This window comes from Rhinopithecus roxellana, chromosome 14 (genome assembly GCF_007565055.1).
Source record: "Rhinopithecus roxellana isolate Shanxi Qingling chromosome 14, ASM756505v1, whole genome shotgun sequence".
Lineage (NCBI taxonomy): Eukaryota > Metazoa > Chordata > Mammalia > Primates > Cercopithecidae > Rhinopithecus > Rhinopithecus roxellana.
In genome coordinates, this window is record NC_044562.1 from 25588323 (window position 1) to 25732501 (window position 144179).

The following is a 144179-nucleotide window of genomic DNA, read 5'->3' on the forward strand; positions in this document are numbered from 1 at the left end:
CGCGCAGGTGCGTTCTCCCCAGGTGCGGCCGCGCTGGGCGGGAGCAACTGCGGCCGAGGCGGGGGCGGGGAGGGGGTACAGAGGAGAGGCAGAAAGGAGGGAGGAGGAGAAGGAGAAGCGGGGAGGAAGGCGAAAGGAAGAAAGAAGATGAGGAGAAGGCGGGGGGAGCGGGGAGGAGTGCGCAGGGAGGAGGCAGCGGGGAGGAGCGGGCGGGGAGGGGGCAGCCGCGCTGGGAGGAGTCTGAAAACTTTCAGCGCGAGGGCATTGTGGGAAGCAGCCATGGTCTAAGCCGGGCGCCTCACCTGTCAGCCGCACCGGCTCTTGCGCTCGCCTCTCGCCCTCGCTTCTCCAGCCCTCTTTGCTCGCAAGGCGGGGACGGCGGCCGCGCAGCTACCATGGTGAGTGCCGGGGAACCGCCGGCCCGGGTAGGCGGTGGGGGCGCTTGCGCTCCGGGGAGGCACCTGGAGCGTCCGGGCCGGACGCGCGGCCGGGTGGGGGTGCGGGCCGAGTCCTGCCCGGTACCCCGAAGCGTGCGCCCCGGTGGACCCGCCGCCCGGGACGGTGCGGGCGCGCCAGGATCGCTTGCCCGGGATTCCTGAGGCAACGCGGCGCGGCGGTTCCATTCATTCATTCGATCCGCGTTGGCCGAGTACTTAGTCTGTGCCGGGCTCGGAGCTGGGCGCGGGGATGTCGCGGGGGACTAGGCGGAGCCCCTGCTCTCCAGGAAGCTTATCTTCTAGGAGGGGTATGCGGAGGGAGGGAAACATGTAATATACAAGTAAAATGAAGAGAACTTCTATAGTAAGAAGCGCCCTGAAGTTCAAATACAACCTGGTGGAGTGGCAATTTTTGATTTGGCAAAGCCTCTTCAAGGACATGACATTCTAGCTGCTGGAGGCCCTGGAGGGGCGCTACAGGTGGATTAGAGAGAGCAAAGCGGGGGGTGGGGGGAGAGAAGGCCTTGTTTGTGGCAGGAGAGGTGGGCATGTGCCAGGTGAAGCGGGTTCTTATAGGCCAAAAATAAGGAGTTTGGTTTTGGTTCCAACTGAGTAGGGGAAACCTTGGGAACGTTTTAGCAAGAGAACTGACCTTACCCGTTGTGCACTTTTTTTTTTTTTTTTTTTTTTTTTTTTTTTTTTTTTTTTTTTGAGACGGATCTCACTCTGTCACTCAGGCTGCAGTGCAGTGGTGTGAGCTGGGCTAACTGCAATGTCTGCCTCCTGGGTTCAAGCGATTCTCCTGCCTCAGCCTCCCGAGTAACTGGGATTACAGGTGTGCGCCACCACACCCGGCTAATTTTTGTATTTTTAGTAGAGACAGGGGTTTCACCATGTTGGCCAGGCTGGTCTCGAACTCCTGACCTCAGGTGATCCGCCTGCCTCGGCCTCCCAAAGTGCTGGGATTACAGGCGTGAGCCACTGCACCCGGCCTGGTGTGCACTTTTAAGAGATCCCTTTGGCTGTGGTTGGAGAATGGACTGGGGTGTGTAAGGGCAGGGGATAGGGAGTCAGGTTGGAAGCTGAGGCCGGCAGCGGCCTTGCTGGTGAGAGATCTGGTGAACTGCACTTGGGTGGAAGCGATAGCTCAGGCTCCTCTTGCTCTTGCCTGCTGTTTAGGGACAGCCTTTTGAGAGTGTGGTGGTCTGAAAGTCACTAGTCCCACTTCCCCAAGTGTGTGATCACTTCCCAAATCCACAGAAGGGGAGTGACCTGCACCCTGTGGGCCCACCGGAGGCAGGAGTGGGTGGGCCACGTGGGCTAAGAAAGTTGATTAACAAGGACAGCTGAGCACCTGGCCAGCAAGACCACAGATGCTGGTTCCCGCTAAAGGTTTGGCTGCACACACTAGCGGCGTCATTTTTGTCTGTTGAGGGTTCCTTGTAAATACAGCGTGATGCAAAAACAATGCTGTAAATAATGGAGCAGCTTTCTTGGCTTGCTCAAGTTTCCCAAGGAACAAGGTGACAGATGCCCAGTCCACCAGTGTCATTTGCCTAACGGAGGCTGGAATAAGGCCCTGCCTTTCTGAGTCATCAAAGGCTGCTTTTGTGCTGAGGAATGGGCCAAAGTCTTGTCTATGAGGAAAAGCTCCTCCTCTGGAAAATACCTATGGTGGAGTTTTATTTTTTCTTGCTGGCGTCATATGTGTGATGAGTTGATCAGAAACGTGGGAAGTTTCTCCAGCTTTTCTACCAGATTTTGCCAAATGGGAAGCATTATTATTATTATTATTTTCTTCAAGAAGGAGTCTTGGTCTATCACCCAGGCTGGAGTGCAGTGGGGTGATCTTGGCTCCCTGCAACCTCCATCTCCCAAATTCAAACAATTCTCCTGCCTCAGCCTCCTAAGTAGCTGGGATTACAGGCACCTGCCACCATGCCCGGCTAATTTTTGTATTTTTAGTAGAGACAGGGTTTTGCCATGTTGGCCAGGCTGGTCTCAAACTCCTGACCTCGTGATCCACCTGCGTCAGCCTCCCAAAGTGCTGGCATCACAGGCGTGAGCCACCACACCTGGTGGGGAAACATTAATATTATTGGGCATTTGTGATAAGCCAAGCAGGATGTCCTGGTCTTTATATTCACGATCTCATTCAATCCTTGCAACAAACAAACAAGGTTAAGTCTGTTATGCTCATTGCATTTTATCTGCTCTGAGCTATTCTAGCAGTGTGGCTTTGGATGATTCCTTGACCTCTCTGTCTCAGTTTGCCCATTTGAAAAATGGAGATAATATCTCCTAACTCGTAAGGCAGAGGTTCTGAAAGTATGGCCTGGGTACCCCCAGGAGTCCCCAAGACTTTTACTGGAGGTCTGCAAGGTCAAAACTATTTTCATAACAATACTAAGATATTCATTTTCCCATTTCATTCTCATTCTCAGAAGATTACAGTGAAGTTTTCTTGCGTCTACATAAGCTGAGATAGTACAACAGATTGAACACAGATGCAGATAGGAAAGTCCAACTGTCTTTGATAAGCCTAGATATTAAGGAGATTTGCAAAATTGTAAAACAATGCCATGCTTTTCACCATTATTTTGTTTTGGAAAATATTGTTATTGGTCATAAAAACGTTATTTATGTTTAATGTGTAATAGATTTACTCTTGTTTTTTTATTTTTATTTATTTTTGAGACAGGGTCTTTGTGTCACCCAAGCTGAGTGCAGTGGTGTGATCACAGCTCACAGCAGACTGAACTTCCTTGGCTCCAGCAACCCTCCTACCTCAGCTTCCCGAGTAACTGGGACTATAGGCACATGCCACCATGCCCAGCTAATTTTTTATTTTTGAGACAAGGCTTGTTCTGTCACACAGTGTAGAGTGCAGTGGCATGAACATGGCTCACTGCAGCCTCAACCTACTGGGCTCAAGGCATCCTCCTACCTCAGCCTTCCATGTAACTGGGACCACAGGTGTGTGCCATCACACCCGGGTAATTTTTTGATTTTTATATAAATTAGATCTTACTTTGTTGCCTGGGCTGGTCTTGAACTCCTGAACTCATGCAATCTTCCCATCTTTTCCTCCCAAAATGCTGAGATTATAGGCATGAACAACTGGGTCCAGTGGAATTTTTACTTTTTATAGAGAATGGAGCCTACCTATGTTGCCCAAGCTGTATTGTTTTAAAATATATTAATATCTATTTTTTCATTTTAATTTCAAATACAATAAATATCAGTGGATATAACCTACATACACAAAAAGGTCTTTGGGATTGGCAGGCGGATCACCTGAGGTCGGGAGTTCGAGACCAGCCTGACCAACATGGAGAAACCCTGTCTCTACTAAAAATCCAAAATTAGCTGGGTGTGGTGGCTCATGCCTGTAATCCTAGCTACTTGGGAGGCTGAGGCAGGAGAATCGCCTGAACCCGGGAGGTGGAGATTGCAGTAAGCCAAGATCACGCCATCACATTCCAGCCTGGGCAACAAGAGCAAAACTCCATTTCAAAAAAAAAAAAAAGAAAAAAGAAAAAAAAAAGAGTGTAAAGGCATCCAAAAAGTTTCATAATCACTGTCCCGAAGTTTAACAGGTACCATGAGTGAATGGGTGTGAAGGTGCTTCAAGCAGCTTTGCCGTTGTAAGTGCTCAGTAACCATCACCTCTTCTCTGTTATTACCTTCAAGTCATAAGAAAGAATCGGCGGCCCTTGCCCAGCAGCTCTGAGATCTTTGTTGAGGCTCACTGTGTAACTCCCTGTCTTTCCTGGTGCTTCATTCCTGACTTTTGCTGACTCTTATGCTAGGAAACTGGTAGGTGCTTAGTGGTAGATCTAGGCACCTAGTACTTTACACACAGAAAATGGTTCTTGATTCCATGGTGCCAGTGACCCTGGTTTCTGGCACAGAGATTTCATATCTGGTGCATGTTGGGACTGTATTTGTATCTGGATCACACTGTTTGAAGCAGTTGTGTACTTCTCCATCTCACCTTTTAGAAATCTCTACCTTGGAAAACAGTGTTAGGGCTACCACGCTTCAGGAATCCCACGGGCAGAGCCCAGGGCGCTTAAAAAGGCTTATGAGGCAGGATGTATGTTGAATGGTTGGCAACGTTAACAGATGAAGGAGGATTATGTTGTTAATGTATGTATTTATGTATTTATTTTGCCTTTAACAAGATAGCTGTGGGGGTGTATAGGGGGACAGTTGAAATGCTTTGCGGTACTTTTAATAAAAACACAATGGACTTTGATGTATGTAGTCCACGTGCTTCTGAAAAGTTGAGGTGATTCAAAACCACGTTGTGAACAAAACAGTAGAGCCATCCATTGAAAGAAACTCAAATGGTGATTGCTTTGGGAATGTGAATCACCATCTTTTTGTGCTGCAAATTCTGTTCTCATAATGTGTGTTATTTATGTAAAGTAGGATAGACTTATGCTAAAAAAATCAAGGTTTTTTTTTTGGGTGTACGATTTAAAATCTGACTTGAGAGAACTTACCAAACAGAACTGGAAAGCCATTTTTTATTCAGAATATATTTAAGTTTGAAATAGTAGGAGTACACCCTTCTCCCCCCTAAAAAAAAAAAAAATCCCTGTTCATTGTAGTCTCATGGAGGTGTGGAGGGTGAGGGTGACTTTTGCTGACTCCCAACTATGAACCTGTAGGTCCTGCCACGCCCCCTTCCCCGTCTATATCAATTTTATTGTCTGAGGCTTGAATGAATTGTAATAAGCATGTAATGATTTTGGCAGTTTAAGGTCCAGTTTGAGGGTGAAGTGATCTGTTACACTAATGAGCGCTTTCCTCCTCGGAGACTTGATCTAAGCTGCTGGCCAGTAGTTAGTGTAAGGCCGAGGGCTTTGGGATCGGGGGAGAAATGACCTTTGTGGTGTTCCATTGTCCCAAGAGGGCTGACCTCCACTGGCCCTTCCCACAGGTCTCCTAAAAACACCAGTGAGACTTGTATTTACTCCTCACCGGGATTGTTACTTCTGAGTTTCTATCACTCATTTTTTTTGTGTGTTTTTTTTGTGGTGAGTATTGTCAACTGCTGATAACTTTTGTGTGGCATTTTGCCAACAACAGCTGTAAGGAAGCAGCACGCTGTGTATTTGCTGAACTGTGTTACCGATGTCTCTGCCCTTTTGGGTCCCGTGAATTATTTCATTTTAAGACATAATGATAAAACTACTACCCTTTCCAACACACACACACACACACACACACACACACACACACACACAACTCCTTAAATAATCCCCAGAATAAGTACCCTTTTTTTTTTTTGAGACAGAGTCTCACTCTGTCGCCCAGTCTGGAGTGCAGCGGTGCCATCTCTGCTCACTGCAAGCTCCGCCTCCCGGGTTCACACCATTCTTCTGCCTCAGCCTCCTGAGTAGCTGGGACTACAGGCTCCCGCTACCGCACGCCCGGCTAATATTTTTTGTATTTTTAATAGAGACAGGTTTTCACCGTGTTAGCCAGGGTGGTCTCTATCTCCTGACATGGTGATCCGCCCGCCTCGGCCTCCCAAAGCACTGGAATTACAGGCATGAGCCACCATGCCCGGCTGACAGAATAAGTACTTCTTGATGTCTTCATGAATTGTTCTTTTGATATTGTTTTGTTACAATAGCCAGTGGTTCTCCCAGAGACCCGAAACTTCACTGTGGTTCTGTGGTTCATTTCATCCCTGGGGCCTGCCTTTGTCTCTCTCAGTCTCCCTTTCTGGTATACCTTGTTTTCCCCAATACTTTCTCTGTTTAACCTGACGTGTCCAGGAAAACTCCCTTTAAACCTATGATACGAAAGCTCCCCCAGAAACTGTGATACGAAAGAATGTGCACAAATGTCAGAGGCAAATGCCCCTAAATTCTCTCAGTGGCATATGGAACTATCCAGCCAGCACCTTGACTAAGGAAATGTATTTCTTGACCGGGCACGGTGGCTCACGCCTGTAATCTTAACACTTTGGGAGGCCAAGGTGTGTGGTTTGCTTGACTCTGGAAGTTTGAGACCAGCCCGGGCAGCATGGCGAAACCCCATCCCTTCGAAAAATACAAAAAGTATTAGCCGGGCGTGGTAGTGCACCCATGTAGTCCCAGGGAGCCGTGATTGTGCCACTGTACTCCAGCCTGGGTGACAGAGTGAGATCCTGTCTCCAAAAGAGAAAGGGCCCAGGGTTAGAGGCTCATGCCAGCACTTTGGGAGACCGAGGAGGGAGGATTGCTTGAGCCCAGGAGTTTGAGACCAGTGAGACTGTCTCTATTAAAACGAAAAAAAAAAAAAATGTATTTCTTGTATCACTGCTAGTAATAAGGCAAATTAAAAATTTTAACAGTGAAAAAGGGATACTGAAAATCATTCAAGTTAGAAATAGAATGCTATTGACCATCATGAGGAAACTGGCCTCTGCCAACACCCACTTCTAAAAACTTTCCTACAGGCATCACTGGGCTCTGAAAATCCTGCCTCTCAGTAGCTTCTGAAACTGCTTGGGGAAGAATATGATCTCTCATTAGTCTTTCAGTGTGATGGGGCATGAACCTAGTACATTCAGTTGAGAATAAGTGCACAGGAGATTCTGTATTTAATGTCCTTGTTGGATCTTCCGTAACAGGACTTTCTGGGCTGGTAAGAAATGATTGGTGTGGGTCAAAGCTCAGTGGACACTGATATGCTGCAGGAGACTTCCTTCTACACTAGGGATATCAAAGATGACGAATGAAGGCATGGTTTGCAAACTGGGGTGCCCATAACTTCTGTGTACTCATCCTTGTAGACAGGGGTTGTCAAAGGATAAACACGACTCATCCCTGGAGCATAGTTCAGAATGAGAATTTTTTTTTTTTTTTTTGAGAAGGAGTCCCACTCTGTCACCCAGGCTGGAGCGCAGTGGCATAATCTCGGCTCACTGCAACCTCCGCCTCCCGGGTTCAAGCGATTCTCCTGCCTCAGTCTCCTGAGTAGCTGGGACTACAGGTGCATGCCAACATGCCCGGCTAATTTTTGTATTTTTGGTAGAGACAGGGCTTCACCATGTTGGCCAGGCTGGTCTTGAACTCCTGACCTCAAGTGATCTGCCTGCCTCGGCCTCCCAAAGTGCTGGGATTATAGGTGTGATCCACAGTGCCTAGCCGAGAAAATATTTTTCTATTAATATATTAATATATTTGGCTCCCAGATGCAAAATTCACACACACAAACCCTAAGACATATATTGTTTATGGCTTACTGCTTAGGCTACCCTCCTCGTCTCATGAGGCCACCTGCCTTTCCTGCTGTTACAGTTATTTGGATAGAAAATTTGGAGAGACAATTTACTAAAGCAGGGGACAGTGAACTTTCTCTGTAAAAGGCCAGACGGTAAATATTTTAGATTTTGTGGACCCTACAGTCTTTCAGTATTCCTCAACTCTTCTGTTGTAAAGTGTAAGTGCCACAGACAAGACACAAATGGATGGAGCTGTGTTGTTTTTTTTTTTTTGAGACGGAGTCTCACTCTGTCACCCAGGCTGGAGTACAGTGGTGTGATCTCAGCTCACTGCAACCTCTGCCTCCTGGGTTCAAGTGATACTCCTGCCTCAGTCTCCCAAGTAGCTGGGATTACAGGTGCCCACCACCTCACCCGGCTAATTTTTAAATTTTTTTTTGAGACAGTTTTGCTCTTGTTGCCCAGGCTGGAGTGCAATGGCATGATCTCGGCTCATCACAACCTCCGCCTCCTGGGTTTAAGTGATTCTCCTGCCTCAGCTTCCCAAGTAGCTGGGATTACAGGAATGCACCACTACGCTGGGCTAATTTTGTATTTTTAGTAGAGACGAGGTTTCTCCATGTTGGTCAGGCTGGTCTCGAACTCCCGACCTTAGGTGATCCTCCCACCTTGGCCTCCCAAGCTAATTTTTGTAGTTTTAGTAGAGACAGGGTTTTGCCATGTTGGCCAGGCTGGTCTTGAACTCCTGACCTCAGGTGATCCTCCCGCCTTGGCCTCCCAAAGTGTTAGGATTACAGACATGAGCCACTGTGCTTGGCTGGAGCTGTGTTTTAATAAAACTTTATTTACAACAACATGTGGAAGGCCAGATTTGGTCTGTAAGTCATGGCTTATTGACCCGTTTTCTAAGGCAGCTTCCACTAATTCATTCATGGGTATATTGGACAAATAATTTGGATGCCTGCCCCATGACAGGCAGGACTGGCTCAGTAATTTGCAGTGCCCAGTGCAAAATGAAAATGCAGGGTCTGGCTGGACGTGGTGGCTCATGCCTGTAATCCCAGCACTTTGGGAGGCCAAGGCAGGTGGATCACCAGGTCAGGAGTTCAAGACCAGCTTTGCCAAGATGGTGAAGCCCCGTCTGTACTAAAAATAAAAAAATGTAGCTGGGTATAGTGGCAAACACCTGTAATCTCAGTTACTTCGGAGACTGAGGCAGGAGAAGAGTTTGAACCTAGGAGGTAGAGGTTGCAGTGAGATGATCGTGCCACTGCACTCCAGCCTGGGCAACAAAGTGAGACTCTGTCTCAAAACAAAACGAAATTATGGACTGCAGATACTGGGGAGGTGGGGGAAGGTAAGGGTTACAGTAATATCACTATTTTTTTTTAAACATGATTCAGAAGTCTGTATAGAACTTTTTTCTTTTGTTGTGTAAACAAGTACTTACCTTCAGTTTCATTACTAAGAAGTCATGTCTTCAATTCTAAGCCCACTAATAAGAGAGTCCTGCCTTTCAAAGTCCATTCTGTCTCATGATAATCTAGTCTACATCAACCATTTTTGCAAAAACTATGGGGAGAGGGCAAGACTTCAATATACAATAAGGCAGGTTTGTCTCAGACGGATGCTTGAAGTTTGTTAGTGGTCAGCTTTGAAAGGGTATGATGGATATACCATTGCTTGCCTCTTACAAAATTTTGCTTGTAACTGAAGTCATCTTTGTCAAGGTATAAAAGGCCCTGGGGATGGATTTTTAATGAGTGTTGAGTAGGAAGAAAATGAAAGTTCTTAATAACCATTAAGTGGTCATTACCATGCAGGGTGTTGAGTTTAGCATAGTAAGCATAGCCTCTTGAACAATGTTCAAAAAGAGCATCTCAAAATTAGCTGGGCATGGTGGTGCTTGCCTGTATTCCCAGCTACTTGGGAGGCTGAGGTGGGAAGATTGCTCGAATCCAGAAGGCAGAGGTTGCAGTGAGCCGAGATTGTGCCCCTGCACTCCAGCCTGGGCAACAGAGTGAGACCCTGTCTTAAAACAAAAACAAAAACAAAAACAAAATCTCTTTGAAATATGAATAGAGTCCTAAGTTATTAATTTTGTTTTGTTTTGTTTTGAGACGGAGTCTGTCTCTGTCACCCAAGCTGAAGTGCAGTGGTGCAGTCTCTGCTCACTGCAACCCCTGCCTCCCAGGTTCAAGCGATTCTCATGCCTCCGCTTCTCAGTTAGCTGGAATTACAGGCGCACACCACTATCCTCGGCTAATTTTTGTCTTTTTAGTAGAGATGGGGTTTCACCATGTTGGCCAGGCTGGTCTCGAACTCCTGACCTCAAGTGATCCACCCCCGCTTGGCCTCTCAAAGTGTTGGGATTACAGGTGTAAGCCACCATGCCTGGCCCCACGTTATTAATGTTTTATTCAATTTCAGAGTTGTACTGAAAATTTCCTGGAATTTCTGACCCCTATTTCCAGTGTCTTTTTTCTCCTTAGATGACTTGAAACACAACACAGGACTAGTCTGCTTCTCAAAGGACTCCAGGAGAAATTCAATCAGCATATTTACTATAGGAAAAAATTAAACAACTGACAGGTGTTGGGGATATATTCAAAGTTGATTACTCTGTCAGGGAAAAATGATGAATGGAAAAATAATACTGTTTCAGAGTATTTCCCACCTGTTCATCTGTGTGTTCTTTTTTTTATGAGACAGAGTCTCGCTCTGACATCCAGGCTGGAGTGCAGTGGCACAATCTCAGCTCACTGCAACCTCTGGTCCTGGGTTCAAGTTATTCTCCCACCTCAACCTCCCTAGTAGCTGGGATTACAGGTGCCCGCCACCACGCCTGGCTAATTTTTGTATTTTGAGTAGAGATGGGGTTTCACCATGTTTGCCAGGCTGGTCTCAAACTCCTGACCTCAGGTGATCCGCCTGCCTCGGCCTCCCAAAGTGCTGGGATGACAGGCCTGAGCCACCGTGGCCAGCAATCTTTGTGTTCTTAACTGCAGTGGTTATTACTAATAGGAAAAAACCCCACAAGTATAAGATCTCTTTCTTGATTACAAGATACTTGTTGTGTTGTTGGGCAAAATTTTTTACATGCATAGCAAATCTAGAGTGGAAAATTAAGCTCTGAAGTATGTCATTAAATTATATAATTACTGCAGGAATTCAGTGAGGAGGAGATGGGAGACAGGCCTTGGGCTGAGCCTGGAAGGGCGGGATGACCCCACCTTCAGTTCTTCAGAAAACAGTGTGTGTATGAGTGTCTGGATATATGTGTGAGAGGGAAGGGGTCAGTGAGCAGAATAAAGAAAGGGAATAATTATTGAGGAAATAGAAATGCTGGAGGAGAACTGGGTGAAGGTCGCCCGTGAGGAACTGTTTTCTTATTGACACTCCCATCTCCACCCTTTCTCCCCAGCTCTTCCCCTCCAGTTAACACCACTAAGGAATTATTTATCCAGTATTATTGGAGTGACATTTCCCACGTGTAAATTTTTCACATAACTAAAAGACAAACCTAAAAAAAAGTTAGAGTTAAAAAAATATTAATACCTTCCTTTTAGGCCAATTGTGGTGTCTTACGCCTGCATCGCAGCACTTTGGGAGGCCGAGATGGGTGGATGATTTGAGGTCAAGACCAACCTGGCCAAATGGTGAAACCCTGTCTCTACTGAAAATATAGAAATTAGCCGCGCATGTGGCAAGCGCCTGTAATCCCAGCCACTCGGGAGGCTGAGGCAGGAGAATCACTTGGACCTGGGAGGAGAAGGTTGCAGTGAGCCGAGATCACGCCACTGCACTTCAGCCTGGGTGACAGAGCAAGATTCTAAAAACAACAACAACAACAACAACAAAAACCCACCTGCCATTTGAATTTGGGGAAATGAATCAAAAGTAGCTTGTGGCTTATCCAAAGTCAGGAGGTGCCTCAGCCACTCAACTGCACGGCTTAGGGGATGACCTTACCTTACCTTCCGCACAAGGTGTGATGCTGTTGAAACTGCAGGTTTGTTTAGGAGTCTCTGTGTATGTCTTTTGTCTCTGAGTGGATTATCTCATTTATCTTTTTTGGATATTTTTGTGTATCTTTAAAAAACCATCTATAGCTGGGCCCGGTGGCTCACATCTGTAATCCCTGCACTTTGGAAGTTTGAGGCAGGCTGATTGCATAAGCCCAAAAGTTTGAGACCAGCCTGGGCAATATGGCAAAACCCCATCTTTACTGAAAAAATGCAGAAGTTAGCTGGGTGTCTGGGTGTGGTGGTGCATGCCTCTAGTCCCAACTACTCAGGAGGCTGAGGTGGGAAGATCAATTGAGCCCTGGAAATTGAGGCTGCAGTGAGCCATGATCACACCACTGCACTCTAGTGCGAGATCCTGTTTCAACAAACAAACAAACAAAAACAACGACAAACCATCTACTATCTCCCTCTACGCCCCTATATGTCTGCTCCCAGGCTCTCTTCCTCTGCCACTTTAATGTGTGCTTTGAGAAGGGAAGCTTATTTTGTAAATCTGTTTTTAAAAATTGACAAATAAAAATTGAACACATTTACACTGTACAACAGGCTGTTTTGATATGCATACACATTGCAAAATGGTTAAATCAAGCTAATTAGCATAGGTATGACCTCACCTATTTATAATTGTGTGTGTGATGAGAACACAGAAAATATACTCAGTAATTTTCAAGTATACAGTACATTGTTATTAGCTATAGTCACCATGTTGTATTATAAACCTCTTGAATTTACTCCTATTGTCTAACTGAAAGTTTGTATCCTTTAACCAATATCTCCCCAATTTCCTCCCTGTCCCCCCAGCCCCTGGTAACTACCATTCTACTCTCTGTTTCTATGACTTCATCTTTCTTTGATTTCACATTTAAGTGTGATCGTATGGTACTTTTTCTGTGCTTGGCTTATCTCACTTAACATAATGTTCTCCAGGTTCATCCACGTCCTCACAAATGACAGGGTTTTCTTCTTTCTAAAGGCCAAATACTATTCCTTTGTGAATATATACCACAATTTCTTTATCCGTCCATTGATGGACATTTAGGTTGATTCTACATCTTGGGCCATTGTGAAGAGTGAGGCAATGAACCTGGGATTGCAGATTATCTCTTCCAAATACTGATTTCGTATCCCTTGGGTGTATGTATACTCAGTAGTGCGATTGCTAGATCATATGTGAGTTCTATTTTTAATTTTTTGGGGGGCCTTGATACTGTTTTCTGTAATAGCTGTGCTAATTTACATTCCCACCAACAGTGTACCAAGATCTCTTTTCTCCAACCTACCTTGCTAACACTTGTTATCTTTCATCTTTTTGGTAGTAGCCTTTCTAACAGGTGTGAGGTGGCATTTCACTGTGGCTCTTAATTTGCATTTCCAGATGATTAGTGATGCTGAGCATTTTTTTTCCCATATACTGGTTGGCCATCTGTATATCTTTTTTTTAAGAAATGTCTATGTAGGTTCTTTGCCCATTTTTTTTTTCAGTTGGGTTTTTTTTTTTTTTTTTTTTCTTTTCCTATGGAGTTGTTTGAGTTCCTTATGTATTTTGGACATTAACCCCTTACTGGATTTATGGATTGCAAATATTTTCTCCCATTCCATAGGTTGTGTCTTCACTCTGTTGGTTGTTTTCTCTGCTGTGCAGAAGCTTTTTAGTTTGATGTAATAGAGGAGTTTATTTTATTTTATTTTACTTTTATATTTATGTATGTATGTGTGTATGTATATATGTATGTATTCATTTATTTTTGAGACTGAGTTTCGCTCTTACTGCCCAGGCTAGACTGCAATGGCATGATCTCGGCTCACTGCAACCTCTGCCTCCCAGGTTCAAGCGATTCTCCTGCCTCAGCCTCCTGAGTAGCTGGGATTGCAGGCATGCACCACCATGCCTGGCTAGTTTTGTATTTTTAGTAAAGACGTGTTTCTCCATGTTGGTCAGGTTGGCCTCTAACTCCTGACCTCAGGTGATCCACCTGCCTCGGCCTCCCAAAGTGCTGGGATTATAGACATTAGCCACCGTGCCCGGCCTATTTTTATTTTTTTAAAGACAGGATCTTGTTATGTCACTCAGACTGAAGTGCAGTGGAGTGATCATGGCTCACTACACCCTGGGCTCAGCAATCCTCTTGCCTCAGTCTCCCGAGTAGCTGGGACTACAGGTCGTGATACCATGCCAAGCTCATTTTTTCTATTTTTTGTAGAGACAAGGTCTCACTATATTGCCCAGGCTGGTCTCGAATGCCTAGGCTCAAGCAGTCCTCCAATCTCAGCCTCCTAAAGTGCTGGGATTACAGGCATGAGCCACTGTGCCTGGCCAGGAGTTGATTTTGATAGCAGCTTAAGACAAACACCATGAGAAAGGCAGAGGACCATATTGCTTGGAAGGATTACTGGACTGGACGATGAGGGGCTTTGTTTCTCGACTCGGCTGTGCCGATAACTGTGACCTCCCCGCGATGTCTACCTTCTCTGGGGCCTGTCCTCGGTTGTCAAATGAGAACTTGGGCCTGAGATACAATCTTAAAAACCCTTTCTGGCTCTCAGTCTGTTATCAGCTACAAGAAAATATGAATATGCCTCTATGAACATAATGTACGTTATTTTCCGAGTATGTCAGAATCCAAAGCAAGGCTAGCCTGATGCTCAGTTGTTAAGCATATGTCCATGTGTTGCTGTTGCCCAGGAGCCAGGCTCATCCAAGTGTGGCTGGAGGATAGGGGTTTTTATGTCCACAACCGGCTGGAGGGGCCAACAGCCACGCACACAGGAGGCACGTGGCTGCATTGCTCACGAATCTTGCATTGCTCGTGGATCTCTGTGTGTCTAGCTGCTATAGTAAGCACAGTTTTGGCTTCAATCAGATCAAGTGGAGAAGCAGCACAGCACTACTATTTTGCTTTAGGCATATATTTATTGAATACCTACCAGAATTGGGACATTATTAAGACATAAAAAGTTAACAAAACTGGCTGGCTGCAGTGGCTCACGCCTGTAATCCCAGCGCTTTGGGGGGCCGAGGCAGGTGGATCATGAAGTCAGGAGTTCAAGACCAGCCTGGTCAACATAGTGAAACCCCGTCTCTACTAAAAATACAAAAAATTAGCTGGGTGTGGTGGCAGGTGCCTGTAATCCCAGCTATTTGGGAGGCTAAGGCAAGAAAATCGCTTGAATCCGGGAGCTGGAGGTTGCAGTGAGCTGAGATGGTGCCACTGCACACTCCAGCCTGGGCAGCAGTGAGAGATTCTGCCATAGATAGATAGATAGATAGATAGATAGATAGATAGATAGACAATGTTAACAAAACTGATTATGCTTCTGCTCCAGGGAGGGAAGGCATGCATACCTAGAGCAGCTTGGATGTTGTTCTAAATAGAGGGTTTCTCTCAACAGCATGGAAGGTGAAGGTATGGTTGGGAGGCTCATGGTGCGTGGGGAACTATGTGCTTTGAGAGGACCCTGAAAGTATGTTAGAGACTTGGATTAGTGAGAAGCGTATTTCAGGCATGATGGGGAAGGAGGAGCTGGGGCAGTGAGAGTGGTTCCAGCAAGGTGTGTTTCAAGTTTGCAAAGCAGATTGGTTTGGCTGCGCATGGGAACGAGTTTGGGAAACACACACATATCCCCAAAACGTCAGTCATCTAGTCCCGGAGAAAAAATGGAGTCATTTGGTGGAGGATGTTGCTTTGCAAAGGAAATTTTCTCCTTGTCATTTGTCTGGAGGGCAGTCAAGGAAGGTCTGGCTTTTTTTTTTTTTTTTTTTTTTTTTTTTTTTTCCCCTAGTTTGGAATCACTGAATCATCATTTCCTGGGTATATAGAATACAAGTAAAGTAATCGGTGTTGCTTGGGACAAACACTTAAACTGAAATTCTTGCCTTTCTGTGACTTTTTTGGATGATAGGGATAGTATGTACCCATATAGATGTTACTGATTTAAAGTATTAAAGTGAAGTTTAAAGTTTTATGTTCATTTTCTGATATATAAGATGAGTTAAACAAGCACACCCCGTACCTCAGAAAAACTTGAACTCATCTTTGCCTTGGACATTTTGAAAAAAATATATTCAGGCAATAAATATTTATTGAACAGCTATATGTCAGTCGATGCATATTAAGTTCCAAACCATTAAGTATATTTAAGAATAAAACATTTTAAAATGTAATGGACCTAAATGTGAAAACTTCAACTCTGGTCCCTTGTGTGAATCACTGGGAAAAAGACCTTTTTCTTACATCGGTTGCAAGATAAATGTCTTTCAGTCTGAGAAAAAAACCTTTTAAAAGTGAGCTTCCTTGAAATAATAGACTTGTCTGATTTATTAGCAAAATTGACATCAAAGTGCCTTTAAATCATGATAGAAACGAATTCTGGAGCAATTAGTTTACAAACATTATGCCAATAAAATTTGCATTGTTGCAATCTCTTTTACACATAAATCAGTTTCAGGGTCAAAACACTGATATTTTAAAGGCCACACTAAATCTTTCTAGCAAGTGTTACATTACGATTTTTTTTAACATAACTATCTTTTAAATCCCATTTTTCCTGAACTCATTTTTTATAACCAGTGAATATAATAGTATTTTATCAGCAAAAGTTGAAAAAGCAGAAAATTTAAGGTAACTAACTTAGCAATAATCACTGTGTTTATAGCAAATGTTTGTAACATGAGTGCTTCTATAATATACTACTAATTTAGAATTATATTCTCTACTAGAGTCTTGACTATAGAAACTAAGAATTTAGGACTTTGAGCAAAAATGGCCAAAAATGATGCAAAATTCTTTTTTTGGTTAACTGTGAAATTAGATAATCACAAAGATAGTAGGACTTTAATTTTTTTTTTTTTACACAAAGCATCTTGAAGCAGTATTTTTGTAACACCCTTGAAAGATATATAATTAAATGTCAGTTTTATTGCCAACTGCCGGTTATTTATGGATGCCAATGACTTTATAGTTTATTTCTGTAGCTACACATTGCTAAAATTGGGTTAGATTTCTGCATTTTAAAAGAATGAATTAAAATATTTGGCAAGTGGAAGAAGTGAGCAAACAGTGTGCTTTTTCTCTGATGAGTGATGTAAAGAAAAATTATTTCCAGCAAAAGGAACCTGAAAATATCTGTTGCATTCTCCCTCCAAAAAGCTTTATGCAATTCAGCTACTTGGCAGGTAGATTAAAAATAAACAAAAAGCCAGTGTTTAAAATTGAAGATGTTAAAGCTCTCTGCACGTAGCTGATCGCTATGACACCAAAACAGTCCAGGGATGGGTGTAGTTCTGGCACTCACTGTACTACTTACTACTTTCATGTAGGGAGATGGAAGTCACCAAGTAGAGAACAAATGCCATATTCATTTCACTACTCACCCTCAGTCACATCACATGATAAGTGTAGAAAAAGGCCCTGAAAAAATACGTAGTGGGATTTGAGCATGAAGCCTGGTTCACTATCAGGTAATTAGCCCTGCAGTTACTTTAATGGCAATTAAAATAGTATTAAATTATTTCCCCATGCCTGAAGCTTAAATCTATAATCATTAAGTGATGTCATCTTTAAAGCAGCCAGTGGTCCTCAAGGATTTCTGGTATAAGAACAACTTTGAAAATTTGGCCTGGTGCAGTGGCTTATGCCTGTAATCCCAGCACTTTGGGAGGCCAAGGTGGGCAGATCACTTGAGGTCAGGAGTTTGAGACCAGACTGGCCAACATGGTGAGACCCCATCTCTACTAAAAACACAAAAATTATCTGGGTGTGGTGGCGCATGCCTGTAATCCCAGCTAGTCAGGAGGCTGAGGCAGGAGAATAGCTTGAACCCAGGAGGTGGGGGTTGCAGTGAGTTGAGATTACACCACTGCACTCCTGCCTGGGTGACAGAGCAAGATACCATCTCAAAAAAAAAAAAAAAAAAAAAAAAAAGGAAAGAAAAAGAAAAAGAAAATTTGCTAACGTTTCTGGGTCTTTTCCCAAGAGCATTGCTTATAATTCCAAAATTTTTCATATACTTCCAGGATGCCTACAGACACTCCTTTTCCTTCCAGATTATCTTGGAACCTAGGACTTTTTTTTTTTTGGAGATGGAGTCTCACTCTCGCTCTGTTGCCCAGGCTGGAGTGCAGTGGCTCAATCTCGGCTCACTGCAACCTCTGCCTCCTGGACTAAAGTGATTCTCCTGCCTCAGCCTCCCAAGCAGCTGGGACTACAGGCGCACACCATGATGCCCAGCTTATTTTTGTATTTTTAGTAGAGACTGGATTTTGCTATGTTGCCCAGGCTGGTCTCAAACTCGTAAGCTCAAGGGATCCACCTACTTTGGCTTCCAATAGTGCTGGGATTACAGGAGTGAATGAATTGCGCCTAGCTGGACATTTTTTATAGAGGTATAGAATCCAAGCTGCATTTGATACCTACCCTGCCACTTATATTTTGACAACTCTGGGAAAGTCTTTCAACTGTCAACAACTTAATCTTTTTTGTCTTCAATATGACGCATTGCCTAGATTTGAGGCTTAAACAATATAATGTACATAAAAGTGCCCAACATCATGCCTGCCATGCAGTAGGTCATTTTTATTGATAAATGTAATTGTCATGTAGAATACCATGTTCTTGTTATTTGGTCAGCATATTTGTCTCTTTTTGGAAAAAAGTCTCCTGGGAAGTTAGATGATGATCAGAAAATTTTTTGGGAGAGCTTAGAATCAGAGTAGTAAAGAATTAGTGGGCCAAATAGTCTCTGATGTTCTTCAACTCATAGCTGCTGTATCTATCTGCATTCCAGTTCAATAAATCAGCAGCGGATACTCAGAGAAGCCGGACAGGACGTCTTTCCCCAGAGATGTGGTCCCAAACGCTTCCAAATTGTTTTCTTTCTTTCTTTTTTTTTTTTTTAAGACGGAGTCTCGCTCTGTCACCTAGGCTGGAGTGCAATGGAGTGATCTTGGCTCACTGCAACCTCCACCTCCTGGGTTCAAGCAATTCTCCTGCCTCAGCCTCCCTAGTAGTTGGTATTACAGGCATGCACCACCATGCCTGGCTAATTTTGTATTTTTAGTAGAGACGGGGTTTCTTCATGTTGGTCAGGCTTGTCCCGAACTCCCGACCTCAGGTGATCTGCCTGCCTTGGCCTCCCAAAGTGCTGGGATTACAGGTGTGAACCACCACGCCTGACCCTCAAATTGTTTTCTTTTTCCAGGACTCTAAGCAGACCATTACTGTTAACACATCTTTCTTCAGGCAGACCCTGGAGCCAGGTTGACTTTTGGTTGTCATCCAGCCATGTCTTACTAACATTATGCTGTGGTCATGTTGACTGGACCACCTCTCATACAGAGGGCTAATTTTATTGCCTACAGGCTATTTTATTTTATTGAGACGGAGTTGTCTCGTTCTGTTGTCAAGGCTGGAGTGCAGTGGCACAAGCTCGGCTCACTGCAGCCTCCGTCTCCTAGGTTCAAGCGATTCTCCTGCCTCAGCCTCCCACATAGCTGGGATTACAGACATGTGCCACCACGCTCAGCTAATATTTGTATTTTTAGTAAAGACAGGGTTTCAACATGGTGGCTAGGCTGGTGTTGAACTCCTGACTTCAAGAGATCCACCTGCCTTGGCCTCCCAAAGTGCTGGGATTACAGGCATGAGCCACTGCACCTAGACTGGGCTATTTTATTTTAATTGCCAAGTTATGGTCTGTCATCTTTTATGCGCAGTCTGTAATATGTTGACTCTGGTGTTATGGATCTATTTAACATAGACTCAAAAGCCTCATATTGGTAAACAGCAGTCCCATTGACACTGCACATATGTGAAAACGGCATTGATTGCAGGGAGGATTGAGTCGTGGATGCCAGGAAGACCTCAGGCTTTGGTGTCAGACTGATCTTCTTAGAATCTCTCTCTCTGCCACTTACTAGCCTTTGAGCTCAGTCGTTGACATAGGTATTATGGGACCCTATCCATAGTCTCCTGTGAATACTTTCTTTTCCTTGCTGTTGGTTCTCGTGATTGTTATGGTTTGTGGCTACTCATATTTCATGCTTCTCTTAGCAAAGCTATGTGTTCATGGCTTGGAAACCTGGCTTTGCTTAAAAAGACCATTTGATCTCTTCATTTGTTTTTGACAAGTGACCAGTTGAAGTCGTTTTTTCAGAAGCATGGAGAAGGCAGGAAGGAATAACTGCCCACTATCTGTCATAGAGGTTTATCATCAAATAAATTACATTGCATTCCTCATTTAACCAATTAACCCAACTGGTGATAAAGTAGTACAGTAAGTCTTCACTTAACACTGTTGATGGGTTCTTTAAGCAAAATGATACGCTGTATGCCATAGGAACTTGAAAAAAGGAACTTGATTCTCTTTTTTTAAGAGGCCTTCCCTTATTGCCCAGGCTGGAGCGTAGTGGCATGATCACGGCTCACTGCAGCCTCAGCCTCCCAGGCTCAAGTGATCCTCCCACTTCGGCCTCCTGAGTAGCTGGGACCACAGGCATATGCCACCATACCCAGCTAATTTTTGTGTTTTTTGTACAGATGCGGTTTCACTGTATTGCCCAGGCTGGTCTCGAACTCCTGGGCTCCAGCCGACTTCCTGCCTTGGTCTCCCATAATGCTAGTATCAGAGGCCTGTGCCACTGCCTGTCCCTGACTCTTGTTTCTGTCAATTAGCCTGTGGTAAAACTAGTTTTGTTACATAGTATGTTGTTTTGCTTAAAGTTTCAGTTTTCAAGAGCCTATTGCTGAAGTTAAGTGAGGACTTAAAAACTGTATTATATTCTGTGGAATCCAGAGTACTGTATGCATAAGAACAGTTTATATGTTCGGATTATTTGCTGCAGAATTAAAACACTTTTATATTTATTAGGAAACTAGGACCGATTACCTTAGTTTTTCAGGGTTCACAAGTTTGGTTGGCTTTACACATCTATGCATGCATTCATTTTAGGTTGGTTAGTACCACAGTCCTCAGGAATTTGAAGGTGGCTCGTAAACCTGGGAGGGAAAGTGATTTTTGTTTTGAGAGTTGGGTCAGACCCTAAAGAATCATTACTTAGGGCTGACTGGAATTAATTAACCTGATCTTTCTGCTTTCCTTGGATTGCATCCAAAATCAACCCTGGTTGGTTTCTGCCAGCATTAGCTCCTTCATACTCTGCATCTCAAAGATGTGTTATAGACTGCAGCCCATGACTAAAATTTACCAAGCAAGGAGAACTGATGACTATGTTCTTAGTTTGATACCAAAAAGTACTCAAAGATTTTCCAACATGGTTTATGGCACATTGACATTTATTTTCAGAATCAGTGATATTGTTTTGCTAACTCTGTCACCCCATTGGTAAAATGAATTGAAAGTCTAAGTGAAATACTAAATCACATTTATTTAAAATAAAGATTGGGGCCAGGTGCGCTGGCTCATGCCTATAATCCCAACACTTTGAGAGGCCAAGCCAGGAAAATCGCTTGAGCCCAGGAGTTCAAGACCAGCCTGGCAACATAGTGGTACACCCCTCTCTACAGATAAAAGAATTAGCCCGGAGTGGTAGTGTGTACCTGTGGTCACAACTACTTGGGAGGCTAAGGCAGGAGGATCTCCTGAGCCCAGGAGGTTGAGGCTGCAGTGAGCTGTGATCGTGCCACTGTACAGCAGCCTGGGTGACAGAGTAAGACCCTGTTTCAAATTAAAAAAAAAAAAAAAAGTAAATAAAAATTGAATCTTAGTTCTTATTGTCAGCCTGAAATCTCCTGTGTAGTTTTAGAACACCTGTCATATTTTTTAGTTTAATGTACAAACCTCATTTTGATTGAAGTGTAACTAAGAGTTCTATATTTGAAATGAGAATGTTTTGCAAATAGTGGAGGTTCATGTGACCAGTGAGAATTTCGTTTGTGAAGTTTGTTAGGGTCTTTGGAAAACTAACCCCATGTTCAAGTCCCTGATTACTTTGTCCTGGAGGGCCAGGAATGGTCTAAATGTTACCTTTCAAGTACATTTGATTTCAGAATTAGGTGATGCCTGAGGAGCAGAAAGGCCAACCCCTTGCCATTTTTGCCGCTTTTATTAAACTTCTTATAGTGGACATGGTCTCTGCTGAGGCTGCCGGCTGTGAACTAGATGGGGCAGAACAGAACGTGAAAGGCAGAGAACAGCCACGTCCCATTGTTAACACAGAAAACAAAGAACAGAGTGCGAGATATCCAGTGATGCCAGCGGTATCCACTGAGGCTCTTCCCACTGTTTTTTTCTCTTACTTGCTTCGTGAAGTCTTTTTCCCAGAGTCACAGAAGGTCAGGGTCTTTCAGGGTTGGAAAGCTCCTGCCACTTCCATTTTCTGAAGCCACTGGTATGTGAAAAAATGAGGGTAGTGTGGAAACAAGGTCATAAATATTGGAGCACATCAGATGCTAGTTGGCGGCACATTTTAAGGGCTTATGCTTAACAAGGTAATGAATGTGTCATTTATAAAATACATTTCCTTCTGCCTTCTGCAGAATGTTTTAAGGATTTATAAAGATGCATGGGCCCACTCTCTGTGCATGCCAGGAGCTTGGGCTGGGAGTAGGACATGTGCTTATTGATGTATGAAGGACGTCTCTGTCTTTTGGCCTCATTGGGGTTTCTCTGTGACAGCCTAAATAAGACCATGATTCTAAGTGTGGGACCCTTTGTGGATGTGAGGGCTGCCCCTCCCTTCTTACCTCTTTCACTCAAGGAACTACCTTCTATTCTGAGGATGATTTGTTTGTCTTTGCGATCCCATACATTGGTGTTCACCTTTTAGAAAATGTCTTATGAAGGGATAGAGGGCTGTGTCAGAGTGTATTTAGCTTAGCTATGTTCTCCAAACTGGGCTATAGTTGGTAAGAATATTCAGAGTTGGGGATCTGCCGCCAGCCTGCCTGATTTCTAAGCCCAGTTCTACCACTTATAGCTGTATGACCTTGGGCAAATTACTTAATCTTTCTAATCCTCAGTTACCACATTTTAAAAGATGGAAAATAATTGTTATCCTCATGTGTTTGTTGTGGGGATTGAGGTAAAATACTTAGCACAAGATGTGACATGTAGTAAATGATATTCCAAATAATGTACAACAGCAGTAAATTAATATTATTTGGCACGGAGAAGCTGAACACCATCTCCAGGCGTAAACTTCAAAGGCACACTTTGAAATTCATAGGAAAATTGCTCACTAAGGTTTCAAACTGGCACATGTGGGCCGGGCATGGTGGCTCACTCCTGTAATCCCAGCACTTTGGGAGGCTGAGTGGGGTAGATCACTTGAGGTCAGGAATTCGAGACCAGCCTGGCCAACATGACAAAAACTCTTCTCTATTGAAAATACAAAAAGTTTTAATTGTAAAATACAAAAGCTGGGCATGGTGGCACACGCCTGTAATTCTAGCTACTTGGGAGGCTAAGGCAGGACAATCACTTGAGTCTGGGAGATGGAGGCTGCAGTGAGCTGAGATCATGCCACCTCAGTCCAGCCTGGGCGACAGAACAGGAGTCTATCTCAAATTAAAAAAGAACAAAAAACCCCACACAAAATGGCATACATGAAACAGTAATAGAAGAAAAGTGATTTTTGATTGTTTTTATTGACAATTTTGAGTTCCTTACTCATTTTTGTAACTTTACTGCACATTCCTGATTTACTCCTTCTCTCTCTCTCTACTACTGAACAGGAAGATGTGGCACTCAAAGGCAGTAGTTTTTCAGGCCAGGCTTTATAATCTCTGAATACCTTCCAAACTCTCTTAAACCAGAGTAGCTCTAATTTTACATTTTATTCTTCGTAATTAAGTTTTATTTTTCAGAACTAGAGTTTCCATGTTTAGAAAAAAATCCTCAAAACATAAAAGCCACTTCTCTAAGAGCAAGGAATAGGAAAGGGAGCCAAAACTTACTGCTCTGGTGTTTTATAAAGGCTCACATGCTGACTGGGTGTGGTGGCTCACACCTGTAATCCCAGCACTTTGGGAGGCTGAGGCGGGCAGATCACTTGAGGTCAGGAGTTTGAGACCAGGCTGGCCAACGTGGTGAAACCCCATCTCTACTAAAAGTACAAACATTAGCTGGACGTGATAGCGGGTGCCTGTAATCCCAGCACTTTGGGAGGCTGAGGGGGGCTGATTATCTGAGGTCAGGAGTTCAAGCCCAGCCTGGCCAACATGGTGAAACCCCATCTCTACTAAAAATACAAAAATTAGCCAGGCGTGGTGGCGCGTGCCTATAATCCCAGCTACTCGGGAGGCTGAGACAGGAGAATCACTTGAACCCAGGAGGTGGAGGTTGCAGTGAGCTGAGATTGCGCCACTGCACTCCAGCCTGGGTGATGGAGTAAGACTCTGTCTCGAAAAAAAAAAAAAAAAAAAAAAAGGCTTACATGCCTGCATGCATAAATGGAAGAAGACTTGGGTCAATAAATGTGATATTTGTGTTATTTTGTAATATTTGGCTTCTGAGAAGTATGTAAAACAAATGCTTTGTGACTACTGACCTGAGAATCCCTCTCCGGATTCCAGTATTTTGAAGAATATATGGTTATCATTGGCTTGTAGATAAAGGTCTAACTTCAGATAGTTAAAATTGAACCTTGGAAATCATATCACGTTCATCTCCCTGGAGATGCTGGTCAACTTACATAAACATGTAGAACTGGTTCTTGGCAAAATCTGGGCTTCTGACCACAGTTTATGCCACTGTGCCAGATTGTTTCCTATGGCTATTATTTTATCAGCTCAATAGTAAATAGGCAGAGAATAAGCAGGCCTTAAGACAATTATAGGACACCTAAAACCTTCAGCCTCCCAAGTAGCTGGGATTACAGGTGCCTACCACCACGCCCAGCTAATTTTTTTGTATTTTTAGTAGAGACAGGGGTTTTGCCATACTGGCCAGGCTGGTCTCGAACTCCCAACCTCAGGTGATCCACCCACCTCAGCCTCCAAAAGTGTTGGGATTACGGGCATGAGCCACCATGCCTGGCCAAATATTTCACTAAAAATACAAAAAAATTAGCCGGGCGTGGTAGTGGGTGCCTGTAATCCCAGCTACTCGAGAGGCTGAGGCAGGAGAATGGTGTGAACCTGAGGGACAGAGGTTGCAGTGAGCTGAGATAATGCCACTGCACTCCAGCCTGGGCAACAGAGCAAGACTCTGTCTCAAAAAAAAAAAAAAAAAAAGAAAAATGGTTAAGATGGTAAATTTCTTAGACTTCATCACTCTACAGTTCATTCATGTAACCCAAACCACTTGTAATTCAAAAGCTATTGAAACAAACAAAAAAAAAAGATGGGAAATTTCATGTTATGTATATTTTATCACAAAAAATTTTTTTAAATTTGAAAATTAAAATAATGGAGCCAAAATTTAAACCATAATAAAAAGATGCTGCACTTCTTAAAAGAATGTTACACTAAATGAGTCTGTAAGAGAGGGATCTTTTAATACCATCATGATTTATTATAATATAAATAATAACTACCTACTTTATTAGGAGTTTTCTATTCATCATACAGTATTTGTTGAACATTTTCTGCATAGTATTTTTGTTTTTTTAAGTGGGACAGCACATCTTTGCATTCAGGTAGATAGACCTTTGTGTATTGTTTCTAGAAAGGAAATAGTACTGCTTCCCTGGGCCAGGTGCAAACTGAAGAGTAATATATTTAGAAAATTAGATTACAAGGCTGGGCACTGAGGCTCATGCCTATAACCCCAGCACTTTGGAAGGTCAGAATGGGTGGATTGCTTGAGTTCAGGAGTTTGAGACCAGCCTGAGCAACATGGCAAAACCCTGTCTCTACAAAAAATACAAACATTAGTCTGGCGCCTGGTGGCGCATGCTTGTAGTCCCAGCTACTTGGGAGGCTGAGGTGGGAGGATTGCTCGAGCCCAGGAGGTTGAGGCTACAGTGAGTGGTAATTGTGCCACTGCACTCCAGCCTGGGTAATAGATGGAGACCCTGTCTCAAAAAAAAAAAAAAAAAAAAAAAAAAAGAAAATTACAAAAGAGAGAGGGGTGGGCATGGGGTCAGGTGTCTTTTTATTTTCCCCTGTCATATATTAAGTCACTTAGTCTAAATTTTCACTGGCTCAGCCGTGTTTTGCTTTTGTCAAAAGACAACCGTGTTTGAGGTCAGGATCCCCCTATTCTTGTCCTGAACAGTTTAATAAGCCACGTAACTTTGAGTAGAGGCTTCTCCCCAGAACTGTGAGGGACAAAAATCATTGCTCCATGGAGCTCATATCATAGAGTAGAATAATGGCAATACATAAAAAGTAAATAGGCTGGGCAAGGTGGCTCACACCTGTAATCCCAGCACTTTGGGAGGCCGAGGTGGGTGGATCACGAGGTTAGGAGTTTGAGACCAGCCTGACCAATATGGTGAAACCCCGTCTCTGCTGAAAATAGAAAAATTAGCTGGGCACGGTGGCATGTGTCTGTATTCCCAGCTGCTCGGGAGGCTGAGGCAGGATAATCGCTTGAACCTGGGAGGCGGAGGTTACAATGAGCTGAGATTGCACCACTACATTCCAGCCTGGGTGACAGAGCAAGACTCTGTCTCAAAAAAAAAAAAAAAAAAAAAGGTGACACAGTAGTGGCGATGGTACATTTTATATTGGGTGGTCAAGGTAGGCCTTACTAAGTAAGATTTTTTTTTTTTTTTTTTGAGACAGAGTCTCTCTCTGTCCCCCAGGCTGGAGTGCAGTGGCGCAATCTGGACTCACTGCAACTTCCACCTCCCGGGCTCAAGCAATTCTCTGCCTCAGTCTCCCAAGTAGCTGGGATTACAGGCGCCTGCCACCATGCCCGGCTAATTTTTGTATTTTTAGTAGAGACAGGGTTTCACCATATTGGTCAGGCTGGTCATGAACTCCCGACCTCAAGTGATCTGTGCGCCTTGGCCTCCCAAAGTGCTGGGATTACAGGTGTGAGCCACCATGCCCAGCCAGAAGCCGGGTTTTGAACAGATTCAGTGGGGGTAAGGGAGGGACCCATGAGATATCTGGGGGAAGTGTTCTGAGCAGAAGGCATAGCTGGTGCAAAGGCCCTGTGGTCTGGTGAACGAAGGGAAGAGTAGATGACTTCAGAGATCGTGAGGGGCCATGTTGAGTATGGCCTTGCAGGCCATGGTGAGGATTTGGCTCTTTCCTGGAGAGAGGTTTTGAACAGGGGAGTTACCTGCCCTGACCAAAGACAAATCTGGCTGTTATATTAATAACAGATTGTAAGGGAGCAATGGTTGAAATAACTGTTATAATGTTCTTAATGCGGTCTTCTCAAACTTCCCCAGTCAGTCCATTTTTATTTACGTTTTTTAGATGGAGTCTCCCTGTGTCATCCAGGCTGTAGTGGAGTGGCACAAACACAGCTCACTGCAGTCCCAACCTCCTGGGTTCAAGTGATCCTCCTGCCTCTCAGCCTCCCCAATAGCTGGGACCACAGGCATGTTCTTCCACGCCCAGCTAATTCTGTAGTGATGGGGTTTCGCCATGTTGCCCAGGCTGGTCTTGAACTCCTGGGCTCAAGCGATCCACCTGCCTCGGCCTCTCAGAGTGCTGGATTTACAGGCGTGAGCTACTGTGCCCAGCCAAGCCTGTTAAATTTTATTGTAAAACAAAGTGTTGAGTACTGTGAAGGAAACTGAGTATTTATAAGGAAATAAGTATTTATAAGGAAATTTAGTTGCTAGATTGTTTTCTAGTGCATTAGTCTAGTGTGTTCTAGTCAATATGCTACAGAGTATCAAAAATGAGGGGTCTGTTTAGGTCTGCCTAATGAAAAGATGGGTCATTTAAAATTAAGAATTATACATTCTGCAACTTTCTAACATAAAAGTGATTGGAGAGAGTCCTTTCTTCTGCAGTGCTTCAGGTGCTTTATGGATTGACCAAAAAAATAACATCCCCACCTAACATGTAGCATTGGATTCAATCCCCATTACTTAGCCTATAGTTTTAAGCTTGTCAGAAGGGAGGGGCCCTCCCAGAGGAGTGGGGCAGCTCTCTGCAGCCCAGCTTCCCTGGGCCTGCCGGGTTAATGTTGCTTCATGTCTGCCAATGATGTTGTTGGGCAAGATGGGGTTCTCCTTGAACCTTGATGCTCAGTGCTGACCATGTCACCTCCTTCTGCTCTGGGGCCTTCCTTCACCGTTTAGGAAGAACTTATATCAGCTCTGTTCACTGTTTGTATAAATCCATTTTTGGACTGCTATAAAGAAATACCTAACAGCCTGGGCAACATGGTGAAACCTTGTCTCTACAAAAAATACAAAAATTAGCTGGGTATGGTGGTCTGTGCCTGGAGTCCCAGCTACTGAAGAGGCTGAGGTGGGAGGATCACTTGAATTCAGGAGGTGGAGGTTGCAGTGAGCCAAGATCGCACCACTGCATGACCACACCTCTGTCACTGCCTGGGTGACAGAGTGAGACCTTGTCTCCAAAAAAAAAAAAAGCCTGAGAGTAGGTAATTCATAAAAAAAAGAAAAAGAGGTTTAATTGACTCATGATTCCGCAGGCTGTACAGGAAGCATGTCCGACTTCTAGGGGGGTCTCACGAAACTTAAAATCATGATAAGGAGAACAGAGAGCCAGACATCTTATGTGGGGGAGCAGGAACAAGAGAGAGAGAGAGCGGGGAGTTTCCACACACTTTTAAAACAACCAGATCTCATGATAACTCCCTCACTCACTATCACAAGAACAGCACCAGGAGGATGATGCTAACTCATGTATGAGAACTCAGCCCCCATGATTCAATCACCTCCTACCAGACCACCTCTAACATGGGATTTCAGTTGAATATGAGATTTGGGTGGAGGCACAGATCCAAACCTTATCATTCTGATTAAAAGAATGCTTACAAATACTGAGTTCTTTCTTGACCCAAACCCAATATCGACAAAGCCCTATTTTATTGAGTGGGGTGTGTTGAGGCGGTGTCCCTGAGTAATACCTATTTCTAACTGTCCAAAATTCCAGAAAGCCCAGTTCTTCCCTTCCTGTATTGGAGTAGCTACTGTATTTTGTATTTTTCTCTCTGTCTCTCTCTCTTTTTTAAGACAGGGTCTTGCTCTGTCACCCAGGCTGGAGTGCAGTGGCATGATCATGGCTCACTGCAGCCTCTATCTCCCAGGCTCAAGCGATCTTCCTGCCTCAGCCTCCTGAGTAGCTGGAACTAGAGGTGTGTACCACTACGCCTGTCTAAATTTTTGTACTTTCAGTAGAGATGGGGTTTTGCCATGTCGCCCAGGCTGATCTCAAACTCCTGGGCTCAAGCAATCCTCCTGCCTTGGCCTCCCAAAGGGTGGGATTACAGAGGTGAGCCACTGTGCCCAGCCTATTTTGTATTTCTCTAGCAATCTTTACTTAAATTTTTAAAAATTATGACAGTAATGTGTAATTATTGTAGAAACTTTAGGAAAAAAACAGAAATGTAGAAAAAAGCCATCTGAAATTATGCTCTGGGAGAGCCATTGCAATGTTGTTTATTCTATTAATTTTCTTCTTAAGATGTTATAAAAATAAACATGAACAAAGCTGAAATAATTAGGACCCCAAAAAGAAAGTTTATGATCTCAGTTTCACACACACACACACACACACACACACACACACACACACACACACACGTATATGTTTATATTTATAAGAATGTAAAGAATGTATACATATTCTAAATATTGAAAGTATAAAGGTAACTTATGACTGGAAGAAAAGTAAAAGAACAATCGACTTTATATCATATACAGTTAAAATATAAAAAGAATCCTTTGTTTATATAAAAAAGTGAAATGCGACCATTACTTTCACACGGCATGCATTTTGCATTTCCTGACATGATTACCAGGAGGTGTTATTTGGGTGTGGTGCTTTCAACAGTGAAAACATGGTCATCTACTGCGCTGGAATTTGTCTAGTTTCTTTTTGACTTGACGAGGTGGCCTGCCAGAGAGGTATGCAGTTTTTCTAGTGTTTGACCCAAGTTTGGCTTTTTATTTATTTTTCTAGAAGTTGAGAGTCTGATGTTCTTTTTAGTTCTCTTTCTCTTTGTAATTTGGTAAAATGTTTTCTTAGTAGAGTGCCAACTCTGGTGACATTTTTGCTTCTGCACTTGGCTGATTAGTGTTAGGAATGGAGGTTTCTGGTATACTCAGCCTAGTGAAGGCACAGAACATATTCAAATTTAACCTCAGCATAATAATTATTTGTAAAAGTTCTGAGAAAATTATAATTATATATAATACATGGGTAAAAAAGAATAAAGCAAAAGGAAAAAATAACCGAACTCACTGAAACTTCAAAGCAAAGCAGTTTGAGGATCAGCCTTCAAGAAATGCCAGCTATTTCAAAACATATTGTTTAAGATGTATAAGAAGTTAGACATAGTTCTGAACTATAATAAGGCTTTAGCATATATTTGTTAAAGTAAATTAGAATGGTGTTGGATAAATATATAAAGTACCGCTGGATGATTTAGAATAAATTTTGAGGCTAAATTTTATCTTGACATCAGAAGTGTAGCATTGTATGTTATATTGAAAGGCAGGAAACATAATCTTCAGAAGTATTTCGGGAAATTGTATATAACCTTTTTTTTTTTTTTTTTTTTTTTTTGAGATGAAGTTTTCCTCCTGTCACCCAGGCTGGAGTGTAATGGTGCGATCTTGGCTCACTGCAACCCCTGCCTCCCGGGCTCAAGCGATTCTCTTGCCTCTGCCTCCCAAGTAGCCGGGATTACAGGTGCCCACCACCATGCCCAGCTAATTTTTGTTTCTTTTTTCAGTAGAGACGGGGTTTCATCACGTTAGCCAGGCTGGTCTCAAACTCCTGACCTCAGGTGATCCACCCACCTCAGCCTCTCAAAGTGCTGGTATTAGAGGCGTGAGCCACAGCGCCTGGCCCGTAACATGTTAAAGCTGCAGTGGTCACTATTTCATTCTTCCTAAGCCCACTGATGAGTTTTCAAGGCTTCTGCCTAATGCTGTCTTTTTCTTTGCTGTGCCATTCTGAGGCAACTTTATTTCTGCTGTTGTTTCTCTGTAAATATTTTCTTACAGGTTATTTTCTTTTGACTCATGGTTGTATGTGTGTAAGTTTTAAGCCTAAACCATTTCTATTGTTAGTTTAAGATATTTTTCAACTAACTAGAACCAGATCTGCCAATTCCCTGTAACACTGCTGCAAAATTCAGTCTTTTCCTAAATGTAGATATTTGAGCTGGATGCCCAAACATAATTCACAGATTTTACATTAATATCCTTACTAAAAACACTCGCCTTCCTTTCATTTGATCTAGAAGAGTCTAGTAATTTCTAGAAACGTCTTTATTTTATTTTATTTTTTTGGAAACAGTCTCTGTCAATCAGGCTGGAGTGCAGTGGCATGAACATGGCTCACTGCAACCTCCACACCACCATAACTTCTGCCTCCTAAAATCAAGCCATCCTTCCACCTTAGACTCCTGAGTAGCTGAGACTACAGTCATGTGTCACCATGCCTGGCCTAATTTATTTTAAAAAGTTTTTTTTGTGGATATAGAGTCTCACTATATTGCCCAGGTTGGTCTTGAACTCCTGGGTTCAAGTGATCCTCCCACCTCAGCTTCCCAAGGTGGTGGGAGTACAGGCCAGAGCCACCATACTGGGCTGATCCTCATCTTTTCTATCCTCCTGTCATTAGAATCAATGAGCTTGAAAACTAGAAGAAAGGAAATTCTGGCATTGGCAAAGCAAGTGTGCTAACTTGAGAGTGCATTGTGAAGTCAGTTAGTGGGTACACTCCCAGGTTGGCAGCAAAGATCTGTAGCTGCTACTTTGGAGGTGTGGGATCTTTGTTCAGCCACTGCTTGGCTGGTGGCTTCTGTCTCGCTGGAGCCAGGGGTAGGACCTAAATTTAAGAGCATGAAACTAGCCATCATTTGGGAGGTTCACATGTCTAGCTTTACCTGACTCCATCACACTCATTTTTTTCTTTAGAAAAGATGCATTGTTCGGCCTGTGAAATCAGAGAGGCAGGGTAGGGTGGATTGTGTAATTCAACATTCCACCTAAGTTTGAATAAAGACATCCTTGCACTTTACATTTGTGCTGTCCACTTCACCTTTCAAAGGTCAGGAAAATTGCATTCATTATTAAGTATCTTTTGGAATTGATACTTCCATCGTTTTTTTTTTTTTTTTTTTTTTTGAGACGGAGTCTCGCTCTGTTGCCCAGGCTGGAGTGCAGTGGCCGGATCTCAGATCACTGCAAGCTCCGCCTCCCGGGTTTATGCCATTCTCCTGCCTCAGCCTCCTGAGTAGCTGGGACTACAGGTGCCCACCACCACACCTGGCTAATTTTTTCTACTTTTTAGTAGAGACGGGGTTTCACCGTGTTAGCCAGGATGGTCTCGATCTCCTGACCTGGTGATCCGCCCGCCTTGGCCTCCCAAGATACTTCCATCTTTATAGTTCCTCTGCCTTGTTTTAGTGACTTCAAATTTCCTACATTATTTTCTAAACTCAGGCATACAATTTCCATCACAAAGGCATTACATGGCCAGTCATCCTGGGACTTGTAAGAACAATTTTCATTGAGTACGTCGCCTTTACCACCGTCCTAAGTGCCATGCTGTTAGGAAAAAACTAATGAGTTGTTGCATGAAGCAAAAAGCAATTACATATGGAATTTTGAGCAGTAACATTTAGTAACACTAAAATTGCTCCATGAAATTGGGACATTAAAATCCTTACTGATAGCATTTTACATACCATTTTAGCCCCTCTTGACTCATCTTGCATATACGTTAAAAAATTAATTGGCTGTATTTGAGTTTGAATAAAGCTTTAACTTTCTGAAAGAGTGAATTTATAAGTAAATTTATGACCTGCTTGGGTGTGGAAGATCTTGAAGCTGGGGTGGATTGCCTTCATTAAGTGGCAGTAATTTACAAGAAGAAAAACAACACTTCTTACTCGGTTGTTGGTAGATATATTTGTGTTTGTTTACATTTGATAACTTCATAAAAATTTAAAATTACTTTCAACAGGGTTCAAGCAGTCACAGGAAAAGGTTGGTCTGTACTACAACCATACTGAAATTTTCATTGCTAGAAATGTTCAGATTTTAACACAATTAATTGTAGTAATGGAAAAACCATCTTACTTTGGTTCTACCATATATTGATTTATGTAGCACAGGGTATAGATTTATTGCAGTTTCACTACAAAAAATGGTTGGTTGTTCAAAAAATATTCCCAGATTATTTGGTTTCCAGAAAGTTACATTTTTTTGAGAACTGTGAATGAACCATGGGGTAGCATCAAAACTGCAGAGAAAATGCCCCTTCCTGAAACCACTGATGAAACTGGTAACAATTTATTTCACACTGTGATCCAATATGTTTCAGAGTAAATGAAAGCCAAGTAGGCTATTAAAACAGTTTGGGTTTGGCCAGGCGCAGTGGCTCACACCTGTAATCCCAGCACTTTGGGAGGCCGAGATGGGCGGATCACGAGGTCAGGAGATTGAGACTGTCCCGGCTAACACGGTGAAACCCCATCTCTACTAAAAATATAAAAAAATAAGCCGAGCATGGTGGTGGGCACCCGTAGTCCCAGCTACTCGGGAGGCTGAGGCAGGAGAATGGCATGAACTCGGGAGGCAGAGCTTGCAGTGAGCTGAGATTGCGCCATTGCACTCCAGCCTGGGCGACAGAGCAGGAGTCTGTCTCAGAAAATAAATAAATAAATAAATAAATAAATAAATAAATAATAAAAATAAAAATAAAATAAGATTAAATAAAACAGTTTGGCTTTGGTGCATTTGGGATTTGTGTGGTGATTTGTTAAAGTTGTTCAAGAGCTGTTGGCCAGGCGTGGTGGCTCACACCTGTAATCACAGCACTTTGGGAGGCCAAGGTGGGAGGATCACCTGAGGTCAGGAGTTCGAGGCCAGCCTGGCCAACATGGTGAAACCCCACCTCTACTAAAAATACAAAAAAATTAGCCAGGCGTGCTAGCAGGTACCTGTAATCCCAGCTACTCGGGAGGCTGAGGCAGGAGAATTGCTTGAACCAGGAGAATCACTTGAACCAGGGAGGCAGACGTTGCAGTAAGCCAAGATCGCACCACTGGACTCCAACCTGGGCAATACAGTGAGACTCTGTCTCCAAAATAAATAAATGAAAATTAAAAAATTTAAAAAAAAGTAAAACTGGATGCTTTCTCAGTAAGGAAGAAAGCCCAGCAGACAGTGACTGTACCTTCCTCCCCTCCTTCCTTACCATCCTCCCATCTCATTTCTCTTAGAAACAGGGATTTCCCTGCCAATACAAGGTTTGTTTAGTTATCTTAAAATCTCAAAGGAAGTAATGACTCCTTCTCTCAATAACATTCCAGACCCTCAGTAAAGATATCCAAGCAATCTTTTCTAAGTTCCTCATTGCTCTCTACGAAGAGATAAGGGCCCAAGCCAAACTGTCTTGATCAAGCTAAACTAGTTAGATGGCCTCAGATCTTTTGCAAAATGTTGGCAGTTCAAAAACTTTGCTCAGAGCTTTTTCTACCTGTTTTATTGTCACTTCTTTGATAAATGTAATACTAGTGATGCAGAATGACTCAGTACTAATGTCATTATTGTCTTCAGTTGAATTTTTATTTCTTCTATCTTAACCTCTGTAAGCCAAGGCCTTTTGGCTTCTCTGCTTGTTTTTATGATTGGCACAGAAACTGTTAGTATTAGATGGGGTAGAGGGAGCTTTAAGTGTTACCCTCTCATGGGCCGGGTGTGGCGGCTCACGCCTGTAATCCCAGCACTTTGGGAGGCCAAGGTGGGCAGATCACATGGGGTCAGCAGTTTGAGACCAGCCTGGCCAACGTGGTGAAACCCCATCTCTACCAAAAATACAAAAATTAGCCAGGCTTGGTGGTGGGTGCCTGTAATCCCAGCTACATGGGAGGCTGAGGCGCAAGAATTGCTTGATCCCAGGAGGTGGAGATTGCAGTGCCACTGTACTCCAGCCTGGACGACTGAGTGAGGCTCTGCCTCATAAAAAGAAAAAAAGAGAGTTACCTTCTCATTATATGGATGGTTCAATATCATAGTGACTTTAAAAGTGGGCAAGGCCAGTCTAATTGGTGCCAGTGTATATCTCTTTGCTTTCCACTCAAAGAGGCAATGTTGCATTGCTGTTTAGAGAATGGGCTCTGGAATCAAAGCCCAGCTCTGAAACCTTCTAGCTCATTGATCTGGAACAGGGTACTTAACTTTTTTAAGCCCTAGAGTCCTTATCAAGTGGAAATAATAACAGTATCTACTTCTCATGGTTATGAGGAAGATTAAATGAGGTTCTATGTGTAATGTGCTTCTTCCATGGTGTCTGACACATGCGCTACACATATCAACCATCAACTATTATAAATAGGTCTCTGGTATTAGCAAAAGACTTCTCTGGTTATAATTATTTGCATGACTGGAAAAAATGAACAGTAGGGGTTTTAGCTTTGGTGGATGAGAAAAAGTGTCAGATGCTAAGTGCAAATAGCCCTGGGCTGGGAATGTGGAGATCATCTTCATTGTGCCTCAAACTGTACCACTGAAGGTATAATCACCAGGTCTCTGGGCCTTGACTTCTTCAGTTTTCTTTCTTCCCTATTTGTATACGTTTATTTCCCTTTCTTGTCTTATTGCATTAGTTAGGATTTCTTGTATGATATTGAAAAGCAGTAATGAGAGAGTTCATCCCTGCCTTGTTCCTGATCTGAAAGGGAAAGCTTCTAGTATATCACCATTAAGTATAATGTTAATTGTAGTTTTTTGTAAATGTTCTTTACCAAGTTGGAGGCATTCTCCTCTATTCCTCGTTTGCTAAGTTTTATCATGAATTGATGTTCAGTTTTCTCAAATGCTTTTTCTGTATCTATTGATATAATCGTGTGATTTTTCTTTTTTAGCCTGTTGGTGTGATAAACTATATTAATTGAATTTTTTTTTTAAGAGACAGGGTCTTGCTCTGTCACCAGACTGAAGTGCAGTGGCATGATCATAGCTCACTGCAGCCTTGAACTCAGGCTTAAGTGATCCTCCCACCTCAGCCTCCTGAGTGTCTAGTATTACAAGTGTGTTTCACCATGCCTGGCTATTTATTTTCTGTAGGAATGGAGTCTCGATATGTTGCTCAGGCTGGTCTCAAACTCCTGACCTCAAGTGATCCTCTTTCCTTAGCCTCCTGAAGCTCTGGGATTACAGACATGAGCCACCATACTTGGACTACATTAATTTATTTTTTATTTTTAAGACAGAATCTCACTCTGTTGCCCAGGCTGGAGTGCAGTGGTGCAATCTCAGCTCACTGCAGCTTCTGCCTCCTGGGTTCAAGCAGTTCATCTGCCTCAGCATCCCGAGTAGCTGGGATTGGAGGCATGTGCCACCACGCCTGGCTAATTTTTGTATTTATAGTAGAGATGGGGTTTCACCATGTTGGTCAGGCTGGTCTCAAACTCTTGACCTCAAGTAATCCACCCTCCTTGCCCCGCTTTGGGAAGTGTTGGGATTACAGGTGTAAGCCACCACACCTGGCCATACATTAATTGATTTTTGATTGCTGATCTAGCTTTACATCCTGGAATAAAGCCCACTTGGTTATAGTGTGTAATTCTATTTATATATGATTGGATTCGAATTGCTAATTTTTTTTTTTTTTTTGAGACGGAGTCTCGCTCTGTCGCCCAGGCTGGAGTGCAGTGGCCGGATCTCAGCTCACTGCAAGCTCCGCCTCCCGGGTTTAGGCCATTCTCCTGCCTCAGCCTCCCAAGTAGCTGGGACTACAGGCGCCCGCCACCTCACCTGGCTAGTTTTTTGTATTTTTTTAGTAGAGACGGGGTTTCACCGTGTTAGCCAGGATGGTCTCGATCTCTTCACCTCGTGATCCGCCCATCTCGGCCTCCCAAAGTGCTGAGATTACAGGCTTGAGCCACCGCGCCCGGCCGCTCATATTTTGTTGAAGATTTTTTTCACCTATGTTCATCAGAAGATTTCTTCAGTTTTAGGATAAGAAGTTTTGTACCAAATCAGCTTTATTGTCCTTCCTAATGCTAGAATTTTGTGAGTCTGGGAATGAGTTATTATTTCATTTTAAATACCTCACTGTGGTAGATACTAAATAAATATTGGCTAAGTTGAATGGAATCTGCTGACTTTATCTTTGGAATGTAGATGATCTGGTTTTATAATATTGAACTGTAACAAAATAGAAAACAACAGTGATGATTTTTGAGATTAAAGATAAAAAGGCATAAAATTCAAAGCCAGAGATATACGGTGGATTAGTTTGCTAAGCTGCCATAACGAAGTACTATGAGCTGGGTGGCCTAAACAACTAACATTTATCATCTCATAGTTCTGGAGGGTAGAAGCCCGGCAAGAATGATTTCTTCTAGGAACTCTGAGGGAGAATGCGTTGCTTGACTTTCTCCTGGCTTCTGGTGGTTTAAGGGCAGTCTTTGGTGCACCTTTGCTTCGGTTGCATTGCCCCAGTCTCTGCCTTCACCTTCACATGCTGGTGTGTGTGTGTGTGTGTGTCTGTGTGTGTGTCTGTGTGTGTATATGTCTAGGCCCAAATTTCCTTTTTATGAGTCCACCAGTGACAATGAACTAGGGGCCCACCCTATGCTAGTATGACCTCATCTTAACTAGTTACATCTGCAATGTCTATTTCTTCTCTCTCTCTCTTTTTGAAATGGAGTTTCACTCTTGTTGCCCAGGCTGGAGTGCAGTGGCGCAATCTCGCTCCATGCAACCTCTGCCTTCTGGGTTCAAGTGATTCTTCTGTCTCAGCCTCCCAAGTAGCTGAGATTACAGGTGCCCGCCACCACACCCAGTTAATTTTTGTGGTTTTAGTAGAGATGGGGATTCACCATGTTGGCCAGGCTGTTCTCGAACTCCTGACCTTAGGTGATCTGCCCACCTCAGCCTCCCAAAGTGCTAGGATTACAGGCATGAGCCACTGCACCCAGCTGCAACATCTGTGTCCAAATAAGTTTGAATTCTGAAGTACTGGGGGGTTAGGACTGTAACATGAATTTGGGGGACACAATTCAATTCATAGCAGGTGGATTATTCTGTCCTTTCAGTGTAACTACCTGTCTATCCTTCCTTCCTTCTTTTCTTCCATTAAATGTTACTGTGCCATACAGGTGGATGGACAACAGACAGACAATGTTATGAGGAATTGTCTTTATAGAGAGAATGTTCACATTTCACCTAAGTGGCTACTTAATAGTTCATAACGGTTAACCTTTGATTCTGCAGGTTACTTGTAGCTGGCATTGACTTCATACATGTCAACAGTTTGTTTCTGTGTCTTGTTTCTATGTCTTTCCATTTTTCCCCCTTATTGTTCCTCTTATCCTGGTCTTCCTAGCTCTAGTTCTACCCCCTCAGATCCACTTAATTTGCCTTTCCCTGAACATTTCACAGTAGCTAGTTCTGCCACCAGATGGTGTGCAAGGATTAGGAAAACAATTGAAATACGTTGGTCAATGTCTTTTCAACATTTGATTTCAGGAAAAAGGCTGACATGACAGGCCTACCTGAGATTCTGAGATTGACAGCAGGCCCCAAATGACATTCTGAGATTGTGTAGATATAATTTTTTATATAAATTTTCCTCTCATTTATCATAGAAACCTGAGCCGGCAACCTAGAGGGGAAAAAAACCCTGTAACATTTGATGTATATATGTAAATGAGAGACTTTGATCTCAGAACAGATTTGACGATAATATTAGGCTGAGATATGGAAGCAAGGTTCTTGGGTCAGAGGACCGCTTCCTCAATAGGTAGTCTCAGAAGCCACAGAAAGGAGAAAGCTCTTGCGCCAAGCAAAGCTGTAGAGTGTTAGTGTGATGAGGGACTCCAGCCATCATCTGATTTAGCGGCCTCAAATGAGGCCTGCAGCCAAAGGGAGCTTGCAGACCACATCCACACACAGTGTGCTTTGTTTAGCTTGAACAAGGTTTTATTTTATTTTATTTTATTTATTTATTTTTTTGAGACAGAGTTTTGCTCTTTTGCCCAGGCTGGAGTGTAGTGGTGCGATCTCAGCTCACTGCAACTTCTGCCCCCTGGGTTCAAGTGATTCTTCTGCCTCAGCCTCCTGAGTAGTTGGGATTATAGGCACCTGCCTATAACCATGGCTGGATAGTTTTTGTATTTTTAGTAGAGACGGGGTTTCGCCATGTTGGCCAGGCTGGTCTCGAACTCTTGACCTCAGGTGATCCACCTGCCTCAGCCTCCTAAAGTGCTGGGATTACAGGCATGAGCCGTGTCCAGCCTAAACAAGGTTTTATTATTACTAATTGACAACGTTAAGACAATCCCAATATTTCACCTAATCATCCAGATTTCAGGCTTTTGGGAAAAAATTCTGAAGACTCAGCAACAGTGATTGACATGTTTTTCTTGGCCACACTTGACTATGGCAGAGTTGTGGCCGTGTCTTTCGTTGGAGCTTGTGATTCTTAGTTGCTGCTCTCTCCTCCACCCCCTATTGTATGATGCTGAACCTTTACCTTTATTTAATATGTTACCTGCCTCTGCCCAGCCTGTGAAAGGCATTTGGATATGTGACCTGGCTCTCCTATTTCTTGGATGAAGACATGAGGTCTGGAGAGAGAGACGAGGGGAGTTGGTTCAGGCACACCTGCCTTCTGATCCACCATAACTGGTGCTATGTCTGCACCTAGAAACCGGTGGGAAAAGAGTAGACGTGATTCACCTTAGAGGAGTGATGCAGTACGAGTAAGGAATCAGCAGGGAAGGTGAAAACTCAAAATTCAAAATTCCGCTGCTGCCACTCAATTATAGAAAAAGAAGTTAGAGGACCAGGCACCGTGGCTCATGCCTGTAATCCCAGCACTTTGGGAGGCCAAGGTGGGTGGATCACCTGAGGTCAGGAGTTCGAGATCAGCCTGGCCAATGTGGTGAAGCCCAGTCTCTACTAAAACTACAAAAATTAGCTGGGCACAGTGGTGGGCACCTGTAATCCCAGCTACTCGGGAGGCTGAGGCGGGAGAATCGCTTGAACCTGCGACATGGAGGATGCAGTGAGCTGAGATTGCGCCACTGCACTCTAGCCTAGGTGACAAGAATGAAACTCCATCTCAAGAAAAAAAAAAAAAAAAAGGATGCTAGAAGACTACACATCCGTAAGTGAAAAAATGGGGAACCCTGAAGTAAACACCTTACAGGGAACTTGAATAAATACATAATCAGAAGACCATTGGTCAGCGTTCAAGCGAAAGAAAGGAACTCCAGATTACTCACCTCTAAGTACATCCCTGCTGTTTCTGGGATAAACTTATTTAAATAATAATAATGGAAAGGTGATTGATGAGACCAGGCGATTAAGGAGACAAAGTAAGTAAGTCAGCTAGACAGCAAATAGTTTGTTGTTTCCCAAGAATGTCCTTCTGGATACCTGTGAAATGGCTGTAAGAGGCTCTTTCCATCAGAACGTGGAAACTGTTAGAGAAATAAATAATGGGGTAGTAATGGGATGATTCTGAATGGGGAAGCATAGATTGTTTTTGCCTGCCTTGATGAAGATAAATGGGAGTATAAATGTGAGGTGCTGACTCCTGGATAATTTATTTTTTATTAATTAATTAATTTTTTTTTTTTTTGAGACGGAGTCTCTCTGTGTTGCCCAGGCTGGAGTGCAATGGTGTGATCTTGGCTCACTGCATCCTCCACCTCCCGAGTTCAAGCGATTCTCCTGCCTCAGCCTCCCAAGTAGCTGGGATTACAGACGCCTGCCACCACGTCCGGCTAATTTTTGTATTTTTGGTAGAGATGGGCTTTCGCCGTATTGGCCAGGCTGGTCTCGAACTCCTGACCTCAGGTGATCTGCCCACCTCAGCCACCCAAAGTGCTGGGATTACAGGCATGAGCCACCGCGACCCGCCTGGGTAATTTATTAATGATTACAGACATTTACTGAATACTCGTTCTTTGCCGGACTCTACACTATAGAGGTGGACATGTGTAATATCGTTTTGTTCTCCCAGCATCACTGAGGTCCTTACTGTTGTTTTTCCTATTTTGTTGATGAAGAGACTGGAAAGATCAGGTAACTTTTTCACATCGACTTAGCTCATAAATGACAGAGGCAGGATTTAAATACAAGCTCTCAAGCTACTGATTACCAAAATTTTCCCACTTAACCAAGCTACTCCACTGCCTCCCAGCACCCTCTGCCTGGCCTAGTGATAAATGCCCCGTGGGCCCTGGACAAAATCCGAAAGCAGTGATTGAGTTATACCATTTTGGCCAGATGGCATGCAACAAGCTTGAAAAAGCTAACATTTAAATTTGTGGAATGTAACAAATTTGTTTCAAAGGGTCACTAAAAATAGAAGACTGGCAGATGTCAGTGAATCTTCATCCTAAGAACATGTGTAAAAGGTATCTGGGAAACTTCCATCTGGCAAATCTTATTTCTACCAAGAGCATGCTGGTAAAATCTATACTAAGGATACGTCACGAAAGACTTCAGCAGATGGCCTGTTTAAAATAAATTTTTTTTAAAAAAAATTTTTGAGACAGAGTTTCACTCTTGTTGCCTAGGCTGGAGTGCATTGCTGCAATCTTGGCTCATCGCAACCTCTGCCTCCCGGGTTCAAGCGATTCTCCTGCCTCAGCCTGAGTAGCTGGGATTACAGGCATAAGCCCGGCTAATTTTATATTTTTAGTATAGATGGGGTTTCTACATGTTGGTCAGGCTGTTCTCAAACTCCTGACCTCAGGTGATCCGCCCACCTTGGAAGTGCTGGGATTATCGGTGTGAGCCACGGCGCCCTGCTTGCAGATGGCCTTTCTAGGGAGAAGGCAACTTGGCTTGTGGAAGAGGTAACTGGATTTGGCTGGAGCCCTTTGAGAAGGTGAATATGCCATGCTGCTGAAGAAACAGTGAACATCCCTCCTTTCCACTTTCAGAAAGCCCCTCTGATGGGGGTTCAGACGTAAGGCAGAGAGTTGAGAGGGAGTAGCCTTGGAAAGATAGTCTTGTGGCTTTCAGAGTGCACTTAGAGGAAGGACATCAGGATAATTGTTTTAAAGGCTCATCCCGACATGCAAAGGTAAACCATGGAGCCCTGGAGGAATGAGTGTTCAGATGAGTCATGTGTAACATTTTTATAATTGATCTAGCAGAAAGAAGAGGGCAGCTGGGTCTTTTAGTTTGCAGATGCTATTAGGCGCTTCTGGCCAGAGAACTGTTAAACCTGTCAGGATAAAGCTGCCAGAAGATGTGGCAAATACAAGTGCTAATTGAGTTTATCCTATCTGGAGAAAAGTAATTCAAGTTGTAAGTTTCTGATACCCAATAAAACCCTGGGCTTTTTAAAGGAGCGCTTTCTCAAGAAAACCACAGGAGGGACTGACTCCTGGATAATTTATTTTATTTTATATTTTATTTGGTTTTGTTTTTTGAGATGGAGTCCCTCTGTGTCGCACAGACTGGAGTGCAGTGGTGTGATAGTCTTAGTGTTATAGGGGTTAGTTATAGGGGTTAGTGTTCTCTAACCCTTATAGAAAAGCCAAAGCACTTCTCCACCCAGAATATTAATAGAGGGCTAGTTGCTATTTCTCAAAATTTAAGAGTTCCACCAATATGTGAGTCCTCATTCTGAACAAGAAATGGAGTTAGGCATGATTCAGGAAGAAAAATGCAAAATGTTAAGGGAATTAAGAAACCTATGGTAGGAAAAAAAGCTCAAGAGGTGAAACCTCTTTAATCCAAAGGTGATAGCTGAGGATCATATGTAGTAACTTACTAAAACACAAAGGACAAACACAGAATCAGTAAAAACTATCAATCCTTTCTACTTAAAACTTGTGGACTGAACACAGTGGCTCACGTCTGTAATCTCAGCACTTTGGGAGGCCAAGGCGGGAGGATCACCTGAGGTCAGGAGTTGAGACGGGTCTGGCCAACATGGTGAAACACCATCTGGAAAACAAAACAAAACAAAAAAATGTATTAGGTAGTGGTGGGAAAAGGGGAGATGTTGGTCAAAGGGTATAAAGTTTTAGTTAGGTTGAATAGGTTCTGGGGATTTAATGTACATCTTGGTGACTGTAGTTAATAATAATGTATTATATACTTGAGCATGCTGCACAGATCATCCCATCACCTAGGTATTAAGCCCAGCATCCATTAGCTATTCTTCTGGATGCTCTCCCTCCTCCCACCTCCACTCCCCATTGTTCCCCCACATGTGTCCATGTGTTCTCATCATTCAGCTCCCACTTCTAAGTGAGAACATGCAGTACTTGGTTTTTTGTTTCTGCATTCGTTTGCTGAGGATAATGGCTTCCAGCTCCACTATGTCCCTGCAAAGGACAGAATCTCATTCCTTTTTATGGCTGCATAGTATTCCATGCTGTGTATGTACCACATTTTCTTAGTCTAGTCTGACTCCATGGATGGGCATTTAGGTTGACTCCATGTCTTTGCTATTGTGAATGGTGCTGCAATGAATGTACACAGGCATGTATCTTTATAATATAATGATTTATATTCCTTTGGGTATATACCTAGTAATGGAATTGCTCAATCAAATGGTATTTCTGCCTGTAGGACTTTGAGGGATTGCAACACTGTCTTCCATAATGTTTGAACTAATTTACACCCCCACCAACAGTGTAAAAGTGTTCCTTTTTCTTCACAACCTCATCAGCATCTGTTGGTTTTTGACTTTTTAGTAATGACCATTCTGACTGGTGTGAGGTGGTATCTCATTGTGATTTTGATTTGCTTTTCTCAAATGATTAGTGATGTTGAGCTTTTTTTTTTCATGTTTGTTGGCTGCATGTATGTCTTCTTTAGACAAGTGTCTGTTCATGTCCTTTGCCCACTTTTTAGTGTTTTTTTTTTTCTTGTAAATTTGTTTAAGTTCCTTGTAGATGCTGGATATTAGACCTTTGTCAGATGAATAGATTGCAGAAATTTTCTCCCATTCTATAGGATGTCTGTCTACTCTGATGACAGTTTCTTTTGCTGTGCAGAAATTCTTTAAGTAGATCCCACTTGTCAATTTTTGCTTTTGTTGCAATTGCTTTTGGCATTTTCGTCATGAAATCTGCTCATGACTATGTCCTGAATGGTATTGCTTAGCTTTTCTTCTATGGTTTCTGTAGTTTTGGTTTTACATTTAAGTATTTAATCCATCTTGAGTTGATTTTTTAACATAGTATAAGGAAGGAGCACAGTTTCAATCTTCTGCATATGGCTAGTCAGTTCTCCCAGCACCATTTATTAAATAGGAAGTCCTTTCCTCATTGCTTATTTTTGTCAGGTTTGTCGAAGATCAGATGGTTGTAAGAGTGAGGTCTTACTTCTGAGTTTTCAATTCTGTTCCACGGTCAATGTGTCTGTTCTTGTACCAGTACCATGCTGTTTTGGTTACTGTAGTCTTGTAACATAGTTTGAAGTAGTAGCCTGAAAGTAGTAGCTTTGTAGTATAGTTTGGGTAGTGTAATGCCTCCAGCTTTATTCTTTTTGCTTAGGATTGTCTTGGCTATTCGGGCTCTTTTCTGGTTCCATATGAATTTTAAAATAATTTTTTCTAATTCTGTGAATAATGTCAATGGTAGTTTAATGGGAATAGCATTGAATCTGTATATTGCTTTGTGCAATATGGTCATTTTCATGATATTGATTCTTTCTGTCCATGAGTATGGAATGTTTTTCCGTTTGTTTGTGTCATCTCTGATTTCTTTGAGCAGTGGTTTTTGTTAGCTGTATTCTTAGGTATTTTATTCCTTTTGTGGCAGTTGTGAATGGGAATCCATTCATGAGTTGGCCCTTGGCTTGCCTGTTGTTGGTGTATAGGAATGCTAGTGATTTTTGCACATTCATTTTTGTATTCTGAGACTTTGCTAAAGTTGCTTATTAGCTTAAGATGCTTTCAGGCTGAGATGATAAGATTTTCTAAATATAGGATCATGTCATCTGCAAATAAAGATAGTTTGACTTCCTCTCTTCCTATCTGAATATGCTTTATTTCTTTCTCTTGCTTGATTGCCCTAACCAGAACTTCCAATACTATGTGGAGTAAGAGTAGTGAGAGAGGGCATCCTTATCTTGTGCTGGTTTTCAAGAATAATGCTTCCAGCTTTTGCCCGTTCAGTATGATATTGGCTTTTGTCACAAATGGCTCTTGTTATTTTGAGATATGTTCCTTCAATATCTAGTTTATTGAGAGTTTTTAACATGAAGGGATGTTGAATTTTATCAAAGGGCTTTTCTGCATCTATTGAGATAATCATGTGATTTTTGTCTTCATATCTGTTTATGTGATGAATCACATTTATTGATCTGTGTATGCTGAACGAACCTTGCATCCTGGGGATGAAGCCAACTTGATCATGGTGGATAAGCTTTTTGATGTGCTGCTGGATTTGGTTTGCCAGTATTTTGTTGAGGATTTTTGCATTGATGTTCATCAAGGATATTGGCCTGAAGTGTTTTGTTGTTGTTGTTGTTGTTGTTGTTGTTGTATCTCTGCCAGGTTTTGGTTTCAGGATGATGTTGGCCTCATGAATGAGTTAGGAGAAGTCCCTCCTTTTCAGTGTTCTGGAATATTTTCAGTAGGAATGGTCCCAGTTCTTTGCACCTCTGGTAGAATTCAGCTGTGAATTCATCTGATCCTGGGCTTTTCTTGGTTGGTAGACTATTTGTTACTGTCTCAACTTCAGAAAAAGTTATTGATCTATTGGTCTATTCAGGGATCAAATTTCTTTCTTGTTCAGTCTTGGGAGGGTGTATGTGTCCAGGAATTTGTCCATCTCTTCTAGATTTTCTAGTTTATGTGTATAGAGGTGTTTTTGTGTTCTATGATGGTTAGTTGTATTTCTGTGGGGTCAATGATAATATCCCTCTTATCATTTCTGATTGTGATTAACTGAATCTTGAAAGTAGATCTTAAATGTCACAACACACACACGGATTTTAACTATGTGAGGTGATGGATATGCTAATTAGCTTGATTGTGGTAATCACTTTATAATGTATATGTATAAAAATCACATTTTATACCATAAATATGTATTATCTTTCAGGACATATGTTAAAGTGTATTACTTCACCTATAGGCCAGTAGACTCATGACATCCTTATTCTATGAACCTGTACAGGTTGAAAAAAAACTGTTTTAGGTAAAATCAAACAATTGCTGGGCGCAGTGGTCGTGCCTGTAATCTCAGCACTTTGGGAGACCAAGGCAGGTGAATCACTTGAGGTCAGGAGTTTGAGACCAGCCTGGCCAACATGGCAAAACCTCATCTCTACTGAAAATACCAAAAAATTAGCCAAGCGTGGTGGCAGGTGCCTGTAATCCCAGCTACTCAGGAGGCTGAGGTAGGAGAATTGCTTGAACCCGGAAGCAGAGGTTGCAGTGAGCTGAGATCATGCCACTGCACTCCAGCCTGGGCAACAGAGCAAGACTCTGTCTCAAAAAAAAAAAAAAAAAAAGACTGGAGGCAATTTCTTTTCTTTGTATTTTTAGTCTTTGCATGTGTCAAAATGTCATGTCTCTTGATTGATAATTTGGCTGGATGTAGACTTCTCATCTTTCAGCATCTACTATTGCAGGTTCTGGTTTCTGATCCATTGCATGTAAACTGTCTTCCTGGAATCTCAGGCTACTCTCTTTGTCATGGTTGTTCTGAAGTTTCATGTTGATGTGTTTCTAAAATTCATTGTGCTGCACACTTGATGAGCTTTTTAAAATCTGAAGTCTCATCTACTTAGTTCTTGAAAAAATTTTGAATTCTTTCTTTGGTATTTTCTTCCTCTCCATTATCTCTGCTCCATCTTTCTAGATATCATTACACCTTCTTGTTTGATTGCCTATAGTTTTTTTTTTTTTTTTTTTTTTAAGATAGAGTCTTGCACTATCACCCAGGCTGAAGTGGAGTGGCATGATCACGGCTCACTGCAACCGCTGCCTCCCGGGCTTAAGCAATCCTCCTACCTCAACCTCCTGAGTAGCTGGGACCATAGGCATGTGCCACCATGCCTGGGTTTTTTTTTTTTTGTTGTTTGTTTGTTTGTTTGTTTGTTTTTTTGAGACAGATTTTGTCATGTTGACCATGGCTGGCCTTGAACTCCTGGTCTCAAGTGATCCACCCACCTTGGCCTCTCAAAGTGCCAGGATTGTAGGCATGAGTCACCATACCCGGCACCCCCTCTATAGTTTTATATTTTCCATTAATTTCCCATCTATTAAAAATTATTTTTGAAGGATAGGATCTCACTATATTTTCCAGGCTGGCCTTGAACTCCTGGGCTCAAGTGATCCTCCTGCTTCAGCCTCTGGAGTAGCCGGGACTACAGGCATTCCACTGTGCTTAGCTTACATCTATTTTTTGAGGGGTCCAGTTTATTGGAGATACCTTTGACTTTATTTTGGTTATCATAGTTTTTGACTTTTAAGAACTTTTTCTTACCTCTTTTTAAAAAAGGAAACTGTTTTACTAACATAGGAACATCATCTTTTAACCATCTCTGAGTATATTGTGTGTGTGTATGTGTTTGTGTATAGCAATTTGTTCAGCTCTGTAGCTCTGTGATTTGTTACAGTATCCAGTGTTTTTTTTTTTTTTTTTTATTCTATTTGTTCTTTTCTGTCTCTTTCTTGTCACAGGCTGTTTTCAAATGCCTGGGACTCTTGTCATCTACTCATATTTAGAAGCAGGGTGTCTGAGGGCATAGACAGGTTGACTGGAGTCTTCATTGTTAGTACCTAAGGTCTTTTCTCTGCCATTTAGTGGCTTCAGGGAAGAATCATTCAGTCTCTTGAATTAAGAGATGGGTTTTTCTGTACAACAAAGCTAGAGATGGAGGTTCAGAAACCTTACATATATAGCTTTTCAGGCTGTGAATTAGGTTTAGGATCCAGGAGGGTTGCAGACATCTGTAAATCTCTCTCTCTCTCTCTCTCTCTTTTTTTTTTTTTTTTTTTTTTTTGAGACAGAGTCTTGCTCTGTCACCCAGACTGGAGTGCAGTGGTGCAACCTTGGCTCACTGCAACCTCTGCCTCCCAGGTTCAAGCAATTCTCCTGCCTCAGCCTCCCAAGTAGCTGGGATTACAGTCATGTGCCACCACGCCCAGCTAATTTTTGTGTTTTTAGTAGAGTTGAGGTGTCACCATGTTGGCCAGACTGGTCTTGAATTCCTGACCTCAGGAGATCTGCCCGCCTCGGTCTCCCAAAGTCCTGGGGTTATAGGTGTGAACCACTGCACCCGGCCAAGTATCTCTTCTTAAGAGTGAAGATGGTGTAAGTCCTTTGAGTGGGGATGTAAGCCTTAAGTATATAAGAACTGTGGCAATCCAGCCTGGTGCAGTGGCTCATGCCTGTAGTCCCAGCACTTTGAGAGGCCCGGGTGGGTGGATCACTTGAGGTCAGGAGTTCGAGACCAGCCTGGCCAATGTGGTGAAACCCGATCTCTACTAAAAATACAAAAATGAGCCAGGCATGGTGGCACATGTCTATAATCCCAGCTACTCGGGAGGCTGAGGCACAGCACGAGGATCACTTGAACCCGGGAGGTGGAGGTTGCAGCGAGCCAAGATCATACCACTGTGCTCCAGCCCGGGCAACAGAGTGAGACTCCATCTCGAAAAAAAGAACTGTGGCATTTACATTGGAACTTCTCAGATTAGGTAATGCCCTGCTTTGTGTGAACAGTGTCAGCAGCCCTGCTTGGGAGGCTACTGACTCTGGGGGATGGAGCAAGCTGTGCTAAGAGGTTCTCCAACTGCATGGAGTTCCTAAATTTCTGTACCCTTGGATAAAGCAATTGGAAACTTACTGTGTGGTATAGTTTGTGTGTGTGTGTGTGTGTGTGTGTGTTGCATATGCATGTGCGTTTTCACTTAGCTGTAGTCCCTAGAAATCTGCATGTGCACATGTCAGTTACTTGATAGGGAGACTTTTAGCCGTTCTCCCTTCTTTCAGAACTCTGCCTTATCCCTTGTATTCTAGGGACATGGTGCCCCCAAGTGTTGTTCTCAGGCATTCTCTGGGGAGACATATCTGGTTTCTCTTGGGAATTCACCCTTTCAGTGACAACTTCCCCTATTTTGCCAAATCTGTCATCTCATTTCTGTCTCTATCTTCCAAAGTTTGCTTGAAGATTTCTGTCAACTTCTTAGCTTAGGAACACCTTTCTCTCTTAAATGAAGACATATGGCTTTGCACACCCTGAAGGGTTAAGACCCAGGAGTGTTGCAGATGTCTACAAATATTTCTTCTTGTATTCATCCGTTCTTGCATTGCTGTAAAGAAATACCCGAGACTGGGTAATTTATAAAGAAAACAGGTTTAATTGGCCCACGGTTCTGAAGGCTGTATAGGAAGCATAGTGGTTTCTGCTTCTGGGGAGGCCTGAGGAAACTTACAATCATGGTTGAAGGCAAAGGGGAAGCAGCACCTCACATGGCTGGAGCAGGAAGAAGAGGGAGGGGAGTTGCCACACACTTTTAAACAACCAGATCTCACAATAACTCACTCACTGACTCTCGTGAGAACAGCATCAAGGAGATGGTGCTAACCCATTCATGAGAACTCTAGATCCTCATGATCCAGTCACCTCCCACTGAGCCCCATCTCCAACACTGGGGATTACAATTCGACATGAGTTTAGTGGGGACATAGATCCAAACCATATCACTTCTTTTTTTTTTTTTTTTTTTTTTTCGAGACAGGGTCTCACTTTGTCACCCAGGCTGGAGGGCAGTGGCATGATCTCAGCTCACTGCAGCCTCCACCCCCTGGGTTCAAGTGATCCTTCTGCCGTCGTAGTCCCCCAAGTAGTTGGGACTACAACTGCACCACCATGCCTGGCTAATTTTGTATCTTTGGTAGAGATTATGGGGTTTCACCATGTTGCCCAGGCTGGTTTTGAACTCTTGAACTCAAGTGATCTGCTCACCTTGGCCTCCCAAAGTGCTAGAATTACAGGCATGAGCCACCATGCCTGGCCTTCTTCTTCTTCTTTTTTTTTTTTTAATTTAATACTTTTTTTTTGTAGTGACACAGAGTTTCACTATATTGCCCAGGCTAGTCTTGAACACCTGACCTCAAGCAATCTTCCTGTCTCAGCTTCCCAAAGTGCTGGGGTTGCATGCAGGATCCACCATCCCTGGATTGTTTTATTATGTTGATTACAATCTACTAAGTTTCTTTTATAACCTACTGGATTTCACCTGTTGTAAAAACAATGCTCTAGTTAATGTGAGTGAAACCTACACTGCAGGTTCACACTTTCCTGCCCGTTCACTTTCTCCAGTTGATTGCCAGAATTAAATGACGTTGCTTTGAAATTAGAGAAAAACAGTTATTAGGGCTCCTCCATCTTAACAAGGCAACAATGATCATTTTTAAATGATCCTTACCTATGACTGTTTTCCCTATGCATACGTAATTGTCATCTTAGTTGTGTAGCTAGGAGATACTTTGGTTACACAGTTCATACATTTCTTAAGACTTAATTTTTTTAGAGCAGTATTAAGTTCACGACCAAATTGAGTGGAAGGTACGAGATATCTCATATAGCTCCTGCCCCAACACATGTGGAGTCTCTCCTGTTATCAACGTCCCCACCGGAGTGGTACACCTGTTGCAACTGATGAGCCTACACCGACTCCTCTCTGTAGTTAATTTATTTTTTGTTTTGTAATTTCAACTTTTATTTTAGATTCAGGGAGTACAGTGTGAGCTTGTTACATGTAGAGGTCATTGTTGGTGTTGGACATTCTATTGGTTTGGACAAATTTATAATGACACGGATCCTCCATTATAATATCATACTGAGTATTTGCACTCCCCTAAAATCTTCTGTCCTCCACCTGTTCATCCCTCCCCGACACACTTGCCACAACCACTGGCAGCCACACAGTCTGCAATTCTTTTTGCCATTACTACAAGGTCACCTGAGTAGTGTACTATCTCTTTGAGCTAAAGTTTTATTTGTTGAAAGAACTTTGGCATTTACTTAGTATTAGACCTTCAGATAGCATGTTGGCTGATTTTTATTGAACTCATGGATATTCTTTTTATTAAGCTTTTTTTTTTCTAATTATAGAATCATACATGAATTTTGGAAAATACAGACAAGTACAAAGAAGAAAATAACATTTACAATTTCACTGTTGTAAGATAACCACTGTAACAATTTAGTGTATTTCTTTCATGTAATTTTTTTTTTGCAAGAATACTTTTACATTTTTGCTATACTACACACACAATATAATCTTTTCTATTTTTATTTTTTTGAGATGGAGTTTTGGTCTTATTGCCTAGCCTGGAGTGCAGTGGCATGATCTCATCTCACTGCAGCCTCTGCCTCCCGGGTTCAAGCAATTCTCCTGCCTCAGCTTCCTGAGTAGCTGGGATTACAGGCACCCGCCACCACACCTGGCTAATTTTTTGTATTTTTAGTAGAGAGAGTTTCGTCATGTTGGCCAGGCTGGTCTCGAACTCCTGACCTCAGGTGATCCGCTCGCCTCGGCCTCCCAAAGTGCTGGCATTACAGGTATGAGCCATCGCGCCTAGCCATCTTTTTTAAACAACATTGTATCATAAGCATTCTTACTTTGTTGAAATTATTTAGTAAATATCATTTAAACTCTATTATTGGATATTTAGGCATTTTTTAGTTTGTTTTTGTATGCTAATATAAAGAAGTGTAGTAAACATCTAATGCCTCAATATTTGTCTGCATTTTAGGGCACATTCTTAAGAAATATTATTATTATTATTATTATTATTTTGGTAGAGATACAGTTTCCCTATGTCGCCCAAGCTGGTCTTGAACTCCTGGGCTCAAGTGATCTTCCCGCCTTGGCCTCCCAAAGTGTTGGGATTACAAGCATGGGCCACCACACCTGGCCAAAGACAGATTTTAAAAGCGGAATTACTGAGACCGAAGATAGGGGCACTTCTCTTGACACTTACTGCTGAGTCACTTTTCAGGAGAGTTGGAGGTCTGGGTGGCGGGTGATTGTTTTTTAAAGATGAGAGAGACTTGGGTTATTCAGCATTTGCAGGTGAGGGACACAACCTGGCAGTGTGGAAGTGACGATGCCGTGCTCTCAAAGAGGTAGGTGAGGGTTGAAAGCCAGAATGTGAGAAGCGTTGTGCTCTCTGATGCAGGAAGAAAATACATCGTGTTGGGGAGTGGGTGTGACAAGTCTGTGCACACAGCTATACAAGTGTGGGAGGAGCCAAAGGAGTCCCCAGAATGACTTTTATCCTCTCAGAGTCAGGGAGTGAGGATGGAGACTGGGAATATGGGGGCATGGTGGTGATATGAAATGACTCAGTGGGGGATCAAAGGGGAAGATGCTTGGAAGTCCTTTGCATTGAGAGGTACGTGGAGGGTCTCCGAGTACCACAGGAGATTCAGCCGAGCTTGGTCATCAGACCTTAACAGTGGCACTAATTTGCAAAGCCCTCTTTGGTTTTTCTCAGGGGCGTCTGGTGACCTCCATGTAGAAGTAAAGGTGAGGGTGGATGGGCTGATTGGGTTTGGGAATTTGCAGAGTGGTTGTAGATGCAGGAAAAAGGACTGAGGAAGTGAGGATCAGAGCAGTGGCGTTAAGTGATGTGTCATTATCTGGGCCACCGGACGATGGCCTCTCAGGTTGATGGAACCTGTGTTAGAGCACAGAGTGCTGTAAATAAGGTGGTAATAGCCCCTATACATAGTGTAACAGCCTTCAGAACCATGGGCCAATCACAGCCTGAGTATTTGTCTGAGCAGCTCAGGTCCTGAGATAGGAGCTAGTCCTGAAAGGCTGGAGTTTGGAGTGTGACGATGCTGGGGACAGGGCAGGGTCCTGGATGTCTCTCTTCCTAGAAGCTGGCTGTGGGTCCACTTCATGGATCCAGGTCAAGAGCAGGGAGATGTGAACCAAAGCTGCTACTGGAAGCCTTCAGGGTTCCTCTTCACCTAGAAGGAAAATGCTGACACCGGCCAGAGTGCGGACTCAGCAGACTGGTGCTGCTCTGCTTCGTGCTTCCCTCAGAGGACTAACAGTGTCCCCCAGAACGTGCTTCAGAAAGAGATTAGAAAACGCCCAGAGAAGTTTGCGTTCTGAGTCTAAATGAGAATTTGGGGCTGTGCCCAATTAGGTCAAGGATTGCTCTAGTAGACACTCTGAGGACAAAGAAAGCTGGAATCACCTGATGTCTTTGGGTTTGAAGGATAATCTGTTAACAAGTGAGACCTCTCAAGATGGCGGCTGACAGAAGTTGCCCCTTTGGAGGTGGGGATGGAGGTCTTGGTGGGACCAGCTGCCCACTTGGTGCCAAGCATTTGGGTCAAGTGTAAGAAGTCAGCACACCTCATTGGATGTTACAGCTGTTGCTGAAGTTGGTGTCTCTTGGGAGAGTCCCTCCATTGTTCCTTTTGTCCCAACAATATTATTGAAAGGGAATGCTAGAGTGTTGTTTTCCGAAGTCAGATGAACTTGTTTATAACATCTACTTGCATTTAGGTTGGCTCTTGGCAAATATTGAAAAAGTCTTCCCATGCCTTTTTTTTCTACTCTCAAGCAAATACTAATAAAAAATGGTACTTTTAAAAAATTAACCTTTTGAAGAGTATTATTCAAATGCGCCCTAAATGACTAAACTGATAAATTGGATAAAATTAATTGCTGGAGGTGATGAACTCTTGTGAATCATTACAATTCATTCTTCCAGTTTGTTCAAGATACCTCATTAAATCTGGAGAGGTGACAGACACGACAACACAAGCCCAGTTCTCAAGCAGAGCAGAACTTGAGAGGGCTAAATCTTCGAACACTGCCTCATGCAATGCAATTATTGGATACGTTTGAATCTATTGCTGTTTTTGAGTTTGGAATGCATATTTGCATTTTATATGGGCTTAATGGATGTATTATTTTCCTGATCATCCTTTCTCCTTGAATTTGTTGTTAGAAGGAAACATTGCTCTTTGTTTGTTGTTCTACATTGTTGATTCTTGTTTAAGAAGGCAGGCACCTGATCCTGAGATAAGTTTGCACTACAGACCAACTAGAAAAGCATCCATTATTAAACCCAGCAATAGTTACACCTCTCAATAGAACTTCCAACGTTGATCTAGGTGCCCTAGATTAAAAGTAACATTTAGCCTATGGAGAATTCCCAGAGGATGCTCAAGATGATGATTATGAGATCTGAAAATAGAACCAATAAAGAGAAGACATAAAACCTGGCTTATTTTGTCTGGAAGGAAAAGGCTAAAAGAAGACTTAATGGCGGCTGGGTGCAGTGGCTCACACCTGTAATCCCAGCACTTTGGGAGGCCGAGGCGGGCCAATCACGTGAGATCAGGAGTTCAAGATCAGCCTGGCCAACATGGTGAAACCCCATCTCTACTAAAAATACAAAAATTAGCTGGGCATGATGGATGCCTGTAATCCCAGTCACTCCGGGGGGCTGAGGCAAGAGGATCACTTGAGCCTGGAAAGAGGAGGTTGCAGTGATCCAAGATTGTGCCACTGCCCTCCAGCCTGGGTGACAGAGTGAGACTCTGTCTCAAAAAAAAAAAAGAAAAAGACTTAAATCCGTGAAGTTAGTTATTCTTCCAAAGATACTTGATACATTCTCCTTTTATATAATCTATGGATAAAGTCAGGGAAAACTGGTTTAAATTATAACAAGAGATTTAGGTTAGATGGCAGAAGAAAAATTTCTAGCAGGAAATGCAAGAGAATACCAGGCAAATGTGTGGACTTCATTTTCCCAGTAAAAATGGAACTGTTCAGTAGGCATTGGATTGAATAATCTTATTCACCGTGATGATGCAATGCTGAGCCTTATTCTCTTACTCACCGTGATGATGCAATGCTGAGCCTTATTCTCTTGTGATCATATAACCATTCTATTTTATGCTCTTAGAATGTCAGTCACTTTTATGATCTCCTCTTGGAAGCAAAAATACCCTTCTCAATACAATTCTCAGAAGGTAGTGTTTGATTATTGAATTTGATTATTATTGTTATTTTAGATAGATATGATTTAGAGTCTTACTATGTTTCCCAGGCTACTCTCAAACTCCTGGGCTCAAGCAATTCTCCTTCGTCAGCCTTCCAAAGTGCCAGGATTACAGGTGTGAGGCACCACACCTGGCCAAGAATGTTGAATTGTTTATACCTGTGTTGTAGTGAAACAGATACTAAAAAAAAAAAAAAAAAAAAAAAAAAAAAAAAGCTATGTTAAAATTTCAGACTGAAGGTGATTTTTCTTAAAGCTGCTGATGAGGAGGGTTTTTAAATTGGTTTCTCATCACCTGTGATGTCTTGGGCCTCATATCATTATTATGACGGATGTTTCTTTTCTAAGAAGATTGCCTATTCACTATTCACAATAGAAAGTGAATAGAAAGACATGGATCCGCCCATCAATGGTGGAATGGATAAAGAAAACCTGGTAATATACATATATATCACGGAATACTACACAGCCTAAAAAAGAACAAAATCACGTCCTTTGCAGCAACATGGATGCAACTGGAGGCCCTTATCCTAAGGGAATTAACACAGTAACAGAGAATCAAATATTGCATGTTCTCACAAGCAAGAGCTAAACACTAGATACTTATGAACATAAAGGTGGCAGCAATACACACTGGGGACTACTAGAGGGGGAAGAAAGGGTGCGGGGCAAGGGCTAAGAAGCTAACTTAAGTACTATACTCAGTGTCTGGTTGACAGGTTCAGTTGTATCCGAAACCTCAGCATCACACAATATACCCATGTAACAAATGCACACATGAACTCCCTGAATCTAACACAGAAATTTGAAATTATTAAAAAAGTAATTTGTAGTTACCAGAAAAAAACAAAGATGAATTATTAAGAACCTCAAGCTGGGCGTGGTGGTTCATGCCTGTAATCACAACACTCTGGGAGACGGAGGCGGGAGGATCGCTTGAGCCTAGGAGTTTGAGACCAGTCTGGGCAACATAGGGAGACCTCATTTCTACAACAACATTTAAAAAGTATTAGCTGGGCATGGTGGCACATGCCTGTAATCCCAGAACTTTGGCAAGCCAAGGCAGGGGGAATCACTTGAGCCTGGGAGGTTGAGGCTGCAATGAGCTATGATCATGCCACTGCACTCCAAAAGAAGACCTCATATTCTGTAGGCTTGAGTTTGAGACCAGTCTGGACAACATAGGGAGACCTCATCTCTACAAAAAAAAAAAAAAAAAAAAAAATATATATATATATATATATGTGTGTGTGTGTGTGTGTGTGTGTGTGTGTGTGTGTGTGTATATATATATATATATATTAGCCAGGCATGGTGGTGCATGCCTGTGGTCCCAGCTACTGGGGAGGCTGAGGTGGGAGGATCGCCTGAGCCTGAGAGGTTGAGGCTGCAGTGAGCTATGCTCATGCCACTACACTTCAAAAGAAGAAGACCTCAAATTCTGTAGACTGAGGCAGTTAGGGGAAGATCTGAGTAAAAAGCATGGTTTAATTTGACCCTCAGATATCACCACCTAGTGAGTTGTAATGGTTTATGTCACAACATTTAGGCCTCAGCCTTTTCAATAGAGTTGAATCTTTATATTTTTTCGAGACAGAGTTTCGCTCTTGTTGCCTAGGCTGGAGTGCAATAGTGTGATCTCAGCTCGCTGTAACCTCTACCTCCCAGATTCAAGCAATTCTCCTGCCTCAGTCTCTGAGTAGCTGGGACTACAGGCATGTGCCACCACATCCAGCTAATTTTGTATTTTTAGTAGAGACGGGGTTTCTCCATGTTGGTCAGGCTGGTCTCGAACTCCTGACCTCAGGTGATCCACACACCTCGGCCTCCCAAAGTGCTGGGATTACAGGCATGAGCCACCGCACCCAGCCTGAAGTTTAAGCTTTTATCTGTAAAATGTTTTCTTAAAATCTAATAATTTTTTGTTCCCAGTATATATAATTTCCTTCATGACATAATTAACTGAAACAATGCACTTTATTTTTTAAAAACAAAACAACTGGACAAAATAAATTATGATTCTAAACCTGATCTTCTGATACCGTGGATTGAGAAAACTGAATTCTCATAAAATAAAGATTAGGCCATCTGACAATTTCCAAAAATTAAATATACCATACCTGCAAGGGTTTTTAAAAATTTCTTTTTAAGAAAACATTCTACCAGAGCCTTAAAAAATGTAGTGATGGTGTCTCACTGTGTTGCCCAGGCTTGTCTCAAACTCTTGGACTCAAGTGATTATCCCACCTTGGCCTCCCAAAGTGCTGGGATTACAGGTATGAGCCAGCAAGTGCTGTACCTTCCAAGGTTTTGAAGTAAATTTCCAGATGTTCTAATGTCTTCTGCTTATTTAAACCTTTTAAAATTCATCACCATCATTTCAAATATACATTTTGAAACTTATTTGAAAATAAAATCAGGTTGTTTCCTGGTGTAGCCAATACACTGTCTAAATTGTTAGGAGTCTATGGTGATGCCAAAGACAATTGTAACTTGAGATGGTTGATTCTAAAGCTCTCAGCCAAGTAACATGCAAAGTGGAGAAAAGAGCTTACATTTAAGGCTGGATGCAGTGACTCATGCCTGCAATTCCAGCATTTTGGGAGGCTGAGATGGGTGGATCACCTGACAGCAGAAGTTCGAGACCAGCCTGTTCAACATGGTGAAACCCCGTCTTTACTAAAAACACACAAAAATTAGCTGAGCATGGTGCACATGTAATCTCAGTTACTTGGGAGACTGAGACATGAAAATCATTTGAACCTGGGAGGTGGAAATTGCAGTGGGTTGAGATCATGCCACTGTACTCCAGCCTGAGTGACAAAGCAAGACTCTGTCTCAAAAAAAAAAAAAAAAAAAGCTTACATTTAAGACAGCTTCTCACTTTCTCTTGCCCCTTGCTTCAGCCTCACTTCCTTTTCTTCTTCCCTTTATTTCTATATTATTATTATGTTTCTATAGTTAAATATGGTGCTGGAATGTAATTTTTAAAGTAAACCCTTCTATTGCCTTAACATTTTTTTTTTGTCTTGTAGAGGAAGAAATTAATGTTTTAAAAACAGAAGTACTACTACTTTCTTGATATATTTTTCCCTATATGTGTTTATAACACTTAAAAAGAATTAAAATAAGGCCAGGCGCGGTGGCTCATGCCTGTAATCCCAGCATTTTGGGAGACTGAGGCAGGGTGATCACCTGAGGTCAGGAGTTCGAGACCAGCCTGGCCAACATGGTGAAACCCCGTCTCTACTAAAAATACAAAAATTAGCTGGGCATGGAGGTGGGGGCGCCTGTAATTCCAGCTACTCAGGAGGCTTTGCAGGAGAATTGCTTGAACCCAGGAGGTGGAGGTTGCAGTGAGCCGAGATTGCGCCACTGCACTCCAGCCTGGGCAGCAGAGCGAGACTCTATCTCCATCTAAAAAAAAAAAAAAAAAAAAAGAATTAAAATAAAAAACTTAGTTTTCTCCTCTAATAAAAGTAAGCTACGTCTGTGATATACACATTTCTTTTTTCTCTGATGGGTTAAATATAATTTGTCAGATGAGATAGTTTCCATGCTGATAAGTGTTTTTTCATCTGTTCAGAATTATCTTTCTATGTAAATCCATCACTGAATTTCAGTGTCTTTGCAGAACGACAGAATGACTTGGTTGATCCGGTTCTGTTTTTTGTGCGCTTTGTTTGTTCTAGATACATTTCATATTGCTCTTCAGTCGACAAGGGAAATTGCGGCTACAGAAATGGTACATCACTCTGCCTGACAAAGAGAGGAAGAAGATCACCCGGGAAATTGTTCAGATTATTCTCTCCCGTGGTCACAGGACAAGCAGTTTTGTTGACTGGAAGGAACTAAAACTTGTTTATAAAAGGTGTGAGTAACTTTTTGAGAGCTCAGTTTCTCAGTCTTGTTTTGGTTTGTTCTAATCCTGAACATTTTAGATTGCTATACCAATTCCATCACTTACTGAAATCTTTGAAGGCTGGGGCGCAGATATTTGTACCAATAGACTAACTAGAAAATAACTCTCATTTTATTGAAAGAAATTCTAGGTACCAGGATGGATTCTAGGTAAATAAACTACACCTTGATAGTGCACGCATGCATTCAAGAAAAGTGGTATGAAAACCTGTTACATTCCTGGCATCGTTCTTTTTTAATTTTTTGGAGATGGAATCTCACTCTGTCACCCAGGCTGGAGTGCAATGGCATGATCTTGGCTCACTGCAACTTCCACCTCCTGGGTTCAAGCGATTCTCTTGCCTCAGCCTCCTGAGTAGCTGGGATTGCAGGCATCTGCCACTATGCCTGACTAATTTTTGTATTTTAAGAGAGGTGGGGTTTCACCGTGTTGGCCAGGCTGGTCTGGAACTCCTGTGCTCAGGTGATCCACCTGCCTCGGCCTCCCAAAGTGCTGGGATTACAGGTGTTAGCTGTCATGCCCGCCATTCCTGCATTGTTCTAATGGCTGTGAATACATCAGTGAACAAGACAGTTGACATTCCTGCTCTCATGTAGTATACATATTTATTAAGTAACCAAATAAAATATTTTTAGTCAGTAACAAGTGCTTTGGAAAAAATGGAGGTTAGTATGACAGAGAGATGGGGATGTGTTCAGTGGGACAGCTCTTATTATGCCTATTACTTGAATTTGTGATGAGTACATTGAGGACACAAAGAGTTTAAGTAGTCAGTTCCCAGTCACAGTAATTGAGTGTTAATTGCTAGAGCCAGGCTTCAAATCCAGATCTTTTTGGCTTTAAAGCCTGCATATTCTTTTTACCATACCTCCTTGCCATGGCAAGACCATTACTAGAAAGGACCCTCCATAGGTGAGAGAACTAAGCCTGAGAGGTAACATGATTTTGCCCTTAGAGACCCAGGTAATTGATGCCTAAGCCAGGAACAGAACACAGCTAACTTGACCTTGTATCCAACACCCCACTGCAACTCCTGGAAGCAGTTATGCTCCTTAGATATGCTCTTGCAAAGGGTGTCTGTAAAACTGATTGGGAAAAACAGAGGTAACCTTCACAGACTGATACTCAGTGGAGTAAATTACCAGCAAGTGCCTGCGAAGCCCCATCTGCTGGCCCCAAGGTTGGAGTCTGACAAGTTGAGGAGGGAGGCTCACACAGAATGACTGAAGCCCGTTGTGAAGCGGGAGGGTGGGGAGCGTGGGCTCCTGACAGCACTGGTCAGGGCTTTCTATTTTATAAAAAACAATTGACAAGCTGGAGAGGGGTGTGAAGACACCCTGATTACCAGGGGCGAAAGGATACTGTCCTCCTGATAATAGCTCTTCAAGGTACAATTTTGTTGAGAGCCTTTCATGCGTAATTAACGGAAGTAATCCAACCCCCACAGCATTTTCATATATTCTGATTTATATTTCAGGAGGCTATTGGGGGTGATGAATAATGATTTCATTCTTGGATGAGGAGAGGCTCAGCGGGGGAGGAGGTGACTTTACATATTCACGGGAAAAACTGCCTCCAGGTTGCTTAATGTATCGTCATATTTTCCTTTTGTTATTTTTCATTTCAAGGTATGCTAGTTTATATTTTTGCTGTGCAATAGAAAATCAGGACAATGAGCTCTTGACGCTAGAGATTGTGCATCGTTACGTGGAGCTGCTGGACAAATATTTTGGAAATGTAAGTGCTGTCCTTGTCGGTTAGGATTAGCTACAGTCCCCATCTCAGCTCTTAGTTCAGTTCTGTCTTTCATCACATCCCTTTTCTCTCTCACATCTAAAATATGAATTGAACTTGAACCAAAGATCACCTTAGTCCCCTAAGATTAGAATACAAGACTTTTCTCCCTACCTGTAATTCTTAGTAAATGAAAGACCCAAAGCTTTCCTTTTTCCTTTTTAAATAGAGATGGGATCCTGCTATGTTGCCCAGGTTGGTCTTGAGCTCTTGGCCTCAAGCAATTCTCCCACCTCAGCTTCCCAAAGAGCTAGGATTATAGGCATGACCTACCACGCCTGGCCACCCAAAGCTTTCAAGAGGTGGATGTATCTTTACCTTCCTACTACAAATGCACCAGAGACCTTATTTCAGTGAACCAGAATTTAACTCTGAAGGATTTCTTGATATTCTGTTCTTTGTACTTCATTGACTTTGTCATCTCTTTTCTGTTTTGACTTTTTATCCTTTCTCTGGCTTTTTTTCTAAGCTATAAGTATTCTTAGTTATTTATGCATAAGAAAAATAGCAACAAACAGAAAAACCAGATCCTTTTCTTTCACATTGCTATTCAATAATCTTTTTGCATTTTCTGCCAAGTGATATGCTATGCTAGGTGCTCCTGTCCTCAGAACTCATTCACTTGGCAGCGCTTACAGCATGGGTCCATTTTTACTCTCCAAGGAAATCAGCAAGTTACCACTGAACCCTCCTGTGGGTGGACACCAGCGATTCTTCTCGCGTCTTCACCTGCCTTCACCTGCTTCACACTGCAGCACCGTACCCTTGTTCATCATGACGCTTTCTTTAAATTCTTGATTTGGCCATGACATTGATTTCTGCTGACTCTTGTCCTGTTATTTCTGAAGGCCCCTCCTTGGTTTCTTCCACTCAGCTGCCTTCCTCTGCCTATCCCTAAATGCCCTCATTTGTTCCTAACTCTGTGTGTACTGACTCTCTGCCTTGGAAATCCCTTACTATGTGACTCTTCTTCCCCTGGTTGGTGACAGTCTTCACTGGGCTTCTCATGGTCCAGAACCAAACTCATCTACTGAAAATTCGTTCTGTCTTGTGATTGGAATTTGTTATGTTCCAGAATCCTTCAGTGCAAAAGGATGCTGTTTCTTTTGTCTTTTTCTACGCTTTACCGGAATCTGCCTCTATCTATTCAAATTGGGCTGACGTTCATTTCCTTCTTTCCACTCTTACTGGTATAGGTTCACTTGGAATTTCAATTTTGCTTTTCTCTTAAACATCCTACCTGGCTTTTTATGCCTCTGAGCTTTTCTCTGTTCACCCTCTTGCCTTATTAGTTACCATCTTCCTTAAAAAACCCAGATATAGGTGTGGCATTCCTTCACAGCCACTTTCCATCATGTACAATAAATAAAATCAATCTCCCTAGCCTGTCGTTTAACCTTTCAAAGCGTGGACCCCTGACCACTCCTCCAGCCTTGTTGCACTTCCCTTTTTTATTGATTGATTTATTTATTGAGACAGAGTTTTGCTCTTGTTGCCTAGGCTGGAGTGCAATGGCACGATCTCTGCTCACTGCAACCTCTGCCTCCTGAGTTCAAGTGATTCTCCTGCCTCAGCCTCCCGAGTAGCTGGGATTACAGGCCCCTGCCACCATGCCTGGCTCAGTTTTATGTTTTTATTAGAGATGGGGTTTCACCATGTTGGCCAGGCTAGTCTTGAACTCCTGACCTCGGGGATCCACCTGCCTTGGCCTCCCAACGTCAGGCGTGAGCCACTGCCTCCAGGCTACATTTCCCTTTTTATATACCTGAAAGTTCTCCAGCACCAAGGAATGACCTTGGAGTGTCCCTCATTGGCACCCAATTTGCTCAACCACCAAATTGCAATTCTCTTGAGACCATGCTTTGTGACTCATTTTATACCCCCACCACTTAACTTGTAACAGCTGTGGGCCAGATCTGATAGCAAATGTTCCAAAACATTTAATCCAGTTAACAGTCTCAAGAAATAAATCACTGGATTTGGAAAGTGTTTTCTTCTCTTAATACCCTTTTCCCTTACTCACTGAAGATTTTTGTTAAGTGTAGGATAATTTGCTTCTAGAAGAGTTTTTTTTTTTTTTTTGTTATTCTCTTTAACAGAATGAGCAGTATTTGCAATATTGAACAAATTTTATCAGATTTGTTGCAACACTTTTCCTAAGGATGAACACTGGATAGATTTCTAAAAGAATTTTTCCTCCCTCCCTTTTCTTCCCCCTCGCAAAGGATATTGTAAGACCTAAAATATTGCTTCAGGGATTTCAGGTTGTTGGTCAGTATATAACAGCAATAAGACAACTAGACCATCTTTTCTTTCTCCTCTTGGTGTACCAAGTTTATTTCCTTTTTTAAAGGAGAAATTTGCAAATGTATAATAGCACGTTTTCAAACATATTATTTAATTTAATACTTTCTACTATTCAAATGAATTCTCACATTTTTGTACTTTCCTTTGAAATAAACTACAGACTGGGCCTCTTGCAAGAGCCTGAAGAAGTTTCCCTGAGGTCTGAGCATTCCCATAACCTGCCTTCTCTTTCTCATTTCTGAACTCTGGCCTGACCTGTCGCATTTTCGTAGATTAAACCAACTGTGATAATGTGAATTGTGGCTGAATTTTGATCTCAATCTATCTGACCAAATTTCAACCAGACATCTCAGGGCATTCTGCTTCTCAAGGGAACTTGAGTGACCTTCACCCATGCTAAACCCAGTTAAAGTACAAAGAGAGTCAGAATGAATTCCCATTTCTCTAACATTAATTTTCCATTCTATTTTGGTATACCTTTGGAAGCTCTGTCTTTGTCATGTACCAAAATTTAATTTATTAAAAAATTCAATGAATCTTTCATTAAGCTAAGAGCAGCTAACAGCAATTCAAGGCTATATGCCCAGTAGAAGTTCAGTTCTTCTTAATTAACAGTAATGAGCAAAGACTTCCAGTACTGAATTCTCATTGACATAATCTCAGCAATAAAATACTTCTCTTTGGTTTTCTTTTCCTTCCATATTAATGCTAAAGCTTTCCTTGAATTCTGCCCTTATATAATGTTATCTAGGGGAAAACTTGGTACTGAGCTTCTCTTATAACACAGGAAAATATTATCTGCTGAAGACAGATGGATCAAAATCTCTGGCTACTAATTTAAAATATGTATTTTTTTTTTAGCACTTTTCAATTCCAAGGAGATTTACAAGGATTAACTAGTTAATCTTCCGATCTTCAGTAAGTAGCATTAACCTCAAATTATAGAGGCTCAGGGGAAATGCCTCAAAGTCTCATGCCAGATAAGAATCTGAGGATTTAGTTACCTGCCATGTTTCTGCATTACAGACTATAGTGTGAATTTTTACTGGTGCCTCCATGTGTGAGGATGTTGATGTCCCAGAGAGCTTTTAAACTTGATGAAGGGAGTTTTTTGTTTGCTTGTTTTTTGCTGTTGGGGAAGAACGCTATGAGTCCCTCAGATGCTGGTGTAGGCTCACTGACTCACCAATTCAAGGATTTGGGGCCTGTCATGTATCTCTGTTTTACAGATGAGAAAAATGACCCTCAAAAAGGTTAAGAGAAATGTTTACTTTGCTAACCTTGTAGGGCTGCTGGGAGGGGCAAAGAGATGGCGTGATAGCAATACTCAACAAACTCTTCATTGCTATGTAGTTGTACATTGCATTATAATTATTCTCGTTTTATTTTATTTTATTTTTGAGATGGAGTCTCGCTGTTGTCGCCCAGGCTGGAGTGCAGTGGCGTGATCTCGGCTCACTGCAACTTCTGCCTCCTGGGTTCAAGCAATTCTCCTGCCTCAGCCTCCCTAGTAGCTGGGATTACAGGCGTGTACCACCACGCCTGGCTAATTTTTGTATTTTTAGTAGAGATGGGGTTTCGTCAGGTTGGCCAGGCTAGCCTGGAACTCCTGGCCTCAGGTGATCCACCCACCTCGGCCTCCCAAAGTGTTGGGATTACAGGTGTGAGCCACTGTGCCCGGCCTGTTCTTATTTTATATATAGCTTTATGGTACTTATATCGTTTACTGTTATTTGAAGCATTTGCTGCATGTAACTTGAAACTTTTTGTATTTACTTTAGAGCATAATTTAATAAGGACATGTGCTTCTTAGATGCTGTCCAAAAGGATTCAGTTGGTGAAATGCCATAAATAATCTCACTGCATCATGAATTCTGCTGTAAGAAAAGAACCTGAAGCCAAATTACAGTAGAGCACAAGGCTAGGACATTGAAGATAAAGTTAAATGATAGTTTCTATCTTTGCCCACGTTGCCCAGTCTGGTCTCGAGCTTTTGACCTCAAGTGATCTGCCCGCCTCGGTCCCCGAAAAGTGCTGGGATTACAGGTGTGAGTAATTAGGCAGTAGTTTCAGAAACGTGAATTGGGACTGGGAACAGTGGCTCATGCCTGTAATCCCAGGACTTTGGGAGGCCAAGGTGGAGGGGATCACTTAAGGTCAGGAGTTCAAGGCCAGCCTGGCCAACATGGTGAAACCCTGTCTCTACTAAAAATAAAAATAAAAAAATTAGCCAGGCCTGGTGGCGTATGCCTGTAATCCCAGCTACTCAGGAGGCTGAGGCAGAAGAATTGTTTGAACCCAGGAGGTGGAGGTTGCAGTGAGCCGAGATGACTCCACTGCACTCCAGCCTGGGTGATGGAGTAAGACTGTCTCAAAAAAAAAAAAAAAAAGAAAGAAAAAGAAAAAGAAAAAGAAAAAAAATTGAATCTGAACTGGTCTAAGCGTCTTCCTGGGTATTTTCTCTCATTCTCAGATGGCAGCAGACTCAAAGAATAACCATAGGGTAGCACTTTCTGGTTGCTGTATGTGAAATAGTTGCTCAGTTGTAACATTCTTTGTAATGCCTATGGAACTTGCATATTCATTTCTCTTCAGATCTAAAGATAGTAACTGTATATCAAGGGGTGTGTGTGTGTGTGTATCGTGTCTCTAACTCTGCATACCACCTTACCTTACCCTTATCCCTTGAAACTAGTACAGTAAATTAATTGCCCCATGGCTGCTGGAGGACCCAGACCTGGAGATGCGTCAAAGTGGGGTATAAGAAATTCCTAGAGAATTTTCATTAGTATCTGTCAGGTTCACTTTGCAGGATTTTAATTGCTTGTTTCTCCTAATGAGGCTCCTGTCTGTTTTGGATTCCTGGTCTACGCCTGCCTTGAACTCTGCGGTTCCTCAGCTTGCTACTGTAACTCCTGACTTCTGCCTTTTCTGACCTCTGGTAACTGCTTACTTCTCATACCTTCTTTCATGTACATGGATGTCTGATCTATTGTGATTTCTCTTTGTTCCTTTCTATTGTTTAAAACTGCAAAAATGATGCATATTTTTACATACCCCTCTAAACATATAGTTTTTAAAAATGAGATTTCATTCTGCATATTATTCTGCAACTTTCTTTTTTTCCCCCTTACTAGTCTATCTTAGAGCTCTTGCCATATTTGTGCATGTAAATCTACCTCATTCTTTTCAGCTTTTACATAGAAAATGCTTGCAACATATACAACAGCAGGGAAAGGAGACAGTATCTGTGATACCGAAAGAATCATTCAAATTTCTAAGATAAATATTACAATAGAAAAAAACAAAGTCTTTAAGAAGCAATTTGTAGACAAGGCAAGAAATGGAAAAGGCCAGTGCACATCTGATAAGATGTACAGTCTCACTAATAAGCAGGGAAGTACAAATTTAATTAATGTTCCTCTGAAAATTTAGAGACTATCCATTGCTGGAGATGGCATAAATAGGTAATCACTCCTACTATTAGTGAAACTTTAAATTTTTATAGACTACTTTGGAGGACCACATTTTAGTGTTTATCAGTTTTAAATATATAAATCCTTTGACCCAACAATTCCCCCGAGGAATTTATTCCTACGCTATACTCAAATTAGTGTACAATACACAACAAAAATTATGGCAGCATCATTTAGAATAAAAAGTGGAAACAGCCCAAAGTCTGCCCATATCCATAAAGGAACTGCTTAAATAAACAATGGTATACCCCCAGTATGCCATGGTAATTCTGTGTAGAAGTTGGATTCATTTGGATCTGTCAACTTAAACCATGTTCCTTGTGGAGTTTGCTAGTTTATTGACCTAACTTGTAAATTATGGAGGAATTTGCTAAAATATTGATATCTATTTCATGCAAAGTTATAGCATTCAGTACAACCATAGAATTGTATCTGGGATGCCATTAATCTCTAGCATATTAGAAACAAGGCCTATATCTATTTATTTTTATTTTTTGAGAAGGAGTCTTGCTCTGTCACTCAGGCTGGAGTGCAGTGGCATGATCTTGGCTCACTACAACCTCTACCTCCTGGGTTCAAGTGATTATTCTGCCTCAGCCTCCTGAGTAGCTGGAATTACAGTTGTGCACCACGATGCCAGCTAATTTTTGTATTTTAGTAGAGATGGGGTTTTACCTTGTTGGCCAGGCTGGTCTTGAACTCTTGACCTCAAGTGATCCACCTACCTCAGCCTCCCAAAGTGCTGGGATTACAGGCATGAGCCACCGTGCCTGGACAAGGCCTCTGTTTAAACCTGCTCCTTCATTTATCTTACAAGCATTTTTTGTGTCTTACAATGTGCCAGAAACCAGGGATAGAAAGATGATGAAGACAAAGTTTTTGTCCTGAACTCACAGCATGGGGGGAGTGATTAGTAATCAATAAACATAAACTAGTGCACAGAAGATGTAGGTGAGAACCCACAGGAAGTGATGTGAAATTTGAATGGGGAAAAGGGGATTTGGGGAATTGCCATGTGCCTGACTTTTGAATTTGGCCTTGAAAAAATGAACTTGGTTTTGCCAGCAGGAGAATAAAGAAAAGGACATTTGAGGACACAATCCAAGAATTCTTGGAATGTGCAGAGGGCAAAGGCACAAAAAAGCACCGTGACATTGTGAGTTTGTGGCATGTGTGTCAGATGCACGGATGAACACTGGTGCAGGAAACCAGACAGCAGGGCCCAGGCTGGTAAAGATTCCTATATGCCTTTGTCCTGAAGTCCTTACACAGGAGAGGCACAAGATCAGCATTTTAGCAAAGCGTTAGTGGTCAGTGGTCTTGAGCAGGCACAGCCGCCACCTGGAAGGTCATTGCAGTGGCCTATTTGAGAAGTGTTGCAGGCCTGAGCAGCAGCTGTGAAAGCAGAGAAGGGAGGAAGGGTAGGGACTTATTAAGACAATAGAATCAGCAGGAACTGATGACCAAATCCAGAGGAATGAGATCAAGGGAGGGAGAGGAATGAGTGGGGAAGGAGAAGTATGTTGGTTGAACTCTAGAATGAATTAGATGGAGCAATTAGAAAGAGGTTGCAACTCCTAAGCAAAATAGGGACTAAAGGAAAAAGAATAATCTTGATGTCAGTTTGGGACATGGTGACATGGATTGAGGAATAGGCAAGTAAATATGTCTAGTTAGTGGGTGAAAATATTGGACTAGTGAACCAGAGGGGGATCAGGGCTAGTCATCTAGGTTTGTTGAGCTCCCTGCATGCTAGACACAGCTGTAGAGAGCCAGCAAGATGGTCCAGGAGAATGCATTTTGCAAAAAGAAGAGGCTCCCTTGAGGAACATGAATATTCAAGGAGAAGATGGGCGGCTAGAATATAAGCAACATGAAGCAGAGATGTTTGTCTGTTCTGTTGATTGATATGTGCTAGGCACACGTTAAATAATTCTTAAAGAAATGCAGGGTCGGAGGGAGATAAATTATCCGAGGAATCTGAGAAGGAATTATCACAGATAGACGAGAAAAACAGGCATTAAGCGGTATTGCCAAAATCAGGAGAGCAAAGGAGAAGAGATTTTCAAGGAACAGGGACTGGTGAAGAGTACCACATGCCGCTGAGAGGTAAACGTTGGGGAGGTCTGGAGACTTTCTTCTTTTTTTTTCTCCTCCCTTTTTTTTTTTTCAGTTATACTTTAAGTTCTGGGATACATGTGCAGAACATGCAGGTTTGTTACATAGGTATATATGTGCCATGGTGGTTTGCTGTACCCATCAGCCTGTCATCTACATTAGGTGTTTCTCCTAATGCTATCTCTCCCCTGGCCCCCCACCCCATGACAGGCTCTGGTGTGTAATGTTCCCCTCCCTGTGTCCCTGTCTCATTGTTCACCTCCCACTTATGAATGAGAACATGCAGTGTTTGGTTTTCTGTTCTCGTGTTAGTTTGCTGAGAATGATGGTTTCTAGCTTCATGTCCCTGCAAAGGACATGAACTCATCCTTTGTTATGGCTGCATAGTATTCCATGGTGTATATGTGCCACATTTTCTTTATCCAGTCTATCATTGATGGGCATTTGGGTTGGTTCCAAGTCTTTGCTACTGTGAATAGTGCTGCAATAAACATACGTGTTCATGTGTCTTTATAGCAGAATGATTTATAATCCTTTGGGTATATACCCAGTAATGGGATTGCTGGGTCAAATGGTATTTCTGGTTCTAGATCCTTGAGGAATTGCCACACTGTCTTCCACAATGGTTGAACTAACTTACACTCCCACCAACAGTGTAAAAGCATCCTATTTCTCCACATCGTCTCCAGCACCTGTTGTTTCCTAACTTTTTAATGATCGCCATTCTAACTGGCGTGAGATGGTATCTCATTGTAGTTTTGATTTGTATTTTTCTAATGACTAGTGACAACAGCTAGAATAGACAATTGGGATCTAATTAAACTAAAGAGCTTCTGCACAGCAAAAGAAACTATCATCAGAGTGAACAGGCAACCTACAGAATGGGAGAAAACTTTTGCAATCTATCCATCTGACAAAGGGCTAATATCCAGAATCTACAAAGAACTTAAACAAACTTACAAGAAAAAAACAACCCCATCAAAAAGTGGGTGAAGGATATGAACAGACACTTCTCAAAAGAAGACATTTATGCACTCTGGAGACTCACTGAGCAGAGTTTCAAGAGAACAACTTCAGCTGGGTGGATGGGGTATGGTATGGAAAGAAAACGTGTCAGTGAGTAGAGGAATAAGTAGGGAGTAAGACAGCAAGGATAGTGTGTGAGCACGGGAAATAAGCCTTATTTGGATGATGGGAGCGATCTTGCCATGCTTGCTACACTGAAATAAACACCAAAATCTATCAGAGTCTGCTTTGCTGTGTGCCAGGCGTTCTTGATGTGAAATCCCCCAGTCCAGCGGCCTCAGCATCACCTGGGAACCTTTTAAAAGTGCAGATTCTCAGTTCTTATCTAGACCTTATCTAGTCATAAACTCTGGGGGTGGGCCGCAGCACCGTGTGTTTTAATGAGCCTTTGGAATGAGTTTGAGAACCACTGGCGCTGTGACATAATTTTGAGAAAAATTAGCACAGTTGGGTTAATTTTCCTCTGAAGAGTTAGTTTCTGAGAGCGTTCTAAAGCTGGAAGCCAAGATTTACAGAGCAGAGAGCAGGAGCAATGAAGCTCTGCCCTCCTGCCTGGAATGCAGCTGTGGCTCAGTTTTCTTGGTGCAGATAGAAAGAGGAGCCGAGTGGCCTCATTCCCTTACTGAGCCTCAAATTTCCTGTTGCAACACAAAACATTATTATCTAAGGACATGCTTTGCTTTAATAGAATGTGGCATTCTGTTTATTAAAGGCCTGGCGTTCCCTGTTCTTTTTTTCTGTCCTTAAAATGCCATCTGATATTTTAATTTTTGGTATGCCACATGAGTGCAAACCAAAACAGCTCGAGATTCGGGCAGATGTTTCCCCGATACAACTGCAAGTTTATCAAAACATTTGTTTTTGTTCTACCAGGTCTGCGAGCTGGATATTATCTTTAATTTTGAAAAGGCTTACTTCATCCTGGACGAGTTTATAATAGGTGGAGAAATTCAGGAAACATCCAAGAAAATTGCTGTCAAAGCCATTGAAGACTCTGATATGCTACAGGAGGTCAGTACAGTTTCCCAAACCATGGGAGAAAAATGATGATAATGATGATAGTGTTAATAATTATAATATTAACCAAGACTTAGTACTTACTCTGTGCTGGGTACAGTTTCTGAACTATTTATATGTATTAGTTTATTTAATTCTCACAACAACTTGAAAAGGTAGGTGGTGGTGTTACTCCCACTTTACAGATGAGTAAACTGAGACACCAAGAGGTTGAATGACCTGCTCAATTTCACACAGCTAGGAAGTGTGGAATAGAGATTTGAATCCAGGTAATTGGGCTTTAGAGTCTTTGCTCTTCACGTTTGGCTGAGCTTTGGAGTGCAAGAGTCCTCCACTGCCAAAAAGGTATCAAATACTTAGTGCTATTCTTTTCAAGAATAATTTTATGAGCTGTATAAAAAGACTTTCATTAAAATACCTATATTGCCCTGGGAAAGGAGAATAGCAGTACGTTGTTATTTTGTTTGCCAGGGATATTAAAGCTTTATTATTGAGCATGGCATTTATCATTTTAATTAAAATTTCTTACACCTTTTGGGAAGGCTGTGTGTGTGCTCCTGTCTGCATAAAGAAATTGGGAACACCATGGCTTGCTAGCCAAGGTGTAAATGGGCCCAGAAGCATCCATTTGGTACTGTCCTGGACTCTGGGATTTCTATATAAAATAAAGTGGGAATGTTCTTTTAGAAGCAGCACAGATTTACATCATACTTCCTCAGGGAACTTGCCTACATTACCCCTTCATTCCTCCCAGGACACTGTGAGAAAGAGCACTTCACCCCACTCACCTCTGCCCTCCCAAATGAGATGCTCTGAGGGCCTGGGTTCCATCCCAGCCCTGCCACCTCTAGATTCTTCTTCCCACAGCCTCAGTGGGTCTTCCCATCTTCCTATTTTCAAATAAATAGGTCAAGAAGATCCAGAGCATTGTAAAGTGCCTTTTTAAAATTGGCATTTGGCCGGATGCAGTGGCTCACTCCTGTAATCCCAGCACTTTAGGAGGCCAAGGCAGGCAGATCACTTGAAGCTAGGAGTTCAAGACCAGCCTGGCCAACATGATGAAACCCCATCTCTACTAACAACACAAAAATTAGCCAGGCATGGTGATGGGCGCCTGTAATCCCAGCTACTCGGGAGGCTGAGGCCGTAGAACCACTTGAACCCGGGAGGCAGAGGTTGCAGTGAGCTGAGATAGCGCCACTGTACCACCTGGGTGACAGAACGAGACTCCATCTCAATAAATAAATAAACAAATAAGTAAAACTGGCATTAAAGCTATTTTTTTCTGCTATTTGGAATAGGGTGATTAAATTAACAAAATACCATTAGGTGTGAACTCCCAGCAACTGTTTTGGTGCATCTTTAGGCTGATTACTTGCTCCCGCCCAGCCAGAGGATCAGTCCTCTGGTGAATGGATGTGGAGGGAAACATCTATTTGAGTGGGTGCCGTAAGCAGCTGCGTGTGCCCATTAGAAGGCCAATGCATTCATTACCAGAGGTGTCTCACCTCAAAAAATGCATTTAAACTCCGATGTTGATTTGGCCGTCTCCAAATGCCACAGGGAGGAAAACTTTACAAGGTATTTGAGAAATCGGTGGTTTGGAAATTTCACAAAACAGTGTTTCATAAAATATACTGGGAGCTGGTGGCAGGTGGAGGGGGCGGAGGTTTTTTTAACTTCAGGACCTCAGGGTCCTGACTGTGGAATCTCCTCACAGGAGAAACAGACTTTTTAATGAACTCTTTGGCACTTTAGTAATTAAAGCTGAATTGAGGGCCAAGACACACCTGGGTTAATTTGAAATCCTCTCAAATTAGGAAACAGGTTGTCATAAATTTGGTGTTGCTAGTTCCATTTAAATGTAGGAATTAGGTATTTCAAGAGTGAGCTCTTTTACAATTAAACGCTAATTGGTAGTTCATGTTCCTGGTGATTGAGTGGAGGGGCTTGATGGGTAGGTCTCAGGGGACCTTGCATTTAGCCCCGGTGTCCCTATTGTGAGCAGGCAATGTCATGGCCGCCCTCTCAGTCTCTTCTGTGGCATTAACAACACTTGCCAAATACAGAGAGTGTTCTTAGCCTTCTCTTGGGCTCTGGTATTCAGTGAAGTCAATGAATATTTTGGGGAACTTGTTGAAAAATTGACTTTGTATATCTTGCCTACTTAAGAAGTTTAAACTGGATAGGAGCCAGTAATATACTTGAATAAAGGAAAGGAAAACAATTACTGCTTTTTTTTTTTTTCCTGTGTTTTGGACCCAATCCTATATTTGTAGTAACTGAAGGTTAAGGGAGGCCTTTGTGACATTGCTTTAGCTGTGAGAACAGCTGTCAATCTTCAGTAGCCCCTAAGACTTTTTTCTAACTCCTACTTAATAACAGTTTCTTAGAATAATAATAACTTTTAAAAAGCTACACCTGCCTGCATATTTAGTAAGAAGACACATAGTCTCAAATCTCCAAATCCTCAAAGCTTATTCTGAGTGTGTGGTGGCTAGAGGTTGATAAGAGGAAAAGAGAGGAACTGTTTACTTGGTTGTGAATACTTATTTGGGGGTAACAACAATGGGGACAATGGCACGAAGTTATTAGAAGGAAAATTAAACCCTCTGGCCGGGCGTGGTGGCTCGTGTCTGTAAGCCCAGCACTTTGGGAGGCCGAGGTGGGCGAATCACTTGAGGTCAGGGGTTCGAGGCCAGCCTAGCCAACATGGCAAAACCCTGTCCCTACTAAAAATACAAAAATTAGCCGGGTGTGATGCTGCACATCTGTAACTCTAGCTACTGGGGAGGCTGAGGCAGGAGAATCACTTGAACCCAGAAGGCAGAGGTTGCAGTGAGCCAAGATTCTGCCACTGCACTCCAGTGTGGGTGACAGAGCAAGACTCCATTTCAAAAAAAAAAAAAAAAAAAAAAAAATGCTGGACACAGTGGCTCCTGCCTGTAATCGCAGGACTTTGGGCCGACGCGGGTGGATCACGAGGTCAGGAGTTCAAGACCAGCCTGGCCAAGATGGTGAAACCCTGTCTCTACTAAAAATACTAAAAATATAAAAATTAGCGGGATGTGGTGGTGGGCACCTGTAATCCCAGCTACTCAGGAAGCTGAGGCAGGAGAATCGCTTGAACCCAGGGGGCGGAGGTTGCAGTGAGCCGAGATCCAGACTGGGCAACAGAGTGCGACTCTGTCTTAAAAAAAAAAAAAAGAAATAAAAAGAAAAGAAAATGAAACTCTCAAAGGTGATAGTGGTCATTAACCACAGGACTTGCAATACATGGGAGCAACAAACAGTACATGTTTTACCCCGACTAACAGCCTGTCAAGAAGGGGGGCTCAAGGCCAGGTGTGATGGCTCATGCCTGTATTCCCAGCACCTTGGGAGTCCCAGGCAGGAAGATCGCTTAAGTCAAGAGTTTGAGATCAGCCTAGGCAACATAGTGAGAACCTTGTCTCTACAAAAAAATGATAAAATTAGCCAGGTATGGTGGTGTGCACCTGCAATTCCAGCTACTCAGAAGGCTGACGCAGAAGGACAGCTTGAGCCCAGGGGTTTTGAGACCAGCCCAGGCAACATCGTGAGAACCTGGTCTCTACAAAAAGTAATAAAATTAGCCAGGTGTAGTGTGCATCTGTAATTCCAGCTACTTGGAAGGCTAAGGTGAAAGGATCACTTGAGCCTGAAAGGTTGAGGCTACAGTGAGCAGTGATCACACCACTGCACTCTAGCCTGGGTGAATCTTGGAAAAAAGAAGGGAAGGGCCAGACTGTATCTCACGAGCAACAGGATACCATGTGCCCTTGTGTGGATGCATGCGAAACTGGTAGGTGCACCCCAACACTGTCACCCTTAAAAGCGTAAACCATGTTAATAGCTAAGCCAAACCACAATGCTGTAGGAAGTCGTAACATGCAGTGTACTATATGCATAAGAAACACCACAGAGCTAGATGTATCCAGAAGAGGCCTCAAGATACAGACTCCAGCTCCTGTCTTGCAAAGGTAAGGGTAACCAAGATTCGGCCAGCTCTAAAAGTTTGCCCCAAACCTTTAAAGTGGCAAGCTCAAGAAAATACCAACTTTTACCTTATTTGTTTACATAGCTTGAGTAACAGCCTGAACCTTGAGTAACTGAAGGTTAAGGGCAGGGCTCAGACAGGGCAGCCAGTGTGGTGTTTAGCAGACTGAGTCATCTGGTGATGTGAGTAGTGCCAATGACTACAGGCCACTGAACCACAAAGACAGGAAAGTGTCATCTGCAGGCCCCTCTCAAGGCTGCAGGCAGGGCCTAGCAATGCCCCCATCTGGTCATGGGTTTTTGTCAGGTTTGCAAAAGTAAGATATTTTAACTGCAAAAAGTACATAGCCATACAATATAATATATGATAGAGGAGTGTCAATTAATTAATGAAAATAGCAGGCAACTGTTTTTTATTTTGTGATACTTGTCATCTTCAAAATTCATAATCTGTGGTCATTTCTTTTCTCATTCTAAGTACACTTTATACCTGATTTTGTATTTGTAACTTTATATTCCCATGTAAATGGTGTAAACTCTGGATTCCACAAAACCAGCATGGCCCAATGGCCTGTATGATCCCTTTGCTAAGTTACAAGATCCCACGGGCAGCATCTGTAGAGAGGTACAGGACTGTCTCGGCCAATGCCCACTTAGGAGGTGAGAGCTTTGTTGAGCAAATGTGGATGACTGAACACAAGTATTTTTCGGCAGAGGAACTCTGGGATTCTAGATAGAGCTGGTGAAAACCAGTTAGAAAACCTCCTTTGAAGGTAAGGGCAGATTTCTAGCCCTGGTATCTCCTGAGCAATCTTGCTCAGCCGGTAGCCTTGGTCTCTTCAGCCCATGTCAGTGCGCATATTTCCCAGCAGGTTCGTATGATTCATCTACCCTGGGGTTTAAACTTAAGAGTGAGTTGAACTTGGATTGCTAAATGAGCAGATGGTGACTCAAACAAAAGAGGCAGGTTGACTTTTTGTCCTCTTGAGCTTTCTTATTGATTCAACCTGGGGCCCTGGTGTGACACAAATATATATGTTTAAAGTAGGGGAGCGTGCAAGAGAAAGCCCATCTGTCTTGCATGGTATAGGACCGGCAACGTTACTGTTAACTTTGAACTCTACCTGTAATTGTGAGTCTGTTCAAACGTTTTTTTTTTTTTAATGCTGAAAAAAAATATTATGGCTTTGGGGCATGTTAGCAAACTTAGTAACTGATGGGCAGTATGAAAAGAATGAGATCACATCCTTTGCAGGGACATGGAGGGAGCTGAAGGCCATTATTCTGAGCAAACTAGTGCAGGGACAGAAAAACAAATGCTTCATGTTCTCACTTAAAAGTGGGAGCTAAATGATGAGAACACATGGCCACATACAAGGGAACAACACACACTGGAACTTTTCAGAGGATGGAGGCTGGGAGGAAGGAGAGGATCAGAAAAATAACTAATGGGTACTATGCTTAATACCTGGATGACGAAATCATCTGTATAACAAATCCCCACGACACACATTTACCTATATAACAAACCTGCACATGTACCTCTAAACTTAAAAGTTAAAAAGAAACATAATTTGTATACTTTGGGAAGAAGCCTTTGAAAACATATGGCAGAAATTATATATTTTTTCCTGTGAGCTTGGTAGAGAAGTAAATAAATTCTTAAGAATTTTGGTCTGTTTGTCTTTTTTGTCTTGACAATATGCATAATAAAGATGCTCTGCACAATATTGGTAATGATACATATGTTATACAGATATAGTTCAGATTTCTCTAATACAGGTACCTGGATGTGGTCTTCCTGATCATTTTAGCAAGCTTGTTTATCTTAAGTCAACAGTGATATCTTGGCAACTTTGCTTTAGCATTTCTCTCTCTCTCTTTTTTTTTTTTTTTTGAGATGGAGTCTGTCACCCAGGCTGGAGTGCAGGGGCGCAATCTTGGCTCACTTTAACCTCTCCTCCCAGTTCAAGCAATTTGCCTGCCTCGGCTTTCTGAGTAGCTGGGAATACAGGTGCATGCCACCACACTTGGCTAATTTTTGTATTTTTCATAGAGATGGGGTTTTGTCATGTTGGCCAGGCTGACCTCAGGTGATCTGCCCACATCAGCCTCCCAAAGTGCTGATATTACAGGCATGAATACCACACTGGTCGAGCATTTCTCTTATCAGACATTCCCTTTATGATCAAGCTTAACTTTTTCTCAGTTGAAAGTTACTTAATTCCAGTTCCATATGGATATGTATACAAATTATACTCAAACTTTGATTAGAATGCAAAGATTTTATGTCCATGTATCCTTTTGACAACTTGTTTTCAACAATGGCAAATAAATGAAAGAATGCAGAAGATTTCACAGTCTGAGGAAGGATGTGACTTAAAGGGAAAATTGTTCTAATTTATTGTTCGCTTTCAGACAATGGAAGAATACATGAATAAGCCTACATTTTAACTGGAAATCTACTTGAAGACTCCAGCACTACATGTTATGAAGCTGTAAATAAGCAACGCCTCGCATCCAGTTTTTTGATGGAGCCTCAGGCACCATGCCAAAAATAATTTAAAGGGATTCTTTGTTAACTAACAAAGTTAAAGTTGTTTAACATATTTATAATTACTGTGTGTCTGTATTATTTAAAAAAAAAAGAAAAAAAAGTATGTGTCTGTATTATACTGTATAGAGTACTTGTAGCTCTAAATGTTTCAAGTAACTACCACCTAACCCAAGCGACAATATTTGTAATGTTTTAACTCCATGTTATATTTTTAAGCTAGTTTAGATAAATTAGATGCAATTTTTTGTTTTGCATTTGATCCTGTACTGACAGGTTGAAAACGATATTGGAATAATCCATGATTTTGAATGTAAAGTATATATGATGTCATTAATACATTTTCTAAATGTTTAGTTTTTTAACTTGTATAATAATTCAAAATTATGTTAATAGTGCAGAGTTTATATGTAATGCTAGACATTTTTCATACATTTAATAGTACTGTAACTGCACTTCACATACAAAGTGTCTGATTTTAATGTGCTGAATTCATTTTTTTTTTCAGAATTGGGATTAAGAAAATAACCAAAGAGTATAGAACTTAATAAGTGTTTTTGATGCCTTAGAAGCTGCTATCTTGACTGAGGTTTTAATTTATCTTTTAACTGAATATAAGGGACATTCCAATAAGGTTTTCTACAAACTATATATTTATTAAGATTTATAGAGACCTAGAGATACAGTGTCTATGACTTCCTTTATTATTCTAAAATAGTATAAGAATGAATAACAATAGCAATAATGATTATTGCTACTATTTTTTAAAATTCATGTTCCAAGCACTCTTAGATGCTGGAAATGTCATTTCAAATATGTTTTAATGTATCTCTAATGCATTTGAAGACTTATTACATGGCTTACTTAGAGCATTTAAGATTATCATGGCCTATGTGGTAGATTCTTTTCCTCCTTTTTTCTTTTCTCACCCTTTCCTCCCCAAGGAAAAGATTTGCTGCTGACCATTGTTACCGTAAATATATCACATTTGTGCTTCCTGGAATGAAAATTCTGTATAACCAGGTACTAACAGTGATCTAACGTATTACAGGGAAATAGCTTGTATGCTGGGTGCAGTGGCTCACACCTGTAATCCCAGAACTTTGGGAGGCCGAGGCAGGTGGATCACTTGAGGTCAGGAGTTCGAGAGCAGCCTGGCCAATATGATGAAACCCCATCTCTACTACAAATACAAAAATTAGGCCGGGCGTGGTGGCTCACGCCTGTAATCCCAGCACTTTGGGAGGCAGAGGTAGGCGGATCACGAGGTCAAGAGATCGAGACCATCCTGGCCAACAGGGTGAAACCCTATCTCTACTAAAAATACAAAAATTAGCCGGGTGTGATGGTGCATGCCTGTAGTCCCAGCTACTCGGGAGGCTGAGGCAGGAGAATCACTTGAACCTGGGAGGCAAAGGTTGCAGTGAGCTGAGATTGCGCCACTGCACTCCAGCCTGGGCGACAGAGCGAGACTTTGTCTCAAACAAACAAACAAACAAAATAATTAGCTGGGTGTGGTGGCAGGTGCCTGTAATCCCAGCTACTTGGGGTGCTGAGGCAGGAGAATGGCTTGAACCCAGGAGGCAGAGGTTGCAGTGAGCCAAGATCACACCAGTGCACTCCAGGGTGGGCAACAGAGCAAGACTCTGTCTCAAAAAAGAAAAAAAAGAAAAAGTAAAAGCTTGTAGTATTCTGTCTTGCTGCCTGCTATTTGATGTTTTACCTATGCATTTTCAATGTTAGCTTTGAGGTCTGGTATCATTTATATTAGAGTGGTTTGGGACCTCCAGTGATTTCCTAGAAGAGTATGTTTCCTATTGGATTCTTTGGGAGATCCCATCTGGTAGACTTTTAGAGAACCTGATGGAAAAATATTCTCTTTAGTTCATCTCAGTACACATATTTAGGGAAAACAGCAAAGCAAGCAGGAGAACAAAGGGAAAAATTCACCAATTCCTCAATATAACCATTATTCAAAGCGAATAACTCAGATTAGCATGTAATATAATCATTAGGCTTTTACTATCCAATATTTCTTCAAGTTACCATATAATTACAATTATGGCATCAGCTTGAAGTTTATCATGTATGATTGATCACTCTGTTTACTTTAGCTTACCTTCAGTTTTGTGGTTTAACTTTTTAATGTGGTAGAATTCTTTCTTTTCTTTTCTTTTTTTAGACAGAGTTTCGCTTCTTGTTGCCCAGGCCAGAGTGCAATGGTGTGATCTCAGGTCACTGCAGCCTCCGTCTCCTGGGTTCAAACGATTCTCCTGCCTCAGCCTCCCGAGTACCTGGTATTAATAGGCATGCACCACCACGCCCAGCTAATGTTGTGTTTTTAGTAGAGTTGAGATTTCTCCATGTTGGTCAGGCTGGTCTTGAACTGCGACCTTAGGTGATCCGCTCCGCCTTGGCCTTCCAAGGTGCGATTACAGGCATGAGCCACTGCCCCTGGCCGAATTCTTATTTTTCAATACAATTTTGTAAAGATGGACCTCATGTAAATCCATCACAGTTTTTCCAGTTCTTTTGAGATTTGTCACCATATTTGGATAAAGGTATATCTTGAACCTCACTCAAATATACTACACATGTTCTGGATAATTCCATGTTAGACACTCTAGCTATGGACAGGGCTTCTCAGACTTCATATCGGTGTCAAACATAGAAAGTAAATGTGTCTTGTCTGGGCGAGGTGGCTCATGCCTGTAATCCCAGCACTTTGGGAGGTCAAGGCAGCAGATCACCTGAGGTCAGGAGTTCGCAACCAGCCTGGCCAACATGGTGAAATCCTGTCTCTACTAAAAATTCAAAAATTAGCCAAGTGTGGTGACGCACGCTTGTAGTCCCAGCTACTCAGGAGGCTGAAGCAGGAGAATCACTTGAACCCGGGAGGCAGAGGCTGCAGTGAGCTGAGATCATGCCACTGTACTCCAGCCCAGGTGACAGAGTGAGACTGTCTCAAAAAAAAAAAAAAAAAAAAAAAAAGAACGAAAGAAAGTAAACATATTTATATGGCACAGTGGGGTAAATTTGAGGGATTTTAGGGACATCTTATATGGGCCAAGGCTAAAATAGTCATTGTGTTTTCTCTATATTATATAATTACCATAAAACTACCAAGGGAAAGGAAAGACAATAAATGTTAAATTTCTGTAAAACTTTCAAAATAAAATGTTTTAGCATTTTTTAATGAGGAACTTGGTGTGTTTTCATGAATATACTTTTTTAAAGTCAGATTTATGTTTGACATTGCTACTCATAATTCCTGGTGGTGTCTCTTTAATGTGACCTCTTTTTTTTCTTGGTACCTACCAACAAGAAGCAACTTCAAAAGTAAGTGGTAGCGAATGGGAGAAGAATGTTTCCTGCTTTTGTTCCTACTGACTTTTCTCATCATTCACTTAACATTTTGGTAATCTGATTTCTTTACATGTAATCAATGATGTGATCATTTTTTAAATCTAGTGACAGCTCCTTTTCTTTCATTAACAAATGTAAAGTTGACAGTTCTTGTGATAAAGCAAATGGATTTTTGATTCAAACTGTTTTTTCCATATCAAACCTCCTAAAATAATGATAAAGCTTTGGTCAAATGTATTGTTCTAATCTTTTTTGAGACAGAGTCTCACTCTGTTGCCCAGGCTGGAGTACAGTGGCGTGATCTCGGCTCACTGCAACCTCCGCCCCTGGGTTCAAGCGATTCTTGTGTCTCAGCCTCCTGAGTAGCTGGGATTACAGGTGTGTGCCACATGCCTGGTTAATTTTTGTATTTTTAGTAGAGATGGGGTTTCACCATGTTGGCCATACTGGTCTTAAACTCCTGGCCTCAAATGATCTGCCCACATCGGCCTCCCAAAATGCTGGGATTACAAGCGTGAGCCACTGTACCCAGCCAGTGTCTTCTTTAGAATTCTTATTATAATACCTATGAAACATCATTGGTGAACTGTGTTTAATTTCACCTTTCTGAGTTATAGTCAATACATTTTACTGGTAAATTTTACCTGATAATGTACTTATTCACAATGGTCCCTGAAAATTTTTGATTAAGTTCATTCAGATGGTGGGGAATATGAGTAAAGCAAGCCAATAAATATTCTCCAATAATCTGCAAAGGAAGACAATTAATTTTTTTTTTCAATTCTTATTTTAACTCTTGACAGAAGTTTACCAGTAGACCGTGTACTTTGGTATTAAGCAGCAATAATCTATTTTGTCACATATTGCTAAAAACAGAAAGGTCTGTAACATCTAGGGCTGCCTTTTTTTTTTTTTTTTTTTTTTTCCAGTCAAGATCTGGCTCTGTTGACCAGGCTGGCGAGCATGGCATGATCATGGCTCACTGCATCCTTGAACTCCTGGGTTTAAGGGATCCTCTCACCACAGTCTCCCAAATAGCTGGGACTAAAGGCATGCACTGCCATGCCTGGCTAATTTTTAAACTTTTTTTTAGAGAAGCTGGGGGAGGGGGATGTTCTCCCTGAGTTCCCAGGCTGATCTCGAACTCCTGGGCTCAAGCGATCCTCCTGCCTTGGCCTGCCAAAGTATTGGGATTACAGGCATGAGCCACCATGCCTGACCTTCTCAGGCTTTATTCTCAGGCTTTATCACCTTCTGATAGAACCATTTAATGTGGAATTCAGTCCTACACAAGAACTTTCGATAAGTTCTTCATGAATAAGCTCACACATTAACTGAATCTCAGCATCTTTTCCTTGCATCTGTGCTATCACATAATTTATGCAGTGTTTCCATTACATTTAACTTATTTAAAGTGTTCATTTACTATTTTGCTTACTAGTTTGTTTTGCAGCTTTACAGAATAAATAATGTTTTAAGCATTTCTCTTCAGGGTTTCACAGTTATTAACTAACAAGGGTCGATTAACCTCAGATGATTTATTTACAACTTAACCATTCTGGAGCAGAACTATTTTAATGTCTTTGGCATGTTCTTTATCCAGTGATAATATTATTCAAAAGTGGCACTTTTTATCTTTCCTTTGGAAAATGTTGAGAACTTCCAAACAGATTGGTAAACTGAGCAGTTCTGCGATTGTGTGAGTTACATGGGCTTTTGCTATTGTTAGCTGACTTCATAACCATTTTTATGAGGTATACTTGATATTGTTATAATTTTTAAAAAATTAAAAAATAGAGATGAGTTATTATTATGTTGCCTAGGCTGGTCTTGAACTCCTGGGCTCAAGTAATCCTTCTACCTGAGCCTCCCAAAGTGCTGGGATATAGGTGTCAGTCACCACACCCAGCCTGCTATGACTTCTAGGAAGCTTTGTTTCTTATATTATACTTGCCCTTGTTTAAACTTTTATTTAATCTTGTGTGTAAAATGATTGCTTAGTAGAAAGATGCCAGTATAATTTACTCGATACTATTACTTTACTTGATAACATTTTGAAGAGAAGAAGACAGTTAGGCTGAAGAAAAGGAAGAATTATGGGCTGGGCGTGGTGACTCACGCCTGTAATCCCAACACTTTGGGAGGCTGAGGCAGGTGGATCACAAGGTCAGGAGTTCAAGACCAGCCTGGCCAACGTGGTGAAACCCTGTCTGTACTAAAAAAAAAAAAAAAAAAAAAAAAAAAAAAAAAACCACACACACACAAAAATCAGCCAGATGTGGTGGTGGGCACCTGTAATCCCAGCTACTTGGGAGGCTAAGGCAGGAGAATTGCTTGAGCCTGGAGGCAGAGGTTGCAGTGAGCCAAGATCACGCCATTGTACTCCAGCCTGGGCAACAAGAGCAAAACTCTGTCTCCTTAAATAAATAAATAAATAAATAAATAAATAAATAAATAAATAAATAAATAAAAGGAGAATTACAAATAACTTGGTTCCACCTGTGAGATAGTCCTCATACTGCATCAGTAGTGACTTAAACTTTTTTAAACTATTATTTTTTTGTGGGGAGATCTGTTGAATTTGGGAAGCCTCCAGTTTTAATAAAATGTTTTTATTATGGTGGAAACATATCTGTAAAACTTAGGACTATAGAAATGCTAAGAATAGGCTGGGCGCGGTGGCTCAAGCCTGTAATCCCAGCACTTTGGGAGGCCGAGACGGGCGGATCACGAGGTCAGGAGATCGAGACCATCCTGGCTAACACGGTGAAACCCCCGTCTCTACTAAAAATACAAAAAACTAGCCGGGCGAGGTGGCGGGCGCCTGTAGTCCCAGCTACTTGGGAGGCTGAGGCAGGAGAATGGTGTAAACCCGGGAGGTGGAGCTTGCAGTGAGCTGAGATCCCGCCACTGCACTCCAGCCTGGGCGACAGAGCGAGGCTCGTCTTAAAAAAAAAAAAAAAGAAAAGAAAAGAATAAAGAACTAAGGAAGTTACACACGTCACATGTTTGTAGTCAGAAATTAAGTTCAAAAAATAATTTAGGTCATTTGCATTTTTTAGTATGCAAAATAAATGGAAAAATTAAAGTGTAATAAAAATGTAATTTTGAAAATGAAGGCAGTTAAAATTGAAAACATCGAAATATTAATTATCATTTAATAAAATAAACTTAAAAAATAAAAATATAAGTATCTTTACTTATGTAGGATTAAATATATTTCAGATAATCTGTCCTCTATAATGAATTGATTTAATTATGTTTTTCTGTTTTTAGAAATGAGCATCTTTTTATTTCTGGAAACAACTTTTTAATGAGATTTTATTAAGCATTAGACTATGACTAATTATAATATTCAAATGCAAAACCAAAACGATGGATAAATAAATGAATAAAACAAGGCACATTAATAGAAAAAAATGAATAAAATCCATTACGGATTCAACAATTTGTACATTATTAGTTGAACATTTATTAAAAATATAAGAGCACAGAGCAAATTAATTTGGAAGAAAATTTAAATCTTTTACATACAAATACCCTCAAGAATAATAAATCATGGAGTATTAATAAAATTAAACCAACTGATAATTTTAGAAAGTGCTTCACGTGCAGAGAATTTTATTCAAGTCCTCTCTGCTCTCTGCCAGTGCTTGCTTTTTTTTTTGAAATGGGGTCTCACTCTGTCACCCAGGCTGGAGTGCAGCAGCACGATAGCAGTGCAGTGCAACCTGGACCTCCTGGACTTAAGCAATCCTCTCACCTCAGCTTCCTGAGTAGCTGGGGCTGCAGGCGTGTGCCACCACACTCGGCTAATTTACAAAAAACGATTGCAGAGAAAGGGTCTCACTATGTTGCCCAGGCTGGTCTCAAATTTCTGGGCTTAAGTAAGCCTCCTGTCTCAGCCTCCCAAAAAGTTCTGGGATTACAGGCATGAGCCACCTTGCCCAACAATTAAAGCCTTTTATATTCAAAATATTTTGAGCCAAAATACATGATTACTGAATTTAGGAATTTTTCTGAGACAGCCATCCAAATATTATTTAAATATTATTTCAACCCTGGTGAACTTTTGGATCAATAAAAATAATGATTTGATTTTTTTTTATCTCTGTACAAATTTTCAACTATCAGTCTCTCAGAGCAAACAAGTGGGCCATAGTGCACTGGTTGTGATGTTCTGAACCATCTGACCGAGTATCATATTTGTGTTTAGAGAGTCAAAGTGGAGCAGGAACTGAGGACCTTCATGCCGGTCCTGGCTGTGCCACTGGCAAGGCTCTTGGACTTGCTCTTTGGAATGGATGGAATGTTAGAATCAGATGTGATCATAGAGTGGTCTAATTCACTCGATAGATAGAAGAGGGAAGAAAAATCATTGCTGTGACATTTATGTTTTGATCAAGTCCCAGTGCTAGTCATTCGTTTCATTAAACTTTGTCTTCATCAAAAGTGTTACCCCATGAGAATATTTGATGAGTCTGGTAAAAAATACAGTCCTAATGATATTCAATCATGCTCTTCAGCCTTTTAAATGATACAAGTGAAGAATATTGAGTGCTCTCTAAATGAAAGATGTCATTATAAGAGTGGAAAGAACCACTCCTGAAATAAAAGGGGAATTGCAAGTTTGTATTGGTTGGGAGTGGTGGTTCATGCCTGTAATCCCAGCACTTTGGGAGGCTGAGGCGGGCGGAAATCACCTAGGTCAGGAGTTTGAGACCAGCCTGGCCAACATGGCAAAACCCGTCTCTACTAGCCGAGCGTGGTGGCTCACACCTGTAGTCCCAGCCACTTGGGAGGCTGAGGCAGGAGAATTGCTTGAACCGGGGAGGTGGAGGTTGCAGTGAGCCAAGATGGTGCCACTGCACACCAGCCTGGGTGACAGAGTGAGACTCCATCTCAAAATAAATAAATACGTAAATAAATAAAAGTAAATAAATGAAAAGTTTGCATTGTCGAATTTTGGAGGAGTGATTTCTCATATGTTTCAGAAGGAAAGGAGAGAACAGAGGAAGAATACATTTTTGGCTGGTATTGAATTTGCAGCCTCTCTTGAAGATTGGTTTATTCATGGTGGAATTATGGCCAGTGGAATGTGGGTTGAAGTAACCCATACCACTGCAGATCTGGCTTATAAAAATCTCCCATATGAGACCTCTATTCTTTGTTTACAGCTAAACAAAAAGACTCCAGGACCCAGAGAAGGCAGAGCCATGAGATGGGAGGAATCTGTCAAAAGACTGTCAGGAAAGATAACCAACTAGGACAGCCAAACTGGACTAATACATGCAACAGAAGTCAGCCTTTATTGTGTTATGCCACAGCACTGGGGGTGTTACAGCATTGAGCCTGCCCCAAAGCACAAAAAAAACTGTGCGCTACCATCAGCAGGATCAGGATATGTGAAATCAAGTTTATTTACAGGAAGTGCACAACAAGCGACTACCTGGAAAAAGGTAGATAATAAGCATGATTGGGAAAGCAGGCTTCTAAAACATAGACACCAAAATGTAGAAGTAGAAAGATTGTGATGCTGCCATTCACACATCATGTCAGTTTTGTAGAGGTACAAATTGGGTCCCACAGGTTACCCTACACCTGCATACAAATTTTGTTTGCCTGTCACCGTATAAAAAATTGAATCAATCATGTTATTTCACACACAAATAGTCTTTCGTTTTTCTTGGAAAATTGTAAGAGCTAGCAATATTGAGCCTGCACTTCTTTGTGGCAAGAATCAGCTGGAGTTGGAGGCTTGCACTGCTATTTCCAACAGCCTCCACCGCTGCACCTACCCACTTCTCTGATTTCTATACTAGCTTACTTCTGGGCATTTTTTCTTTTCTTTTCCTCTCTCTCTCTCTCTCTCTCTCTCTCTCTCTCTCTCTCTCTCTCTCTCTCTCTCCTTCCTTCTTCCTTCCTTCCTTCCTTCCTTCCTTCCTTCCTTCCTTCCTTCCTTCCTTCCTTCCTTCCTTCCTTCCTTCCTTCCTTCCTTCTTTCCTTCTTTTCTTCTGTTTTTGACCGAATCTTACAGGCTGGAGTGCAGTGGTGTCATCTTGGCTCACTGCAATCTCTGCCTCCCAGGTTCAAATGTTTCTTGTGCCTCAGCCTCCCAAGTAGCTGGGATTACAGGTACGTGCCACCACTCTCGGCTACTTTTTGTATTTTTAGTAGAGATGGGATTTCTTCTTGGTTGTGGCTTGTTCTGTTCATTCCTTTTACCTAAATGTTGTTCACTCCATCTCCCTATATCCAGATTCTTTAACACCCAACTCAAGTATTGCTGTCTTCCTGAATCCTCTCTCATTCCATTCTTTCTCCCTTCTCTGAAATCCCTTTGAATTAAATCTATGCCTCACAAGGTACTTAATTTATCACTTTTAATGTTGTATTGCAGATATTTAAATATAAATTACCTGGACATAAAAAGTCCAGGATGAGTGGGAGGGCTGTGTGTGTGTGTGCGCGCATATGTGTTAGAGAGAGAAATAACTTTTTCTGAGTCTCCTAATGGTCTGTTGATATCTTATATACATTGACACGATTTCTCACAGCTACTAGATTAGAATCTAAAACCTCTCCTTTAAAAAGCTGTATTTTTCTTTTTTATCCTTTTTGAGACAGGGTCTCACTCTGTCATCAAGGGGGCAGTGGCATGATCTTGGCTCACTGCAACCTCTGCCTCCCAGGCTTAAGTGATCCTCCCACCTTTACCTCTGGAGCTGGGACTACAAGTGCATGCCACCAGGCCCAGCTAATTTTTGTATTTTTTGTAAAGAAGGGTTTGTTTTTTTTTTTTGTTTGTTTGTTTTCCAGCTGGGTGCAGTGGTTCATGCCTGTAATCCCAGCACTTTGGGAGGCCAAGGTGGGTGGATCACCTGAGGTCAGGAGTTTGAGAGTAGCCTCGCCAATGTGGTGCATGGTCTTTACTAAAAATACAAAAAAGTTAGGTGTAGTGGCAGAGGCCTGTAATCCTAGCTACTTGGGAGGCTGAGGCAGGAGAATCGCTTGAACCCAGGAGTTGGAGGTTGGAGTGATCAGAGCCATTGCACAGCCTGGGCAACAAGAGCGAAACTCTATCTCAAAAACAAAACAAAACAAAAAAGGTTTATTTTTTCATGTTGCCAAGACTGGTCTCGAACTCCTGAACTTAAGCCATCCTCCCATGTCAGCCTCCCAAAGTGCTGGGATTGCAGGCATGAGCCACCGTGCCCAGCCAAAAGGTATATTTCTCTTAATACTGCCAAAGATTTTTGAATAATCACAAGAAGTTCTTGAATCCAGCAAGTTGTATGATCATTTCTACAGTATATCATCAAATAGTGTATTTTTGATCAAGAGAGTTTGTACTGTCTTGTATGTTGTCTTGAATCCAGAAATAACGTTAAAATATTGTACTTCTGAAGCATGATAGGATTCCAAAACTTCAGGTGACAGACACTCTACTGTCCAAGACCTTTTCTGTTTTGTCTACTACTGGGTCCCTATCACCCATACCAGTGCCTGGCACACAGTAAGATATCAGTGACTGCTGAAAGTTGATGAACATGGTGATTATTTGGTTGCTGCTGTTCTTGTGATAAAATGCTCAAAATTAAAACTGAGCACTTAACAGTGGCACCATGAGGATATGTTTTCTTTCTTGTGAAATAAAAATAAGAGGTTTGGAAGCAGAAGTTAAACTGCCACATTTCCAAGCCAGCCTTCATTCAATACCGGTTACGTGCGTGACACACCAAGCTTTTATGTTGAGGCTATTCATCTGGGTGGGGAGCCCATTGCCAAGTCTTGCCAGCACGATGAAAAAGAACCTGATGGCTTGTTGATGTGATTGTACAAGGAGGAATAGGCTTTTCAAAAATATGACTCAAGTCTACCCAAATATGTGCACTTTTTGTATTTTTAAATGTGTCATGTGGATTATGATTTTAGTGCAAGATGATGATAGGGGATCACTTTTTAAGATTATAAAACTTTTGGATTATTATTATTTCCAAGTCATGAAGTAGAAAGCAGTGGCATGCTGATTGCTCTCTGTCTCTTCAGTCTTCCTCTTGCCCTTTGCTACAAAACGTGTTGACTTTCTCTTTAGATACCATGTGAGATCTGTGTAAATGCAAGTGATGTGAAGATAAAGCCTAGAAAGGCATATCTATAAAGAAAAATGGAAAAACACCTTTCAAGAAGCTTAGCTGTAGCTGAAAGTGATAGTTACCAGGAGAATGACTGACTACCAAGCACATTGTATACTAGACCCAGCTAATATATTATTCATAAGGGACAGGAAAAGCAGTTTCCCTCCTTTCCTCCCTCCCTTCCTTTTTATTCCTTCCTTCCTTCCTCCCTCCCTCCCTTTTCCTTATTTCCTTCCTTCCTTCCTTCTTCCCTCCCTTCCTTCCTTCCCTCCTTCCTTCCTTCTTCCTTCCCTCCCTCCCTTCCTTCTTTCCCTCCTTCCTTTTTCCCTTCTTTCTTTCTTTCCCTCCCTCCCTCCTTCCTCCCTCCCTCCCTCCCCTTCCTTCCTTTCCCTCCTTCCTCCTCCTTTTCCTTTTCCCTTCTTTCTTTCTTTCCCTCCCTCCCTCCTTCCCTCCCTCCCTCCCTTCCTTCTTTCCCTCCTTCCTTTTTCCCTTCTTTCTTTCTTTCCCTCCCTCCCTCCTTCCCTCCCTCCCTCCCTCCCTCCCTTCCTTCTTTCCCTCCTTCCTTTTTCCCTTCTTTCTTTCTTTCCCTCCCTCCCTCCTTCCCTCCCTCCCTCCCTTCCTTCTTTCCCTCCTTCCTTTTTCCCTTCTTTCTTTCTTTCCCTCCCTCCCTCCCTCCCCCTCCCTCCCTTCCTTCTTTCCCTCCTTCCTTTTTCCCTTCTTTCTTTCTTTCCCCTCCCTCCTTTCCCTCCCTCCCTCCCTTCCTCTTCTTTCCCTCCTTCCTTTTTCCCTTCTTTCTTTCTTTCCCTCCCTCCCTCCCTCCCTCCCTCCCTTCCTTCTTTCCTTCTTTCCTTCCTTTCTTCCTTCCTATTTAGAACAGATGAGCAAGTGAGGAAGAACAGATAACAGTAACAGAAAGTTGTATTTCATGTTGATAAATGTAAAGATTCCCTGTATGTTTGATTCACACACAATGTTTGATTCACACATCATCCATATATAAACATCTTGTTTATATATGGAAATGTAATGAAACAAGAATTTAGAGTGAACAATTGTAAAAAAGGGCTGAGAGCCAGGTTAAGGCCCTTTATACGGTATTGACTTCTCTTAATTGTTCTTTATTTTTCTTTTGAGATGGAGTCTTGCTCTGTTGCTCAGATTGGAGTGTGGAGTACAGTAGCAGGATCTTGGCTCACTGCACCCTCTGCCTCTGGGGTTCAAGTGATTCTCTTGCCTCAGCCTATTGAGTAGCTGAGACTATAGGCATGCACAACCACACCCGACTAATTTTTGTATTTTTAGTTAGTAGAGACGAGGTTTCACCCTGTGGGCCAGGCTGGTCTCACACTCCTGACCTCAAGTGATCTGCCTGCCTCGGCCTCCCAAAGTGCTGGGATTACAGGTGTGAGCCACTGCACCCAGCCATCAATTGCTCTTAATAATTGCCTTTTAGTGACAAAGGCAAATTATAGGCTGTAGAAAATTAGGCTTAGTGATAAAGGGTCCATGTTATAACCAAGTGTTTCCTTTGGAAGTGTATACAATGGGAGTGGTTCCTTCACTTGCTCCCAATAAAAATCACACTGCAAAAACTAACACTTAGAAAAGTAAAACTCAACAGAAAATTGATTGAGAAATCACACTAAACAGGAAATTGATTGTATATTTAGTAAAAATTGCAAATATTAATATTTAGAAAAACAAAACTCAACAGAAAATTGATTGAGAAATGATACTGGCGTCTCTCTCTCTCTCTTACTTTCTCTTTCTCTCTCCTCCTCATCCTTAGAGAAAACAGAATATTCAAATCAGGACTGCTACCTGTGGGCAGGCAGTCTGCCATATACCAGGGCTTCCCAACCCATTTGCTATGCTCTGTGGGGGTGACATAAATGCAGTACAGGTGACCTGAAAGTGTTGATCTTTTGGCCCCAGAGGAGCCTTTTTTCTTTACCAAAGGAAATGTACCAAAAATAGGATTATTTTCTATGAGTGGCATGACATAAAAAGGTTGGGATCCTGTGCCACAAACTACTTTATAACAACTAGCCTTACAAACTTGACCCTATAGAGAAGATTTAGAAAAGTAATCGGATTAATGTGACAGTCCAAATGCACTAAGCTATTGTGCATGTGCTGAGCCCTCCACCTGGAATATCCTACCTTTTGGTCTCCTGCCTTGGGAATGCCCCACTCACTGTTGACCTGGTAACTTTTGGTCACCATCCAGGGCTCAGCTCAGTGTCAGCTCCTGTGAAACTATCCCCATGACTCCCTTCCCCAGCATGAATGGATTTTATTGGGTACCACCGGAGCAGAGAACACTGCGACTCCTATATATGTGAACCTACATGGACAACAGGCCATTTCTCCCTCAAACCTGAGCTTCTGCAAGGCAAGGGGTATGCGCTTATATTGCTACCCAGATGGATTACTTAATGTTTATTACATCAATGCCTATGTCACACTTTCAAATTCACATGGAAGGAAGTACATTCAAACCATAGCCATGGGTTTCCTACCCATCACATCCCCACATCCTCCTGGATGCATTTAGCTGTAGAGTCAGGGGTCAGGGTCCTGCTGTTTCTTTTTGGTCCTTGATATTGTTTTTTTTTTTTTTTTTTTTTTTTTTTTGAGATGGAGTCTTGCTCTGTAGCCCAGGCTGGAGTGCAATGGTGCCATCTCAGCTCACTGCAACCTCTGCCTCCCAGGTTCAAGCGATTCTCCTGCCTTAGCTTCCTGAGTAGCTGGGATTACAGGCATGCACCACCACATCCAGCTAATTTTTTATATTTTTAGTAGAGACAGGGTTTCACCATGTTGACCAGGCTGGTCTCAAACTCCTGACTTCAAGTGATCTGCTCGCCTAGGCCTCCCAAAGTGCTGGGATTACAGGTGTGAGCCACCGTGCCCAGCCTTCCTTGATATTGTTGATAGAGCCATTTGAGGAGATTTGCTTTTCTTTGCTGACAACCTGTACTGGAAATGGTTAACTCTGCGTGTCTAGGTTGCTCAAGCTCTGCATGTTTAAAAACCTGCCTCTAGAACTGGCTGGCTCTTGAGACATAATGTCTGAGCCCCTGGAATGTTTGGCCTGATAAGAGTGTTCTGCATACCCCAGCCTTGGGCCATGCCGTACCAGTGTGATCAGATAGGTTGATCTTAGCTTTGTGATTTATGCCAAATACTGTTTTTGCTCTGGGTGAGGACGCTGGAGTCTGGGTGGCTGAGGTCAGTCACATGGGTGCTGCATGCCTAGGTAACTGGTGTCTAGGTAAAACCGAAAGACACCGAGGCTTGGTGAGCTTCCCTGGTTGGCAAAACTTTGCATATGTCGCCACATGTTGTTGCTGGGAGAACTAAATGCATCCTCCTGTGACACCACTGAAGGGAAGTGAGAAGCTTATGCCAGGCTTCTCCTGGACTTCTCCCCATGTGCCTTTTCCCTTTTCCGCATTCTAATTTAGATGCTTTCACTGCAATAAACTGTAACTGTGACTATAATGGCTTCAGAATGCTGTAAGTCCTTCTAGGGAATCATCGAGCCTGAGGTGGTACTGGAGACCCCCGACACAACCCAGTTCAGATGCTATTGTTCAGTAGTTTGGTATGTGAAAACAGTCACGGAGGCCGGGTGCGGTGGCTCACGCCTGTTATCCCAGCACTTTGGAAGGCCGAGGTGGGCAGATCACCTGAGGTCAGGAGTTGGAGACCAGCCTGGCCAACATGGTGAAACCCCATCTCTACTAAAAATACAAAAAATTAACCAGGCGTAGTAGTGTGCACCTGTAATCCCAGCTAACTTGGGAGGCTGAGGCAGGAGAATTGGTTGAACCTGGGAGGCGGAGGTTGCAGTGAGCGGAGATTGTGCCATTGCACTCCAGCCTGGGTGACGAGAGCGAAACTCCATCTCGATCAATAAAAAAAAAAAAAGAAAAGAAAAGAAAAAGAAAACAAAAAAAAGAAAACAATTGTGGGCACCAGGAAGGGGACAGTTGGAGGGAAAGTCTGGGAAGGTGTTTTGTGGGCAGAGTGCAGTAGGGTCTGGGAGAAAGTCAGGGCTTCTCAATTTCCTGGGATTATGTGGTGAGAGCCAGAATTGACATGGCTGAGTAAAAGCTCTCAGCCAATATTTGAAATTAGTACACTTCAGGCTTTGTTTCTTCTGACTCAAAATGTATCTCCATGTTCCCAGGCGAAGGGGACAGTAAGCAAGGGGTAAGTATGTATGACTGGCAATTTTGCCGATTTGCAGGTTCTAACTGCCCAGGGCAGCTTGCCCATCAGCCTTGCTAGGACTGCCCTGCAGGCAGCAGGGACCGTAGACCTGCATGGGACTGGTGAGAGGCAGGCTTGCCCAGCCTTGTTGGCTGCTTAGCCTTTCGAGGCCGCGGGAATAGCTTTACAGAAGCTGTTTAACAACATCTCAAAATTAGCACCTAGAACCCCTGAGTTAATTGATAAGGTGGGTTTTGGACCTGAAGTGCTGGGGTTCATGACTTGACTCTGTCCCCTGCCAGCTGTGTGGCTTCTGGCAGGTAACTACTCCCTACCTCAGTTTCCTCACCCGTGCTCAGGACAGGGTCTGGCACCTGGTAAGTGCTCCAGAAATGCTAGCTGCTGTTCTTGGTTTCTCTTCTGGAGCTCTCTGATAAGCAGCAAAAGCGCTATCCTAACCCTATTGTAGGGAAGAACTTTTATGTTGCCTAAAATAGCTTCATTGAAGAAAAAGGCCCAGAACTGGGGCACCATTTTGTAAGCTGGTTATAGAAATTGCACTTCAAGGCCGGCCACGGTGGCTCATGCCTGTAATCCCAGCACTTTGAGAGGCTGTGACAGACTGATCACTTGAGGTCAGGAGTTCAAGGCCAGCCTGGTCAACGTGGTGAAACTCTGTCTCTACTAAAAATACATATTTAGCTGGGGTGGGGAATGGGAATAATGGAGACCGTAGGGAGGATAGGGGGATAGAGAGGTTGGTGCGTGTCTGTAATCCCAGTTGCTCAGGAGGCTGAGGCATGAGAATCGCTTGAAACCAGGAGGGAGAGGTTGCAGTGAGCAGAGATCTCACCACTGCACTCCAGCCTGGGAGACAGAGTGAGACTGTGTCACAAAAAATAAAAATAAAAAAAAAAAAGAAGTTGTGCTTCAATACCATTTATTGCATAGTATATTCAAAGGAGAGGGTTTCTTTCTGTGAATAAGTTGAGGTGTGTCCCCCTGGTGGTCTTCCTCCCCCACTTCCCCGTAGGCTCTCTCTTGACTTCTTTCCACTGCTTACAACTGGGAAGGACAAATTCTTGCTTCACCAAACAAAGCAAGTATAAGGCTAATATCATCCATGATGCCAAATGGACAAATCTCACAAAATGGGAACTTAATCATAGACAAATTCTTAGGTTTAAGATAATCTCTTCTTTTGACATATTCAGAATAACCCCAAAATAAGCCTTATTTTTGCCAGGTTCAGAAGGCCATAGACCAACTGTGATCCCTGGAACACAGGAGTCCGAATGTGTCAAGAGTCTGATCTGGCCTGGCTACCTTATATGATACAGCCAGCCTGTCCCTCCACAAGACAGTAAATAAGGCATAATATGATATTTTATTTCTCTGGGGCCATGGACTCCATTTTCAAACTCTTAAAAGATTGAGCAGTATTGGAATGTTTAAATAAATAAATAAAAATCCCTAGTAAAATTTCTTTGTTTTTAACAAAAATTCAAATGGTATTCAGAAAAAATGAAAAGTAAACATAATATAAAATATTGGATGACACAGGTAAACAGCATACATTGTGGAAGAATTTGTGTGTGTGAAAAGCATCATAATGATCATATCTGTTCCACCAGGAATTATGAGACCGTAACTCAGGGATCTGCAAATTATGGTCCTTTGGCCAAATCCAACCTGTGGACTATTTTTGTGTGGCCAGCCAGGAAGGTAAGAATGTTCTTTACATTTTCAGAAGGTTATTAAAAGAGGAAAGAGAGGAGAAGGAAGAGGAGGAGGGAGGGAGAGGGGTAAGAGAAACTCCTGTGTGTTCAATGCAGATGTTGAATCAACTGCACATTTGAAACTTGTTGATATTCTGCCTTAAATGGAAAGAACATCTCTTAAAGGAACGGGCCCTTAAAGCTCCTGATACCTGTGCTGTTGCTTTTAAGACACTTATAGCAGGGAAGTGACACCAGGGTCACACTGTCTAGCCCAGGGCACTATTTTCTCCTCTCTTGAGGAAGCTTTTCCATTTCCTGGAAGCCTGCAGCACCCCTTCTTCCACATTCTGCAGAGTGTGGTGTGGATAGGAGCATTCTTATACTCTTTAATTTATTTGTATGTCTTTCTGAAACCAAATACTATAAGGTATTGATACGGTGGGAGGGGGGGTCAGGGAAGTGCTGGGTAGAAAAAGGCGGGGTTCCTGGAGAGGACTCCACCCTCAGGCCTGTGACTGTGGACCTAAGTGAGAACAGGCACTCCTGTTTTTGTGCCCAAATGTTGCATTTTCCAAGACCACTCTGGCCTACCACTCCCCATTCCTGTGCTCATATAAACCTGCAACCTTAGCGGGCACACACACAAGTGGTTGAATGTTCAGAGGAGCAGAGGAACACACCAGCAGACACCAGCAGACCCCAGCAGACCAGCAGTGTAGGAACACGTGGCAGAGAAACAGAGAAGGGGAGTCGGCCGGGGCAGTCAGAGGGAAGTCCAGCTGCTGGGCGGCCTGACTTCAGGGGAAGACCACCTTCCCACTCCATCCCCACTTCCCACTCCCCACCCATCTCACTGAGAGCCACCTCCACCACTGAATAAAACCTTGCACTCATCCTTCAAGCCCACATGTGATCTGATTTTTCCAGTACACTGGGCAAGAACTTGGGATACAGAAAGCTGTCACACTGGCCGTCTGCCCTCTTGATAAGGCAGTGTGTCTAATTGAGCTGATCAACACAAGCTGTTTGCAGACAGCAAAGCTGAAAGAGCACACTGTAACACACACCCACTTGGGCTTTGGGAGTTGTAGACACCCACTCCTAGACGCTGCTGTGGAGCCAGAGCCCAAAAGTGCTCCCCATGGCCTCTGTACCTGCCCATCTGCATGCTCCCTCTAAGGGTTTTAGCAGTGGGGTGGCTGAAGGAGCAAGCCACACCCCTGTCAAACGTCCTCTGAGGGTGATAAGGGAACTCTCCCATTGCAGAATGTTCCATCGATCTCATTGCATGTCACTTCTGTGGTTATTTCTGTATAAGTCTGGCTTCAGAGTCTTGGGCAGGAATATAATCAGGGATATATTATGTTGCATTGAAAAACATCAGACATAGCTTTCATTGTTTGCCTACTGCTTGTTTTTTTAGTGTTTCCAACATAGAAGAACTTGAGAGGAATTTCCAAACCCAGGCCCAATGCTTAGTGATTTCTTTGGGATGAAGCACAGTACAGCTAAGATACAAATCAGATCTATCCCCTCTGTTGCTGTAAACCCCACAGTGGCCTCTGTTACCCATGGGATAATGTCTACCCTCCTTGCTGTGGAACCAGATCTATCTATCTATCTATCTATCTATCTATCTATCTATCTATCTATCTATCTATCTATCATCTATCTATCTATCTATCTATCTATCTATCTATCTATCTATCTCTATCTATCTGTAGATATATCTATACACACACACACACACACACATATATAAATTTAATTTTAAGTTCCAGGATACATGTGCATGACATGCAGGTTTGTTACGTAGGTAAACGTGTGCCATGGCGGTTTGCTGCACCTGTTGACCCATCACCTAGGTATTAAGCCCCACATGCATTAGTTATTTATCCTGATGCTCTCCCTCCCCACCCCCACCACCACCCACAGGCCCCAGTGGTGTTGTTCTCCTCCCCGTGTCCATGTGTTCTCATTAAGAACCAGGTCTTTTCATGCTTTCTCCTTCCTTTCTGATCCCAGTACCCCACATCCAGCTGTGTCCCTAACATGTGATGTGTTTTCTTCTGCATTTTTGTATGTTTGAGCTTGTACATCACCTCCTCAGAGAGCTATTCCTTGATCACCCCAGTTCAGTAGCAACCTGTCTCCCCACTGTCACTGTCTTGCCCATAACCCTGTTTTATTTTCTTTATAACACTTACTTTATTTGAAATTATTCTATTGGTTGGTTTAGTTGCTTACCTATTTGTTCATGTATTCATGCATTTATTGCATCTGTCCTCTCCCTCTTCTCCCTCACTATACTATGTACTTTTTGAGGGCAGAAACTCCATATCTGCAGTAGCTAGAACCCTGCTTAGTAAACAGCCTGGCATGCAGTAGGGTCCCAAAAGGTCCTGATATGGTTTGGCTGTGTCCCCACCCAAATCTCAACCTAAATTGTGTCTCCCAGAATTCCCTCATGTTGTGGGAGGGCCCAGGGGGAGATAATTGAATCATGGGGCTGGTCTTTCCTGTGCTATTCTAGTGATAGTCAATAAGTCTCATGAGATCTGATGGGTTTATCAGAGGTTTCTGCTTTTGCTTCTTCCTCATTTTTCTCTTGCCACCACCATGTAAGAAGTGCCTTTCACTTCCCACCATGATTCTGAGGCCTCCCCAGCCATGTGGAACTGTAAGTTCAATTAAACCTTTTTTCTTTCCACTCTTAGGCATGTCTTTATCAGCAGCATGAAAACAGACTAATACAGGCCCCTTTTCTACCTGCCTGAGGGTATCTTCTCATCTTTAGTACCCAGCATCACTTTCTCAACCTTCCCAGGTAAAGGAGCGTGCTTCTTCTTTTTTGTTTTGCTAACTTAGTTCTTAAGTAGCTGTTGTGTCAGCATATGTATCAAATCCCCCACTAAACTCTGAGGCACTCCAGAAGGCAGGAACTGGTCTCTCAGTACCCATAGCTCACAGTAGGGTATGTCCTAGGGGCAGATTTTTATTGCATGAAAGAACAAATGAATAAATCCATAGTAGTTTTCCAGTTAATACTCATTGTATTAATATGTTGAGTTGAATTGATTCTACAATTTCTAGATTCTTTTTTCTCAAAAACAAAAAAAAAAACCTATTAGTATATTTCTATTGCTACATCTATTATCCTAATATAATTTTTTTCTGAAGTTTAAAAATATATCACTTTGTGAGTGACAAAATATGAGAAGGCTAGCTTGGTTTATATTTGGTTTTTCTTTTTCTCCCCTTTCTCTCTCTTTCTTAATTTGTAGACAAAAAAATTTAGAAATTGGCTGGGCGTGGTGGCTCACTCCTGTAATCTCAGCAGTTTGGGAGACCGAGTGGGTGGATCATGAGGTCAGGAGTTCAAGACCAGCCTAGCCAACATGATGGAACCCCGTCTCTACTAAAAATACAAAAATTAGCCAGACGTGGTGGCATGTGCCTGTAATCCCAGCTAGTAGGAGGCTGAGGCAGGAGAATTGCTTGAACCCGGGAGGCAGAGGTTGCAGTGAGCTGAGATCATGCCACTGTCCTCCAGCCTGGGAAACAGAGCAAGACTCTGTCCTAGAAAAAAATAAAAAAAATAAAAAAATCTGGAAATCATGTGGGGGCCTCATATTTCTAGCCATTATACCACTGTGCCCACTTCTTTCCCTCATGTTAGAGATATTTACAGTGCCACAGCAAAGTGGAGTTCTTGAAACAGCTTCCAAGGATTCCTTTCATAATTCCAGTGGATGAGATTGTATTTAGGCCAGACACCTCACACAAAAAGAAATAGGAATTAATTTAACCAGGGCTGTATTGTGGTTGATGTTCTTCAAATGTTTGAATTTAAGATCCAGGAAAAATGGAAAAATTGTTCTTTTATTCACTCCTTCATCCAGTTGTCTGTTCATACATCCCTTATTTAGTAATACCTTAAGTACAAAAAGGACTTGGGTGAATTATGCTAATGGCAGAAATGAATGAGTTTGCAACAGAGCAGCAACCTTGGGATGGGAGAGGTCCGCGGGGGGCTCAATTTCAAGCCATAACTGGCCCTAGGTAATGAGCACTAGAGCAGTGTTTTCTCACTTGCCTGCCAGCTGGTGAAGCAGCCAAATCACTGGTCGGCACCTTGGTATTTGGAAGTCTCTTGAAGAGATGCCTGGAGAGTATGGTGGATGATTGACTTAGGTGAAAACCTTTTAGGTAAAAATAAGGCATGTCAGTTTAATGAGACCAGTTTTGTGTATGATTTATAAAGTGAATTTGAAGGTAATTTTAAAAGATTAGTTTCAGAAGAATCGGGGGAAAAATATCTCAAACACCAGAATATATTTAACATGTAAACTCAAACCTAAATAGTAGTATTACCCTGGGTTCTTGATAGCAAGCAATGGCTTTAATATAAAAAGGAAAGAAAGAGAGAAAGGAAGGGAGAAAGAGAAAGGAGAGGGAAGAAGAACTGAAAAGACACTAGCAAGCACATCACATTGATGAGGAGTCAAGAAAACCAGACTGGGAAAAGGGCAGGACCCAGGGTAGCTCTAGGAGCTCAGCTGCAGGACGGCAGCCAAAGTCACTCTACAGAAGCAGTGTGGCTAGGAAGCTGCAGCCAGCACAGATGCCATACCATGTAATATAGCTTCTGCTACCCCTGAACTGTAGCTCCCAAAGCATCACAAGATTTGATCTGATATCATCCGTGGTGTCTAGTGTTCCGAGGTCAGTGAGCTTAAATAGGAATGACTCTGGTATAGTGTCATGCCCAGCCCTGGCTGTCCAGGGTAGATGAAGGCACCCTTCCGTGTCTGTGGAAGGAGGCAGGTGCCCAGAAGTACCCCACTGCCAAGAGCCTGCCCCACACCTCAGAGGGCAGAGTAGGAGTCACCCTCAAGGAAATGAAAGTGTTTTGGGGAAGGGAGATGGATCCTGGGAATGAAAACACAGAATGAAAAGAATCCAGGGAAATGCCCCAGACTGCTTCAAAAAACTGAATAGAAGGAAAAAATCCTAAACCTTTATGCATTAGTCCATTTTCATGCTGCTGATAAAGACATACCCAAGACTGGCTAATTTACACAGAAAAAGAGGTTTAATGGACTCACAGTTCCATGTGGCTGGGAGTCCTCACAATCATGGTGGAAGGTGAAGGGCACGTCTCACATGGTGGCAGACAAGACAGAACGAGAGCCAAGTGAAAGGGGAAACCTCTTATAAAACCATCAAATCTCATGAGACTTACTCACTACTAAGAGAACAGTATGGGAGAAACTGCCTCCATGATTCAACCACTTCCCACTGGGTCCCTCCCATAACACATGGGAATTATGGGAGCTACAATTCAAGATGAGATTGGGGTGGGTGCATTAAATTTAGAAAAATAAGCACAGGGACCAACGACTGTTATAATCTACAGATACAGACTAGTCTGTCACTGAAAGGGCTTTCAGTATGCATGTCATAATCCCATGCCTCTGTTTTAAGGGAGAAAGGGGCCCAGTGAGTGACTTTGCAACTGGAAAGCAAATTGTAGAGTTGGAACTGGAACCCACACCTCCAGATTCCCAGTTCAGCATTGAAATTGGACTAGGATTTCTTATTTAATATCCTGTGTAAGGTTGTGCACTCAGATCTGGGTTAGAATCCCAGCTCAGGCACTTACTTTCTGTGGGAACTTGGGTTTTGCCCAACTTCACAGTTTTCTCATCAGTGAAACTGGAAAAAAAATTATCTCCTTTCATTTTAAGTTTGTTGTGGGGATGTGGGAATTAAATAAATTAAGTAAAGCATGTCAGAGCTTGGTTCAATGCCTGACAATGCCTGCTCAACACATACCAGCCAAATCCAGTGATGAGGACTTGACTGAGTGGAATTGAGCTGATGCAGTGATAGCAGACAGTCTTCTGAAGCATACACACTGCAGTCAGAGAAAAAACTGGTTCAGGAGAGTGGTGAGTTGGTCGATGACAAATGCGTTGAGGAACTTTGCCAAAGAAACAGCTGAGTAAAGGCCAAATTCCTGGCTCATGATGTTTTTAAAAATTGATTTTTGTATATTCTTAGATTAGCCAAGAATATGCTCAAAATGGAGGAATGGAAGTTTGAACATGAGGAGGAGGGCAAGACAGAGATGTGGGTGTGTCTTTTGGGAACTTCAAAGTCCTAGGTGTCCTTAGAGGTACGGAGGGTCCCCCACGGGGCTCCTCTATGAACACGTGACCTACAGTAAGAGGTTAGAGCTTTGGGCCAAACGGGGCTAACCTCACGCAACAGTGAGAAACAAGTTATTCATCTTTGGGGTCTTTCAATGGCCTCCTCTGATCATTCCTGCTTGGATCCCACCTCCCCTAGCCTCTCCTTGGGGCCTCTACATGTTTGGTGCTCCAAAAGATATACCCCTGGCACCAACCCATTTTTGTCCAGTTGGCAAGTCCATGCGAACATCCCAATTATCTAATCAGAACTTGCCTCTTTAGGCCCTGCCCCTAGCCCAGATAGAACACGCCAAGGATAGGAGGAAGAGGGTCAGGTTCCCAAGGTCAAAATATTTGCTTTGAACTAAGATTGAACTTCTTTCCTTTTTTATTGGCCTCTATTCAACCATCTTCCCCATTCTCCCTCTTCTCTTTTGTTGTCCTGTTTCTACCTTTGGGATTCTGGTTTTTCACCTCTGCTTTCTGACCGCCAACTCCAGACTCCCAGCTTGCCTTCTTCTCTCAGTTCCATGTTGCTTAAGCATTTTTGCTGAAATCGGACCTCTTAGACTTGGACTCAGAGTCCACTTTTCTGAACTGCCACTCCTGGCAGCTCTGAAGCCTGGGACTAGATCCTGTTACATTCACTTCCCTTCAGAGAGGGCAAGTGGGCTACTGGCTATTTCTGCTAAACACTTGGGGCTTGAAATACACAGCTTTTGTACTGGCTGGGTATGGTGGCTCACACCTATAATCCTAGCACTTTGGGAGGCTGAGGCAGGCGGATCACTTGAAGTCAAGAGTTCAAGACTAGCTTGGCCAACATGGTGAAACCCCGTCTCTACTAAAAATACAAAAAATTAGCTGAACCTGGTGATGGGTGCCTGTAATCACAGCTACTTGGGAGGCTGAGGCAGGATAATCACTTGAATCCAGAAGGTGGAGACTGCAGTGAGCCGAGATCATGCTACTGCACTCCAGCCTGGGTGACAGAGTAAGACCCTGTCTCAAAAAAAAAAAAAAAAAAAAAAAAAAAAAAAAAGCCCCACAAAGCTTTTATACCACTATTTCCCCAGATGTGAAATGTCCAAGTCATCTCAGGAGATGTTTAAGAAAATAAGGGTCCTATGAAAATACTTGAGAAGCATTTAGAAAATTTGCATACTCTCTTCTTTCTCATGGAGAATCACATCACATCTTTAGCCCATTGCAGGTTCTGGAAACTCCTATTGTAAAGAGACTTTTGAACTTGGTATTTTGTAATTGTACTTGAGTGCCAGAAATAATTTTCCAGCAAGTACTTATTAAACAACTCACAACTCCTGATTCCTGGAGATGGCTGCCTTCATTCGCTTAATGGTGGTATCCAATGTGGGAGAGTATAGGCATCCTGGTAGGTGCTGGTCTATAGAGTTTTCCAACTTAGTCCTCACAGTGGACCTGAGAAGTAGATTGTATTACCCCTACTTTATTGTATTGTAGATTGTATTACCCCTACTTTAAAGAGGAGGTTGGGACTCAGTGAGGCGAAGCTTTGCAAAGCCCACACTGCTGGTAGCTGGCAGGGACTGGATTCAAGCCTGAGACTGCCAACCCTTGAGCCTGCTCACATCTCTTTTGGGTCCCACTGGCAGCCAGGGGTGAAGAATAGGCCTCTTATGTTGAATCTGCTGGTGACAGCTGTCAGTGTGGCAGAACAGGGCAATGTCACTTCTCTGGGCAACTCTCTGGGGCAACCAAGGAAATCTACTGTATGGTGTTGCAGGGGTGCCTGACAAGTCCAGCCTACAGAATCCACTTCTAGGGCTGGATTATCCTCTCCCTTACTGACCCACCTGCAGTCCACCTCTAAGATCTGCTGGATGTATCTTCAAAATGTTTGTTAAAAATCTGACTATTTCTGGCAGGGCCCAGTGGCTCAAGCCTATAATCCCAGCACTTTGGGAAACTGAAGCGTGTGGATCACCTGAGGTCAGGAGTTCGAGACCAGCCTGACCAATGTGGCAAAACTCTCTCTCTAGTAAAAATATAAAAATTAGCCAGACATAGTGGTGGGCACCTGTAGTCCCAGCTACTCGGGACGTTGAGACAGGAGAGTTGCTTGAACCCGGGAGGCAGAGGTTGCAGTGAGCCAAGATCATGCATTGCACTCCTGCTTGAGTGACAGAGCAAGACTGCATCTCAAAAAAAAAAAAAAAAAAAAAAAAAAATCTGACTACATCCATCACCTCTGCCTTCACTACTCTAGTCTAAGCCACCAACATTTATTGCCAAGATATTGCCTTTATAACAATAAATAAAATTAGCTCATCACTTCCACTCTTGACTCACTGTGACCTGTCTTCTAGTTAAAAAGTGATCTTTTTCAAACAATAATCACATCATGCCTCTTCCTTTCTCAAAAGTCTCCAAAAGCTTCCCATCATACCTTAACTCACATTCCAATTCTTTACCATTCCCTATGTTAATCTAGCTCCTGCCAACATCTCTAGCCTCATGTTGTTCTCCCCGGTGTCTGTTTTGCTCTGGTTGCATTGGTTTCCGTCACTAACTTGTGAGTGAGCCCAGTCAACATCAGCAAAGCCACCCAGCCATCCCTAAACGTGTGGGCAGTACAAGCTCAGTGTTGCACCTCACAGAGGCTTCCCGATGGTTTGTTACAAACACCATTTGGCAATAAAGAGCTAATAATTGGCCAGGCACAGTGGTTCACACCTATAATCCTAGCACTTTGGGAGGCTGAGATGGACAGATTGCTTGAGCCCTGGAGTTTGAGACCAGGCTGGGCAACATAGCAAGATCCTATTTCTAAAAATTAAAATGAAAAGAGCCAATGGTTGACTTCCCTATTTGACTCCATTTGATGCTTAAATGCCTCCCACTGAAAGTGACTGTTCCTGTTTCATCATTTTCTATTTCTTTAGTTTTAAACTTTTAAATAAAATGCACTGTATTTTATTTTATGTTCTTTATCTTTTTTTACTTTCTTTGCTTTGCTTTAGTTGCTTGTAGCGGTTATTACTACCTAAAGCTATATTATATAATTATTGTTCTTTTTTTGTCAATCTCTTTCAATAAGCTCTCCTAGGGCAGGGATTTTGTCTTATTTGGTACTGTCTCCTTAGGGTCTGTAACAGTGCTTACGCAGAGTAGGTACTCAGGAAATATTTGTTGAATAAAAGGCTGGCATTAAATTCTTTTTAGCTTCAGGAGGCCTTCCCTGATTCCTGCTGATATGGCTTGACTGTGTCCCCATCCAAGTCTCATCTTGAATTGTAGCTCCCCTGATCTCCACATGTCATGGGAGGGACCCGGTGGGAAGTAATTGAATCATGGGGGTGGGTCTTTCCTGTGTTGTTCTCATCACAGTGAATAAGTCTCGTGAGATCTGATGATTTTATAAAGGGCAGATCCCCTGCACAGGCTCTCTTGTCTGCCGCCGTGACGTAATTGAGGATGTGATTTTGCTCCACATTTGCCTTCTGCCATGATTGTGAGGCCTCCCCAGCCATGGGGAACTGTGAGTCCATTAAACCTCTTTCCCTTATAAATTATCCAGTCTCTAATATGCCTTAATTAGCAGCATGAGAACAGAATAATACACCTGCCTACCAGCACTTAATGGTTAGGTGCTTCCCTACTATTCTAGTGCTTTCCTATCTCAGCTCTTTAATATTGACTGCTTATTTATCTGTATTCTCCTCTAGACTATGATTTTCTTGAGATCAGGAGCTCTATGTTGATCATCATTGTATCCCTAGAGCTTAGCATAAAGGCCTGGTGCATGGCAATGGTCACTACATATTTTCTGAAGGTATGAGTACCTAGTCAGGATCTGGTGAGCCCATTCTGGGATGAATGACTATTACTATGTGCTAAAGGAGGAAGCAAATAGAAAGAGGTGCAGAAAGGATAATAAGATGTCATTATGGGCATTGGTTTTATTTGTACAGGAACTATTTTATGAACATTTTAAATTTTAGTTGGCTGAACTATCTACCCACAGATGATTTAAAATTGTCCCTGGAGAGCGAGTGATGCAGAAAAATGGGAATGACTGGTATTGATGTGTGTGAATTACACCCTTCAGAGATACTCAGCCGCCTGTATGTCAGTTACAGCAGGCTCCTCCTCTTAGTTACTATATTTGGGGCATAGACTTGAATTCAGGAGGCTAAATATAGGGTCGAGAGCCCCAGGCAATTTATAGAAGACGTGGCCAAAAATTTATGTCGTATTTTCTATCAAGCTTTCATTTCAGCCTGTCCCTCATGTATTGGCTTTTTTGATCTGCTTTTATCTGGGTGAACTAGGAACAAGGAACCTTTTATTAAAGATATCTTTACCTAAGGTTAAAAAACACCCTCACTTGTGACTTTCAGTGCAGAGCACATTAAAGCAGGTTTTTTTTATTGTTGTTTTCAGCCTTCTCTTTATTTTCTTTCTTTTTCTTTTCTTTCCTCTTCCTCTCTTCCTTCTCTTTCTTCTTGTTTAAATGGGAGACTGAAGCCTCATTAGAAGAGTGGAAACAGCATCTGTGACAGTAATGAGATCACCAGAAAGTGAGCTTCTCGTCTGAGGTTGGTGCTGAAGTCAGTACCTATTCCAAAGGGCAAAGTAATAAAAGCAAGACTGGGCTGCCTTTGAGGAGTTTAAAGTGTTTGTCTAGTTCTGGGAAAAGGCCCAAACTCATGATGTTAAGACGTAATCTGTGCCACTCTTTTTAAAAAAAAATTTTTTTTTTTTGAGACAGAGTTTCGCTCTTGTGCCCCAGGTGGGAGTGCGATGGTACGATCTCAGCTCACCACAACCTCTGCCTCCCGGGTTCAAGTGATTCTCCAGCCTCAGCCTCCTGAGTAGCTGGGATTACAGGCATGCGCCACCATGCTCAGCTAATTTTTTGTTTTTTAGTAGAGACGGGGGTTTCTCCATGTTGGTCAGGCTAGTCTTGAACTCCTGACCTCAGGTGATCTGCCCGCCTCGGCCTCCCATAGTGCTGGGATTACAGGCCTAAGCCACCATGCCCGGCCTGTGCCACTCCTATATAAAATATTCCGTGTCACTTAATTTTGTACTCTATTATGCCACTTAATGATTGTGGTGCAATTTATCCGTATATATTTACTTCTACTTGTCAGTCACTCCCAGCAAAAAATTACTCCTTGAGGGCAGCTTCCTTGTCTCATGATCTTTTCATTTTTTACTCAATGCCCCATATATTGTAGATGCTCATAAGATAGAATTATTGTTTGATTTAAACACACACACACATCACACAGTTACAAGTATATGCTCTAAGTCTTCCTCTAAGCCTTTTTCCAAAAGGACCTCAAGGTCCTTTTAGAAGACTTGTAAGATGCAGGGGTGGTGACATTTGTCATATTCACATTTATTTTCCTATTTGGCTTGTGCAAAAGAAAGCAAGATGGTAGAAAATGCCTGTGGATTTTCATAAACTTACTAAGATGGTGAATCCAGTTGTAGCATCTGTTCCAGATACAGTACCTTTGCTAATACAAACCTTGCAGCCCCTGGATATTGGGTATGAAGTGATTGACCCAGCAAATGCTATTTCTTCCACACCAATTTGCAAAGACTGCCAGAAGGAGTTTGCTTTTTCCTGGCAGGGCAGAGTATACTTTCTTAGTGTATGCGCAGGGCCATGTCAACTCTCTTACCGTCTGCCATATTGTGTCTGCAGAGATTTTGATTATTTTGACATTCCAAAGAATAGCACACTAGTCCACAGCATTGATGTCACTGTGCTGATTGGATTTAGATGAACAGGGAAAATCGCATACTTCAGATGCCTTAGGAAGGCATATGTGAGCCATAGGAGGGCAGATAATTCCTATTCCTAATAACCATTACTGTATCAGTTAGGATCCTGTCATAAAAACAGATATTAGTTATTTAAACAGACAGAATTTAATATAAATAATTGGTTAAACAGAATAGAAGATTAAAAAAATTTTTGGCAGAGGTGGGCGGATCACCTGAGGTCAGAGGAGTCCGAGACCAGCCTGGCCAACATGTTGAAACCCTGTCTCTACCAAAAATACAAAAATTAGCCAGGCGTGGTGGTGGGCGCCTATAATCCCAGCTACTCAGGAGGCTGAGGCAGGAGAATTGCTTGAACCTGGGAGACTGAGGTTGCAGTGAGCCGAGATGGTGCCATTGTGCTCAAGCCTGAGCTGGAGACTCTGTCTCAAAAAGAAAAAAAAAAAATTTTTTTTGTTTGTTTTTGCAAAGATGAGGTCTTACCATGTTGACCAGGCTGGTCTTGAACTCCTAGCCTCAAGCAATCCTCTTGCCTCACCTTCCAAACTGCTGGAACTACAGGCATGAGCCACCATGGCTGGCCCAGGATAGAGAACTTAAATAGCTAAAAGGGAATCCTGATGTATCACAGAGGTACTGACAGCATAAAGCAGTTGTCACTTTTAGGACACAAAGGCAAGATGTTGGGATTATTGGAAACTAGAAACTTGGAGCAGGAACCTTCCAGGGGTGGCATGGGGCTCTGAGGAGTTTCAGGACTAAGAGGAGGGCCCTAAAGAGTTGCCATTCAGACCTCTGAGAAAAGAAGAATGAGATAAACCACAGTGGGAAGTATGCTGGACACATGGTGGGGCCAAAAATGAAGATTCATTCAAGGTGGTAGAAAGATCAGTTTATACACACCATGTTGCAAAGTTTATTTGACTTGACTTATTTCAGGAATGGGATAAGGAAGTAAATATACAAGAGGAGAAGACATTCAAGAAAATTGAAGATATATTTCATGCAGATAACTCTCACTTTCCTTATTCTACTTTGAAACCACTCTTGACAGATGAAAAACCTACTGAAAACAAACAGCTAGTCTGTGGAAACACATTTACTGATTCCTGGAGTTGAGACGCAGCAACACTTGGGCCCAAGATAACAGTGGGAAGTGCAGAGAAACTTCTCAGCCAGACTGAACTTAGTTCAAATCTCAGCTTTATCATAAGCTGGGATATTACTCAAGTTATTTAACCACTCTGTGCCTCAGTTTTTTTGTAATTGGGATTATTATTGCTACCATCACACGTTGAGTTCCACACAACTAAAACTGAAGTGCCATCGTGCCTCCAACACTTACCCCATGCTTCATTTGGGGATTCTCTGCACCCAAATTATAATCCTCTATATTATCATAACCAAGAACAATCTGCCTATTTCTGATCCACAATACTTATTTATAACACTGTCTTTTTTTTTTCCTCAATAGATGCCTGGAGTTTGAATCTGTTTAGCATGAACTCCTAGAAATCCCTCACTTTCTTGGTGTACACCCAAATTTGGGAGACTCCAGGTTGAATATCAGAAAGAGTTAAAAGGCTATCAGACATGTGATTGAAATTTTCCGCAGGATAAAAACAGGCAGAGTCTCAGTAAGAGTAATAATAATAACAGTACAGGAATATCCCCCTAAGGACAAGGGGGAAAGACAGGGAGACCTAAAATAAGATGAAAATGTGGAATTCAGAAGATGTAGGTTTACGTAAACTTTAGAAAGGGAGTCAGAGAATAAGAATTTATCAGCTCACTCTAAGCATTTCCCAAAGGACTGGGATTCCAATTCCAAGTGAGCAAAGTTTTATCCATCTGGAGACGGAAAGGGCCATTCTTTTGCTTTCCATAGCTGATCGGAAAACATCTCTGTGTAACTTGTATCCAGCAGTCTTCAGGCATCTTCTCATTCTAATTTGCTTTCCTTAGCAGACTTGCATGCTAGAAGGAAGTGCCCTCTGCTGGTGTAAGAGTTCATAGGCCAAGTCCTTCTCGCATTCTAATTTGGTACCTTGTAATTGGTTTCCTGTTACTGAATAGTCCTGTGTGAGTTTGGGTGATAATATTACACGGAGACCTGAACTGGGGCAGGACCAGCATCAAAGTAATTAGGGCCAGCATTCCACATCAATAGCATGTATGTGGCTAGGTTCAGGGGTTCCAAAAGTCCTTCTAATCCCAAATTATCTTTGCTGCTCATCTGTTGTAATGTCTGAAATGCTACCATTAAATTTATCCTATTAGACTATAGTTCCAAGAGTTACAAAAATGTAAGTTCAATTCAACCTAATAAACTCTTACTGGTTGAACCTTTAGTGTAGGGCATTGCAATGGGTACTTGGAGTTAAAAAACAAAAGCAAAAATTAAGATGACGATTAGGTAAGTTTATCTATCACCCTCAACAGCTGCAAAACAATTGTAAGATGCAATGAAAAGTTAATATATCCAAAAATGCCCAAAGGAGGGATAAGGACTCTTATGCCATAAAAATTCAAAGAACTGAGTGATTAGTAGGTGCTGGAGTAGCCAGACATATGACTTGCATCAGGACTTCAGAGGTAAATAGCCCATTCGTGATGTTCATAAACAATTTAGGTTTCACTGGTGAATTAGCTGTGCAGGCTCCTTGAAAAGAGAAAGATTTAGAATGAATTCAATGACACTGCTCAGGGGGTTGCTAAATTAGAGAATAGCTTACGTGGGAGACCCCAGGACAAATACCTGGGGGTTGAATTCTGTGATAACCAAAAAGTTTCCAAGGACAAATTTGAAATTTGACTGTTTGCACAGGGATGTCAGAGTTTTGTTGGATGGTACCCTGTGGATGCCCTGACATACCCGAAGCTCTGTTTGAAAAACGAACACAGTGAACAGTGAAATGGCCCTATGCATAATCTCGGAAAGTCCTTGGAAATCCTGATGTGAAAGGCAGACTGGAAAAGGTCATTGTTGAGATTTTCCCTCCCCTTCCCTCCCCCCCTTCCCTTCCCTTCCCCTTCCCTCCCCTTCCTTCCCCTCTCTTCCCCTTCCCTCCCCTCCCTTCCCCTTCCCTCCTCCTCCTTCTCTCTCTTTCTTTCTCTCTCCGCCCTCTCTCTCTCTTTCTTCTTTATTTTCTTTCTTTCCTTTTTTGAGGCAGAGTGTCACTATGTTGCCCAAGCCAGTCTCAAATTCCAGGGCTCAAGTAATCCTCCCGCCTCGGCCTCCCAAAGTGCTGGGACTGCAGGCACGAGCCACCATGCTCAGCCGCTGTTGAGATGTTATAAGCATATTGTTATGGAATGCAACCCCAAATTCATACATTGAAACCCTAACCTCCACTGTGATGGTACTTGGAGGTGGGGCCACTGGCGGGTAGTTGAGTTTAGATAAGATCATGAGGGTGGAGCCCCCAGGATGGGATTCGTGTTTTTTATAAAAAGAGATTAGTGTGCTCTCCTTCCTCCCAACCGCTCCTCTGTCAAGTGAGGATACAACAAAAAGACAGCCACTTACCCACCAGAAAGAGGGCTTTCACCAGGCACGAAAGCTGTCAGCAACTTGATCTCAGACTTGTCAAGCTGCAGAATGATGAGAAATAAATGTTTGTTGTTGAAGCCACCCAGTCTATGGTATTCATTATAGCAGCTCAAACAGACTAAGATGCAAATCAATATAAAACACCCTGTGGAAAAAAAGAAATACTTTCAATATTTTCCAGTGAAAAAGAACTCATAATAAGGATTTGACATTGTTTGACAGGAAGGAAGGCTTCTGTTTCTAGTTTTTTAGTTGACTTGACAGTGAAGTTCCGGTTTGACAGTTTGAACTTTCTTTGGGTTGAAATCATCATTGCCAGGTGGGGGAAGAGGAAACAGGACCCACACAGGACTCAGGAGGGCATGTAGGTCATTCTACCCAGGCCATTGCCATTCTCTTCCTACTTCTCTGAAAGAAAGGGAGGCTTTGACGTCAGGCGTGGCTGAGTCATCTTTCCTCCCAGGGCCTCCGGCTGGGATTTGCAGGCTATCTTTGCAGAAGCTATTCTGTTAGTCATTCACAAAAAGCATCCTGGGAAAGCTGAAGGGAAATGCTTGGATGGACAAGTGATTAAATTTCTATTTTCATGGCAGAGAACCTGCTGGCTTGCTCAAAAAAGCAGCTGCATCCAGTACCAGGCACCTCAAGGGCACCCGGCAAATACTTGTGGATTCATTGACAAAAAGACCTGCTGGGTTCTCTTAAATCTTGGTGTCGAAACTGGATTTTCAGAAACGATTATGTGGCTGGTAGATACGGTTTTGTGTCTGTTTACTTCTCTGCTCAAATGTCAAATCAAATTTGTTGGGTTTACATAAAGAGGTTAGTAACATTGCTGGCCCTGCTATCATGGACATTGTGAAAGGAAAATGAATAAGGCCCTTTCTGAAGCTTTATCTGCAGGGGGACATGTGGGATTCAGTGGAAGGAAAGTTGAACTGTGAGCTAAGAATGATTGTTTCTCTTGCTCCAGGAAGCCCTCAGCAATCGTTTGATCTCTTTTGAGAATCTATTAGGGAAAAGAATAAAAATATCTCCTGACCTGCCAGAAATGAAGTGAAACAAGAATGAAGCAAAAGGAAGAGTATGAGTCCTACATCCTTCCAGCCTGAGACAGGATGTATCCTTACTGCTTTGCCTGCAGTGAACTGACAGGGAATGTGAGATGCATAGAGGCATGGTGAATTAGCCAGAGAAGTCTAGCAACTGTAGCCTGAGCCCCCTTCTCTTTTTTCTCTCTTAGGCGATCTCCACAGCTTTATATACCGTCGACGTCCATGACTCTTAGATTTCTATCTCTAGTCCTTCTTCACATATATAACTTTGTGCCTTATGCTTTAATGTGAAGGTCCGATAGGTATTTCAAACTTCACATTCGAACTGAAACTCATGACTTTCACCTCAAACATGCTGCTCCCTTGTCTCCCTTAGGAGGGACTACCGTTTACAGTTATCTAAGCCAAAAAGTCTAGGAGTTATCCTTGAATCCTCTGTTCTTTTCATCCCCCGTGAGATACAATTTGGTATTAAGATAAATTCTTTCTCTGTTTCCTTCTTTCTATTTCCACTGCCATTACCCTAGAATAAACCATGCTCCTTTCTCACTGGGTGGATAACAGTCTAGTCTCTCTTATTTTACTCTTGACTCCTATTGATACAGGAGTTAAGAAGAAGTTACTTAGGCAGATAGTGAGGGTACTGGAGTCCTCAGTAGGATTTTCCTTTTTAATGAAAAGCAGCCCCAAATCATTTTCTAACAACTAACTGCCTGTAAAATCAAGCTGCAGACACAGACAAGCAAACTGAAAGCTTGCAGGAGTGAATCCCAGTAGGAAAGAACTATCTGGGACTAGGCATAGTTCAAATGGCAGCTCCATCTTCCCTTCCCTTTGCCAGCCACGTGTACAGTAAGGAGCAGACGAGATGGCACCAGCCAAGTTGAAAGCCCATTTGCATAATAAGATAGGCAGGATGGTGGGGGGTGACCAGCCTTCTCCGCATGCTGCCGTGTAAACGTCACACCAGGTTGAACCAATCTGTGAGCGCTACGTAAATCAGACGCTGCCTTCTCAAGCCTGCCTATAAAATCCGGTGAACTCTGCTGCCAACCAGTGTTTCCTCTCGGCAGCACTTCTCTCTCATTAGAGAGAGAAGTGTTCTCCTTTCTCTGTCTTCTGCCTATTAAACCTCTGCTCCTAACTCCTCATGTGTGTCTGTGTCCTAAATTTTCCTGGCATGGCAAGACAAACCCCAGGTATTTACCCCAGACAACGAAACCGCTTCACTATGATGTATGCATGCTGCAAAGGAAAGTTCGTATAACATTCTTCTTAAAAAATTATTCAGGCAATTGATTAAATATTGCCTATAAAATATTATGTATCAGTATTTTACATAAGAGAACAGTGATTTATCAGTCTTCATAACAACTGCTCCATGCAACAATACTAGTAGTCAACACTAAGCTTAACTCTATTTTCAGAGCAACCATGCAACATTAGATTAGAGGACATGTGGGATCTTGCATCCTAATTCGTAAATTTACAGTCAAAATGTTTTCAGAGATAAGTATTATGAAATCCATAAGAAGCTAAAGTAAGTTATTTATTTATTTTTTTGAGATGCAGTCTTGTTCTTGTCACCCAGGCTGCCCTGCAATGGCGCGATCTCAGCTCACTGCAACATCTGCCTCCCGGTTTAAGCGATTCTCATGCCTCAGTCTCCCAAGTAGCTGTGATTACAGGTGTGTGTCACCACAGTGAGCTAATTTTTGTATTTTTAGTAGAGCCGAGGTTTCACCATGTTGGCCAGGCTGGTCTCAAACTCCTGACCTCAGGTAATACACCCACCTCGGCCTCCCAAAGTGCTGGGATTACAGGCATGAGTCACCTCACCTGGTTCTATCTCTTCTTGAAGTTGTCTCTTTTCCATCTCTTAGATCTCAGCGCTAAGGTCCTTTCCCTAAGAAGGCATTTCCGGGTACCCTTTCTAAAGCAGCAGTCTCTGTGGCTCCCTTGGTCCTTGTGCGTCATATCATTGTTTAATTCCTTTGTAAAATTAACCACATACTGAAATTCTCCAGCTTATTTATTTACTTTTTTATTATATCTCTGCTATCTCCTGCTTCTTTCCAAGTAAGTTGTGACCTCCATGTGAATGAGGGCTTTGTCCTTCTTAAAAGAGGCTATTATGAAGCAATGATTAAGCTCTCACACTCTAGAAACAGATTTTTTGGATTCATAGCCCAATTTTGCCACTTGCTATGTATTTGACCTAAAATCGTTGTTTGACCCCTCTGTTCCTCTCTGTTCTCATTAGTAAAATGATAGCAGTGAAAGGACCTGCCTCATGAAATTGTTGTAAAAAGATCACTCCCTGAAAGTTATCCCTGGCACAATGCACATACTCAGCAAATGTTAGCTGCCACTGTTGATGACTGCACAGTACTTGCTTAACCCGTATTAGTAGAGTGACCAGGCTGGGCGTGGTGGCTCATGCCTGTAATCCCAGCACTTTGGGAGGCCGAGGTGGGTGGATCAACTGAGGTCAGGAGTTCGAGACCAGCCTGGCCAACGTGGTGAAAGCCCGTCTCTACTAAAAATGCAAAAATTAGCAGGGTGTGGTGGCAGGTGTCTGTAGTCCCAGCTACTCGGGAGGCTGAGGTGGGAGAATCGCTTGAACCTGGAAGGTGGAGGTTGCAGTGAGCCGAGATTGCGCCATTGCACTCCAGCCTGGGTGACAGAGCGAGACTCTGTCTCAAAAAATAAATAAATAAATAAATAAATAAATAAATAAATAAATAAATAAATAAAGTAGAGTGAACAATAAATTAGTTTTATTTATTCAAGGAACACTTCTGCTATGTCACGGAGCATTTTTGGGAGTACGCATAGGGGCTGAGAGAGCAGGTGAGCTGTCCTCAGAAACCTCTTTGGATGATGGCCAAGTGGAACTGCAGCTTTGCAGAGAGAGATGCGAGCCCGTGTGTGGAAATGGAAAATGATCATAATAGAAGCCAGAGATTGTATTTTGTACTGATTCTGTGCTAAGTGCTGTGACCCATTTTTCTGTTTTGCCTTTCAAAAATTACTAATCCGTTTGTGTGAAGTTTATTATGAAACACTTCTTAGGGCCCCTGGTTACAGCAACCTTCCTGATACTACAGAAACGGCACACGACTCATTCCCTGCTGGAACACGCCTTAGCTTCTACTCCACGCCTGGTGAGGAACTGCCCATCTTCAGCTCCCAGCTGAAAAGACATTGCCTCAGTGAAGCCTCACTTGACCCTGGCAGGATGTTCCAGATCTCCCTGAAATATGTAGTTTTTCATGCCTTCTACCTTGCCTTTCTGGCATATATCACACCTTACATTAATTCGAATGACTAATTAATCTGTCTTTCTTTTTTTTTTTTTTTTCTTTTCTTTCTTTTTTTTTTTTTTTTTTTTTTTTTTGAGACAGTCTCACTTGCTCTGTCTCCTGGGCTAGAGAGTAGTGGTGGAATCTCGGCTCACTGCAACGTTCGCCTCCCGGGTTCAAGCGATTCTCCTGCTTCAGTCTCCCGAGTAGCTGGGATTAAAGGTGCATGCCACCATGCCCGGCTAATTTCTTGTGTTTTTAGTAGAGATGGGGTTTCACCACATTGGCCAGGCGGTGGTCTCGAGCTCCTGACCTCAAATGATCCGCCTGCCTTGGCCTCCCAAAGTGCTGGGATTACAGGCATGAACCAGGGTGCCCGTCCCATTGGCTTCATTTCTTCAGAGTCTGGTTCAACAACAACAAAAGCCAGGAAACTCAAGATAAAAGAAACATTAAGCAGCATTTTAATGACCACTTGATGAAAAAAGTCATTCAGCACTTCGTTATCTCATTAAAATGAGAATGACTTTTTCATTTTATTTTAATTTTTAGAGACAGAATCTTGCTCTATCACCCAGCTGGAGTGCAGTGGCACCATCACAGCTTACTGCAGCCTCAAACTCCTGGCTCAAGGGATCCTTCACTTTCAGCTTCCTGATTAGCTAGGACTATAGGTGAGCACCATCATGTCCTGCTAATTTCTAACTTTTTTGTAGAGATAGAGTTTTGGTATGTTGCCCGGGCTAAGAATAACTTTAATCCATCATGAGCTATACTACTGGTTTACAATTTTTGATTATTTATGCCAATGTTTTCCAGTAGGGCTTTGTAGAAAATTAACTGGAAGTCTGATGAAATTCAGAGAGTAAAAAAAAAGACAAGAAAAAAATCACACTGATGATATCTTGGCAAAAGTAGGGAAATGACCAAAAGAAGCTGTTGTTTTACCCACTCGATTTATGGTCTATGAAAAGCAGAACTGCTTCTGAAACCACCTTTCAAAATTATGACTGAGACAGTGAAAGCGATCTAACTTAGTTGACTCCACCTTGCTTCTAACCTCCAAGCTGTTCTTGATCATTCCTGGGTGTAAGCTAAACTAACTTTGGGAGAGACTCAGTTTATAGCTTATAGATTAAAACAAAGATGGTAACAGCCCTTTCCCAAAGCAGACTTCCTTCTTGCCTGGGGACTAGACTGCCTTTGTAGGACTAACAAATTAGCCACAAGATTAGAAATTAAGGTTTAGGAGTCATGCAGCTGGAGGCTACAAGATTCTGACCCCCACTAAACTGTTCCTAAGATCAGTGCTTGAGATATTTTGCAGAGCCTGCACTTGATGGATCTGCTGGCATCACCCAGATTGATTAACTGGCTCATCTGATCCTGTGGCCCCCACCCAGGAACTGACTCAGCACAGGAAGACAGCTTTGACTCCCTATGATTTCATTGCTGACCTGACCAATCAGCACTCCTGGCTCACTGGGCTCCCCCACCCATCAAGTTGTCCTTAAATACCCTGCTTCCCAAATGTTGGGGAGACTGATTTGAGTAATAATAAAACTCCAAAGAAAAAAACAAAAACAAAAACAAAACGAAACAAGCAAACCACCACCAACAAAAAACCCTCCAGTCTCCCACACAGCTGGCTCTGCGTCAATTACTCTTTCTTTATTGCAATTCTCCTGTCTTGATCAACCAGCTCTGTGTAGGCAGCAGGCAAGGTGAACCCCTTGGGCAGTTACACTTCTGATGGGAGAGATCAGAATAATCAAAGAGAAGTTTGAATTCAAGGACAAATTGTAAGACACTTATTAAGTCCGATTGTGAAGAAACCTATTTCAAATAGAATGTAAAGCCAAATCTCTTGTCTGGAATTTGATTTTTTCCTACCGTTAACAAATGAATATTTCAAGGAGGGATAAGATTTTTCATAAGTGTATATGAAAGGTATATTTACCATTTGAGATTAGATGTAAGAAGAATAAACTGAAATTACATTATTGATAAAGTTACTGCAAGATCTTTTGGTATGAACTAAGTCATACAGAAAAGTTTGCAGAAGAAAAATCTTGTGAACCAATGTTCAGCTTGAAAAACATGAGCTTATCTGAAGGGCTGAAAATGGAAGAAGAGAGTAACAAATGAGAATAAAAATGAAACAAAAAAGGAACTTTAGAATAAAAGGGAAGTGTATTTTAACATCTCCATCCTTTCAATTTTTTTTTTTTTTTTTGAGACTGAGTCTCACTCTGTCACCCAGGCTGGAGTGCACTGGCATGATCTCAGCTCACTGCAACCTCCGCCTCCCAGGTTCAAACAATTCTCGTGCCTCAGTCTCCCAAATAGCTGGGATTACTGGCGCCCTCCACTGCGCCCGGCTAATTTTTATATTTTTAGTAGAGATGGGGTTTCACTGTGTTCACCAGGCTGGTCTTGAACTTCTGACCTCAAGTGATCCGCCTGCCTCAGACTCCCAAAGTGTTGGGATTACAGGTGTGAGACACCACATTTGGCCTCCATCCTTTAAATTTTTTTTTAAGTTTCCTCTTTTGTTCTTTTTATGTCTTCAACATTTTAATTTACATACATAACTCTATTTCTTTTACAGAAAAGCATCTTTTTGAATTCTGTATCTAAAGCAGTTTGGTAAACTGTATTTTCCTAGAAAATCCTCCATTTCATCTAGTTTTTCAAATGTATTTGTACAGAGGTCTGAAAAGTAGTCTCATTAAAAATTTTTTCTATTTGAATTATTATTTCTGCTATGTCATTAATTTTGGGTATTTGTACTTGGCTTTTTCCCCCTCAGTTAGGTTTGCTAGTGCTGTAACCGCCCAATGGATTCACCTTGCCTGCAGGTAGCCAATTTATCAACACAGGGGAATTGCAATAGAGAAAGAGTAATTCACGCAGAACCGATTGTGTGGGAGACTGGAGTTTTATTATTACTCAAATCAGTCTCCCTGAGCATTGGGGATCAGAGCTTTTAAGGACAACTTGGTGGGTCAGGGGAAGCCAGCGAGCCAGGAATGCTTAAAATTATAAGCTAAGTTCCTCCCAAAGTTTGTTCAGTCTACACCCAGGAAGGAACAAGGACAGCTTAAAAGTTAGAACCAAGATGGAGTTGGTGAGGTTAGCTCTCTTTCACTATCTCAGTCATAATTTTGCAAAGGTGGTTTCAGTGCTTTGTCTATTTTGTTGATACTTGAAACGATATTTTGTTTTCCTAGTTAGATCCACTGTTTTCCGTTGTCTCTCTCAGTAATTTCTGTTTTCATATTTATTATTTTTATGAAAGAAGTTAGAATTAAAATGAAGCCACTTATGTCAGACCCTGACAAAATGGAGCCAGGGAAGGCCATGAAGGGAGGGTTCTCATGCCTGATACGAAGACTATCACAAAAAACTGCAAAAACCACACTGCACAAAGGCCATTGAAATCTTACACAAAATATATTTTTGTGAGAACATCTGCCCAGCAACTGCTTGTCCAACCTTGGACCGACACTTTGTTATCGATCTTTGTAGCCAAGGATAATTGTTTCAGAGACACAGATGTAAGGGTTTTTGGTTTAAAAACCCTTCTCTTCCTTTACCTCTGTGAATAAGTTCATAGTTTACTATGGCACAGTGTTCCACATTAAAATGCCTACTCCAGAATAAACTTACACCTTTTTAAAATAAAATCAAATAAAGTAAAATAAAATAAAATAAAATAAAATAAACACAAGATCTCACTCTGTCATTCAGGCTGAAGTGCAGTGATGTGATCATGGCTTACTGCAGCCTTGACCTCCTAGGCTTAGGTAATCCTCCCACCTCGGCCTCCCAAAGTGCTGGGATTACAGGCATGAGACACTGTGTCCAGTCAAACTTATCTTTGGAGTGTTGTAACTGAGCGAGTTATAGAGAAACGCCACACTCTGAGACTAATTCAGGAGTCCTTTATTGCTGGCGACCGAGAGACGGCTAGAGTTCAAAATTCTCTCAGCCCTGAAGAAGGGGCTAGATTTTCTTTTATACCTTGGTCTAAAAGGGGAGGGTGGAGCCTAGCTGAAACAATTTTTACAGAAGCAGAACAGGCAAAAAGTTAAGAAAAGATTAATGGACAGAGATAGTTACAGAAAAATAAACAGTTCCAGGTGCAGGGGCTTAAACTATCACAAAGAGATAATGCAGATCCCCAGGAGCTGCTGGTACAGCTTGCCTCAGTATCTTATCAGTAAGTGCATTCCTGGATGTGCTTGGAGTTAGCTTGCACTAGTGATGCCCTTAAGGAAGAGGAGTAAGGGGGGCTGCAAGTGAAGAAACTAAAATGGAGTCTGTCCGGCTCTCTCAGCTAAGAGAGACAATCAGGTTAAAACAAGGTAGGGTATCACAGGAGAATCTCTGTTATTTAGGCTGATTTCTTTATAAGTACTGTGTGCTAACCAGTTGCACCACTGGAGCCCCAAGGTTGACATTTCTGACTTGTGCTATATTTTGGTTTACTTTGTTGTTGTTGTTGTTGTTGCTGTTATTGTTTAGCTTTTATGAATTGGGAATTTAGTTTTAAAACAAATTCTTTCCTATACATTGATAAAGCATTTGAGGCTATGAATTTTCCTCTGATAACAACTTTAAATATAGCCCATAGATTCTGAAATGCAGCATTTTCATTAATTTTCATTATCATTAATTTCGTTATCGTAAATTATCATAAAATATATGATACTTTTCATTATCAGTAATAATGAAACATCTTTATTTCAGTTGCACATTTCCTTTTTAACTAATAGCTGTTTGAAGTATTTTTCAGTTTAAAGTTTTTATTTTATTTTTAAAAAATTTTATTGAGATGTGACTTACAAATTAGAAATTGTATATATTTAAGTGATACAATATGGCATTTTCATAAACGTATACATTATGTAATGATTCCCACAATCAAGTTAATTAATATATTCATCACCTCACATAGTTATTAATATTTGTGTGTGTGGTAAGAACACAAAATCTGCTCCCTTAATAATTTTCAAGTATTATATTTGTTATTAACTATGTTTGCCATGTTATACTGTACTCTAGAACTTTTATTCATCTTATAACTGAAAGTTGTACCCTTTGATCAACGTATCTCCATTTATTTTAAAATTATTTTTATTTTTATAAAAAAGTTGCAATGATAGTACAGAGAGTTTTCATATATGCTTCAGCCAGTTTCTCCTATTGTTTATAGGAGACTATCTTATGTTATCATGGTACATCTGTCAAAACTAAGAATCAACATTGGTACATTACCGTGAACTATACTCAAGACTTTATTTGGATTTCTTTTATTTTCCTATTAATGTTCTCTTTCTATTCTGGGATCTAATCCAGGGTACCAACTCGCATTTAATTTTCAAGTATCTTTAGTCCCCTCTGGTCTGTGACAGTTAAATAGTTTTTTAATCTCCCAAAAGAAGGGCCTTTTAGCTTTTTTTTTTTTTTTTTTTTTTTTTTTTTTTTGAGACAGAATTTTGCTCTTGTCGCTTAGGCTGGAGTGCAATGGTGTAATCTTGGCTCACTGCAGCTTCTGCCTCCTGGGTCCAAGCGATTCTCCTGCCTCAGCCTCCCGAGTAGTTGGGATTACAGGCTCCTGCCACCATGGCTGGCTAATTTTTGTATTTTTGTAGAGATGGAGTTTCACCATGTTGGCCAGGCCGGTCTTGAACTCCTGAGCTCAAGCGATCCGCCTGCCTCAGTCTCCCAAAGTGCTGGGATTACAAGTGTGAGCCACTGTGCCTGGCTAACATTCAATGTTAAGTTGGAACCATCAGTTTTAGATTATTGTGACTGGAGCTTGGAAATGCATTGCTAGCAACTTTTAGATATTTCTGTACTTTCATCTTCTTCTAGTGTCAATTTCCATGGAAATTCACCCATTCATACACCAATTCATTCTACCATTCATTTATCTACTCATACTATGATTATGAAATCTTACATGGTACCTAAACACACCACACCTTTTTGTGTTATTTCTGTTCTTTTCTATATGCTCTTCCCACTGATTAGAGCACCCCTCTGCCTCACTGGCTAACTGCTACTTTTTGTTCAAAATCAGTTGAGAGGGCAAATCATCTGTGAATTTTTTTCTTGACTTCCCTCCTCCCAGGCTGGGTTAGGTGCCTCCCTATCTCTTTTTCTACTTAAAATTTTTTTCTTTATTACTTCTTTATTTTTTTGAGATGGAGTTTCACTTCTTGTTGCCCAGGCTGGAGTGCAATGGTGTGACCTCGGCTCACTGCAACCTCCGCCTCCTGGGTTTAAGCAATTCTCCTGTCTCAGCCTCCCAAGTAGCTGGGATTACAGGAGGGCACCACCATACCCTGCTAATTTTTTTTTATTTTTAGTAGAGACGGGGTTTCACCATGTTGGCCAGGTTGGTCTTGAACTCCTGACCTCAGGTGATCCACCCACGTCGACCTCCCAAGGTGTTGGGATAACAGGCGTGAGCCACCGGGCCTGGCCTTTTTTCTTATTTTCATTTTACACGCATAATCTTTTAAAGTGCCCTCTCTTTGCACGACATTCAAAGCTTCCCAATAAGTCTGATCGCAAATTATTTTCCAGCCTAGTCTCTTACTATACTCTATCACAAGTCTATGGGCAGAATGGCATAGTAGTTGAGAGAGGGCTCTGATAACAGACTGCTGGGACTAAAGTCTTGGTTCTACTATTCCTAGTTGTGTAACTGTGGGCGAACTACCTAACTCTGAGCCTATTTCCTCATCCATAGGAGATTATAATATCACTGATCTCCTGATAAAATCAGGCGCTATGATAAAATGAGGTAATCCACTTAGGAAGTTGTCCTACACATAGTAAATACTCTACATATTAGCCATTGTTGTTGTTAGTAATAGTAATAGTGAATCTCATGTTGGACTTTGCTTGTTTTTTCCTAAACTCTAATTGACATTGGAAGCCCTGAATCTGAAGTACAAGAACTTACTACCATGTTAACGTTCAACCTAGAGATTAGTACATTTGGCTCAGGATATCTGTGGGTTCTGCATTTGTAGATTCAACTAATCATGGACTGAAAACATTAAGAATAAAATAACAATACAACAGTAAAAATATAAAAATTACAGAATGATAATATAAATTGAAAAATATAGTACGACAACTATAGGCATAGCATTTACATTGCGTTACCTATTATAAGTAATCTAGAGATGATTTAAAGTGTATGGGAGGATGTGTGTAAGTTATATGCAAATACTACATTTTTAATACAAGGTACTTGAGCATCCATGGATTTTAGTATCCTTGGGGCTCCTGGAACCAATCCCCTCCCATACTGAGGAAAGACTGTACATAGAAAAAGTCAAGATGTATATAGTGATATAGGGTAGGAAGTAGTGGACTCAAACCTGTAAAAAATGTCAAAAATGGGTTAGAGCTTAGAAAAAAACTGAAGAATAAGAATAAAGCTTATTTTTATGTTGGCAGAGTTCAATCAGGCCAGAAGAGACATTTGAATCAACACAAGATTAGTATAGATTAGAAAATTACATGAAGAATTATTTCAAGTTATCCTTAAACAAGGCATTAAATTAGATTATATTGAGATTTTTATTTTAAGGGACTAAAATAAAACATCAAAATGTATTGATTATTTTATTTCATAAAGCAAATTATGGATGTAGTATAGTACATGTATTTTATGTTTCAACTAAGGAAAAACCCTTATGTAATTCACATATTCTGATGTGAATTTAATTTTATTTTATTCACTTTTTTTTTTTTTTCAGATGGAGTCTCACTCTATTGCCCAGGCTGGAGTGCAGTGGCAGGATCTTGGCTCACTGCAACCTGCACCTCCCAGATTCAAGCAATTCTCTTACCTCCGCCTCCCAAGCAACTGGGATTACAGGCACGTGACACCATGCCTAGCTAATTTTTGTATTTTTAGTAGAGACAATGTTTCACCATGTTGGCCAGGATAGTCTTGAACTCCTGACCTCAAGTGATCCACCTGTCTTGGTCTTCCGAAGTGCTAGGGTTACAGGCATGAGCCATCATGCTTGGCCTATTCACATATTCTGATGTGAATTTTATTTCACACATGCCAAGTATTCGTGAAATAAAATGATTGGATGGGCTGAGCTCCACAGCCGACTATGATCTTTAAGATTACGTCCACCTCTGATATTCTATGACATTAAAAAAAAAACTTCATTTCCCTAAGAAAATTACTATGGTAGAGTAGGAATAGTAACACAGCAATATCCTTCTTAATGAGCTTTCCTCAGTGGAAGGTCACTTAGAGTTCAATGGGATTAATTTGGCTGACGCGTTCCCTTTTAAAAGGAATTTCTGTGCTTGTGCCAGCCAGCATGGATCTTGACGGGCAGAAGAGCTCAGATCCTGCCAATTTCACACAGGAGTACAACTCCTTAAGTCATGACTCTGGCTGAGAAGTTGTCCACAGATGCCGGTTGCTGAGATGAAGAATCCATGGTGCAAAGAGAGGTTCCTGGGCTCCCATGTTGAGCAAATCCTGCTTGTCTTTCAGGCTGTACCAGCCCTGACTCTGGGATCCTCTTCCCAATCTAAAATGAAAGGGCAAACAGATTTTGGGGGCGTCAGTATTTTTCTGCCTTGGAACTTATGCAGAGGTAAAAACAAGTTTTGTTTTGTTTTGTTTTGAGACAGGGTTTACTCCGTCTGACTGGAGTGCAGTGGTGTGATCTTGGCTCCCCACAACCTCTGCCTCCTAGATTCGAGAGACTCTCCTGCCTCAGCCTCCTGAGTAGCTGGGACTACAGGCATGTGCCACCACACCCGGCTAATTTTTGTATTTTTAGTAGAGACGGGGTTTTGCCATGTTGGCCAGGCTGGTCTTGAACTCCTGGCCTCAGGTGATCTGCCCGCTTCAGCCTCCCCATGAGCCACTGCACCTGACCTGAAGACAGATTTTATACTAAATAGGTTCATTCCAAAAGGCAAAGCAAAATCTTTCTAACACAGATGCAGCCTTGGCAGCCCCATAATGTCCCCTCTCCTCTCTGACCCTTTTCTTCCTGCATCTTCAGGATCAAGCGGGGATCAGCTTTCTGTTGGTGGTGCTGGTGTTCTCAGCAGCAACTGCTCTTTTATCTTCCCTCCTAAGAGGCAGAGCCATTCCTTTTTTAACTCCAGGAGCTTTTAAGTTTTTGCATTTTATTGCTCTTCCTATGAGCAAGGAATGGCCTTGAGGACTGAGGACAGGGACACTACACATAATTTGGGTCAACCCAGTAGAAGCAGATCCCACTGGGATTCCAAATAGCTTTTGCCCTTACACTAGAAAATATCTCCAACTAGCTAGGTAGATTCCATTTTTATCTTTTCTCTAAAGCTGCGGGTGAAGGACAACATACCAGAATAGACCAGGTATTGATTCACGGAACGCATTTCTGTAACTGCCATGGTTTTGAACATTGAACTTAATCGATTTGAAAAGGCCTTGATAAGGAATAGAGGCATGGCGATGCCGTCAGACTACCTACTGACCTGGCTCTGGAAGGCAATATTGAACTAGCTAAGACTTAAGCTTTAGACTCAGACTCTGCTTTTATTGAAGCTTTGCTTATTATACATATTTGTGTTACCTGGGACAGGTACTTAATTTCTCTCTACCTTAGTCTTCCCACTGTATGTTCTCATGTGTAAGTGGGAGCTAAAAAGTGTGTACACATGAACACAGAGAGTGGAACAATAGACATTGGCGACTCGGAAAATTAGGAGGCAGGGTGAGGGATAAGAAATTCTGTAATGGGTACAGTGTACACAAGGCAGGTAATGTTTATGCTGAAAGCCCACACTTTATCACCACGCAATATATCCATGTAACGAAATTGCACTTGTACCCCTTAAATCTGTATTTAAAAAAAAAACACCAATATTCCCAAGCCCAATAGTATCTACCTCACAGAGTTATGGTAAGGATTATTTATTTATTTTGAGACAGGGCCTCAGTCAGATGCCCAGGCTGGAGTGCAGTGGTGTAATCTCAGCTCACTGCAACCTCTGCCTCCTGGGTTCAAGCGATTCTCCTGCCTCAGCCTCCCCAGTAGCTGGGATTACACGTGCCCGCCACTACTTCCAACTAATTTTTGTATTTTTAGTAGAGACACGGATGTCATCATGTTGGCCAGGCTGGCCTCAAACTCCTGACCTCAAGTGATCCATCCGCCTTGGACTCCCAAAGAGTTGGGATTACAGGCATGAGCCACTGCCACCGGCAGATGAAGTAATTTAAATGTTCAATGTACACCAGTTATTATTAAGGCACAGACAAATCTTCTTTACCTCTGTACTCCTTATCCTTAAATCTAAGCTTCTTGGGGCTCCAACTTAAATATTTTATAGCCTAAATTAGATTGGAGGAAGGGGTGAGGGAAAGAGAAAGCAAGCTCACAGAGATTTTGCAAAGAAAAAAATAGTCAGGGCAAGGTAAATCCTTTGATGAGGGGTGAGGGTGGAATCAAAGATAATTTTTAGGTTTGGAACTTCAGAGACAAAGAAGGTGGTCATACTATAGAGTGCACAGTGCAGAGAGAAAAAGGTTTGAGATAAACATAAGGAGTTTAATTGCTGGTATGTTGACATGGGTGCATTGATGGAGCATCTAGCACAAAATAACAAGCAGGCAAATGCAGAAATTGGGAAAATACATCTTTTTGTTTACTTCTAGAAATTACTAAAAGAACCTTAACATAATATAACTTTTGCGACATTATTTTTAGATACTTTTCTCAATATTTGGAATTGTAGATAATTTCTTTAATTTCGTCCACCAGCATTTGAAGGCATTCTAAACTAAACCTTTAAATTATGATTTTGGAGAATCTTTATATTACAATTTTGGCGGGGATGTTCCCCTAAGAATTTTTACCCTTATCTCAATATGTTTTGATCTGTATTTTAACTTAAATAGCAGAGTTTACATTTCCTTGGAACCTGGGCGTTCTGACTATGAAGCAGTGTGTTCATTTCTTATTGCTTCATTGATTAGCAACTCAGAAATCTCCCAAAATGGAAGTCCATTAGGAAAATCTCTCCCTTTTAAAAGAGATGTTCTGAGAATAATCCTATTAGGCTAGAAACCTGCTAAACTTATCAACTCTAAACACATTTTTCTACAAAGGGGAGGAAAAAAAATCCAAATAGAGTGAATGACAAGTAAATGTTGACAGAAAATGTATATTTAATTAACTTCAGGAAACAATAATCACATTCTATTCAAATGTCAGTTTTATGCCAGCAAATAGTTGATGACCTTTTAAGATCTAATCTTGACACATTTAGATAAAAAGTAAAAAAAAAAATCAGTCGACTTTAAATATTAAGATCAATGTGTTCTTTAAAATAGTCATATACTTTTTTAAAAGAAGAGGAAAAAATCATCTTTAATATATTTGCATATATTTAGTAACTCTGATGCTCTTTATGATTTCCTAAAGATTTAGATTTTCATCTGGTTTCATTTTCCTTCCACCAAAAAAATCCTTTTAGCATTTTTGACAGTGCAGGTCTGTAGGTTATGAAATCTTTTCTCTTATCTGAAAGACAATAGTTTCATCCAAAAGGGATATTTTTTTCCCCTTATCTGAAAATGTCTTTATTTGACCTTGATTTTTAAAGGATATTTTTGCTGAAGATAAAATTTGACATTGAATTTAAAAAATTGTTTCAGCATTTTAACCATACATTGTCCTCTGGCCTCCAGTGTTTCTGATGAGAAGTCAGTGGTTTGATTCTCGTTCCTTTGTATGCAGAGTGTGCTATTTTCTTTGTCTGCTGTTAAGATTTTCTCTTTTTGGCCGGGTGTGGTGACTTATGCCTGTAATCTCAGCACTTTGGTAGGCTGGGGTTGGCAGACCACTTGAGATCTCTGAGTGCAATGGTGTTCCACTTCATTTTTTTCCCCTGCTTTTCTCCCCCTCCAGTGCTCTCAGTTGGTTGTTTTTTTGTACCGTGTCCAAAGTTTATAGTTGTTAATTACTGGAGGGTTCGTCTGATAGGCGCTAGTCAATGATACTGAAAGATGAACTGTACTGCCCCTTTCTTCACTCCCCAGAAAAAGGAATGGTTGTTTGCACTAACTCCATCGTCTTGAGCACTGTCACTCTTCCTTTATCTAATGTTCCTCCTTTTTCTTCCCTGTTGCTTTCCTGAAGTGGAGATTGATTTTGTATAAGTGTAGGGTAAAATATTTGAGCAAATGACAAGAAAGTTTCCATTTCGAGTCTCTGTTCTTTCCAAATTATTAAACTGCAGGGAATTTGCCCATATCCCTAGGCGGCTAACACTACACAAGAGGGAGTGGGTTGAGCATATTATGTATATACTTATGAAATACAGCTGGAGTTTGAATTGCAGAGATTCTTTGAAATCTGCTGCTTCCCCTTCTGCCAGGAATTGGACAACCAAAGGTGATGAGTATAAGAAAATAAATTTATAAAAAATATTAAATTAAATTGGTATATGTAGAGCATTTTCATTTTTATTTTTTATTTTTTAAAATTTCAACTTTTATCATAGATTAAAAGGTATACGTGCAAGTTTGTTACATGGATAAATTGAGTGATGCTGAGCCTTGGGGCTCCAATGGTCCTGTCACCCAGACAGTGAGCATAGTTAAATTGTGTTTAGATGAACATGTACTCCAAGCAATTTCTTAGAAAAAGGGACATGTGGCTGGGCATGGTGGTTCACGCCTGTAATCTCAGCACTTTGGGAGGCTGAGGCAGGAGGATCACTTGAGGCCAGGAGTTCAAAACCAGCCTGGTCAACATGGTGAAACCCCATCTCTACTAAAAATACAAAAATTAGCCGGGCATGGAGGTGTGCACCTGTAATCCCAGCTACTTGGGAGGCTGAGGCATGAAATTCACTTGAACCCGGGAGGTGGAGGCTGCAGTGAGCCGAGATGATGCCACTGCTCTCCAGCCTGGGCAATAGAGTGAGACTCTGTTTAAAAAAAACAAAGAAAAGAAAAGAAAAAGCGCCATGTGGTTTAATAAATTTGAAAAAATGATTTGGGGAATATAAATATAGATTATTGCTGCACACAAATTATAGATTTACCAAAATTAGGAATACAATATAGTCCTGTTAGCACTGGTAAACTATGCTGAACATGCTTATTCTTTCTTGGATGATTCAGAAGGCACGTTGAGATCATTTTGCTTTTGTGTCTTGGTTTCTCTTTCTACATTCTCTGCTTAGATATTTTCATCTATTTCCTTTATTTCCGTGCTTTAAATGGCATCTATAAGCTGATGTCTCCCAAATTTATCTTTTTGATGTAAACCTCTTCCCTGAGTGCAATAGTCTATAGGCAGTTCTACATTTTTTTTTTTTTTTTTTTTGAGATGGATTCTCATTCTGTTGCCCAGGCTGGAGTGCAGTGGTGAGATCTTGGCTCACTGCAACTTCTGCCTCCTGGGTTCAAGCAATTCTTTCTCATCCTCCCGAGTAGCTGGGATTATAGGCATGCACCACCATGCCTGGCTAATTTTTGTATTTTCAGTAGAGACAGTGTTTCGCTATATTGGCCAGGCTGGTCTCAAACTCCTGACCTCAGGTGATCCACCTGCCTTGGCCTCCCAAAGTGCTGGGATTGCAGGCATGAGTCACCATGTCTGGCCAGGCAGTTCTACTTTTATGTTTCATAGACATTTCAAAAGTAACATTTCAATCCAGAATTTTTAATTCTATCTTTCATCAAATATATACTTACCCAGTCTTTCTCATTGCAATAACTGACATCAGCATTTTCTCATGCTGGAAAACATGGAGTCAACACTGATTCTCCACTTACATCTAATCTATTAGTGAGTTCTGTTTGCTGTTGCTTCTTTTTCAAAACATATCTTGAACTCATCTATCAGTCCAACATATTAATACCAATTATAAATATGGAGGGAAGATGTTTATCACATTGTTTTCTGAGAAATTAAGAGTCTCGCAAATTATTCTCATACCTTAAATTTGCTGTTTTATATTGTTCACTCCATTATTACCTACATTAATGAAGTATAGGGACTGGAAGATGCCCTGTAATAATTTAGATCAGAGGTCAGAAAGCTATGGCCATAGTTAATAACGTTTTATTAGAGCACAGGTAAGCCTATTCTTTTATATGTGGTAACAGGTTGTTTTCCTGTTACAACAGCAGAGTTGGTGAGTTGTGACAGAGACTATATCATCCACCCTGTCTAAAATATGAACTATTTGATTTTTCATAGATGAGGCCAATTTGCCCATTCTTGATTTGAATAAATGTGATAATGCTTTAAAAACATGAAGCTGTAGTGTGAAAATTAAATTAGTGAATGTTTGGGTCATTATCATTTCTTTTTTCTACACCAGATCAGGTTATATTTCTCAGGGGATATCAAGGCATGAGAATCATGAATGGAGAATAAGAGATGAGCATCTATTTTCTTTTTGTTGTTGTTGTGGTCTCGCTCTGTCGCCAGGGCTGGAGTGCGGTGGCACAATCTTGGCTCACTGCAACCTCTACCTCAAGCAATTCCCTTACCTCAGCCTCCCGAGTAGCTGGGACTACAGGTGCGCGCTGTAATAACAGCCAGCTAATTTTTGTATTTTTAGTAGAGATGAAGTTTCACCATGTTGACCAGGTTGGTCTCAAGCTCCTGACCTCAGGTGATCTGCCCACCTCAGCCTCCCAAAGTGCTGGGATTAAAGGCTTGAGCTACCATGACCAGCTGTCTTTTCCTTTTTTAAAGGAAAGCATTTGACAATATTGTTGTAATTTTATTGGATATAAAATATGTAATTTCCTCTGGATGGCCAAACCTCCCAGATTTGAAACTCGAGGAAGGCAGGAGTGAGCTTGGAGGACTAGGATGGAGAGAGGTTACTATCCACCAGCATCTGGGGAGCCCAAGGCTTTCCCCAGGACTCTCCCGAGCCTGTGTATCCCTGGAGACCTTTTGAGTATCTTCTGTACACTTTAACCTCACCCCTAAGTCCTGGGAGAAATGCAGGCCACATTGAGACATGGGACAGGGTCAGATATGCTTGACAGAAAGGCTAGGGGTGGCTTTGAGGCCCAGTTAATATTCCAAAGTGGTAACTTTAGCAAAATTGTATTGGTGTTGAGAAAAATAAAAAATTTCAAATATGTGGTGCTGTGGCACAGCCACGCAGCACCACAGCCTGTGGGAACTGAGAAGGCAGGAATTGAGAGGGAGGCTGCTTTCCCAACACCAACAGAGCAGAGGAGGAAGGAGGTGATGGAATATGAGGCTAGGAGAAGAACCTGGTAGCCTTGCCCTGGGATGGCCAGAAAGCCCTTGGCCTCACCTTGGACTGACCGGGCAGCCCTAGTTTAAGCACAAAGTAGTCAGTCTTTCACCCTTCATGGCTGTGGTAATATTTCTTCTTACTCTTTTTCTCCAACTACTGCCAAAATGGCCAAACTTAGGCGAAAAGTTGCCCAAGAGACCAAAACAGAGGCAAACAGTTTCCAAATACATGTAGATCATGAGCAGAAATCTGAGGCTTGGAGAAAGGGCTGAGAAGCCATGAGCTCTTTGGGGTGTCAAGGGCAGACTCCCATCCCAAGGACTTCCATGGGGAGGGGAAGGACTGGATAAGTTTGAGTGTTATGGTCAATATAGCAAATTAATCAAAAGCTTTCACAAAACAAACACCCCAGCCCTGCTGAAGATGCAATGGGGCTGAAAAAACACAAACACCAAGCTAAGCAATCTGACCAAGGCGAGCTGTTGCAGTACAATCTCATGGGTCCAGCTGCTCAGTGGCAAAATGGAGATTCAGGGGCCTCTTGTTTGCTGTTCTGCAGGTTTACAAGAACTGGTCAGTAAAGCTGGTTTTTCAATTGGTGCTGGACGCCAGTCACGATCTCCCATGGCCTGTGGCTTGCAGTGCTCCTCAATCCAGCAGAAGACACAGGCTGACAGCTCCTGGAAGTTGGTCACAGAGATGAAGGCATTGAAGGGCTGGAACAGGGAGTCCATGATACTTCGAAATACACTGATCTTGACTTGGTCAGAGGCCTGGTCCTCCCCTCATGGGTGTTGTCCTGGTGTGCCTGCACAATAATTTTTCTAATTCTATTTGAACCACATAAGACAACAGTTGATGGTAGAAAGTATGAGTGACATGGGTCAAAAGATCTATGTACCAGGTTCAAATACGTCTCTCATTAACTTTATGACCTTAATCAAGTTGCTTAAACTCTCTGATCCTCAATTTCTCCATCAGTGAGATTGAGACTAAAAACATCGAATCATTGTTTGTACAAAGAAGCACTGGGTAAGATAGTATGTTTGTGGAATCTTTTTTGTTCAATTTATTTAGTTATTTAGTTTTTTTTTTTTTTTTTTTTTTTTTTTTTTTTAGAGACAGTCTTGCTGTATCCTCCTGGGGTGCAGTGGCGCGATCTCAGTTCACTGCAACCTCCACCTCCTGAGTTCAAGTGATTTTCATGCCTCAGCCTCCCCCGTAACTGGGACTACAGATGCCTGTAACCACACCTAGCTAATTTTTGTATTTTTAGTAAAGACAGGATTTCGCCATGTTGGCCAGGCTGGTCTCGAACTCCTGACCTCAAGTGATCTGCCTGCTTTGGCCTCCCAAAGTGTTGGGATTACAGGCATGAGCCACTGCACCCAGTCTGTTTGTAGAATCTTATACAGATTTTGGCTCCTAGTATTATTTCTGGGATTACATATAACATTTTGCATTGTAATAAAAGGAAGAACTCTAAAATTTGACCAGTGTTATAGGTACGAATGGAGAGCCACAAAATTAAAAATGCACAGCTTTATCTTACAGGCACATGTACATCCACTCCAAATACATTAGGCTATTGTGTTAGTATGCTAAAATAATAAAACAATAGGGAAATATTTTTATAAATATTGAGATGGGGAAGACCTTCCCAGGAAAAGCCTCAAACACAAAAACCATAAAGGGAAATACTGATATATTTGAAAACATACAATTTTTAAATTTTAGAGTCATAAAATATGCTATGAACCCAGTTAAAAGACTTTGAGAAAACTGGAGAAAATATTTGCAGATGGAGACAGAGAATTAACACCCACGAAATAGAAGGTGATATTAAAAATCAGTGAGAGAAGGAAAATAACCCAATACAAAAAATGAAGAAAGGATCTGAACAGAATCCCATCTCATCAAATGTTTAATAATAATGATCATAAAAAGGTGCTTAATTTACTCACAAATAGAAATGCAAATTAAACTGAATTATCATGTTTCACCCAAACTAGTGAAAACATAAGTGTTGATAGTATTTAGTATGTGGATGTGGGGAAAAGATCTTTTACTGTGTGGGAATGTATTTTGGTATGGGAACTTGGTAAATTTCCCAAATGGTAAATTGAGAGAACTTTGTCAGTTACTGGTAAAATTTAAAATGTGCATCCTCTCTAAGGAACAATTTTTTTTTTCTTTGAGATGGAGTCTTGCTCTGTCGCCCAGTCTGGAGTGCAGTGGCACGATCTTGGCTCACTGCAAGCCCGGCCTCCTGGGTTCACACCATTCTCTTGCCTCAGACTGCTGAGTAGCTGGGACTACAGGCACCTGCCACCACGCCTGGCTAATTGTTTTGCATTTTTTAGTAGAGACAGGGTTTCACTGGGTTAGCCAGGATGGTCTCTATCTCCTGACCTCGTGATCCTCCCACCTCAGCCTCCGAAAGTGCTGAGATTACAGGCTTGAGCCACCACGCCCTGCCTAAGGAACAGTTTTACTTTTGGAAATCTTCCCTTCAGAAATACTAACATAAAATAAAAATAGTAATCACTAACTTAATAATAGTTTCAAGTTGAACACTTGGAGTCTCTGTACTGCATACTTTGTGTGTTATCTCATTCAAATCTCATGACAATCTTGAATGACACTGAGAGGGAGACAGAAGACAAGCCAAAGCATAAGTGTTGTGATAAAATAAGTCATTTGTGTGTGTGCATACTTTATTTCTTAAATTGCTATCAAGAACGCATATTGTTATTAGCCGGGTGTGGTGGCAGGCGCTTGTAATCCCAGTTACTCAGGAGGCTGAGGCAGGAGAATGTCTTGAACCTAGGAGGCGGAGGTTGCAGTGAGCCAAGGTCACGCCCCTGCACTCCAGCCTGGGTGACAGAGCAAGACTCTGTCTCAAAAAGAAAAAAAAAACCATCTTTCTTTTGTGATTATGTATATAAATTGTTAATAAGAATATTATGGAAAACCAAATTCATAAACAACAAATGTGTTAAATACCATTTTGATTTTAACAATGGATGGAATATGATGGGAGATACCCAAAGACAATACAAGTTCAAACTTTGGATAAGTTACTATGTTATTGGGAAGAGAAGATGAAATATTTTGAACAACCTGAGACAATTTATACCAATTGCTAAATCATCTGGTGTAGATAGCTTGTTGCCATACGAATCCAGAGTAGGGAGCCTAGTACATACTTGTTTCTGTGACAGGCAGTCTCTAATTCTTGCTGCCCTGAATTTCTCTAGTTGGTATATCTGATGCTTCCTGTATTGTCTCATTTCACTACTGTAGCCATCCATTTGTCTGCTTGAGCAGCTGACTCCTCAAGTTTCTTCTGGTTTAAATTTAAGTCTGTATTGTTCCTTTCCAATTAAGATCACCACCTAGAGTAACTGCTGACTACAGGGAGATTATAGAAAAAAGTGGTGCTTTTAACTGCAAGGTTTTCTGACCCCATTTCTAGAAATACACTTCATCAATAAGTAGAACTTTCCTTTATAGTCTATAAATGACAGTACAACATACTGGTTCAGAGGACAGACTCTGAACTAGACTTGAAATACTGGCAGCGCCACTTACCAGCTGTGTGACATTGGCAATTTACTTAACCTCTGAGTTTTAATCTCTTCATTCTTAATATGGAGATAATAATAATGGTATCCTTGGGTGGGGTGTGGTAGCTCACACCTGTAATCCCAGCGCTTTGGGAAGTGGAGGGGGGAGGATCACCTGAGGTCAGGAGTTCGAGACCAGCCTGGCCGGCGTGGTGAAACCCTGTCTCCACTAATAATACAAAAATTAGCCTGGCATGGTGGTGCGGACCTGTAACCCAAGTTACTTGGGAGGCTGAGGCAGGAGAATTGCTTGAACCTGGGAGGTGGAGGGTGCAGTGAGCCAAATGGTGCCACTGCACTCTAGCCTGGGTGACAGAGTGAGACCCTGTCTCAAAATAAATAAATAAACAAACAAGTAAATAAATAAATAAATGATACTCTTATGTGGTTGAAGATTGAGTCAATATATGCAAGGTGCCTTAAAAGACAATATATCTGGCACATGGTAAATGTTCCATAAGTACTTGCTACTAGAAATAGGCACCTTTATTAACTATTTATACCTCTTTTGTTTTTTCTTTTTCTTTTCTTTCTTTCTTTCTTTTTTTTTTTTTTTTTTTGAGACAGAGTCTTGCTATGTCACCCAGGCTGGAGTGCAGTGGCACCATCTCAGCTCACTGCAACCTCTGCCTCCTGGATTCAAGCGATTCTCCTGCCTCAGCCTCCCAAGTAGCTGGGACTACAGGTGCCCGCCATCACATCTGACTAATTACTGTATTTTTAGTATAGATGAGGTTTTGCCATGTTGGCCAGGCTAGTCTTGAACTCCTGATCGCAGGTGATCCACCCACCTTGGCCCCCCAAAGTGCTGGAATTACAGGCGTAAGCCACCGCGCCTGGCCAATATTTCTACCTTTTGGGGTTGCTTCCTCATCATGGAATTAATACTTGCTCGTGGAAGCTGTTTCCTCTTTATAAACAGTACCCCTCACTTGTAGCTCCATTCTGAAAAATTCTGACAGATAATTCAGCAGACTAAATGATCAAATCACCCTGGCACACTCCCCTCAGCTGGGCTCTGCGGGGCAGCTGAGATTGGGCGCTGATGTTCCTGGCTTCAGTCATACCCAGCCTGTGCAGCTACAGCTTCGTGCATACACCAGTTGCACTAACTTGGGATGAAAATCGAGTTAAACTCAGTAGAAGATTTCATCCTATGTTTTGGTGGTAAAAGAAGCAAATGAACAAATGAACAGAGGCTGCTAAACAGTTGTCTCACCAACTATTCCGACTAGCTAACAAGATTAACTAGGTCATACCTAGTTGTCAAAGAATACCGTAAGAACTCAGAAATTTGACATATTTCTATTACTTGCTTGTTATGTAGATAAACAGATGAAAAGAGCCATAAAAAAACAAAGAGAAAATAATAGTAGGATTAGAGAACATGTTATTATCTCATGGGCTCACTTGGCTTTAGAAAGAGGTGTTTATCCATCATGAATATGAATCCAAGGGTGTGGATGGATATAAGAGAACCAAATGTAACAGAAATTTAATATCATTTTTTTCCTCTGAGATGAAACATTTTACATTTCCCATTTTATTAGATAAAATTACTAAACATGTTCTAGACCCTGGAGTTGTAGATTTTATGATGTTGGCTGCTGCGGAGTGGCCATGATTGGTTTTTCAAATTGTTAATTTGATTTCTTTTTAATACACATGGATTTACGTGACCCACGGCAAGAGACTGTAGATTATTTCATTGAATTTATGAGTTTCCTGTAATTTTAACAAGTTCCATTGTCAATGCAGATGTTTACTCAAAAGAAGAAGAAGAATAAAATCTACAACCAAGAAAATCTCTTTGCTTTTGAGAATGAATTTCACTATAAGTTTGAATTCAAAGTCATGGAGTTGAGAAATGTATTTTATGTTGGAAAATAGAGATCTTAATAATAGAAATAGCATTCACTAACTTCACTTCTCAATTTTCAACAAACAATGTCAGATTGGCTGAGTGTGATGCTGAAGCTCAAACAGCTAAATACACCATCTTATGACTCATTTCCTTTAGTTAGTCATTGAGTCACAACACATCTTTGTTCATTCAGTTCTACGCAAAACGTCTCAATAAACTTCAAAGTACCTTATGTTCTTTGCAACTAGGTAGGGAGGTATATAATGACATTCCCATTTTCTTTTCTTTTCTTTTTTTTTTTTGAGACGGAGTCTTGCTCTGTCTCCAGGCTGGAGTGCAGTGGCCTGATCTCGGCTCACTGAAACCTCTGCCTCCCGGGTTCAAGTGATTCTCCTGCCTCAGCCTCCCGAGTAGCTGGGATTATAGGCATGTGCCATCATGCTCAGCTAATTTTTGTATTTTTAGTAGAGATGGGTTTCACCATGTTGGCCAGGATGGTCTCTATCTCTTCACCTCTGATCCACCTGTCTCGGCCTCCCACAGTGCTGGGATTACAGGCATGAGCCACCATGCCCGGCCCCCATTTTCTTTTAAATATATGTTAAGTAACTTTGATGGGTACCCCATAAAATACCATTAAATGTTGATGAGATAGTTTGGGTGGTACAACTTCTCTTTCTTCTCACTTTCCTTTCTTATAAACTCTTTCTCCTTCAAACTCTTTCTAGCCTTCACATTGACTTTTCTGCCTCCAATATAACCCAAGTAAACAAATCTTCTTGGTTGGAACGAGTTTTGCCTATGCCTGAGATCAAGTTTTAAAACAGCGTCAAAAATATACTGCCTCTCAATGGTTACTCTCCTTTAGCTACCTGACACTTACTTCACCTGCTTCCCGAATTCAGTTTTCAAATCAAAATAGTAATTTTCTCCTCTGTGCTTGTGCTTGTTTGTCATGAGCAAAAACTGCCCCTTCATCAGAACGAATGCCATTTGGTGGTAAGAAATAACCTCTGGGAAAGGATAAGACTCTGGGCCAAAATAACTTCAGCCTTGGCTTGTTCCAAGAGTCTACACAAAGTCATTTTGGAGAATACATCCCAGAGTTTCTCCTTCTTTAGGACAGGGATGACATTATTTTGTGAACCTGTAAAATCCTAGAATGACAATCAGAAGCATAGCCAGGGGAAGATGAGGATACACAGTTGTTCTCCTTAGCACATTCTGCAAATGTGGATTCTTTTTCACAACACATTTCTGAAGAGTAACATGTGAATAGGTAAGGCCATGCTGAGAACATGTTAGAAACAGCAAGACTGTGAGATGGAGAGAAGGTAGTTATGGGGGTGAGGAGATATACTTATGTTGTCCTACCAACCGAGGACAGAGATCCCTTGCCCCTCAGCCCAGCCTAGCCCCAAGAATGGCTCCCCCTGAATTAGAATCTAATTGTGCTTAAAATGACAACATGGGTGCACAAGGCCATAGATGATCTACCGCTCGTATCAGACCAGTGGAAATCTCTGCTCCCAAGTGCAGGTGGTGAATCACCCCTGGAAGCTGCTATGTCAATAAGAATGACCCTCCGGGCCCCAGACCCAAGTGGGTGCTCTGCCTTGTTCTTTGTCGGACAACTCTCATCCTCTTCCTGTGACTATTTTCTTTGCCTTTGTAAAATGCATTTTTGCGTGTGTGCTGGATGAAACCAGTCTCCCAGCTCCTCCTGAATGATTCCAATATTGATGAGAAAGGGGTGTGTTTATTTCTAAACCCCAGAGGTCAGATCATAGTGTTCTCGAGACTGAGTCATAAAATCAAAGTGAAATGCGTTACCTGTTCCTTAATGAAAAGCATGGGTATGAGACCTCCCAGTAGTTCATATGATTCATGAGAAATAAATGAAAAAAACAACCTTATGGAATAGTATCAGTTCAAATGATCTTTCCTTCTCCTGGTAATTACAAGGCCTCAATCTCATTAAGGCCAACATATTCAATGAAGGAAGATCAGTTTCTATGGAGAGTCATTTCATTTAAATAGATGAGCGAATCATCGGTACTAACGACAAACATCTTTTAGCTATGGAAATTATACTTTTCATTTAGTAGTTTTTTTCCAATGTGCTACACTCTCTAACGGATTCAGTGTCTCAAAGTGCTTGTGAGGTTAGCAGCCATGTGGATAATCACCCTTGTTCTATAGAGCAGGAGCCTGAGAAAAAGAAATGTTGGAAAATATCGAGGGATGACATACATGGGATGGAAAGTGATAAAATATTAGGTCTGTGACTTTATAATTAAAATTCACTGAATTCTTTCAGAGCCTTTAATAATAACACGTTCTCTCCATTTGACACGTTGCCATTACCTCGTGATGGCATTCACCAATGATTTCTTCTTGCATCTGGAGATCCTAAGAGTAGTTCTAAAAGGTAAAGGAGTTTCATTAATAATTAAATTTCATAATAAGAAACAGACTAAGATATTTCTTTCTTTCTCTCTTGGAAACAGATGAGCTTACAATGCTAAGTAAAATGTGGTCTAAAGATACAATCAGAACAACTACGCATAATTATGGCATCTGTGTATTTGTCAAGTTCTGAAAATGTTTCAATGAGTCTGAAAAGTTTCAGTCTCTTTAAGAAGTATTTCTTCACTGTAAAAATTCAGTTTGACTACTAGCCAGGGTCATTTATCAGAAGTAATTATGAATAGAATAATATGATTCGATATAGAAACACTAGGAGACTAGGCCAGGCTTGCCTGGTGCCAAAGTATTTATGCGAGACAGAAAGATTCTAGGGGAACCAAGGATGGAATCCACATTTTCTGTCAAGTTGAAAGTTCCTTCTGATTAGGTGAAACAAAATCTCAGTGAACTCAGAGGGCTGAGTACTACTTTAGTCATGGTTTGAATGACTTTAAGTGGAGAGGAGAGGAGAGGACAAGATTTCCTTGTTTAATTGAGAGTTGCTGTTGACAATGGAGAGTCGTTTTTCCAGCTGTCCTCTACTGCCTGGGGTTATCAGACTTGGCTGTTCATCAGTCATCTGGTAAGCTTTTAAAAACAGATGTCTGAGTCTCACCTAGATCTATTGAATCAGAATTTCTGGCATCTGTAATTTGGAAAGCTCCAGTGGTTATTAGGAAGGACAGCCTGACTTGAGAACGGATGTGCTAGGTCTGTGGATGAGCGTGGGCAGCGGTCTACTGGTCTCTTGCTTAACCTTCATTCCTAGGACATCTGAGTCTATGTGTTCTGAAACACTGGGTTTTCTCTGTGAACAGTTAAAAATCCTTCATGTTAAGGGTCCACAGCTTTCCCACTCCCCTGTTCTCTGCTTAGCTTCTTCCTGCTTCGTTCTCTGTCTTAGAAGAGAAGGGGGAGGGTGCATTCTCTCTGGAGGGAAGGGAGAGCACTGGAGAGAGGAAAGAAGGACTTGAGGAACCTAGATGATGGAGCAGAAGGACCTGGTTGAGACAGTTCTTTCTGGGATGTGAGTCCAGGGGCTGCAGAATGTGGGATGTGGCATGAAAGCCTTCCAAGATTAGACAGAGTGAAGTGGAGGTGGTGGTAGAGACTTGGGTACAACAGTTCATGCATTAGGCTTTGTAGACTAATCCTTGGACAATATTAAATGTTTGAAAAGGAAGAAAAATGGAGACTTCAGAGTCATGCTTCTTTAAATGTGGTTTCTCTCTGGAATGGGTAATGAGGAAGATGCTTTATCAGTTAGAAATGCTGAAAGCATGTGTGGGCTTCTTAACGATATCAGAGATCCAGGTTTTTCCACTCTTTTACTCCATCAGCCTCAGAGTATTGTCCTTTTGTCTCTATCCTTGCCCTTACATGGTCAGAAGAAGGCATCACAGCCAGTTTCAAGGCAGGAAGAAGAGGAAAAGGGTAGCCAGGAACATGGAGCTTGCAAAGTCCTTTTATGAAGAAACAAGAGATTCTCAATCCCATTAGCAGACTACTCCTTTGAAGACTGGCCAAATTGGGTCCTGTTGCCCTTACCAGCTGTGAGGGAGCCTGCAAAAGGGAGTGTTGAGCTTTTCCAGCAGCTATAGCGGAAGGAAAGAAGGAAGGAAGGAAGGAAGGAAGGAAGGAAGGAAGGAAGGAAGGAAGGAAGGAAGGAAGGAAGGAAGGAAGGAAGGAAGGAAGGAAGGAAGGAAGGGGAGTAGGGCTAGAATTGCCTGTTGGGTAAGCTAACCAACAGTGCATGCTATCAAGGGCTGGGCTGGGATGTCATAGCTTCACGACCTTGCCCATCAAAAGAAATGTGGAAACTGCTATTTCAGAACAGTGATTTTTGGGCCAAGCGTGGTGGCTCATGCTTATAGTCTCAGCACTTTGGGAAGCTGAGGCAGGAGGTTCACTTGAGGCCAGGAGTTCAAGATGAGCCTCGCCAACATGACAAAATCCTCTCTCTACTAAAAATATAAAAATTAGCCCGACTTGTGGCATACACCTGTAATCCCAGCTACTTGGGAGACTGAGGCACAAGAATTGCTTGAACCTGGGAGGTAGAGGTTGCAGAGAGCTGTGATCATGCCACTGCACTTCAGTCTGGGTGACAGAGAGTCTCCCCCTCCAGAAAAAAAAAAACAAAAACAAAAACTAAAAAAACAAACAGAACAGTGATTTTTAAGTTTTCAGAATCACTTGGAATGTATGGAAAGATGTCTGGACCTCCATCCCACAGAGTTTGATTTAGTAGGTTTGGAATAACACCTAGAGGTTTACATTGATTGATTGATTGTTAGAGACAGGGTCTTGCTCTGTTGCCCAGGCTGGAGTGCAGTGGAGTGATCACAGCTCACTGCAGCCTCAAACTCCTGAGCACAAGCAATCCTCCCATCTCGGCCTCCCAAGTAGCTGAAACTATAGGCACATGCCACCATACCTGGCTAATTTTTTGTAGAGATGGGATTCTCACTATGCTGCCCGGGCTGGTTGCAAACTCCTGGGCTCAAGTGATCCTCCCGTTTCTGCCTTTGCCTCCCAAAGGGTTGGGATTACAGGTGTGAGCCACCATGGCCAGGCATTTTACCTTTTTAATAATGCTCTTAGATGATTCTGATGCAGCAGGTCTGTGGCCCACACATTCATAAGCACTAGGAACACATTAGTTCAGTGGTTCTCAAACTTGCTGAATATTAGAATCACCAGGAGGTTTTACAAATATCAATGGGCCCTTTTCCCAACTAATTAAATTAGAAAATCTGAGGTTGAGAGGTCAGCATCATTTAAGGCCTCCCAAGGTGATTCTAATGTGCAGTCAGGGATGAAAATAATTGACGGGCAGATTCTACTGACTAACAAGCTTCTTGCACAAACAGAGAAGCCGGGGACAGCTGGGGTAGCAGGAAGACAGCACCAAATTCTCCATGCTGGCTCTTGGACATCTTTGAGAAGAGTGGATGGAGAGGAGAGAGTTGAACACACTGGCAAGCTTGGATAAGGTACATACATAGCAACTGATGTGCAAGAAATAAATGGCGAAAGGTGAGGCATCTCAAAGTGGCTCAGTCTTTCGTATCTTTAAATACTAATTTTTTGCTGGGCGCAGTGGCTCACGCCTGTACTCCTAGCACTTTGGGAGGCCAAGGAGGGTGGATCACCTGAGGTCAGGCGTTTGAGACCAGCCTGGCCAACATGGTGAAACCCTGTCTACTAAAATTACAAAAAATTAGCCAGGCATGGTGGCTGGCGCCTGTAATCCCAACTACTCGGGAGGCTGAGGCAGGAGAATAGCTTGAACCCGAGGGGTGGATGTTGAAGTGAGATGAGATTGCACCACTTCACTCCAACCTGGGCGAAAGAGCAAAATTCTGTCTCAAAAAAAAAAAAAAAAAAAAAAAAAAAAAAAAAAAAAAAAAAATCCAAAACCTATTTTTTTACTTATTAAAATATTTTTTCTTTTCATTACAAGTAATTTCAAACTTACAGAAAAGTTGCAAGAACGGTACAAAGAACCCATGTACCCTTTACCTAGATCGTCAATACTAAATATTTTACATCAACTTTATCATGTCTCTCATCCTCTTCTACGTACGTTTTCCATATACATATTTTTTTTCTGAACCATGAACCATCTGAGAGTAGATGGCATATATCAGACCCCCTTTCCTCCTATGTCTTCAACTTGTATTTATCTGAACTCTAGTCCACCTTCCGGTTTTGCGGTCTCTATACACTCGGTACCAATGTGCTTTTTCTGGCACAGCTTCTGTCCAGGACCATGTATTGCAGTTAGTCACCCTGTGTTTGTAGTTACTTCCCTTTAATAAGGAACAGTGCCTAAGCCTTTCTTTATCAAGACATTCACATTTTTTAAAAAAAGAATAAGGACCATTTGTTTTATAGAATGTCAATCACTTTACATGCATGTGATGTTTCCTCCTAATTTGCTTCACGTCATGCATTTTGGGCAGGAATGCTGTCTGAGAGCTGTTATATTATTCTCGGGTATCACAATAGGAGATGTACGATGTCTATCTACTCCTTAGGGGAAACACAAAGGATACGTTTCCTTGCAAGGAACCATTCTGCCTGCTCTTAGGTCAACATTTTCTTGCATTTTGATTACTTGGTTAAGGTGTTGTCCAGCTTCTTTCCTGTATAGATTTTTCATTGTAAAATATGTTTTCATTTTTTAGTTAACACATAGTAATTGTGACTGGGGTACAGTGTGATGTTTCCATACATATACAGATTGTGTTGATAGACATCCTAATTATCCTGATTTCAATAATAATTTTGAAGCCGGGTGAGGTGGCTCACACCTGTAATCCCAGCATTTTGGGAGGCCGAGATGGGAGGATCATTTGAAGTTAGGAGTTGAAACCAGCCTGGCCAACACGGTGAAACCCTGTTTCTACTAAAAATGCAAAAAAAAAAAAAAAAAAAAAAAAATGAGCCAGGTGTGATGGTGTGAGCCTGTAATCCCAAGCTACTCGGGAAGCTGAGGCACGAGAATTGCTTAAATTCAGGAGGCGGAGGTTGCAGTGAGCCAAGATCACGCCACTACACTCCAGCCTGGGTGACAGAGTGAGACTCTGCTTAAATAATAATAATAATAATAATTTTTAAAAATCACTTATCATTTGAAAAATTCTAGTTTTAACAGGCATTTAAATACTGCCCTCAAAGTATTATACCCTGTGCTGTTATTTGTTCATAGAGCACACATTTGTTAATACTTATGTATATGTTGTGATTAGTGCTTACTTTGCTCAGGAATACTGAAATATCCTTAAAAGTGAGAGTCTCTGGAATCCTCTGCAGTTCCCTCTCTAGAGAGAAACTTCCCAGTTGGCTGTGACGCCCCCTAGTGTAGACTGGATTATGCTGCACAACACTGGCTTCTAGGGATGCGAAGAGCCTCTCGCCTTCAGGGGCAGGTTTAGCAGATTAAAGAGGACAATGTCAAATTCTGAACAGTAAATCTAGTGTCCTTCTGCTGGCAGATCGAGAATTTAAAAATATATGTGTAACTATCTATATAAGACATCTGCCTGGTATTTGGGAACAAGTGGCTTTCTGTGTGTGTGAGATAAATGTTGTCTGCACTGATATGCTGAAGCTTCCAAAATGTCAGCCAAAGTGTTCAGAAACGAATTAGCTCATGCCTGCTAAGTTTTAGTGTTCAGGAAGGCATTCATTTATGCCTGCCACTGGCCCCACTCTATGGGGATGCACATTGCTAGGGCATGAACACACTTTGGGGTGTTGCAGGTTGCAGCTTATTGGCAAGAAAACAAAGCATGAAAAAGTGACTATGCAGGAAGAAATTAAAAGAAGTGACTACAATTCTATTCCACAAACACAGTGAAGGCACCAACTGTGTGCAAGGTAACGATCCTTGAGGAGAATGTGAAGATGAATAAGAAATACATCCCACCTTCAGCAGAAAAACACACATGGTGAATAATAAGGGAAAATAGAAGAGTTTTAGATATCATAAGGCATTTGAAAGTCATTCTATGTAAATGACTTGCAAATTCAGAGGAGAAAAATTCATATTTCATCAGGAATTTGGAGATAATTTTATTTATTCATTTTTGAGATGGCGTCTTACTCTGTCATCTAGTCTGGATTGTAGTGGCATGATCTCAGCTCACTGCAACCTCCACCTCCCGGGTTCAAGTGATTCTCATGCCTCAGCCTCCCGAGTAGCTGGGATTACAGGCGCATGCCACCACACCTGGCTAATTTTTGTACTTTTAGTAGAGATAGGGTTTCACCACATTGGTCAGGCTGGTCTTGAACCCCTCACCTCAAGTGATCTGCCCACCTTGGCCTCCCAAAGTGCTGGGATTACAGGCATGAGCCACCGCACCCAGCCACGAATTTGGAGGTCATTTTAAATAAAGTAGTAGTCTTGGATGTGAGAACTGAGGCATGAAGTTATGCGCTGAATTGTGTCCCAGTTCCCGACTCATATGCTGAAGCCATGACCCTCAGGACCTCAAAATGTGAACCTATTTGGAAACAGGGTGGTGGCAGATATAATTGGTCAAGAAGTCATATTGTAGTAGAGTGGGCTCCTAATCCAACAGCACTGGTATTTTATGAAAAAGGAAAATTTGGGCCAGGTGCGGTGGGTCACGCACCCACGCTGAGGTGGGTAGATCACTTGAGGCCAGGAGTTCGAGACTGGCCTGACCAACATGGTGAAACTCCATCTCTACTAAAAGTACAAAAAAAAAAAAAAAAAAAAAAAAAAAATTCACTGGGCGTGGTGGCAGGTACCTGTAATCCCAGTTACTCGGGAGGCTGGGGCAGGAGAATCGCTTGAACCTGGGAGGCGGAGGTTGCAGTAAGCCGAGATCGCGCCACTGCACTCTACCCTGGGTGACAAGAGTGAAAATCCATCTCAAAAAAAAAAAAAAAGAAAGAAAAAGAAAAGAAAACAAGAAAGGAAATTTTGGAGACACAAACACAGGGAGAATTTCATGTGAACACGAAGGCAGGAATCAGGGATACATCTACAAGCCGACGAATGCCAAAGGTCACCAGCAAACCAGCAGAAGCTGGGTGGGAAGTATGGAACAG

The 144179-nt window shown here is 41.9% G+C and overlaps 1 protein-coding gene across 1 annotated transcript; it reads left to right on the top strand.

Annotated features, from left to right (window-relative positions):
* Window positions 1–252: 252 nt before the first annotated feature.
* On the top strand, window positions 253–77072 carry AP1S3 (adaptor related protein complex 1 subunit sigma 3). The gene is made up of 5 exons (XM_010356041.2): window positions 253–398; window positions 58451–58629; window positions 60309–60417; window positions 70275–70412; window positions 76854–77072. The coding sequence occupies exons 1-5, from the start codon at window positions 396–398 to the stop codon at window positions 76887–76889; spliced, it is 465 nt and encodes a 154-aa protein (XP_010354343.1). The 5' UTR covers window positions 253–395; the 3' UTR covers window positions 76890–77072.
* The last annotated feature ends 67107 nt before the right edge of the window (window positions 77073–144179 follow it).

Coding starts and splice junctions, on each gene's coding strand:
- AP1S3 (XM_010356041.2), top strand. Junction 58,630..60,308: donor CTAAAACTTGTTTATAAAAG/GTGTGAGTAACT, acceptor TTTCATTTCAAG/GTATGCTAGTTTATATTTTT. Junction 60,418..70,274: donor TGGACAAATATTTTGGAAAT/GTAAGTGCTGTC, acceptor TTGTTCTACCAG/GTCTGCGAGCTGGATATTAT.